The 137,578-nt window shown below is 33.1% G+C and overlaps 7 protein-coding genes and 1 long non-coding RNA gene across 11 annotated transcripts; 4 read left to right on the top strand and 4 right to left on the bottom strand.

The window, feature by feature from the left end:
* The first annotated feature begins 5,294 nt into the window (after nt 1–5,294).
* On the top strand, nt 5,295–13,163 carry LOC111710158 (epidermal retinol dehydrogenase 2). Of its 2 annotated transcripts, XM_023484210.1 has the most exons (11): nt 5,295–5,426; nt 6,850–6,884; nt 6,946–6,991; nt 8,612–8,704; nt 8,823–8,928; nt 10,092–10,167; nt 10,579–10,647; nt 10,932–11,067; nt 11,482–11,600; nt 12,527–12,654; nt 12,876–13,163. In XM_023484210.1, exons 1-11 carry the CDS (start codon nt 5,385–5,387, stop codon nt 13,094–13,096), a joined length of 1,071 nt encoding a protein of 356 aa, XP_023339978.1. In that variant the 5' UTR covers nt 5,295–5,384; the 3' UTR covers nt 13,097–13,163. The 2 variants fall into 2 exon arrangements, with proteins under 2 accessions (XP_023339978.1, XP_023339977.1); XM_023484209.1 differs by lacking the exon at nt 6,850–6,884 and having other exon boundaries at nt 6,911–6,991.
* Nucleotides 13,164–13,672: 509 nt separating this feature from the next.
* Nucleotides 13,673–24,783, bottom strand: LOC111710160 (dynein assembly factor 4, axonemal). Its single transcript, XM_023484214.1, has 9 exons — nt 24,487–24,783; nt 21,412–21,489; nt 21,023–21,044; nt 20,236–20,468; nt 19,757–19,891; nt 17,775–17,974; nt 15,853–15,897; nt 15,691–15,796; nt 13,673–14,638 (listed from the first exon to the last, which is right to left on the bottom strand). Exons 1-9 carry the CDS (start codon nt 24,607–24,609, stop codon nt 14,465–14,467), a joined length of 1,116 nt encoding a protein of 371 aa, XP_023339982.1. The 5' UTR covers nt 24,610–24,783; the 3' UTR covers nt 13,673–14,464.
* LOC111710159 (uncharacterized) lies at nt 22,098–38,958 on the top strand. Of its 3 annotated transcripts, none has more exons than XM_023484212.1 (6): nt 22,098–22,418; nt 27,381–29,072; nt 30,872–32,073; nt 34,719–34,893; nt 35,315–35,554; nt 37,298–38,958. In XM_023484212.1, the coding sequence occupies exons 2-6, from the start codon at nt 27,808–27,810 to the stop codon at nt 37,359–37,361; spliced, it is 2,946 nt and encodes a 981-aa protein (XP_023339980.1). In that variant the 5' UTR covers nt 22,098–22,418; nt 27,381–27,807; the 3' UTR covers nt 37,362–38,958. The 3 variants fall into 3 exon arrangements, with proteins under 3 accessions (XP_023339980.1, XP_023339981.1, XP_023339979.1); XM_023484213.1 differs by having other exon boundaries at nt 27,517–29,072; XM_023484211.1 differs by lacking the exon at nt 22,098–22,418 and having other exon boundaries at nt 26,960–29,072.
* A 2,752-nt stretch (nt 38,959–41,710) lies between these two features.
* Nucleotides 41,711–42,103, bottom strand: LOC111710164 (uncharacterized). The gene has a single exon (XM_023484218.1). It carries the CDS (start codon nt 42,101–42,103, stop codon nt 41,711–41,713), a length of 393 nt encoding a protein of 130 aa, XP_023339986.1.
* Nucleotides 42,104–43,778: 1,675 nt separating this feature from the next.
* LOC111710165 (peptide methionine sulfoxide reductase MsrB-like) lies at nt 43,779–51,394 on the bottom strand. The gene is given in 6 exon segments (XM_023484219.1): nt 43,779–44,131; nt 44,133–44,174; nt 47,533–47,781; nt 48,062–48,109; nt 48,175–48,289; nt 50,907–51,394. Coding segments are annotated over 6 exon segments (729 nt in total). The 5' UTR covers nt 50,911–51,394; the 3' UTR covers nt 43,779–43,860.
* A 1,067-nt stretch (nt 51,395–52,461) lies between these two features.
* LOC111710161 (uncharacterized) lies at nt 52,462–53,895 on the top strand. Its single transcript, XR_002767010.1, has 3 exons — nt 52,462–52,623; nt 52,680–52,722; nt 53,093–53,895. It is a non-coding gene; the product is annotated as an uncharacterized LOC111710161 (long non-coding RNA).
* A 13,272-nt stretch (nt 53,896–67,167) lies between these two features.
* Nucleotides 67,168–69,379, top strand: LOC111710162 (A-kinase anchor protein 1, mitochondrial). Its single transcript, XM_023484216.1, has one exon. It carries the CDS (start codon nt 67,416–67,418, stop codon nt 69,102–69,104), a length of 1,689 nt encoding a protein of 562 aa, XP_023339984.1. The 5' UTR covers nt 67,168–67,415; the 3' UTR covers nt 69,105–69,379.
* LOC111710163 (dihydrofolate reductase) lies at nt 69,364–74,457 on the bottom strand. Its single transcript, XM_023484217.1, has 8 exons — nt 74,315–74,457; nt 74,153–74,258; nt 73,847–73,901; nt 73,586–73,731; nt 73,423–73,529; nt 72,948–73,037; nt 72,107–72,154; nt 69,364–69,449 (listed from the first exon to the last, which is right to left on the bottom strand). Exons 1-8 carry the CDS (start codon nt 74,434–74,436, stop codon nt 69,377–69,379), a joined length of 747 nt encoding a protein of 248 aa, XP_023339985.1. The 5' UTR covers nt 74,437–74,457; the 3' UTR covers nt 69,364–69,376.
* Nucleotides 74,458–137,578: the final 63,121 nt, after the last annotated feature.

Consider the following 137,578-nt stretch of genomic DNA (forward strand, 5'->3'; position numbering starts at 1 on the left):
CATGTTGACGTCTCTAATCATTTAACTTGAAGAATACTATAACAGCAATTTGAAAAGTTTAATAAATAATTTATAGATTTGTTTAAGATAATGACTTGCGAGTGTGCGCAACTAATTTAGAACAGTTTAAGTAATATCTGATATTTTCTAAATTTTGAAAATTGATTTTCTAGTTCTTGAAAATATAGAAAAGTCATAAATATTGGTCCACTGTCCAGATTAAAAGTTAAATTTAAGTCTCAATTGATGATTTTTTTCCAGCAACCCTTGACTTGACATTACGTTTACAGCCCCTTTAAAGCTATTCTTTCTTTTGAACAATAAATACTATTTCTTATCGTGCAACATTATTCCTCATGAGATCAGGGAAAGCAAAAAATGATATGATTTGCCTTATCCAAAACTGCAGGTACTTCTGTATATCTATTTCTCCTGGTACTACTTTAAACATGGTGCTGTAGGAACTACTGAATACCTGGTACTCCAGGTAATACTGTATACCTGGTACTCCAGGTACTACTGTATACCTGGTACTCCAGGTACAACTGTATACCTGGTACTCCAGGTACTACTATATGTCGGGCATTCCAGGTACTACTGTATACATGGTACTCCAGATACTATTTAATGCACGGTACTGCAGGAACTACTGACTTACCTGGTACTCCAGGTAATACTGTATACCTAATACTCCAGGTAATACTGTATACCTGGTAGTCCAGGTACTACTATATTCCGGGCATTCAAGGTACTCTGTATGTATGGTACTGCGGAACTACTGAATTACCTGGTACTCCAGGTAATACTGTATACCTAGTACTCCAAGTACCACTGAATACCTGGGACTACTAACGGATATTGTGGGTTTGTGTTGAGTCCAGCCTCCTCCGTTAAATCCTCTCTCTCTCCGTTCTCCGCAAACCATCAACTCCTAGTTCAAAACTCGAGACATTCATTCATTAAGGAAAATAAACATTAACAATGGTCTAGATAATTCATCTAAAAAAAATTATTAAATGCAAAAAAGAAACTGATTACTCGCGAACAACTATATTTTCCTTATATAAATATTCGCAACTTTTGAAATTTAAAATTTTGACAATTTGCCCAGCAGAATTCTGAGTTTAAAATATCAAAAATCAGGTTAAAAAAGATTTATAGATTTTAAAATATAGATTTTGTGGTGAGGACTCTGTTCCTTTCTCGTGATACGAGAAAATAATAAGAAAACACCAAATATTTTTATCAACGGAGCATTTTTGAAGTATAGAGTCCAAGACTCATATGTAAAATACGAATACAAATATTTATTTATTTATGAACAGTTTCAAATTTTTCTATTGTAATAATTTCACCAATTAATTTATCAAATACAAGTTTACAAAGAAATACTACATGGAAGGAAAGCTTAGATAGTCAATGGAACAATGGAACTACAATTTGAATATATTTAATACATGTATATATCGATCTATTTTCTAATTATATACAGGGTGTCCCACGAAACAGTGGAAATACGACTTGAAGGTCGTCTTAGATCTTTAAATTTATTTGAAGCATTCGTTCGTCAACCTGTTTTTACATGATTGATTTTTGTAAGAATAATCACACAATTCTGCCGGTCCTAGCATTTCCAAAAGTTGTCAATATTATTGGAGATATTAAGAATAGCATTTAGATTTCAATTATTAAATAAAACTAAAAACTTGTCATTTGAACAAAATCTTTAATATCTTTGGTTATGTGGAAAGTAAAAAAACGTATAGACCACAATTAGGAAATGCCAGGACTAGAGGTAAATTGTGATTATTAACACTTGAATTATACTTCTAAGATTAAGATATAATTCATTGAATTATGAAATCATATAATGTATTGAATTATGAAATCATGTAATCCATTGAATTATGAAATCATGTAATGTATTGATTTATGAAATCATGTAATCCATTGAATTATTAAATCATAGAATTCATGGAATATATAGAAAATAATGGAATGCATTGAATTATGAAATTATGCAATGCATTGAATTATGAAATCATGGAATGCAGTGAATTATGAAATCATGTAATGTATTGAATCATGACATCATGGAATGCAGTGAATTATGAAATCATGTAATGTATTGAATCATGACATCATGGAATGCAGTGAATTATGAAATCATGTATTGTATTGAATTATGAAATCATGTAATGTATTGAATTATGAAATCATGTAATCCATTGAATTATGAAATCATGTAATGTATTGAATTATGAAATCATGTAATGCATTGAATCATGAAATCATGTAATGTATTGAATCATGACATCATGGAATGCAGTGAATTATGAAATCATGTATTGTATTGAATTATGAAATCATGTAATGTATTGATTTATGAAATCATGTAATCCATTGAATTATGAAATCATGTAATCCATTTAATTATGAAATCATGTAATGTATTGAATTATGAAATCATGTAATCCATTGAATTATGAAATCATGTAATGTATTGAATTATGAAATCATGGAATGAATAGAATTATGTAATCATGTAATACAATGGAATCATAAATGCTTGAATCATGAAATGCAATGGAATCATAAACGCTTGAATCATGGAATACAATGGAATCATAAATGCTTGAATCATGGAATACAATGGAATCATAAATGCTTGAATCATGGAATACAATGGAATCGTAAATGCTTGAATCATGGAATACAATGGAATCATAAATGCTTGAATCATGGAATACAATGGAATCGTAAATGCTTGATTCATACAATGGAATCATTAATGCTTGAATCATGGAATGCAATGGAATCACAAATGCTTGAATCATGGAGTGCAATGGAATGATAAATGCTTGAATCATGGAATACAATGAAATCATAAATGTTTGAATCATGGATTACAATGAAATCATAAATGCTTGAATCATGGAATACAATGGAAGATTAATGTGTGTAAGATAGAAACATACATCTGTTTAAGTTGTAAACTCTCTCTTGTCAAAATTTCTTGTATAATCCATTTAAAGGGTCAGTTTACAAATTCCAACATGATACAATTTTTCTCAAATTTATCAAGGCTTGTAAAGTAATTTATTTATCACGTTAAAAAACTAATAATAATATGAAATTTGATGACGCAGATATAGATGCTGGAAACTGTCATTTTCGAATCAAAAACCTGGATTTTGTGAAGTTTACATACATAAAAAATAATAATGTCAATTTTATCACCAAACTACTTTTTGATTTAATGACTCTGCAATGCTTTATTCTGTAAAAATGCTGCAGTATTGCAATAAAAGATTTTTTAATTTAAAAAAGGCCATTTAGGAAAAAAAGAAAAAATATCTTAATATTTAATAAACATGCCGTAAAACTTTTTGCTTTCATATTCTCATATTTAGTAATCCCTATGTCTTTGCCACTTGATAGTGTCAAACTTAGATTATTTGATCTAATTGAATTCAAAGTTTGAAAGGAATTGAGTCTTTGGAACAAAATCAAATATTTAAACCACAATATCTTTAGAACTCGATGTTGTAAACCTTTGATATTTCAAACTCAGATTATTTTATCTAACAGAATTCATAGTTTGAAATATCTAAGGTATGCAACATTTAGTTCCAAAGATATAGTTATTAAAAAATCAGAGTTTGTGGCAAAGACTCAATTCCTTTCTAGAGGTCTACGCAAAGATGTAGGGATTAGAATTGGTGGCAAAGACTCAATTCCTTTACGTCCACACATACTCTGTTCAAGCATTATCATGAAATTCTCTAACATTCACTTTAAAGAGATGTTGATAAGAATCGACCTTAGAACAGATTCTTCTAAACAAACTCAGCCCAGTTTACTGACATGCATATATTTAGTATCATTTAAATATTGTATAGAGACATTATATTGATACTTATTGTTTAAATATAAAACTGGTTCATCGAGTGACAGTATTTATTGTAAAGAAACCCATTTTTTACTTAACCCATTACTCTTAAACTACAAAGTATGTCTTTGTTTACAAAAATTGTACTGCAGTACGTTGCGCAGTGACTGAAAGTTTTTTTGTATGGGGGGGGGGGGGTAGTGTCATGTTGCCCCCCCCCTCTCGTACAAATCTGCTGCACCAGGTTAAAAAAAATAAATAATAAATAAATAAACTCTGCGGTAAACTTTTTTCCTTGAGTAGTTTTCGTCATAAAAGATATGAGGTTTTCCTGTGCATCTTTCAAGGGTTTCTTAGGATTATTATCATCATTAAAATTATAATGTAAAGATAGTAATTTCAGAGGTGTACGCATTTTTAGTACTGCAGTGTACTGTCTCTGGGCGGTAAAGTAAACACAAGATGGATGTCACAGCCTGACAGGGGAACCATCTTTCACATAAAAAATTAATTTAACTATTATATTATGTGAATTATCAAAATTTTAAAATTAAATGCTTTAATCCTCTTCGGATACTCGAATAAAATTGACACATCTATTTTTGTTTACAAACACCGCCCAGAGAGAACTGGTTTCAATATATACGCACAGAATACGCAACAGCAATTGACTTTCCTTGCCTTATTTAAGATTTATCATTTCTGAGGCCGTTCCTTCTACAGATAGTGGTCGTGTAGTTCACGTACTTTGGAGGACGATAATTTGGCCGCTAGATGTCTCCCGTGAGTTATTCATGGACGGACAGAGTTTCTCACGCGGCACGCCATACGGTATCTGGATCATTAGCCGTACTGTGGCCATGATTTACTTTGAGAAAAGGTGGCAGCACTAATCAAAGTAGCTCTCTGATTTCATTTCATAAATTGATTGCAGTGTTTTGTTTTTGAGCACCATTATGAATTTGAAATTAAATCAAAGTACAATTTCCTATGTTTAAGATAGTTTGCCGCGTTAAAATCAAATTCGTAATAAGCTTTCCCTTTTTTTCCGTCGATAGGGGTCGCATATGTATGTGTTTATGGTCGGACAATACTCGGACACTGATAACTCATGGAAGAACGCGTTTGAACAAAACACTATTTCTCCGTACATTTCACGACCAAAATAGGAGGCGTGAAGTTGTCGACCAATGTAGTTTATGGAAGGAACGGCCTCTGAAGTATATATCGGATACAAATGTACACTGGAAACCCTTCTGTGCACGTAAACGTACTGCAAGTACAATTGTATTGTGTAAAATCAGAAAATTATATTTAGTTTTAAAGGGCAGAAATCTACAAATCGTAACTAAAGCCGCATGTGATTCCATATCACTATGGTGTTCTTTTTATTTTATTTTCTTAAATGTATTTTTATTTCAGAACTACGTGTACAATTGTACATATATTGTGTACTGTGTCTGCAGCATTGAAGAAGATTGCAAAGAGTTGAATGTCAGGAGTGTGTAGACCGAACCCTCTTCCCCCGGCGCAGGTTTATATTTAACGTAAACAAACTTGGATTTAACTAATAAATTAAACCGTTGAGTGTACACAATTCAATCATAATTCGCGGATTTTTTACAAGAGGTAGAAAACACTTTTTATTTCGCTTATGAATCTGTTTGGTGTTAAGTGAAATTATGCATACCGTAAATATTTTGCCCTCCCTTAACAAGATGCCTTTTCTCCGCAATATTACCATAAGAAGATTCAATTTAATTTAATAAAAGAGAACTTTAGTTGATCATTGATTACTGAAGCTGTTGTATGGACGAAACTAATGGTTTAAATTGTAACTAATTTTATTCATTTCCTCGCATTTATCAATAGTTTGAATCTGAGTAACCAAATATAGGTGAGAGAACGAGTTAAACTCATTTGAACCGATTTAAAAAGTTGCCAGAGCTGGGAACTTCAGTATTGTGGATATCGAGATCAATGCTTGATCGCAATATTTTCAAATTTTGATAAACTTTGAAAATAAATGTTTTTATGAAATATGAATTTAAAATTCTCCTGGGATCAAAAAAGTAAACTGTAATTTGTCTGCGCAACTTTTATCGGAGGGGTCAATTTTAGGCTAACTAAAAATGCATTTTAGAAAAAAAAATTTGTAGTCTTTCGATAATGTAAAATTTGAAATTAGGTTTTCAGAACAATTACTCTTCACCAGCTTGGAAAATATATTGTTAAAAAAGATCATTTGTTACAATTTACAAAATGAAAATATCGGAGAGGGAAATAATTGGTTTGAATGAGAAGAACATAGTTCTTAATTTATATATTTCTTTGGATTCATTCAAGTTTGAAATTCGGGTCCTAACTGCAAAGTAAATTGTGATTGCTTATTTGTAATATCTCTTGCTTTGTAGTTGAATAAAAATTTGAAAATATGAATATTCAAAGGACGGGTAAAGAATGCCGTAAACTAATCAAATTCTTTGATTAACTCTATGACGAGATATGAATATCTAGAACTGGAGAAGGATGGAGGTTAATCAAATGTCCTGTTCTTTTTTCAGGATGGAGAAATCTGTAAGGGGAGAACTGTGGACACGGGAAGAAGGAAACCTTTTATGTACCCGGATTGTAGCTTTTCATGTACCCGGATCGTAGCTTTTCATGTACCTAGATCGTAGCTTTTCATGTACCTGGATCACAGCTTTTCAGAACGAGAGACGAATCATGTACTCGGAGAAACTAGTAATATACTAGGAAATATAAATATCTAGGACGGAAGAAGGACTTAATCTAATAATATATCCGGAGTAACTCTAATATAAAAATATCTAGGACGGGGAAAGGATGTAATCTGATCATATACCCAGAGTAACACTAATATATAAATATCTAGGACGGGAGAAGGATGTAATCTCATAATATGTCCGGAGTAACTCTAATATATAAATATCTAGGACGGGAGAAGGATGGAATCTGAACATATACCCGGAGTAACACTAATATATAAATATCTAGGACGGGAGAAGGATGGAATCTAAACATATACCCACAGTAGAGAAGAAATCTAAACCTGGAAAAGAATATTTACTATATCAGGAACACACTTCATCAATTATAGTTGGTTTCATTTCTTCTCAAAGTCAAATGGAGAGAGGGGTAGGAGGTGGATTAGATGAGATGGAGGATAGTTTGGGGTTGGAAGGGGGGGGGGGATTTTCTAGCTTTTTCCATTTAATCGTCCGCTTTATCCATTTTATCATCTTGCTTTATCCATTTATCATCTTGCTTTATCCATTTTATCATCTTGCTTTTTTCATTTTATCATCTTGCTTTTTCCATTTTATCATCTTGCTTTTTCATTTTATCATCTTGCTTTTTTCATCTTGCTTTTTCATTTTATCATCTTGCTTTTTTCCATTTTATCATCTTGCTTTTTCCATTTTATCATCTTGCTTTTTCATTTTATCATCTTGCTTTTTCATTTTATTATCTTGCTTTTTTCATTTTATCATCTTGCTTTTTCTATTTAATCATCTTGCTTTTTCCATTTTATCATCTTGCTTTTTCCATTTTATCATCTTGCTTTATCCATTTTATCTGAGGGATTAGTTTCCTCGACCTGAAAAAGAAGATAATGGAGAGAAAAATATATTTTCCTAAACCCAGAAAAGGCAAATTTGACAAGGTGATCCGAATAAAAAAATTATAATGCGCCCACATTGAGACTTGAAGATCAAAATTGTAAGCGGGTTTAAAATTAGATTAGCTCTTTTGATCATTGAAATAATGATATTTGTAAATTACCATATATTGCCTTAATCATGCTTATAAAGAACGCCTAAGAGTTTGGTTTGAATCTGATGCATGATTTAACAGAATCCATAAAGTTGTAAAGTTTAGTTTCCTGAACCTAACTTTATATTCGTAGAGCATACCCAGCTTACATCGGGTATTCGAGATGTACGATCAGAGAAAATAGAAATAAAGAAGGGAAGTGGGTCAAACTTTTACATTATCATTTCAGATATTTCCTTCCATATCCTTCTCATCCTTTAAATGTCCTTTACATTTCCTTCCATATCCTTTACATTCTATAAATGTCCTTTACACTTCCTTCCTTTCCATCACATCCTATACAATACATATCCCTCCTTTTCTTCCATACACTTCCCTTTCCTTCCGTAACATTCCCTTTCCTTCAATACACTTCCCTTTCCTTCCATACACTTCCTTTTCATTCCATGCAATGCTCTTTCCATCAATACACTTCCCTTTCCTTCCATACACTTCCCTTTCCTTCCATACACTTCCCTTTCCTTCCATACACTTCCCTTTCATTCCATACACTTCCTTTTCATTCCATGCAATGCTCTTTCCTTCAATACACTTCCCTTTCCTTCTATACACTTCCCTTTCCTTCCATACACTTCCCTTTCCTTCCATACACTTCCCTTTCCTTCAATACACTTCCCATTCCTTCCATACACTTGTTCTTCCCTTTCAATCTCCTATCTTATCTTCCCCTCGTAAAGGATAATTTCCTTTTTCCTGTTCTTTGAACATTTTCTAGAATCAAAATAACAATTTCGTTTTAATTTCCCGTTCTCGGGAAATTTGGGGAATTGGGTTTTAGAATTTTTTTTCAAACATAATGTTTTAACAGAAATCCTTCACTAAAGCTGGAATATTCTGATAGATATTAGAAGTGTTGTGTAGGAGGGGGGAGGTGCTAATAGTGTCCTACGTCTCTCTGTTATTATCTATAGACATGTTATTCTTACTTTCGATATCATGGTTTTCTTTCTCAAGGTAGGTAATGAATATAAATGACACAAAAATGCATTTTTACTTTAAACAAAGATAAGATAAAGATATTAAAACATTTTTTGTTGCAATTTCAGTTTTACCAATTAAACTTGGTTTCTAGGCTGTTGGAGAATATTTTCGTTTAACGTACAGATACTTCGTTCCTCGAGCTCTTAGACCTGTCAGGGGGGAGGTAGCTCTAGTCACAGGCGCAGGACATGGGATAGGTAACATTTACTGGAGCAGGACATGGGATAGGTAACATTTACAGGAACATGACATGAGAAAGGTAACATTTACAGGAGCAGGACATGGGATAGGTAACATTTACAGGAGCAGGACATGGGATAGGTAACATTAAAGGAGCAGGACATGGGATAGGTAACATTTACAGGAGCAGGACATGGGATAGGTAACATTTACAGGAGCAGGACATGGGATAGGTAACATTTACAGGAGCAGGACATCGACTTGCTGGGTCTGATTGGTTCCATAATCTTCCTCTAGTTCTACTTGGACTGCGAAGTGTTCCCAGAAAAGATTCGTTAATTTCTCCCTCTGCAACTGTGCTTGGTTCTACGATGGTTCTATTGTGCAGTATCTGGATAGCCCTGAGTATCTCCAACGAATCCAACAGAAAAAGAATACTCATGTTGCTCCGCCTCATCCCAACTCAGCTACGCCATCTTCAGTTCCACCACAAGTTCCTTCAAGTTTGCTCCGATCAACTCATGTTTTTGTCAGAGAAGATGCTTCCAAACCTCTTCTATCTCCGCTCTACAAAGGTCCGTACCTGGTGCTTTCTCGAACTCCAAAATATATTTTTCTCTCCAGGTTGTTTCCAAGACTGACTCTGTGTCTATGGATAGATTGAAACCAGCCCTCTCCGAGTTCCCTGTAACAGCCTATGAACCCCCTCGCCGTGGTAGACCTCCAGTGGCTCAAAGACCTCAGTCTCCAATGCCTCCGACACCAAGTCTTCAAACACCTCTTTCGAAAGCTAGAAGTTTAAAGAAGAGGGTTCGGTTTCTCCTCCAGTCTTCAGCCCGGAGAAACCCTAGAAGAATAGTTAGAGATAAACATCTTGGTTCCCTACAATCTCTTAAGATGCTGGGGGGACCCCTGTGGATGAGCAAGATTGTCGTCTTCCACCAATCAAACCAAATATATATGATATAGATATTTTTCCTATGTTGTAAACTTGTAAGTTATATATATACATTACGTCTTTATGTCACTACACTAGGACAAAACATTAAATTACACCTTTCAATTTTTTTAAACCTTATCATCAATTAAATCCACAACTACAGCTTGCAAACTCAGAAAATAAGAATCATTTCTTTTTCTATTTCACAGACCACAATCAACTGTGTTTATATTATTGCAGGTAGAGAGGTAGCTCTAAAACTTGGAAGGCTCGGAGCTATTATTATTTGTGTTGATATAAATGAGGAATCCAACAGGTACTTTCTACTTTTTCCAATACTTGATTCGAAGTATAATTTATTTACCAATACATTTTTTATTCATTTAAATTATCTTATTTTTTACAGTTTTTGTAAATTTTATATTTAAACATTTATTAATTTTATTTTTATCGTTTATAATACTTATATTTTAATGTGCACATTTTATATTTTATTGGAGGTAATTTTTATCAAAATGCATGTTTTTTTGGTCCATCATTATGATTTATTCAAGGAAAATTATAATCTTTATCAATGTTAATAACATTTTTTGTAAACGTGCATTGTGCTACAGAAAAAAAATCAATGGTACCAAAAAATAAAAATTAGTAACGTAGTACTGAATGAAAGGATACCAATTGAAAAAAATTTGAATTGCCAGATTTAGATTTTATGAAATTATTTTAGACAAGCAGCTAAGCAAATAAAAGCCGAGGGTGGGGTTGCCTGGGATTTCCAGTGTGACGTCAGCAACAAGTAAGATTTAAAAAAATAATAATGTACCAATTGAAATTTACATCCTCCAGGGATTTAATGATAAACCCGTTGATTCTATATTTAAGAAATGATCATTCAAAAATAAATTCTTTAACCATTTTATCATTTTATGGAAAACAGAAAAACGGTTATCAAGTTCCTCTTATAAAGAAGTCATATTAATCAGTTATTTTGCCTAGAGAAGTGGTTGGTGATGGGGGGAGGGGAGGAGGGATGAGGGGGAAGGAAGGGAGAATGTTGGATTAATGAAATATTTTGCCTAGAGAAGAGGTTGGTGAGCTGGGTAGGAGGGTGAGGGAGGATGTGGGGGACGTCAATATCCTGATCAACAATGCAGGAGTGATGATCACAAAACAGTTCATGGAGCAGTCAGATCTAGAGATTGAAAAAACTGTCAATGTAAGATTTTTTTACAAAAATATCAAACTCTGTAAGAATTATGTGTTTTTAGTAATCGGGCTAAAAATCTTTTAAATAAGAAGGGACTTTCTATAGTGACATCCTAGTGACACCCCAAAGATTGCAGTCGTCGCTCATTTCATAAATTATAAATTATTTAAAACTTGCAGAAGTGCCCGGCGTTGCCCGTGGAACTTTGAAGAAGAAAAAATCGATTTTTAAAAATAAAAGTGTTTCGATTTTTTTGCCATGGGGGGGGGGCAAAATTTGAACTGTAAATTCAAAACATTTGGCTTCTTGGATATCAGTCATATAGGCCCTGTATACGCCCTTGGATGATTATAATTTTTTTTTTAAAAGATGACGATCATTCCGACACTTTATGTTGTTTCTGACTGTTTGCCTGTATGTCAGGTAAACCTGATGGGACAGCTATGGTGCTTACGTGAGTTCCTGCCTGCTATGCTCAAGCTCAATCGAGGCTCAATCGTCTTCATGTGCGGTCTTCCAGGGCATGCCGGAGCTCCAAATATGTAGGAACCCTTTCTTTATTTCTTTTCAATAAAAATATTTTGTTTAGAAGAATGTTTTATAACATTTTTGTGTACTTGAAGTGATATATTATGGTTATTTCAATATCATAAATATCGCAGCAAGGAATACACAAATAATATAAACATTTCCCTTAGATATGAAAACCCAATTACAAATATTGGATCTTGGAAAACATGTCTACCTACCATAGCTTAAAAAAATTAACGATTGTATGATAAAGTGACAAAATTCTTTTTTTTTAAACAAAAACATGTTTAAAGTAACCAAACTGATTTTACCAAATATGTATTTCAAAACATTTTGTGCATTTCTTCATTTTGAAAATTATTTGAACAATTATTCCTGTGTAATTTTAACAATTTACAGAATAAGAAGTAAAGAACCCAATATAAAAAGAATATAATTATTTAAAATAAAATCTGGACAAAATAATTTCAACAAATCTGTAAATACCTTTAAATTAATGGTTAAAACTTTTAATATTTATTGTTTATTTGTTCTATCAAAGCTGGGAACTTTTGAATAGTGGATATTGGGATTAATGCTTGATCTACTCTTTTTCTTAATCTCCAGATTAAATAATGCTTGTTTTCCTCTTGTAATTAATCTCCAGATTAATTAAACGATCGGGAGTATTACAAAGTTTTCAGTTCAGAATTCATAGCCTTAAATATCAAAAGTCTACGACATTAGGTTGCAAAAATAAAGGGGTTAGAAAATCAGAGTTTGTGACGAGTACTCGGTTCTAATTTGTTTTAACAAAAGTCCCGGATCTTAAATGTTTGCCAAAATCAATCAATCATGTTTTATTTTCCTATAAATATTATAGCAGAAAAATTTTCATTAAACTGTAATATGTTACTTATGAAACTGATGCTGTAATATATCTCCATTTATGGTTCAGGGTTCCATACTCCGCATCTAAGTTTGCTATACGAGGCATGATGGAAGCTCTATACATTGAGCTGAGACAATCTTATCCAGGAAACAAGCTGCATCTTATGCTGGTCAGTCCGTTCATCGTTGAAACGGGTGAATTTTCTTATAAACAATAGAAAAATATTACTTGCTCACTAAAAGTAATAGATTTAGATAAAATTACCATTATAAAGTGGACATCAAAAAGAACATTTATCATATGAAGTATGACAGGAAATGGTAACCATTTGAAAGAAAAAGGTTAATGCTAGAAAACACGAAGTATCTTTGATAGTTATATTTTAGTAAAATACAGCGAAGCTTATTTTGTGTAGGTATGGTAAAGAGTCACAGAATTAGATTTCCAAACTTTATGGGAGTTGTGGATGTTCCGACTGCCGCGGATACTATTTGCAATTCCCTCCGGCGCCGAGCAGCCATCGTCTTCATTCCAGAAATTTTCTATTATGTTTCCAGCTTAGTGAGGATTCTACCAGCTAAGGTTCAGCTCCTACTTACAGATTTTTTTGATACAGGGATAGATAGTCATGAATAAGAATACAATATTCCCAAATATCTAATGTATTTATTGAACAAAAATATACACATTCATAAATAATGTACGTTTATTGCATTTTCCATCATTTATTCCTTCTCTTACCTTTCTCTTTACTTTTTACGTATCCCTTTAGTTCTGATCAGATTAGATGTTCTCCCAAAACCCCAGATAGTGTTTTAAATCGTTTGATTTGTTGTACAAAAACTTTTAATAAAACTTACAGCATTTTAGAACTGTATTCTGTTCAAGTTTGCTTTTATCAAACGTTGAAATTTGGAATATCTTTATCCTACATCTACAAGTATTTTGAATATCTTTATCCTACATATACAAATATTTTGAATATCTTTATCCTACATATACAAATATTTGGAATATCTTTANCTTTGCTTAACTTTGAAGTTGTTCACAATTAATAAAAGTGTTTATACTCCGTTGTCGGAGAACAAAGAGAAGCGGGCTGAAATTGTTTGGTTTGGTTTCTCGTCTCCGAGAGGAGCTTTTAGGTTGAAGACGACATTACATGGAGGGGGGGGGGGGTCTTAATGTTAATGGTTGACACCTACATATACAAATATTTGGAATATCTTTATCCTACATATAAAAATATTTGGAATATCTTTATCCTACATATACAAATATTTGAATATCTTTATCCTACATCTACAAATATTTGGAATATCTTTATCCTACATATACAAATAATGGAAAACGAACCAAATATGAGCATTTTAACAAGTCTGTTTTAAAATCGTTTTTGGTTATTTTTATGCATAGATTTCTCGTCTGGGTCAAAAGTGAAAGAAAAACAAATTATTGAAACAAACTATTTTAAAAACATGTTCTCTTCTTAAACTGTGCCAAATTTTGACTCTTGAGAGAAAAAATAGGCAAAACGCGAACCAAAACTGTTATTTTTTTCCAACAAATCTTTCTTTCTCTTAATCTCCTTTTCTTTCTAGTTGATGCAAATCCTCTTTTTTTCATTTTTATTCCTAATTGACTCCTTCCCAGTTCACCCTGACCCAACTAAAAATGCAAGTAATTTTTTCCTGTATTTCTTCACTTTTATTATCTACTTGCAAGATACTTAAAATCAATAACCTCACAATTTTAAAAAACCATGTGGTTTCCAAAATGTTTTTGGCCTTTTTTTATTTAACCCTAATCCCAAGATATAAAAGTTCATCTATAAATATTTAATTTTTTTCAAAAGGGGAAAATTATTATGATGGAAACAAAATTTAATTTTGCTGTTGGTATAATTCTTAGTTATCATCTCATGTGAAGATCACAATCTTCCTTGTTGATTTCTGGATTTTATATTCAATCTTCCTCTGCTGGTATCTCATCTCCAGCTTCTTCTTAAATTATCATTTTCTTGAGATTATCTCTATCTGTTTGTATCTGTGAATTGAGTGGAAGGATTGTATGAGCTAGGTTTAGATCTTGTAATCCCTCCTCTGGTCTACCAAGAGCAACCAGAGCTTTAGCTCTCCTACAGAGTATCTTGACCCGTCTTTCCTTGTTCTCATCAACCTGGAGAATAGGATGGAGTTAACACAACTCTTTCAGTTAGAGTTTAAAAAGTATTCGGTACACGGGCAGCCGTAGTACATTTGAATTTCCGAGCCGGGTCAACCTTTCTGGTCCCAGTTTGTACTGTACCTAGCTTTATAGGCAGGACTAGCCAGTGCAACAAAGTTGACGCGGTCAGACTTTATGCTTCATAAAGTTTGAATTTACTTTTACTAAAGGGGCAGATTTGCGTGGGTAAATGATGGTGTTTTTTCTTTTTAAGCTGAGATTTAAAGTGACACTCCAGCTAAAATGTGCATGCCCGATTTAAAAGGTACCCTTTAAACCGTGTCATAAAATTACTTATATATTCTTATCTTTCTTTCTGAAATAGATCATTTTCAATTGTGCAGCTTGATAATTCGACATGCAGCCATGAAAAAGAAGAAATTAAGAGAATTAAACACTTTTAAATAGATAAACGACAATATCTTCTTTATTGTTACGCACTTATAGATGTAAAGTTTATCGTTGTATGTCGTTGGAGAATCTTTGATTGGAGTTCACTTGTAATTAAGTTCACAGTCCCTTTAATTAAATGATATAATTAATTAATCATGTAATTAGGTTTACATTCCCTTTAATAAAATAATATAATTATTTAATAATGTAATTGCCAGTAAGACCACCTGTAGGGTTTAAATTTGTTTTATTAAAGTGCACTATACATTATGTTAAATGTATGCAAATAAAAGTTTGTAATGATTTTTTACGATTTGTTCTAAACTGCGAACAACAGCACAAACAGTTTGATAGATCAGATGATATACGTACAGGGTGTCCCAGATCATATTAGATCGTTTATATCTCTAAATTGCGAGTTTAGTACTAATCGGAAAATTTAAAAAGAATGCACCATTTAAAAAAATCTATAAGGCTAATATTAAAATTTGTATGCATAGAATACTAAGGTTTGTGTGTATTATGTGCGTATTTTGGCGCTAAAGCTTGGAGATAATCTAATATCATATGGGGACGCTCAGTATAAAACCTCTGGAATTCAGTATATTTACCGGTGGGTTGAGCAGACTGATTGCCAGGTTTGAGTCTTGGAGACATTTCTCCCATTCTTCTAGTAGCAGATAGACCAGAGTTCGGTTACTAACTAACTCCAGGTTACTAAATAAAAAAGGATCATCCTGGGTTTAAACTTAATTGTCAATTACTTAGCTTACCTGGGGAATTGTTCACATCCTTCTGTAAGAATACTTTCCGCAGACCTGAAGACAAAGGTTTAAAATGTCGTCTTGAACTAACAAAATTTCTCCTCTGAGGCCGTTCCTTCCATAAACTACATTGGTCGACAACTTGACGTCTCCTATTTTGGTCGTGAAATGTACGGAGAAATATCTATCTATCAGATAAGAATTTAGCACGAGACATCTAGCGGCCAACATATCGTCCCCCAAAGTACGTGAAATACACGACCACTTTCTATGGAGAGAATGGGCTCTGATAATGCAGGGTTACCCGGGGGAGTGAAGCCCTGGACGCCATAAGCCTCCGCTGTGCAGACAAGAGCCTCCCAGATTTGCTAAGCAGACCGAGCCTCCGCTATGCAGACCGTGCCTCCTCTATGCAGTAAACAAACCTCCACCATACAGCACAGCTTTTTTTAAATCATACAAATTTTCTAGATTTAATTAGGCACTATTTATGATAATTGATAAATACTTCTCATCTTTGAGAAACCTCTCATACCACAATGTCGATAAATTAGTAAAAACATCTTTTATTTAAACTTCACAAGTTTAAAGAAAACCTCCTGTATTACACAGGCACATTTTGTTGTATTGCGCATGCTCAATACTGCATAGCTGAGGCTCGATCTGCCTAGCAAATCTGGGAGGCTCGCAAGTCTGCATAGGATCCGGGGGTTCCCTCCCTCGTTACCCACAATCACACAGGATAAAACTTCAGAGACGACTGAATAGAATTTATTTATTCTTTATTCTTAGATTCCTGGTACCCAGTGCTACCTGGTACCCTCCTGGTACCCTGCAGAAACAGACTTGTTCGTATCTTTCCCCGATAATTTAATAAACAAACACCTTTTAAAACTACTTTTGATGCAAAAGTCCAAATTAAACCTTCATATCATCATATTTTAAGAGTTTCAAGTCGTTATTACAGTACGTCTCATTCTTTGTGGGTAATCTTGAAGGTTCAGCCAAAATATTAGAGATTTTAGAGCAAATGTACTCTAAGGACTATAAGCATGGAGAAAAGAATATTCTATTCTCTATGTATATAAGTCGAATATAATTACTAGAGGTAAACGAATAACTATGAATTTAAAGTATTGGAAGTTTTATTTCTGAAACGAGCTGTAAATTAATCGTATGAAGATGTATCAATAGATAAATTATGATTGAGTATTTACCACAAACCCAATTTTCTAAACTCTATATCTTGGCAATCTGAATGTTTAAATCTATGTTATTTGATATAAAAGAATTCTGCGGCATTGGGTGGTAAAGATATTGAAATTAGAAAACCACCATTTCGGTAATTCGGACATGTACGTATTGATATATATGCATAGAGAATAGAATATATAGAGAGGAATTAAAAGAATCTCTCGGTATGAATTTTTTCAGTCCCTTTCAGCCTGAAAGGGAGTTCAAAGTGTACAAATCATGTAAATGTTCACAAATTATATGCAGTAGAGTACATTAATACAGTATGTTCCCTAGACTATTCATTTCAATTTCGAATTTTTTAAACTGTTTAATAAACTTTATAATGAATTAGGTTCATTTGATTTATAGTTATAACGGAAAATCATCGTTTGTAAAGTGGAAGGCATAGAGTCTATGTGAAATGATCATTGGTCAATTATGAAACCAGCCTTTTTCCTAATTTGGTTTTCTTTTAACAATAATTTTAGATTTCCTATAAAATGATATTCCAGGGCCCAACAGGTTATATAGCATAAATATGTGAAGTACACCTGCAGTATGGAAACAGTACAACAAAATGGCCAGTCTTTTTTCTAGTAAATTCCTCTCTATATATTCTATTCTCTATGTATATATGCTGAACACTGTAAGTAATTATATTTTTATAAAAATAACTTGATATTTATTTATCTGACCTTAGATCCCCACACTGGATAAAGTTCACTGCTTTCTGATTAAACTGTTTAAATGTCAGGATTTCTGTTTTATCCACTTCTTTATCTTCTCTTTCTTTTCCTTCTCTTAGTTTTCCTTCCTCCATCTTCTTCATCCACTCCTCCTCCTCCGCCTTCCTCGACTCTCTGGCGGGCAACCGGGTTCTTTTGCTCAGGTTCACCTTATTATCATACAATTTTTTTCGTTGGAACTGAAATTACAATTTGTTGTGTATTTTTAGAAATTAAGATCCAATGCCGAGTATTGAATTCAATCTTCAGATCGCTTAGTTATAGTTAAGGGAGATAAGGTTGTGGTTCAAGAAGAATTGATTTCTTTTTAAAATGTAAAATGTAGAAATGCAGAGAGATTATGTAAAGAGTTTAAGTGGAGCATTCGAACCCTTCTTAGTATTTTCTGGATATCAGAAATTTATCCTTTCGCGAATATACTTCCCTAAATTAAATAAACTTACTTAAAGAGACTGTAAAGGAAAAAGGAAAGGGGGTATAGACTGAAACCTAAGCATTTTAGGAGTTGATTGAGACCCATGAGAGTTCAATCTGATGTTCCTGTCTCGAGATATTGATATTAAACTGTGTCAAATTTATAAAAAATCCATAGATATAAAAATGGTAGGTTTAAAAGAATCATATTCAGAAAATACAGGGTGTCCCACATCATATTAGACCGAGAACGGGTCTAAATAACGATTTTCGGGACTAATTAGAAAATTTCATTAGAATGAATCATTTTGAAAAATAATATAAGGCTTAAATAAGAATTTTCTTGCGGAGAAATTTTTCGAGTATTAAGGGTTTATTTTGGTGTTAAAGGTTGGAGATAATCTAATATGATATGGGACGCTCTGTACATAACCAATCTGATAAACGACGATATCCCAGAATAGCTTAAGAAACTTAGGTTTGCCTCTATTATTGTTTGGATTTAATAATTTTTCATCTTTAATAGATATGATAAATAATATTATTTATACGTCAGTATCACGTGACCAGAACTTCCACTTATGGCAGTGCAGTATACTGGTCACCTGTTACAGATGGAGTCACGTGATAATGATATTGTACTGCCATTGGTTGGAGTTCTGGTCACATGATACATACATATTTATTATATTATCAGTTATATCTATTAAAAATGTAAAATTATTAAAGTCAAATAATAATTAATAGAAGCAACCCTAAGTTTCTTAGACTCCTCTGGGATATTGTTGTTTTCAGATTGGTTGTTTATTTGCTGAATATGATCCGTTTAAACCTATTATTTTTATACAAAATTATATATATATATAGATTTTAGTATAAATTTTACACAGCTTTATATCAATTTCTCTAGTCAGGAACATCAGATAGAACTCTTTTGGGTCTCGATCAACTCCTAAAAACCAGTCAGTGCTCATACCTTACCTGGATTCCCTGGACAACAGAACAAAATCTCCACCTCCATATCAGTGATCTTAACCTACCTGGAATCTGGATACCAGAACTCGAACTCCAACTAATACCAGTGTGTTTTCTCTACCTATTTATGAGAGCTAACAAAAATCTAAAAAGTAAATACCAAAGCTCTTACCCTACTGGGTATCAGAATCAACCTTACCTAGATAACTGTACTCCAAATTACCTGGATACCAGTGCTTGCCTAGATAACTGTACTCCAAATTACCTGGATAACAGTGCTTACCTAGATAACTGTACTCCAAATTACCTGGATAACAGTGCTTACCTAGATAACTGTACTCCAAATTACCTGGATAACAGTGCTTACCTGGATATCAGTGCTCCAACCTTACCTGGATATCAGTACTCCAATTTTACATGGATTACCGTACTTCAAACTTACCTGGCTAACAGTTCTCTTACCTTCACTTGATAACAGTACTCCAACCTTACCTGGATAATAGTACTCCAACCTTACCTGGATAATAGTACTCCAACCTTACCTGGATAACTCCTCCTGTTCTAGGAGGAACCATTGCAATCTCTTTATCCATCTCCCTCTCATGAGCAATTCGTCCTGCAAAGTCTAAATCATATTTGTTTCTTCTCCTCCTCCCGTCCTTCTCATCATGCATTACCTAGGTTTGAAAATTATATATTTACAAGATTCTGATGCAGTTTAAAACACTGTGTCATTGTGTTCTGATATTGTTTTTTAAAGGTGTTCTTGAAGTAGGAATAACAAATTCAGACACTCTTATAAATCTTTCGATAAAATGAAGTCTGTACAAGGTGTTCCAAAAAAACAAGTGAATTAAATGGCAACTTTTATATTGTCCTTGAATAACACGGTATTGTTTTTCTTGAGCACAATAATAGTAATAATTCATTCAAAATTAAAAATTAAAGGCGATCATAATGTCGTCTCCCATTTTGACTGATCCACCCTGTAGTTCCAATTCCTCCCGAAGTAAATATTCACCTCTGCAATTGCAACAACTTTTCTCCGTTCTATCTCCTCTCTCCGTCCTTCCTCTTTTTCCATGGTTAACCCCACACACTTCTTCTCTCGTTCTCCTCTCTCCTCTATCCTTGCCTTGTCCTGGTTGTTGAGGAACAGTCTTAACTTCTCCTCTTCCCTTCTCCTCACATCCTCCACTTCCTTTTTCCCAACTTTGGTTCCGGGTCTTCCCCATTTTCTTCTTTCCAGTTTATCTTTCATTATAAACGTATTTAAAGGGACTGTAAAGGAAAAATGAAAGGGGATATAGACTGAATTCTAAGCATTTTAGGAGGTAATCGAGACCCATAAGAGTTCTATCCTCTGGGATATCGTCGTTTTCAGATTGGTTGTGTATTTGCTGAATATAATCCGTTTAAAAACCTACTATTTTTATACAAAATTTTATATATAAAGATTTTTGTATAAATTTGACACGGTTTTATATCACTTTTTCGAGACAGGAACATCAGATAGAACTCTTATGGGTCTTTATCAGCTCCTAAAATGCTTCGGTATCAGCCTATGCCCCCTTTCATTTTTCTTTTACAGTCCCTTTAAGCTTGAATGTCACTCAGCCAATCTTAAGCTTTTTATTATATGATTATTTTGATTAAATAATTCAGTCTTTTAAGAATCCTAGCAAGATGCCTGCTTAAACATTAGTCCAGCAAAGTTGAACATTAGTTCAGCAAAAGTAAAACTTTAAAAACTTCTAGTTTTGTTTCTTATATTTTTTAAATCAGAACATTTATAAAGACGTTTTTACCTAAAATTATCTCCAGTTCACCCTAAAAATATATATATATTTCACTCTTTAAAAATATGATTTTAATATTTCAAGATTTAAGTATCTACTCGTCTATTTTTTTACTAACGTAAAATTTCGTGATCGTTTCTCCGTCGCACCATTGAACCAGCTGTCAATTTAGGTTCAATACCTGGTATATAAATTTCTCCGTCCTGTCCATCCCACCGTACATAATTGAGTTTTAACACCTAATATATATTTCTCTGTCTATAATCTTGTCAGTTAAGTTTCAATTCCTGATATATATTTCTCCGTCCTCCCCATCCAATCCCATTTACTTTAGTTTTAATAACTGATATCTATTTATCCGTCCTCCCCATCCAAACATCTCAGTTTAAGTTCAATACCTGATAAATATTTCTCCGTCCTCTCCATCCAACCTTGTCCTCTAGAAGAATCTCGTATATGTACGGAGGACAAGAAACCTAAAAATAGAATAAAAAATGTCATCAAAGTTTGTCAACCATTAACATTAAGACCCCCCCCCCCACAGTTTATGTAATATCGTCTTCAACTTAAATGCTCCTCTCGGAGACAAGAATCCAAACCAAACAATTTCAGCCCGCCTTTCTTCCTTGTTCTCCGATGACGGAGTTAAAACGTTTATCAATTGTGAACCAGTTCAAAGTTAAACAAAACATTTCTATTTAAAGAATTAGTGACCTTCATCAACATTTAATTGACAATCTTTTCAGAAGTTTTAATGTATAAAAAGCGTCTTCGGACTTTTCGACAGATAGCCCCCCGAATATAGGAAAATAGATCGTAAGAATCTTTTCATTATAAATTTGTAAACCCTGTAATAATTATTTATCATCATTCATTTCGTTATTTTTTTAGGAAATAAAGAGTTTTCTGCATTATCGATTTTGATTCGTGGGTTATACCTTGTCTATCTGTTCATCGTCAGAATCTTGTTCCTTAGCGACAACAAAGTTATATCTTTAGACTTAAATGTTGTAGACCTTATTTATTTCAAACTTTAATTTCGGTTAGTTCGAGTAATCAAAGTTTGAAATACCAAAGGTTTACACCTTCAGGTTTACAAGATATAGAGATTAGAAAATCTAATTTTGTGTCAAAGTTCTTTATTAAATTGTAAATTATATGATATGAATATAGCTGTACAAAACGTCACTAAAATATTTTATAAAAATGTTTTGATGATTATTTTCTTTTTATTTATTATTATCATATATATTTATATAAATATATATATAAGGTAGATAATCTAATATTCCTTTGAATAGTGAGAATATATTCTCCGGATAAATATATTAGTTTTGTTTTCCTTTACAATAAGACAACAGTAGTCCCTTCACACTGCTCTCATCTGACATCAAGTCAAACTAAAGTAAGTTGGGGCCATGATTGAAATCTTATATATTTTTTAATCATTACATAATTCTCTTATTGAAGAGCTATTAAGAAAAACAAAGATGTTTTTGATATCTTACATGTGCTCAGATAAAGAAATTAAGTCTTTGTCACAAACGCACATTTTTGAATCCATATATCTGTGCAACCTGGCGGTTTAAACCTTTGATATTTCAAGCTTAGATTATTTGATTTTACAGAATTAATCGTTTGAAATATCTAAGGTCTCCGACAATGGGGTCACAATAATATAAGGATAAAAAAATCAGAGTTTGTGACAAAAACTCAATTCCTTTGGTTTTCTCATACTTCTATGAATATATTTGACCTTCTCATTCTGTCTAGTTTGCAGAGAATATTAAAATATTATTATTTTATTATATATATATATATATATATATATATATATAGATTTTAGTATAAATTTTACACAGCTTTATATCAATTTCTCTAGTCAGGAACATCAGATAGAACTCTTTTGGGTCTCGATCAAGATTCTAAATGGATAAAAAGTCGGAAAATTTGGAGCAAAACAAACAGTTTCAGTAGAGGATAGGTTTGCATTAATGCAGCTGCAATGTTAGATCAATAAAAGGTCAATAATAAATCAATTCATACCATTGATGAATGATAAGTCAATGTTAGATCTTGATGATATATTAATTCAAATCAATGATAAATCAATGTTATATATCACTGATAGATCGGTTAGAACGGTGTTAAGTCAATGATAGATCAATAATAATCTGTTATTTTAATTAATCTATGATTTCAACTAATTTTTAACTACACCATCAACATATGTAATATGTAACATGTATGTATATCAATGTGTATGAATAAATATTTAGTAATAATAACAAAGCAATTTTATATCATAATGATAAATGATAAATCAATACATCAATAATAGAACGATTCAAATCAATGTTATATCAATGATAGATTAATAGATTAGTGTTCGATCAATTTCATAGATCAATGTTAGAACTATTGTTAGATCAATGAAAGATCAATAATAAAACAATATTAGACTAGAAAGATCAATAATAAATGAAAAATAAATGAATTTTTAGATCAATGTTAGATCAATGATAGATCAATGATAGATTAATAATAAATCAATAATTGATCAATAACAGATTAATAATAAATCAATGATAGAACAAAAATAGATCAATGATAGATCAATAGTAGATCAATGATAGATCAATAATTATTCAACGATATATCAATAATTATTCAATGATAGATCAATTATTAATCAATGTTAGATCAATGATAGATCAATGATATATATATTTCTATTGTAGAGTGATAAATCCTGATAAAATAGTAAAATCTGTTTATATCCTAACATCTAAATGGTTTCCCGGATTCTGAAAGAGCTTTGATCATTTGTCAAATGTTGAATAAAGATAAAATATAGAATTCTATAGTTCTAACACTGTAACTTCTTTAACTTCTCTAACTTAACTTCTCTTCACTGAAGAAAATGAAGTATTTCTTTTCTATAATTTGTTATTACTTTCATGACTTATATTCAACAAAGAATTGTTGCATTGAATCTTAAATATATACCCATCTTGTCAATTTAAAAATTTTAATAACCTTTAAAAATAAGCTTGTTTAGATATAAATCAATATTGGCTAAAGTCGTGCTTAAAATTAGATATAATTTCGTTTTAACTTAAGGGACTGTAGACGTAATTTCAAGGGAACCAACATTAGTAGAGCGGCACGTCTGGTTCACTGCGGTACCCTCGAGACCTTTAATTAAGATCAATGTTTGACAAAAACCATATCTGGAGATATAAACTTTACTTTGCAACAAAAATCCCTAATTACTCTAAATAAATTCTTCCTAACTCTCCAGAGCCGCGGCTTAAATCCTCCAAAACCCGGTTTAAATTAAGCGTCGGCTTAAATCTTGAAACATTTGATACAATTTTAAGTGGAACCAATCATATTTAAGCCACGGCTTAAATTTAAGCCGCCGCTCAAATTCTTTAAATTCGGCCTCAGGTATGGGTAAAATACTATACCTTGAGATATACGTCCGTCTGTGTTAAATGAAGGTTCTCCGTCCTGACTCCAGGTATGCGTAAACTAATCCTAATTGTGGCTTCGGTCTCACTCCAGTCATTTTCATTGAGATAGATAGGCATTATTTATATATGTCTATATATATAAATATATTTGTGGAATAAAAGAGAAAATAAACCTACACAGAGAAGCCAAACTCTGTAGATGAATTGTATCTGTCCTAATTTTAAAGGTATAGGTCTGAAAATTATAAACAATAATTAGAATTTAATTAAATAAACTGATTTGAACTGGAAAAAAATTCTGGAGACTAAGAATGTTTTAAAATAATTTCTTTTGTTAATACTTGTTATTGGTTTTAAATATTTACGAAAGCAATCGCTTTCGGATAGTTCTTGATTAAAAAGCAAATATTTCAAGTAGAAAATTTGGGACTTGTACTCTTATTTCTTTTACTTTCTACAGAACTCCAAACATGTTTGGAATTATCTTGTAATATTACGACTCTGCATACAATACAGTTTACATTGTACAGCTAATACTATGATAGAATGGTGATACATTGTAAATACATTATTGATCAAACTGCGCTTATCATCATAGAGATTCTGCTTTCTATTTTAGGGTTTATATAGATGATATTAAATGAGATATGCATGGTTACCCTCAAAATGATGGGACTTTTTTGACGACAAAAACTCTTTAAATATGACGATGATCAGGATGATAGATTTGGTTTACTGCCTCAATATAATATTTTAATGGTTTTCTAAATTGTTTGGTAAAGAAGGAAGCTTGTTTACAACTGAATATAAGAAACAGGGTTCAATGAATTCCGTACAGTCGTCTCTGATGTCGCATCTTTTTGTGTGTAACTCAGTATTCACAAAAAATTAATTCCATTTAAAATTGTGAATTTTTACTTTATCTGTTTTCTGAACTCTTTCACAAAATTAATCAGCGGCTTAAAATTGTTAAAATAACACGATAACTTGTAAAAATAGTTTTTATCGCGAGATTTTTTTAGAATATGATTATCAAAATTTAAATCTATTCATCGTATTTTTATCTCTCTGTCATTGAAAAATTTTGCTATTGACAGTGAAACCTATAGAACTGAAATAGGAAGGAGACTTTAAGACGCAAGTTATGATTTCAAATAGTCCATTGAACTTTAAATATAGAAATTGTGCAGTGCACACAGACTCATTTTACATCACAATTTGATTTTCAAGATAATATTAAACTATTTGCTTGATAACATCATCTGTAATGCACATAAGATTGATCAAAATTCATATTCTTATCTATGATACAGTTACCTTCTTTCTTTTTCTTATTATATATCTATCTCTTCTCTCTGGCTTACTATATATAATCTCTAAATGGTTTTATTATATATCAATGTCCTCTATATCTATCCATTACAGGACAGTAATTGCATCTATAATAGCCTCTAATATATAAGACAATAATGTTTAATAACGGTACAATATGCAAGAAAATATAATACATATTTTCTTTCTTCTTCGGTACGCGGTACTAACTAGAGATTACTATGTCCGGACTGTGTCAAAAGAAACTAGTCATTTAAAATCCATTAAACTAAATATTGAAGAATATCGCAAATAATAAAAAAAAATTTAAATCACGCGAAATTAACAAGAGCTTAGTTTGTCGTGGGTATATCGGATAAACGTTAATATCCACGCACGTTAATATTTAAAACGCACATTGCCCAATAAAAATAAAAAATAGAAATTTAAAAAAAATAAGCATTTAATGAGGGGAAAAGGGCTTGAAAGTAAAGGCTAACTTGAAAATATAACCAAGAAATCACATGATCTACATTGATTGGATTAAAATGGTTTCAAACTGTTACAATCAAATCTTGACATGTTAGCCACCGTGAAATCTAAATTGTGAATGTAATGTATAAAACGATACAAACATTAAATTTAAATTTTGAATAATTTCCCGCCAAATTGCTCTCAGATTAAGTAATAATTGAGCTGTAATGTAAACTAAATATTATATATTACATAACATTTTTATCTAGCTGTCTATATATTTTGGTGTTTGTCCTAAATATTAAATTTGAAGAAAATAAAGGTTCAGTATAGGATGGTATTGTACAGACGTAATTTCAGGTGATCCTCCATTTTATATAGTGGCATGTAAGATTCACAAAGAAACCTGACCTTTCAGTCTTTGTCTGTTCAAGGTTGAATGAGATATCCGTATTTTGGTTTTATAAAAAAATTACTTGCGGAGTCAAGCTGCAGAAATGATATTAAAATTCAACACATTTTAAATGTAAAAAGAACGATATTGTTATTCCGATTAAGGATATCGTTGTGAATCGGACACACCACTCTATAAATGAAAGGTTACTTAAAATTAAGTGGAAAGTCCCTTTAAGATTGTAAACTCACTCAGGATGAGAAAAGAATAGTAAATATTATTCTTCATTTTTTCTAAATAATTTTAAACTTACTTTTATCGTGATTCAATCTCTTTTGACATTTTTAAGGTCATGACAAACCAATAAGACGAATTTTAGTTGTAGGTCGTCATTAAATTCTCATATTGCATCTTTAATTAAGATAAAATAGTACGAAAACCTTTACTGTGGGTTCAATGTACGTATAGAGCGGAGTTTTTTTGTTTAAAGTGCAACCAAACAACTTTCCGAGGACAAAATAAGTATTTTTTCAAATCTCCATTTTTTATGTAACCCCTAAATATTTCTTCTCATATCTTCTATTTTAAAATTTCACACTTTTTATCTCTTCATGTCTCTTTATCTCTATGTAAGAATATCTATCGTTATCCATATATCTATATATTTATCCATCTATCTATCTATCCCCGCCTAACTGTTGAGTATCAGGTTGAGAAGATGAATCTGGGTATACGGGGAGTAAAGAATGGGTATTTGGCGTGACAGGAGTCCTGTTCATGGTCAGGCAGTTAGAACCAACCAGTCTAACCAGGCATGAAAGATGGTAATGACTCATACTTTACAGTGGTTCCCTCGTCCCATGGTATTGATCCCGTCAGCTAACGGAGCTCTCCTATTGGTTGGTTTCGGAGAATTCCCCTCCTCTGTTTGGTCGGAGAAGAGGATCCCTTGGGAGGCTTTCCCCGTCTTAGTGAAGATCCAGGCAGTGAGAAGATGACCGTGTTGAAAGAAGGGAAGATACTAAGTATGTTTACAAGAAGAAGAGTTGAGAGAATCGGATCAGATTTAAACTGTTCCTAGCTCTAGAGTGTAGTCTCACTATAAAACATTAACTTCAATCAACTCTTAGTTAGTGATGAGTCATACCAGGAGTAGAACGTTCAAACAACAAGTTTTCGAAACTGCGTTCGTTAGCAGTCGGTTCAGCTCTACGGAGGACCTAGATGAGGTTGACAGGATCGCAAACCATCCTCTCCTTCAGCAAAATCGTCTCAGGAAGTCCAGGTCCGCTATGGGAGGGTCTGTGGACCGGGGGGTCTCAGCATTCTTAGAGAGAACTAGTCCAGGTCCAGTTAACACTCGGATGTCCAGGTCGACAACCCTACACCTATCTACTGTATCTGCTACAGCTAGTCCCTCCCAGGATACATGGAGCTTTCCGTTCCGTCCTAGATCTGCTTTTACAAGAATAATGCGTCTTACAAAACCACGCAGCTGTGACAATATCCTAGAGCAAACGTCCCCGGCTCAACTTAAAAAGAACCATTCCAGGTCTGTGAATAATATTCTTCGTGATAAACGTGGTGACTGTGACTCACCGATTACTCAGACCAGGGATAAGGTTTCACCATATCAGTTTTCATCATCACACAGTGTCAATATTAGCAAGAACTGTTCACAGGTCTCCGGAAATAGTTTAGAAAGGTCCGAGAAACCTATAAATCAGTTTACAGAAACTATTCGTAGTGATAATCTAGTTCCTAGTCCTTCCACAGTTTCAAGGAAGAGTTCAATATACTCCAGTCCTGCTTTATTAACTCAAAGGAAAGTGCGGACTGCTCCAACAATAAATTCTCCTTTGTCCGTAAAAGTTAAATCAAACTTTTCTCCAGATTCTTTATTACACAGCGGTAAATCAACTCCTTTGGAACCTGGAGTATCGTGGCAGGGTTCGCCGGAGCTAGGTTTGCCCCAGGGTTCAAGAACTCCGGATAAATCCTTGTGCCGGGTTCAGGTAGATCTCCATAGTCCTAGGTTTGGTTCTCCCAGGGGAGCAGTTCAACGCAAACCTAATCTATCCTGTCAGCCTGGTTTCCCTACTCCTCCAAGCACTGCTCCGACCCAGAAGAAAATAATGGGATCCACCGCTCTAGCTGAACCGTCAAATAAATTTGATTTCACGGCCAGGTTCGCTTCAGAGAGTAATGTATCTCAGCTAGCTGAACTCCGTCAGAGCAGCAGTGCTGAAAGTACTCCACAGAAAAATCAGGTTATCCGTTCCCGTCTCCGTCCTCGTCGTAGACTAGAACTACAGCTTAGGACGAGAAGATATCAGAGTTCCTCCTCATCATCTTGCCTCTCCAGCTGGGAATCATTGGACAGTAACACCAGCAGTCAGGGGTAAATATTTTCAGTTTAAAGGGACTGTGCTTGTATTTTAATTGATCTTCTATTTAAACAGTGTCATACTCGATTAACAAGATATAAAGATAATCATGGACTGCTTTATCCATCTTGATAAGAAAAATCGGAAAATGAATCGGAAATGTCACTTTTTAAATGGAAGATCACTTAAAATTACGTTTATAGTCCCTTTAACTATCTTCCAATCTATCTATCCTTGATTCTGGGGAATATTTCTATGAACTATATACTACGGTTGGGTTGAAAGAATGCTCTTAGTCCTTTCATGTGAACTCTGATTCAACTGAAAAGTTTAAATTCTAAACTCAGCAACAAAATATTTAAATTTAGTTTACATAAACCTGGGGTTCAAACTATCTCTGCAGCAGTTCACAACTACTCTTTATTTTGTGTCAAAAGAATCCTAACTTTAGAAAACCTTGAATGCATAATTCAGTTTTTTATACTCAAGTCTAAGAAGCATAGAGATACTTAAAGTTTACATAGATTTTTAATTAGGGAAAACACAATACGTTTGATCTCGTTAAAAAACATAAGATTTTTTACTACATTAGGCTTAAAAAAACTGCAATAAATCTGAAGATTATTTTTATTTTTAGCAAACTATATTTAAAACTGAATACATGATTTAGATGTGCAGAGAGGTTTAAGCTATCTGCATTTATTTAAGTAAAATGCATACATTAGAGACTTTAGAGTTAAGAATGAGGAAGGTTCATAAAATTTATAACTACTTTATGCCTTTGTTAATTGCACTATTGACTTAAATATGATTTTTAAAATATTAAAACTGCGAAAAAGTTGTGTTATATTTCAGAGGAAACCACATAAATAAAACTGAAAAAATTATATAAAAACTGAGAAAATGTAATACATTTTTTCGGATTTAATTGATTTGATATAAACTTCAACAAATATAAAAAGGCAATTGATCAGGTCATAATGCACTAAAAAGAGCAAATTTACTAAATTGGATTATGTTTATTTTTTTTTAAGATATGGATTAAATAAGATAATACTGGATTAAACTTGATCGAACTGCGAAGGAGCTTTTGATTTAAAAAAATTCCGGAATTACATTTTATTGAACTAAATCAAACTGTACTTTCCGGGATTTGGTTTCATTAAGAAACTGTTTTAGATTGTATTTTCTGAATTTACTAAAACCTGGATGAATTATTTTGTAAGAAATTGGATCAAAATGTTTTTTTTTCTCTGAATTATGCTGTAAGAAACTGGACTAATCCAATCATCCGGTATTATATTTGACAAATAACTATAAGCGTAAAGGAATTATGTTGCATAAAACTTGATAAGACTGTTCTTTTTTCGGGATTGTTATGTTATCCCATAAATATATCCCATTCCAGTTTTTTCCAACTCAATTCTGAGAATTACAGTCTAATCAAGTGTCTTACAACATCATCCCGAATAATATCGTTTTGTACAGTTTCTTAGAACGTAATCTTAAATGTATGTTGTAAGAAACTGGGTTAAACTGTATTTCTCGGGGTTGGACCGGGAAAAAACTGGATGGATTGGGTTATATGGGATTATATAGTCAAATACTGATTTAGCTGGATTGCGTTGTAAGAACCGGGATTGTCCAAGATTACAAGAGAGTTATAAATCTAATAATAAACTGGATCAAACTGCTTTAAACCAGATTAGACCTGACAACACCGGCAAAACGTTTAGGCCTTGTCTCAATCTTCTGTTCAGACATGCAACACAAAATTATTTTTTTTAAATTTTTGAATCCTTTTTATTTTCAGATACGGTAGCGAGTCCAGCAGTGTACATGAGGAGACAAAATTAAGGAAGATTGCAAACCTAAATATTCTCTCTCCGATCTCAGATAAATCTGGGGAGCAGGTATCCCCTTCCTCGGATAAGGAGACAGACCCAAATGCTAACCCGCCCTATCAGGGTCGTCTTGACAACAAGGACCATGAGAGCGAGGGCTATAAACCAGGCAAGAAGAGAAACCTAAATCTTAATCTCAACCTAGAGAACTCTTCTTGTGAGAACGTATCTTCTTTGAAGAGTCTTCGAACCCCAGATATCCAGCAGTATCTGAATGTACCCTGGGATATGCCGAAGTTAAAGAAGAAATTACAAAACCGTCGGAAGTTTTGTTTTAGCGGTGAAACCAGTAGCCCGGAAAACTCACCCAAGAAGTCTAGTATGCCAAAGAGTCCTGATGTAGATCTGATATTCCAGAAGGACTGGTTGAAGAAGAACAATAATGAGGATATTATGTCAACCTCAGATGAGAACTCCGAACTCTACTCTAGTGATAAAATTAATCCCGGTGAAAAAGTTTCAAAGAATAAGCGCTTTTTTAATCGAAATAGTATTAGTTTATCCGCCAAGGTTCAGGGTTCCGACTCCGGGATCTCTATGAGCTCACAAGAAATGAAAGAGCTCCTGGATGTCCCCTGGAGTATGCCAAAGTTAAAGAGAAACGCCTGGATCCGGACAAATCCAACCCCGGGATATGATTTGTCTCGACACGGACGGGTTAATGATTCTCCAAGTAGGACTGATCAAATTAACTTGGTTCACGCTGACTCTTTTAGTTTACAAACCAAAGATAAACCTAGTCCAACAGATGTTAACAAGGAAAATATTGAAAGTGAGCCTAATCCCGATATTAAGGATGAAAAAAAGTTTCAAGATTTGTCAGATCTTCCATTCTCAATTCCAAAATTAGAAAGAAAACTGAGAGAACAGAATGCGTCCAGCTCCAGTCTGGAGATTTCTAAACCTAGTATTAGTATCCGTCCTCTCTCCCTGTTCGTCCCTGTACCTGATTCAAACCCTGATCATGATCCATCGATATTTATAAATTCTGGAATAAATTTGAGAAATCAGGATGTTGGGACAAATCCTGGCTCTCCACACTTCTCATCCGAACCTTTATCTAAACCTTCACTGAAACCTCTCTCATTAAACCTATCCGGACCCAGTAGAGGTAACATTAAACCTTGATTCTCATTTTTTATTCACACTTTTAGTTTTCTCTTTATATTTCTTTTTTAGTCCCATTTTCATTTTTTTCAACTTTTGCATTTTCCAGAATTCTTCGTTGTATGACTACATATTTAATTTGTATCATAATTAGACTTTTTATACTTTTCTTTTTGAAAAATTGACAGATAATTGCAAAGTTTATATTAATAATTTCAAATTAATTGTTATCTGTTTTTATATTCTTTCAATTTCCCTCCCTTCTTTTCTATTCAACTCCTTTGTTCTGAGTTTATAATTAGGTGGAATATCCTTACTTACATAGTATAATTATAATATATCCAGCTAATTTATATTCAATTAATGGAAGCTTAATAAGATTACCCTACCTTCATACAAACAATACTTACACGACTCAACACTTTTACACTAAAGCCTAAAAACCTCGGATACATAATTACTATTCCCTTTGTTTAGATATATTAAAAGAAATCTTTTTTATCCTTTAACCATACTTCTCCGGGATAAGGACAGAACTTAATTCCTAAAGACGTTTCACAAAATCAAATTACAATTAGAATTACATTTTTCTTTACTGATTGTAATATTTCCTATCTATGTATATTGTAAATACTAAATATATAGCTATTAATCAGTGTCTATCCAACCAATATACCACAACAATGGAACACTGATATATACTCTTTGTAGGACAAAATACTACCTATGTGAGGTTTTATCCTATTATTAATTCCCAGATTTTTAGGTGCAACACAAATGTTAAACTAATATTTTTTTTCGAATATCTTTGTACAATGTAAATATTTACATATCTGTTTGTTTCTCTGTGTATATCCTGATATCCCCTTAGCTTTGCTTTTAATTTCATCAGTGTTCTCATATTAACAGTTACTGTTACTCTCCCATATCCAGCACATTGAGAAAACCAATCCCATCCACTCTCCAGACTCTTACAATGTAACATATATGGCTGTAAATATCAAATATCCCCCCCCCCCTTCAAACATTACCAATCCTTATCCCCCCCCCTCATTTTTCCCTCGATAAGTACACAGAAAGAAATCTCTCTAAGTACACATTGCCTGATCAAACCCCTAGTTCCAATAATTTTACGACTTTTGCTAAATTTCGAACTTTCTCGCATGTGCAAATTATTTCAAATTATTTAAGTTACTTTAGTTTTATCATAGTATATGTGAAAGAATTGCACCAAACTCTCCCATCTTTCCGATTATTCTTCCGATATTAATTTGTTGGGAAATTTTAACTTGAAACTTTTGTCTTCCGAACAATTGTAGCTGGTCTCCTAATATTTATTTTGGCAAAGAAGGCAAAAAAATCTTTAAAATGAAAACCTGCGGTCGCAGTTTTCCAGGTTTTTTTTTAGGAAATTCTTTTAATTAAAAGCTTTTAAAGTTGTTGACAGTTGTTTTAGTTAATAAAGGATTCCTGTTGTAGATTAATCATGAGATCACAATGGAAGCAATTATGCTAAAGCATTTATACGTTTAAAAGTATCATACGTCCTAGGCTTACTGCCCCCCCCCCCCCCCCCCCGAAGACGACTACATGTTTTCGGATAAACAGAACTTGTAGGTTTTCTTTCTCTCAACTCTGCTGAGAAAATGAAGGAAAAAGAGAAAAATATTGTTCAGTAAAAACATCCATCCTCCTCCTCCTGATGCCACGGTTACTTCTTGCAGTAGAATCTGCCAGAATCATTTAATTATAATTCATCTCTCTTTCATTATCCATCATTTATCTCTCTTTCATCCATCATTCATCTCTCTTTCATCCATCATTCATCTCTCTTTCATCATCCATCATTTATTTCTCTTTCATCCATCATTCATCTCTCTTTCATCCATCATTTATCTCTCTTTCATCCATCATTTATCTCTCTTTCATCCATCATTTATCTCCAGTCAAATATTCCAGACATTTATTAAACAAAATATCCTTCAAACTTTGCTAGTTTATTGAGCGATTTATTTATTTTTGTGTGTTTTTCTCTCTTATTTGCGTACTTATTAGTACATTTTCAATGTGCGTCCTATAGTAGTGCATTCTCAATGAACGTCCTTACTTGTGCATTTTCCATGTGCGTCCTCGATAGTACATTCTCAATGTGCGTCCTCAATGTGCAATGTGCTGCGTCCTTTTTATTATTGCACCTGTCTCATTAATAATAATTAGTGCGTTGCGTCCAATTAAGTTATAAGCGCGTCCTCTTCTTCAACAGTTAAACTCTAAATAAGCCGTACATCGAATGAATTTATCAAATGTCGTCTTGACAATTTTTCAATGGGGTTTTTACTATTTTACGTAGATCTCAGTATTTGCGAAAAAAAATAAATTTCCATGAATATGCGGGAACAGTTTTAAAGAGCTCCAAATAATTATTTAATCAAAATACTAAATATCTGCAGCATTCCAATCTCAGAAAGTGATGTATGGTTTATTTAGGGTTAAACTGTATAATGCTGCTAAATGTCCCCTGCTAATTCAAGTTTATCTACTCTACATTCATTATACCAACTGAAGTTGGTATAAATAAAAACATCTTTTCACACTTAATTAGATAAAAATACCTTTCGGTTAGATCAAAAAATAATAAATTGTTTTTAGATAAAACTCAGTTTTCTCTTTCTCTGGGACTGGGATGCAATGATGGTGCTGGAGGAGGAGGAGGAGAAGGACGAGGTGGGATCTCCAGGAGACGTCCAGGTCTCTCCTTTATCCCCCATTTGAACCTGGCAAATAGTGTTCTAGTTGATGTTGATCTACCCCTAGAGAGACAAGAGTAAGTATTCAAACTAAATATATACAGTGATAGCCAGAAAACTTTTGAATAGGAAGTCGACTTTTAGACTCAAGTTATGACTTTAAATAACCTAATGCACATGAAATACGATAATTGTGCAGTATAATCAGAGTTCAGATCCATTTTCCTTAATATATGATTTAATAATTTTCTAGTAAAGCTATTTGCTTTGGAACATTTGCGTTGTAACAACATAAAATGAACTTCACTATTGCTTTAATGTCGTCTTCCTGTTTTTTGTTTATCACTGTATAATTTTATTCCTGGAGATCAAGGGAATATTCATGTGCATGGTTTCTGTTTTGATGCAAGTTTCGTATGCTGAAAATGTATTCGAAAACGTTTGGAATCTTAGTCCCGGAAAGCTTTTTAGATAAAAACTTAATAAAAGATTTATTAGGTGGTATCATGGTATCCTGAGCAAGACAGAAGTTGAAAATATTCTACGGACGAGGGCGGAGGGTAGCTACCTAGTCAAAGCAAAGGCCGGAGATGGCGAATATTCCTTGGCGATTAAATCCGCCAAGGGTTTTATACACATGAGATTAAGTCGAGGATGCGGAGGAGGGTTCAGATTGGGAGAGGAGGAGAGAGAATTTAATAGTGTTGTTGAGATGGTTAAACACTACTCATTAAACAGGTTAGATATTCTGAGGAACCACCGATTACTTGACTCAAACTCTAATTTTATAATCCTTGCTTCTTTACAGCCTGATTTCGTAGAACTTTGATATCACGATAAAACCAAGTAGCCAGAGTTTGAAATATCAAAGGTTTTCATCATAAGGTTGCAAAGATATAGCGATTAGAACATTTGAGGTTAAGGCGAATAATCAGTTTCTTTACCTAAAGTCAATACAATTCTTGAATAAAGATATCTTATTAGCTTTTATTAGTCCGGTCTTTAGTTGGTTAATGTGTAAAGAACTATTTTGCAATGAAATGAAAATAGTCGCCATTGCTTTCTAATTTAATCATTGAGTTACCAAAATCTATGAAAAATTCCTTTAGTCTACATAATAAAGCTCTTTGCTTAATGCTCATATATATATTTAATTATTTCTTTAAAGAATCAGTTTCAAATTAAAACAAATTAAAACAATATATTTCGGAATCTCTTTATACATTATTTTTTATTTATATATTGACAATGGTTCCATTGAATACCTTTATCTAATCAAAAATGTGGAAGATATTGCTGTTTTTATAGGTTAAAGTGTTTATTTCTGAGTATCCTGAAGAATGCCTAGCATAAAATATGATGTTGACACAATAAAACTTCAAATCATATTTTAGATACGCATTTTCTTTTATATATATTATATACTAGCTTGGGAACCCAGCGTTGCCCAGTGGAGTTATAGTTAGTCCCACAGTTTACCTGCTCTTTGTCTTAAATTACGATTTTAGCTATTTAAAATCTGAAAACCAAGCTAAGAACATTCCCGTCGTTCTCCCAAGTTTTTCAATCAAAATTTGAGGCCAATAGGTATACGGGTTCCTAAGTTATGATCGGACAAACAAACAGACAGACAAACAGAGGTTACAACTTTATATATAGATATATGTTAGCTTTAGTTGTCCAAACGGCAAACCAAATTGGCAGAATTTTTTTCTTTCAAAAATAGAATTTTTTTTTCAAAATTATAATTTTTAAATGTTTTGAAAATTTTTCGGGCAACGCCGGGCACTTTAATCTAGTATCTTAAATCTTTAATAATACAATTTCCAGAGATCTAGAATCTCAAGAATTCAGATGGAATTTTTAAGTATTTTCCGAGCATGGAATGAAGAAAAATGATAGATAATTGAGAAAAGTTTGCTAGAAATAAATGTTTATTCTGTCCCTAGAGAATATGTTGTATGCTGGAAAACTAGGATTGAACTCCCTCCTAGATGGGATAAATCACATTGAATTAATGTCAACCGCACAGTTATACACTCTTTCAACAATTCAAACAGAAAATTCAAAATAAAAATAAAGTTCGAAATTTTTTTTAATTTCCCAAGAAGACTCGATTATGAATAAGTAGCGACCAAAAAATCAAGTTTAAAAAACGAATAATGTTTATCTCTACGTGCTTCACTATGAGAGGGAACAAGACCCCAAATCTGTTCTATCCATAGCGCTATTTGTCATCGGTGCAACGTTAATTCCGTCATCCTTTGTAACATTCAATTTCATTTTTTTGGTATTTTTGTAATTATGCATAGATTATGTGTATTAATATGATGATTTGATTTGAATTTTTTAAGTTTTTGCCACAAACTCAAATTTTCAAATCCCTAAGGCTTTGCAATGACATTGAGTTGCTAAGATATCGAGAATAAAAATCAGAGTTAGTGGTAAAACCTCAATTCCTTCAAAATATTTTTATTTTAGGTTGCCAATAAAAGGGGCGGAACATCTCTGTCTTATTACTCCGGCCACGGAAGAGTTACTCTAAGAATAGAATTCATCTATACATCAACCTACCCTGAGCAAGATTTAGTTATAAACCTACCCTGATAAAAGATAACTAGTTTTGAACCTACACTGAATCGGATACACATACAAGCTCACTAGTACTGTACTTACTCTTGTACAAGACCCCCTAGTTCTAAACCTACCCTGGTACAAGACCCCTAGTTCTAAACCTACCTTGATACAAGACCCCTAGTTCTAAACCTACCCAGATACAATACCCCTAGTTCTAAACCTACTCTGATACAAGTCCCCTAGTTCTAAACCTACCCTGATACAAGACCCCTAGTTCTAAACCTACTCTGATACAAGACCCCTAGTTCTAAACCTACCCTGATACAAGACCCCTAGTTCTGAACCTATACTCTGATACAAGACCCCTAGTTCTAAACCTACTCTGATACAAGACCCCTAGTTCTAAATCTATACTCTGGTATACAAGATCCTTGGTTTAAACATACTCTAATACAAGACCCCTAACTCTAAACCTGTACTCTGGTACAAGACCCCTAGTTCTAAACCTACCCTGATACAAGACCCCTAGTTCTAAACCTGCCCTGATACAATACCCCTAGTTTTAAACTTACTCTGATACAGGACCCCTAGTTCTAAACCTATACTCTGATACAAGACCCCTAGTTCTAAACCTACTCTGATACAGGACCCCAAGTTCTAAACCTATACTCTGGTACAAGACCCCTAGTTCTAAACCTATACTCTGGTACAAGATCCCTATTTCTAAACCTACTCTTATACAGGACCCCTAGTTCTAAACCTATACTCTGGTACAAGATCCCTTTTTCTAAACCTACTCTGATACAAGACCCCTATTCTAAACCTATACTCTGGTACCCCTAGTTCTAAACCTATACTCTGGTACAAGATCCCTTTTTCTAAACCTACTCTGATACAAGATCCCTATTCTAAACCTATGCTCTGATACAAGCTTACCAACAATTCCAAACCTATGCTATTCAGATGTAGATATGTAGGTTTGAATCTAGATCAAGATTTTAAAAAACTGATATTGTCTCCATTAGATCTAACATTAATTATAAAAACAAATGTGGTATTATCCTTTAAAAATTTTTTTTTCAGAGCATTGGTATCGTGCAATACAGTGAGACCAATAAAACCCCATTTCACTCGATAAGTTGATTTTCAAGCTGTTGGTAAAAGTATTTGCTTTAAAACAACGTGGGATAAACGCAAAAACGATTAAATGTCGTTTTCCTATTCAACAGTTTTATGGTCTTCACTGTATGTCTCATACTTTATGACAGATTTTGAATACAAAATAAAAGTAAAAGACAACGAAGACGACTTTTGCCAAAGTTAAAGTTCTATGAAAGAGCAGCTTAAGATATTATAAGGATGTGAAACTTCTGAAACAATTAACGACGACCTTTGCTCTACTCTGGTCAAAAAAAACAAATATTTATTTATTTATTCATCTATTTATTTTTTGCATCAGCTGATAAATCATAAACTTAATAATACTCATAATATATGTCCATTGTCCAGTGTTCATGTAGAACGGAAAACATAGATTTTTAAAATTAAATAAAGTATAGAAATTACGTTTCCATTTATTAACTTTCTGTTTGTGAAAATTAGCCTGAAATTATAGATTAGGGCCCGGATGGGTAAAATAGGTAAAAAATAAGACTTTAGAACGACCAGAAATTCTTTCAATAGAACGATCGGAATGTTGAATTCAAGTTTATTTGCAATTCAAATCAAGGAAATAATTTGCCAATAAAAAAGTTGATAAATAAAATTCATAAAAATCTGTAAACATGTCCCCACGAAGTCCTATACTTCTCTAATTAGGGGAGACATAACTATTTGGAAACTGAAGTCTAATGATTTAATAAAGATTGTTAGGTTTAAACAATATTGAAACTTTCATGATCGAATATGAAAAAGCATAATTTTAAACCAAAACACAATGTTTTCTGTAGTTTGGACAAGAGATGAGATTACTAGAAAAGCCCTTAAGTTAGATGTAGGTCCGCTAACGAACGGCAAAATTCGTTATTTTTGAAATCGTTAACAAACAAAAATAGCCGATATTTAAAAAAAATTAACGGTAAATAAAGAATAACGACTGGCAACGTTGGCGATTACTGAAATATATTCCGTTAGCGCCATGACTGAAATCAACGAACGGTAACTAACTAAAAATGACTGAAAATACCTCTAACGAACGGAACATTCCATTTCAAGGTCCGTTACCTATAAAGTTTTTTTTACGATTTGAACCCACCGTTAACGATATGGATTTTAAAAAACCATGGAAGAATTAAAGAAATAGAAAAGAGAAAACAGAATCTACAGCTTCATAAGCAAGACGAAAATATTTATGGCATTTTTCCCGATGGAAGCTGCAACAGACATTGTTTTAATTTTTAATTAAAAAGTCCAATAAAACATTTCAAAATAAGAGTTGAAAACGACTTTTGTTCTTATAATCCTCAATTACTATGTGATTCCGAGGGAGATTCAGAGAGTTAAAGTTTTGTGCTTTTTAGTGTAAAAATTCCTACTAATTTTACATTTAGTATTCATATAACAAGATTTTACATAAAGTATATAACAAGAAAATTATGATTGCTGTCTTCATTATTTCTTTTAATGAAAAAATAGGAAAACATATCGCTACAGGATTGCGTAATTTCTAATTATTATACCTGATAGATGTTTAAAAATGTTCAGGGCGCATTTTAAAAAAAATAGTAAAAAATTTAAAAGTTAAAACCAGAAAATAGTGAACTTCTTGTTTTTTTTAATTATGAAATATCGCTAAGGATTTTGCAGTTTGCCACGGAACTGTTAAAGATAAACTGTGAAAACCTGAAAATTGTGAAATATAAACTTGAAGACGAAATTTATTATTTTAAAAGTCCAATAAACATGAAATAAAGGAACTTTGTTGTGGGCTTTGTGGGCAATTGACCATTTTACTTTGAGAAGAGATTTTTCAGGTACTATTTCCTTTTTAACAACAAAAATTTGCACCTAAATTTTGCTTTGATGTTGTCTTCCTATAACACCGTTTTTATTTTAACTGTAATAGGCTTTTAGGTCACTTCGCGCCCAATGCTCATCTTCTATTTCAACTTTTAATTGTGGCTATCTGTGAGCGGCTTTAACCTTAAGCATCTTCTCTACAGTATAAAAAAAGAAATAAAGTTTGCGGATTTCGTAATGTTTTTTTGCGCATTTTCAAAATTTTTGAAATTTTGATCATGCTTAAACCTTCCCTGGGGTCAAGTAATGTCCCACACAAAATTTAGTCCTAATCGGTTCAGCCGTTTTGACGTTTATTGGATACAAACAGACAAACAAACACCAAGACAAACTAAATTTATATATAGATTAGTTGTAACTATTTCAAGTTACAAAATCCTTTAAGCGACATTTATGAAGTAAAAGAAAGGACAAAGACGACATTTATTCTTTTTCTTCAAATCTTTCTTATTGATTGAGAGAAATACTTTATTTTCATTGTAGACCTCCACATCACTATAGTTTCAGTTAAAGTAAATATTTTCATTTACTAAAAGCGCCGATTGAAGGATTCATAACTCTGATCGATTGGATAATGATATAGATAGAAAGATAGATGTTACCGCCATACTATTTCTATTGGTTCAAAATAGACAACTGACTGAACCCTGATTGGATCAGGCACTAATGTACTCGGCATACAGGAGTGACATTTTGGTTGGAGGACATCGCCTTTTTATTAGAGAACCCAACAATCTTTACTCAACTACTTTCAACTTCGAGCCCCATAATCTTATTTGAGTCCCAACGGTTTTAATCGGAGAACCCCAGATATTCAAAGGATATCCCAATCCCAGATATTCAAGGGATCTATCCCAAACCCAGATATTCACGGGATATTCAAAACCCAGATACTCAAGGGATATCCCAAACCCAGATATTCAAGGGATATCCCAAGCTCAGATACTCAAGGGATATCCCAAACCCAGATATTCAAGGGATATCCCAAACCCACATATTCAAGGGATATCCCAAACCCAGATATTCAAGGGATATCCCAAACCCAGATATTCAAGGGATATTCCAAGCCCAGATATTCAAGGGATATCCCAAACCCAGATATTCAAGGGATATCCCAAACCCAGATATTCAAGGGATATCCCAAGCCCAAATATTCAAGGGATATCCCAAACCAGATATTCAAGGGATATCCCAAACCCAGATATTCAAGGGATATCCCAAACCCAGATATTCAATGGATATCTCAAACCCAGATATTCAAGGGATATGCCAAAATTCATGGGATCTAAATATTCTATATTAGACCGCTTTTCTATAGAGAACTCCACTGGAATCCAATGAAAAGGGATCTCCGATAAACATGTTGACGTGTCGGAGGGTGTCTCCGATAAACATGTTGGTGTGTCGGAGGGTGTCTCTGATGAACATGTTGGTGTGTCGGAGGGTGTCTCCGATAAACATGTTGGTGTGGCGGAGGGTGTCTCTGATAAACATGTTGGTGTGTCGGAGGGTGTCTCTGATAAACTTGTTGGTGTGTCGGAGGGTGTCTCTGATAAACTTGTTGGTGTGTCGGAGGGTGTCTCTAATAAACATGTTGGTGTGTCGGAGGGTGTCTCTGATAAACATGTTGGTATGTCGGAAGGTGATTCTTATGAACATGTTGATGTGTCGGAGGGTGTCTCTGATAAACATGTTGGTGTGTCGTGGGTGTCTCTGATAATCATGTTGGTGTGTCGGGGGTGTCTCTGATAAACATGTTGGTGTGTCGGGGGTGTCTCTGATAAAAAGGTCTCATAAAGTATATTTTTCCAGACTCCTCGTTTATACTCAAGCTTTCTTTTTATCACAACAGCCATAACTGCATAATTTCTGCTAAATTATTTCAGAATAAATCAGAATATCATGATTTATTGCGATAAATAGGAAAAGTACATAAATATATTAATATGGGTGTAAATTTGTTTTTAAAATATACCAATCATATTTTTTTCGATCACAATCACATAGATACATTTAAAATATTACAGTACAACATCAGAAAGCTTGGAACCTACTATAATAGTACAAGAATTGAATTTGAATATAATATTCATTAATGTAAAGAAAAAAAATGTTTTAAAGAACAAATTGAAATGTCGAATTTACAGATCATTTGTTTACTAAAACTATAAACCGATTTGTTTATAAATAGTTTTACATAACTAGGACATACACATACATAATACATTAAGTTATATAGATACATCAAACCTATAAAGGGGTAGAATGGAATTGTAATTGGTTCAAATACGAGTAAAATTTTCACATAGTGCTTGGCTTTTAAATATTTGATCCATTTTATAACACTTAACATTTTAAGCGTTAAAGGGTCTTCTAAAACACTTGCAAAGTTTAGCTTAATTTAACTTATTATTCTTTAAAAGTTTGATATTTTTTACATTGTGCTAAATCTGACTTTGACGGAAGATTCAACGTTCGTTTAAAAAAGTGTTATACAATAAACTTTTAAAACATACACTTTTGCATTATTTTTTACTTTTCAGATTATTGTAAAGCCTTTTCAAGCCAAGAAAATTCTTATAAATGGATCAAAATCTATGGCCATCACTAGTCTTACATATGGTAGATTAAGAAATATATATCAGTAAACGATTTTACTACAAAAAAGGAATTGAGTCTTTGCCACAAATTTTCAAATCCCAATATCTTCAGAACCCGATGGTATAAACCTTCAATTTTTTAAATTTAGATTGTTGATCTAACAGAATTCAAAGCTGGGTTGCAAAGAAATGGGAATTAAAAAATATAACTTTTTGCATAGACTCAATTCCATTGTACTGCACGTGTGGGTGTAACGTACTGCAGTAGTCGATGTAGCTTCCCAATTTAGATATTTCTTGGCTAGACGGCGGATACTGCATAAAGAATTGGGGNGGGGGGGGGGTAATTGTATTGTACTGTTTTGGTTTAAATGTTGGTGATGCAGGAATGCAAAGAGAATATATATAAAGTAGTGGTTTAGTGTGATGTACTTTTTTACATGGAAAATATGAGATTCTAAATTAAAAGAATTGATGTCATGTGGTATGTAAGGAGCTTGGCACTATTATAATTACAAAGATAAACTTATTAAATCGTGTAAAATCCCAAAGCAGGATAATCTAGATATTGTATCTCGAAGTAAAATAGTACTTGTTATTTACATTCATGATTCTTACAGATCCTTGGAAGGAAATTAATACATAAAATAGGGTTGACTAGAGACGACACTAAATTGAGATTATGATTTATAACTCTCCCTTCCCCATTGAATCAAAGTATGAAGCAGCGTTTCAAGTAATTTTTTAGATTTGATAAAGATTTAGTGTTTCAACTTGTTAGAATTGGTAGGGATGGATGGGCCAAATCAAAATTTATTTTAGGATTTTATTATTTTATTTTGGCAGAGATTATTTTATCGGAGTTTGGACGGGTTTCAAACTGACTTTACTGATTCTCTGGCAAACCCCGTCCACTCCGCCACATCCGCCCAGGGTCGCTGGGTGAGAAATCAGTTCCTGAGTTGTCTCCGCCCCGGCGGATGGATCTGCTCTGAAACTTAAGGAGGCGGAGTTGACACAGTATCTGAGTCCTGTAGGTTTCGGTCCGTCCTTAAACACATGACCAAGATGGGATCCGCATTTCAGACAGGATATTTCAGTTCTAACCAAAGCAACACGCAACAATTAAAATAAAGTTTTTTTGAACTATTCTTTTTACCATTCTTTACAAATATTTGATTTTCTATATCATTTTACTCCAAGCCTCCATTCCTTCCCAATCTTACATATTTACTTTTTTCTAAAATATTCCTCATGAATTATTCCATTCTATAGAAATCTATCATTTTCTGAAACATTTTGATGCATTTTATCTCATCCTTCAAAAAGTATACTGTATATTCGAGCAAATATTGTGATGAAGAAAAATATGATTAGTACAAGGTTTAGGATGGAGGACTGTAGAAGGGGTTGAAGAGGAGAATGATTTGATATGAGAAGGTTTGGTAAAATAAAATAAATAATTATGAAATAAATCAAAGGATAATAAAAGAATGATTGAGAAAAGGTAAAGGATGAATAAAAGGAGGATTGAGAGAATGTAAAGAATGAATAAAAGGAGAATTGAGAGAAGGTTAAGGATAGAATGATCAAAAGAGAATTCCTACTGAAATGAAACAGAATGATTAAGAAAAGAAAAGTTTGTAATGAACAAGAGTAGGTTTGGAACTAAAGTAGGCTTGGAACTAGAGTAGGCTTGGAACTAGAGTAGGCTTGGAACCAGAGTAGACTTGGAACTATAAGAGTAGGCTTTAAACTAGAGTAAGTATAGAACTAGAGTAGGTTTGGAACCAGAGTATGTTTGGAAGAATAGTAAATTGAAACACGAGTAGGTTTGGAACTAGAGTAGGTTTAAAATAGGAGTAAATTTTGAACTTCAGTAGGTGTGCAACTAGAATAGGTTTAGAACACGATAAGGTGTTAAATAAGAGTAGGGTTGGAACTAGAGTAGGTTTGGAATTAGACTAGATTTGAAACAATAGTAGATTGCAATCAAGATAAGGTTTGGAACTAGAGTAGGTTTGGAACTAGAGTAGGTTTGGAACTAGAGTAGGTTTGGAACTAGAGTAGGTTTGGAACTAGAGTAGGTTTTGAACTAGAGAAGGTTTGGAACTATAGTAGGTTTGGAACAAGAGTAGGTTTAGAAATAGAGTAGGTTTAGAAATAGAGTAGGTTTAGAACTAGAGTAGGTTTAGGGAACTAGACTAGATTTGAAACAAGAGTAGGTTGCAAACAAGATTAGGTTTGGAACTAGAGTGGGTTTGAAACTAGAGTTGGTTTGGAACTAGAGTAGGTTTGGAACTAAAGTAGGTTTGGAACAAGAGTAGGTTTGGAACTAGAGTAGGTTTGGAACTAAAGTAGGTTTGGAACTAGAGTAGGTTTGGAACAAAAGTAAGTTTGGAACAAGAGTCGGTTTGTAACAAGAGTAGGTTTGGAACAAAAGTAGGTTTGGAACTAGAGTAGGTTTGGAACTAGAGTAGGTTTAGAACTAGAGTAGATTTGGAACAAGAGTAGGGTTGGAACAATAGTAGGTTTAGAACTAGAGTAGGTTTAGAACTAGAGTAGATTTGGAACAAGAGTAGGTTTTGAACAAGATTAGGTTTGGAACTAGAGTAGGTTTGGAACAATAGTAGGTTTAGAACTAGAGTAGGGTTGAAACAATAGTAAGTTTGGAACAAGAGTCGGTTTGGAACAAAAGTAGGTTTGGAACAAAAGTAGGTTTGGAACTAAAATAGGTTTGGAACAAAAGTAGGATTGAAACTAGAGTAGACTTGGAACAAGAACAAGTTTGGAACAACAGTAGGTTTGGGTTGGATCTAGATTTGGTTTAAAACAAAAGTAAATTTGGAACTTGAGTAGGTTTGGAACAAGAGAAGGTTTGGAACAAGAGAAGGTTTGGAACAAGAGTATGTTTTGAACAAGAGTAGGTTTGGAACAAGAGAAGGTTTGGAACAAGAGAAGGTTTGGAACAAGAGTATGTTTTGAACAAGAGTAGGTTTGGAACAAGAGTAGGTTTGGAACAAGAGTAGGTTTGGAACAAGAGTAGGTTTGGAACAAGAGTAGGTTTGGAACAAGATTAGGTTTGCAACAAGATTTGGTTTGTAGCTAGAGTAGGCTTGGAACTAGAGTAGGTTTGGAATATGAGTAGGGTTGGAACTAGAGTAGCTTTGGAACTAGAGTAGGTTTTTAACTAGAACAGGTTTGGAATTAGAGCAGATTCGAAACAAGGGCAGGTTTAGAAATAGAGTAGGTTTGGAACTAGAGTAGGTTTGGAACTACAGCAGGTTTGGACCTAGAGTAGGTTTAGAACTAGCGTAGGTTTGGAACTATAGTAGGTTTGGAACTAGAGTAGGTTTGGAACTAGAGTAGGTTTAGAACTAGAGTAGGTTTAGAACTAGAGTAGATTTGGAACAAGAGCAGGTTTGGAATATGAGTAGGTTTAGAACTAGAGTAGGTTTGGAACTAGAGTAGGTTTGGAACCAGAGTAGGTTCGGAATATGAGTAGGTTTAGAACTAGCATAGGATTGGAACTAGAGTAGGTTTATGAACTAGAGTAGATTTGGAACAAGAGCAGGTTTGGAATATGAGTAGGTTTGGAACTAGAGTAGGGTTGGAATATGAGTAGGTTTGGAACTAGAGTAGGTTTGGAACTAGAGTAAGTTTATGAACTAGAGTAGGTTTGGAACTAGAGTAGGTTTGGAACTAGAGTAGGTTTGGAATATGAGTAGGTTTGGAACTAGAGTAGGTTTGGAATATGAGTAGGTTTGGAACTAGAGAAGGTTTGGAACTAGAGTAGGTTTGGAATATGAGTAGGTTTGGAACTAGAGTAGGTTTGAAATATGAGTAGGTTTGGAACTAGAGTAGGTTAGGAACATGAGTGAATATGAGTAGGTTTAGAACTAGAGTAGGTTTAGAACTAGAGTAGGTTTAGAACTAGAGTTGGTTAGGAACTAGAGTAGGTTTGGAAATAGAGTAGGTTTGGAACTAGAGTATGTTTGGAACTAGAGTAGGTTTAGAACTAGAGTAGATGTGGAACAAGAGCAGGTGTGGAATGAGTAGGTTTAGAACTACAGTAGGTTTGGAACTAGAGTAGGTTTGGAATATGAGTAGGTTTAGAACTAGAGTAGGTTTGGAACTAGAGTAGGTTTATGAACTAGAGTAGGTTTGGAACTAGAGTAGGTTTGGAATATGAGTAAGTTTGGAACTAGAGAAGGTTTGGAACTAGAGTAGGTTTGGAATATGAGTAGGTTTGGAACTAGAGTAGGTTTGAAACAAGAACAACAAAGTTTGTTCTAAACTAAGAAGAAAATGTTTTCAACTGAGTTTATATTTATCCCACGAACTGCAGTTCCTGACCCTAATACCTCTTTGTTTGATGTAGGATAGAGCTCACAGAAATCCAGACATCAAGTAAAAGGTGCCTCATTTTTCAAAACAGGGTAGACTTTAAAGTGTCGCCTTGGCTTTTTGATTTTATCACAAAAACTAACTTTTATTTTTTTTGGTCTTAGTCATATAAATTTAACAATTGTAAAGCATAAGTTTGAGACTTTTTTTAAAGAAGTAATTGACAAAATTCTTATTGCTTTTTGTGTGAGAGCTTTAAAATGTTGGATGACTGTGAGAGAAGAGAGGGTTTGTTTACCTGCTGATGCATCGCTCCTACTCCGGATATTAGATTTGTCCAATACGTCCCAGAAAGACGGCCACCCACTACCGGAGTCGTATTTGGTGCTGCTGGAGAAATGATCAGCGAAACAAACCACGCAACTATAAAAAAAAATTGTTAAATCAATGAAACTATAGATCTTAAAAATCAACAGAAAAAAAATCAATGAAAATCTGTTCTTTGTTACACTTGTTTTTGGAGACCAATGTATAAAATTCAGTTGTGTTATCTTTTAAAGCAATAAAAAAGAAGTGCAAAAAAGAGTTTGTTTTCTTAGTGATAATAAACTAAAGAGATCAAAGAGAAAAATTATAAAAAATTGAAGAAAAGTACGATAAGATGAAGGGTGAAAATAAAATAATTAAATAAAAATGTTTTAACCTGTATATTCCAACCTCTTTGTGCTTGTAATATTCATTCGTAAACTGTCTAAAAAAATTAATTTTTGAAACCGTTAAATTTAAAAGATAATTTTTTGAAAAAATCTTGCTTACTTTTCTGTATGATGTTCCTGCGTGACCTGGTATTGAGTTGGGGTCAACCTCTCCCTTAGCTCTGCCTTGTCAAATACTAGACTCGGAGAATCATCCTTACCAGGCATTCTTAGACCTAGAGAAATACAGTTAAAGTAATAATCAATATTTAGAGAAATTCTTGTTATTTTTCCAATCACATAAATCAAATAGTAAGCAACTGACGGTTAAAGATGAAATTTAAGAATTGTTAAATTTTCTAGAGGGGGGGGGGGTTTCAGCCCCCCCCCCCTGTAAAAGGTCCCGTCTACAAGAGCCCTTATCAACTTGCAAGATTAGATTTAGCAACAATTGTAAAACTTTGTAAACGTTTGCTCCGTTTCCGGTTTTAGCGTTCTTTAGACGGTTTCCTTCTCTCGGCTTCTATTCTTAACATAGCATCGTTCAACTAAGTGTGAACAATATTTCTTGGTTTTAAAAGTGAAAATAGAAATGAGGTTGCCACAAACTCTAATATTCTATAATAATTTCTTAGTTTAGAATATTGAGGGTTTACAGATATAGGGATAGATAGGAATTAGAAAATTAAAGCTTGTGGTAAATACTCTGTTCCTTTCTTATGTTTTTTTTGATTTTTGATTATTTCACAAAAAATGCTGCATTGATAAAAAATGAAAATTAAAAACCGTTCGTTTCCAAGTTTCCCCATATATCCGTATACCCTGGTTTTTGTCAGACCCGGAGTTAAAACCTGAATCCCTCGAATAATAAATCCTTCTTTGTCCCATCCTTGACAAAACGTCCTGGAGATTTGAATTCTGAATTTATTATTCTAATTTAATCTAATATTTCATCTATATTCTTGAATCTGTGGTGTTCCAATGTAATATTTCAAGAATTATGCAGATATAACAGATTGAGAATTTTGTTATTCCACAAATCAAATTTGCAAACTGAAGGAACTGAATGAGATACTTTTTATTGTTAAGCAGTTTCAGAAAAACCCTTAAAATAAAATTTCTCATTCAAATTTTTAAAATTAATTTTATACTTCAACTTTTGCTTTGGGATAGCAAAGCACATACTCTCTATTTGTGTTTATGATCAAAACTCCTGAGGGGAGGGGGGTTGCCAATATTGACTATATTGAGGTAGGGTGCAATGGGGGAGGGGGTTGGTGTGGAAGTTTGATAGGAAGGATAAGAAAACGAGTAAATAAAAGATTAAGATTATGTCACCTTACTGTGAGATACTATTCAACTAGACTATCCACTTTAAATCCTATTTCAACTATTATATATATATCTATCAATCTATCTATTTATCTATCTATCAATCTATCTATCTATCTATCTATCCTTCCTTCCTTCTATCTATCTATCTATCTATCTATCTATCTATCTATCTATCTATCTATCTATACTAGCTATCGGATATTATGCAAGAATGACACTATAGCATTTACAGCAAACAAAGTCTGGTCACAATTATAGAAATAAAATGTGCACAAAAATCTGGTTGATATGAAAAACTTATAAATTTTATTTAGAGAAACATGATTTTTAACTAAATGATATTTCTTGGCATTATCTTGGTTAATATTTTTAAAAACTTTTTCATTTAATCAAATGATTCAAGCAGTTTTCTCTATCCCACTAGCAAAAAAAATAGAGATGTAAAAAAGGAGAAAAAAATTGAAAAATTTTAATTTTCTAGGAATGTGCTTTAATTGGGATATGTTCCAGTTTTCCTCGATGATTTTCAAGAAATTAAGATTATATATATATATATAGGAGAAGTAGATCTACTATGTGGTGGACTCCCCTGCCAAGGGTTAATATTGTATATATATTTAGGAGAAGTATAACTATCTATAGATATCTTTTATAATCCACGCACGAGAAAACGAGAACGAGAACGAGAAAAGAAGTCATTGCTGCAGGTGAATAATCTTTGTTAATTGTTAGAGTACAACACAGCTAGTATAAGGGGTTAAATTAAGGGTTAAATGTTAATTAAATTAGGAGTAAAATGTAAAGGAAATAAGAATATTTTTTTTATGTTTTTAGAGAACAAGAATGTTTAGAGAACATGAATGTTTAAATAGAACAAGAATATTTAGAGGATAAGAATGTTTAGAGGATAAGAATGTTTAGAGAACATGAATGTTTAAAGAGAACAAGAATATTTAGAGAACAAGAATGTTTAAAGGATTAGAATGATTTTTTTTCAAAACAAAATGTTTTTACATGACAAGAATGTTTGGAGAACAAGAATGTTTAATGGATTAGAATGATTTTTCACAAGAATGTTTTTAAGGATAAAATGTTTTTAGAGAACAAGAATGGTTTAAAAGTACAAGAATGTTTTGAGTACAAGAATGTTTTGAGTTCAAGAATATTTATTTGATCTATTTGCTTAAGTCTGATCTAAATTGTTTTATCTAAGTTTTATATCTTTAGTTTTCCTTGCAATCTGAAGCACTTTCTCTTTTCTTAAGTTTTTAATTCTGATAATCTACCTCCCTTCTCAATATACTTGCAAGGTACTGTTCCAAGTACACCCCTTAATTAGCTAAAAACAGAACCAAAAAACAAGACAACTTATGTAGATTTATTTTTAAGGTTTGGATCTATTGAATCTGATGAAGCTCAAGATTATATTATAAAAATTGATATCCTATGAAGAAAATTTTGAAATTTAGCCTATTAAGTCATTCAAGTGTTTTTGAATTAAGTTAAAAATTGTCTCACCCATGTTCACTCTGATCGGATAAACTTGTTTTATATCTGCTTGAAGTTTAAAACTTATATACAGTCTTCTATAGTCTACTGTAGTCTACTGTAGTCTACTGTAGTCTACTGTAGTCTACTGTATAACAGGTTTGTCTGCTGTATATATTGAATACTATATAGTATACAATATATACAGTCTTCTATAGTCTACTGTAGTCTACTGTATAACAGGTTTGTCTGCTGTATATATTGTATACTATATACAGTCTACTGTATATACGGTCTACTGTAGTCTACTGTATACCGGTGGCCGTGGGTAGTAACTACTGTATATACAGTCTACTGTATACAATAATACAGCTGGTTAATAACTACTGTAGTGTATATACAGTCTACTGTAGTCTACTGTATACAGGTGGTTAATAACTACTGTTTATACAGTCTACCGTAGTCTACTGTATACAGGTGGTTGATAACTACTGTATTCTGCTGTAGACTTATACATACTAGTAACTAGTACCAGCCTATACAGTATAACAGTCTAATACTAGCGGATCCGATACCTAGAAGTCTTTTTAGTTTCCTGAAACAGCGCTTCTCTCTCTCTCTCTTTAAAATAAATTAGTTCTTCCTATTTCTGTTTTATTCTGGTTTAAATACTCGATATGCTCAGCTGCATTCTATCTGCATTCACTCTATATTTACAAGATTTGGTTGTATTTCATTCAATAAAATGTTCATATATTTTGTTAAGGGATTAAGATAAAGAAATTTCATGAACTCTTTAAAAAAATCCACACAGACAACTTTTTGAAATCATTGGGGCAATCTTTAAACACTTTAAAACTTTAAATATCTATTTGAGTCCCTACATTCCAATCCTTCTCTTTTCAGACCTATATGCATAGGTTTGCAAATTTTACTTAAATTTTTCCCATATCATGTTTCTTTAAAGGAAATTTAATATACTGCACAGCAAACACTGAACATTGAACACTGAACACTGAACATTAAACACTGAACACTGAACACTGAACACTGAAAACTGAATACTGAACACTGAAAACTGAACACTAAACATTGAACACTGACCACTGAACAATGAACACTGAACACTGAAAACTGAACACTAAACATTGAACACTGACCACTGAACAAAATAAACACTGAACACTGAAACGTGCTGAACACTGAACACTGACCACTAAACATTGAACACTGAACACTGAACACTGAACACTGAACGCTGAACACTGAACACTGAACACTGAACACAGTGCACAGAGTATTGAATATTGAACACTGCATTATACAGGATAATTCACATCATATTGTATTAAACATAACTCCTAATTTGTAATATTAAAGACGTTCTGGCAAATTCATTCTTTTCAATTGATGATAATTAAATGAATATTTTGGTGGAAAACTGAAATCTTGGAAAAAAACAGACAACAGAAAATGTTAAGATGAGCAAATTAAGAATTGTCAATTTGTTATTCACATTATTGACTATTTCAAAAATGACAAATAGGGCAATTTGTTATGAATATAAAATATATTGAGACTCACTGTAAGTATACGCTAGGATAAACTGCGTATCTGAGACCTGGTAATGAACTGCTGGACTAAGGAGAGACTACAAACATGACGAGGAGAAAGATGAAAGCTTGGACGGGTTCCAGCAAATATTTGAAAAACATTCCTGAGAATGTTTTAATATCTAATTTCAAGGGTAAGTCAGGATAAAAACAAACGTTTAAATGATTAATTCATTTATTTTGTGCTTAGATTTTGCAGAATACGTTCACTGTTTGTCAGACGAGAAAATAAGGTGAAAAATCAAAACTTTTGGCTTAATCTTTAAATCAAACCCTGAGTGCGAAAGTCTTGTTTTAATTCTCATTGTGTACAGCTTAGTCCATAGACTTTTACAATACAAGGAAATATTATATAGGAACTATTTGAACAAGCTTTATCTATAATAACAAAACATATATTCTTGATTTGGTGGAGGNGGGGTGTAGATAAAAACAAATTCGGTAAATGGTTTCAATATTTAATGAACAATGAATTAATTGGAATAAATCAGAATTATGGTGATATTTATATTTTACAACGAGGAAATAAGTAAATGCAGATAAAAATCGTCAAACTGCTCTAAACAATTTACACTAATGACATTAATAATTTGCGGTCTAAAGGCTCATTGCCTGGCCTGTTTACTATAAGGATGTTACGCATTGGTGAATCAATATCAAAGGACTCATCTCTACGCATCTATTTACGCTTCTGCACATTATCTTGCTGTTGTCATCATCATTACATAGAATTGTTAACCATTAACTTTAAGACCTCTGAATAATGTCGTCTTCAACTTAAAACCTCCTATCGGAGACAAAACCATACCAAATAATTTCAGCCCGCAATTACTTTGTACTCCGCCTCATGGAGCCAAAACATTTTTCGTTTATTGTGAAATCATTAAAGTTAAGCAAGAATAGTTTCATATAAAGCATCAGTGAATTTCATTAAATATTAAAAATGTAACTTTTTCAGAAGTTTAAAAAAAAGCATTTCAATACCGATCAACAATAAGTTCCCCTACCATCCCCTATTAAATCGTAAGATTTATTTTATTATTAACATTTATTATAACATTGTACATGTAACCATGATCTATAATTTATGTTATTTAATAAATAAAGCCTTTGTTATCGATTTTCTTGAGACGGGACAATTCTGTTATGTGTATTGCTACGACCGACTGGGATATAAGAGTCTGGGGAAATAAATATCCCCCACCAGAATCTCAACGGGTCTTTTATTCAAATTTGTCTGGTGTGTTGCTGTTATCTGTCAACAAGAATATGTACATTGTACAGCTGGTCTCCCACAAAGAATATACTTTAATTATGACCTGGAACCATTAAAATATGAGATCTTAAGGTAAATTGTAACCTTTGGATTTGATATTGTCTTTTAAGGTGCAGGGGCGAATACAGGATTTAAGTGAGGGGGGGGGGCAAGATTTTTTAGGAACAAAAAATTCATAATTAGGAACAAAAAATCGCGCCGCAGGGGAAAATTATTTTTGACTTTAAAGACTCAAAAAGAGTCAAAATTAATGACTAAAGATTAAAAAATTAGATTTTTAACTTTTCACACATTACAGTTTACTAAGACAGATATATTTCCTGTTTTGCACTAGGGTTTCTTTCCCTTAAGCATGCTATTGAGAAGCTATTCTGAAAATAGGAACAAAAAATTCCAAATTCAGGGGGGGGGCGAATGTCCCCTGTTAAGGTGTACAAATAGATTTGGGTATTTTGTAATGTTGGGTGGGGAAGGTAATTTTTACCGGTGTGGAATTGTAAAGGAAATGATCTGCGAAATGTGTTTAAGCAATGAGATTGAAGAATCNCTGTAAACTGTAAACTGTAAACTGTAAACTGTAAACTGTAAACTGTAAACTGTAAACTGTAAACTGTAAACTGTAAACTGTAAACTGTAAACTGTAAACTGTAAACTGTAAACTGTAAACTGTAAACTGTAAACTGTAAACTGTAAACTGTAAACTGTAAACTGTAAACTGTAAACTGTAAACTGTAAACTGTAAACTGTAAACTGTAAACTGTAAACTGTAAACTGTAAACTGTAAACTGTAAACTGTAAACTGTAAACTGTAAACTGTAAACTGTAAACTGTAAACTGTAAACTGTAAACTGTAAACTGTAAACTGTAAACTGTAAACTGTAAACTGTAAACTGTAAACTGTAAACTGTAAACTGTAAACTGTAAACTGTAAACTGTAAACTGTAAACTGTAAACTGTAAACTGTAAACTGTAAACTGTAAACTGTAAACTGTAAACTGTAAACTGTAAACTGTAAACTGTAAACTGTAAACTGTAAACTGTAAACTGTAAACTGTAAACTGTAAACTGTAAACTGTAAACTGTAAACTGTAAACTGTAAACTGTAAACTGTAAACTGTAAACTGTAAACTGTAAACTGTAAACTGTAAACTGTAAACTGTAAACTGTAAACTGTAAACTGTAAACTGTAAACTGTAAACTGTAAACTGTAAACTGTAAACTGTAAACTGTAAACTGTAAACTGTAAACTGTAAACTGTAAACTGTAAACTGTAAACTGTAAACTGTAAACTGTAAACTGTAAACTGTAAACTGTAAACTGTAAACTGTAAACTGTAAACTGTAAACTGTAAACTGTAAACTGTAAACTGTAAACTGTAAACTGTAAACTGTAAACTGTAAACTGTAAACTGTAAACTGTTAACTGTAAACTGTAAACTGTAAACTGTAAACTGTAAACTGTAAACTGTAAACTGTAAACTGTAAACTGCAATTTCCAGTATACAAGACCGAATAAACTTTTTTTTAACAATTGTTTAAAACATGAAGATTTTGTTTAAAACACAAAAAGAAAGTTTTGCAAAAATATAGTTTTATAATCTTAGTAAATATGAATACTTGATGTCTACCGATAAAACTGAAATATTGAAAACTATGAAAATGGATATTTCAGATAAAATCTTATGTTTTATTAATCCTTCTAAACTTTAAACACTTAAAAATAATTAATCTTAATAGGTTCTCAGCAGTAGGTTTACTATTGATATTTATATACAAAGGAGAACCCCTCTTTATAGTTTACTATTGTATTGGACCCCATGTCCCGGAGTTCTATTTTCTCATGGTTTGTCAAATATCTTTGTTTTCAATAATACCCTGTACTGTAAAATTTTATTATTAAGCTTTCTTAATCTACAGATCAGAACTTATTTAATCACGCCCTCTCCCCCCTTGAATGTCCCCTGTTAAGGTGTACAAATAGATTTGGGTATTTTGTAATGTTGGGTGGGGAAGGTAATTTTTACCGGTGTGGAATTGTAAAGGAAATGATCTGCGAAATGTGTTTAAGCAATGAGATTCTAGAATCTGTAATCCTTCTCCGAAAATTTCCTTCTCTCAGTCTTCGGAAAACCTAGGGGAGGGCATACGGCACCCCCCCCCCTTAGTTTTCTGTTAAAATTAATTGCTGGGATCTGTATTGGATTTAAAGCATAATTTGTAAAATTACAAACGAATCGACAAAAAACTCAAATATTATAAATTAAAAATTTGAAGTTAAAAAACATTAAAAATGCAGATCAGTCAAATCTGTGGTATATAAATATGTTGTAGGTAGGTCTCCACGCCTGCACCATTCTGATCTCCAATAAAACATGTTTGGCTTTTACATCCATCAAAAGCCTTTTTATTCGAAAAATTGCAATATGATAAAAAAGTGTTCAATGATTCAAATGTGTGAAGAAAGCTTACTTTAATTAAGATTAAGACTTCTATTTTGAAAAGCACAGATTCAAGTATTTCACAAAAACTTTCATGTTTTGTAAATTGGTACACATATAGTTGGACTCGTACATGATACACCTATTAAATAATGTATATTTTTATAAAGCTTCAATAGTTCTTCACAAGTTTAGGAATTTGTTAAATTTAGAAAAACAAATTGAAGTCTTAATTTCAATTTAAATAAAATTTTTAATACAAATTGTTTATGTATTATTAAAAATATTTTGTATCATGTTAATATTTTTCGAAAAAAGGCTTATGGTGGATGTAAAAGCCAAATATGTTTTATTGGAGATAAGAATGCTGAACGTGGAGACAGAATCGCAGCAGACTTAGCGTGAGACACGGAGAAGGTTTTAATTGGCTTTATCATTCTGCGAATCAGGAGGCTCCGGAGTTCATACTTGTAGATTAATAGAGATTAATATAGAACTATACTCTACACTTGGAGATTAATAAAGATTAATATAGAATGTCATTCTGTGAATCAGGAGGCTCCGGAGTTCATTACGCGGGGCTCATGACGGCTCTGCACCCCTCCCTAGTGGCCCTAGTAGAGCTAGCTAGTCTGTAATACCAATGGATAATGTTTTAAAAGTTGAATATGAATATCGTCTTCAAAATTCATTTATGAGACAAAAAACTAGAATTACTGAATTTTAAAATAAATAGTTATAGGACCCACTTCAACTTAATTTATAAATCAGGAAACGCCTTTTGTACCGGATGTGCAGTGAGAACCAGAAAACTACAGGAATTTAGAAAGAAGACATTTAAGCCATAATTAATTGGATTATATGGTGTTAAAAACCACATAGTTTTACACGTAACTTATCATATAATCACTTATTAACTAAAATTGGTCTGTTCACACTTCACATCTGCTGTATCTCATGTTCAATGGACTATTTAAAGTCATTACTTGAGTCTAAAAGTCGTCTTCCTATTTCATAGTTTTATGGTTATGTATCAGTATTCAGTGTATAGCTGCAATATGCTCCTAATATGGTGCCCCCCCCCCCTCCAAGCAAATTATTAAAATGTCATGATATGAAAGTTGTCAATAAAACCTGTTGATTTTATGGTAATCATGAAATCCTAAATCCTAGTGAAAATGTGCAACTAATTCACCACATTCTTCAATGGCCAGCATTATGCATTAAGAATTTTGCACTATTTATTTAGTAAACGCCTACTCCATAATAATTTCTGGAAACGTATCTATCCAGGTACAGCTCAGATTCTCTTAACTATCAATGTGAACACACGGCTTCAATCCCGTGAAATATCAACGCCACTACCACTTGGCGCGATCTTGCTCGCTATCCATGTCAATACGGATCCTATACTATTAATCAAGCTCTAAATGCCACACAGGGACAAAACGTAGCTATCAAACAAGCTATTAATCAAGCTCAAAATGCCACACAGGGACACAAGGGTAGCTATCAAACAAGCTATTAATTGATCTGTACCAAATACCGAGGTATGACTTCAGCCCGTATGTTTTAATGATGACACAATTCATGTTTTAATCATGTTACTGTAGCTCATGTTTATAAAGGTATGCTCAGCTTAGCAAATATGAGGATTGATATAATATTTGCTACATGCACTGCACTGCATACTTTCATGAAACTCCGCAATAATGCATTTTATGTGTTGTCAAGCACTTTTATTTTATCACAAATGCATTAAGGTTTCTTTTCATTTTTATGTTCTGAATTTATCTTAATGTCAAAAAATGTTTTTTAAATATCGAACCACTCCTGTATGCCAAGTCCATTAGCGCCTGATCCAATCAGAGTTATGAATCCTTAAATCAGTAAATGGAAATTTTCAACTATACTGAACGTCTCATGAGCTATTCCAAAATAGGGTAAGGAACCTTAAAACTTAAATCTGACGGACATGTAAAAATCCGTATAATTTCAATTTCATGAAATAAATTTTTTAAGACACAAACACGGTGGCCATATTATGAAAACAACCAAGAGTAGCATTTTACATTTGTAACTGTTTTAACTGGAAAACTTTTATTGTTCTTATGTGCGAAAATGATACCGCATGTACGCCGTACGGTGTAACAAAAATATTATAAAATGTCTCAACTTGAATTCTACGTTTTTTTTCTGGCGTCAAGGCGCGCTGCCTTTAATTTAATAAAGAAATTTAGAAATGTTGGGAAATTGAGTTTCAGGAGTTTTAAATTGATAACACCGAAGTTTTAAATTGAAAACATCAAATTATAAACTGTAAACTGTAAACTGTAAACTGTAAACTGTAAACTGTAAACTGTAAACTGTAAACTGTAAACTGTAAACTGTAAACAAAACTTTAAACTCGATCCCTCATTTTTTTTATTTACACATCCTGGATCCCGGTCTTATCACTTCCTCTTTTCTCTTTATCTTGTTATACCAGCTGTAGAAACTAATCTCTATGTTCGTTCTTAGCCGACGGGTTAAAAATATTTCTGATCCTAACTCAAGCTTCTCCGAAACCCAGGAATTTCCTTTTCGTCCCAACCCTTAATCTTCACAACCGTCTGGACATATTTCCTACAGATTGATATCTTGTCTTGAATTCTAGTAAAATATTTCGATCCAATTAGAGGGGTTTTCCTCTTGCCGGAGGATTATATATCCCTCTATAGCAAACCGGAGAAGGTTCTACAATATCTCTCATGTAAACCCTTTATATAAGATAAGATTCTACTAGATATATTTCCAGTAAACCCTATGCATTAGGAAGGTTTTACTATATCCCTCCATTAAACCATCTATATCGGAAAAGGCTTTACCATATCCCTCCAGTAAACCCTCTATCTTGGAAAAGGCTTTACCATATCCCTCTAGTAAACCCTCTATATGGAGAAGGTTCTACTATATCCCTCCAGTAAACCCTCTATATTGGAGAAGGTTCTACTACATCCCTCTAGTAAACCCTCTATATTGGAGAAGGTTCTATTATATCCCTCCAGTAAACCCTAATAAAAGTAGAAGATTCTGCTATATACCTCCATTAAACCCTCTATATTGGAAAAGGCTTTACCATATCCCTCCAGTAAACCCTCTATATTGGAAAAGGCTTTACCATATCCCTCCAGTAAACCCTCTATATTGGAAAAGGCTTTACCATATCCCTCCAGTAAACCCTCTATATTGGAAAAGGTTTTACCATATCCCTCCAGTAAACCCTCTATATTGGAAAAGGCTTTACAATATCCCTCCAGTAAACCCGCTATATTGGAAAAGGCTTTTACATATTCCTCCAGTAAACCCTCTTTCTGGAGAAGGTTCTACTATATCCCTCCAGTAAACCCTCTTTATTGAAGAAGGTTCTTACATCCCTCCCGTAAACCCTCTATATTGGAGAAGGTTCTTACATCCCTCTAATAATCTCCAGTAAACCCTCTATATTGTAGAAGTTTCGGAGAAGGTTGAACTAGATATTTAATGAGCTGAACAAGCTTTATGCAAAACAGGAGAGGATGGCTGCCAAGATATCTGCAATTAGCAGAGACACCACACTACACGGAGCAAAGCAAAGTTTGGCAAAACATTTTGCTCGATTTCGCCATTTTCCTGCACAGAACAATAATTCAGTAGAAATAAACAAATTAGGATTTCTTAAAGCTTCCACGCCAAAGTTGATTAAAATAACTAAATTAAATTATAAATTAAAATAGAAATTTTATTTTTATTTGCATGTCTTCCAAAATTTAATAAGGGTTAGTTATGTGATAAAATATATGATATTTATGATACGAAATATGATAAAATGAATTACTGTTTTATTTCATTTATATTAAGTTTATTATATCCTTATAGATGGATCAAATAACAAAGAAAATTGTTCAAATATGTGAGAACCAGAAAACTCTGGAACTCGAAGACAACTTACGCTTCAAATACGCTTAAATATTGCTGTATAGTCATCTGGTTCATAATCAAGCACTTATCAGTGTCCGAATTTAATGAATTTAAGCCGCTTCTCAAGTCACCCAAAAACCGGTTTCAATTGAGCGCCAGCCTAAATCTTGAAACATTGAATACACTTTTAAGTAATTCCTGCAACCATATTTGAGCCGCGTCTCAAATTTATGCCGCGGCTCAAATTCTCTTAAATCGGTCTTAGATATAACAATTAAAAACTTTTTTATGAACACTAAAAGCTATTAAGGGTTAAATTCCGTCTCGATATCAGTTCATAATTCTTCGAAACTGCACCTGGCCCCCTCCCCCCTCAACACCTGCCCTCCCCCCCACATAACTAACTATCTTAACCATAAAATCTTGGGGACTGTAGGGACAGAGTTCTAACTTTTGTAAACGTGGGAAAGGGGGTGGGAAGGGGGAGGGGGAAGGGGTGGGAAGGAGCTGGAAAAGGGGTGGGAAGGAGGGGGACAAGGGGTAGGAAGTGGGCGTGACAAGGAATGGGCGGAGAAGTAGGGATTGGATCAGATTTAAATCTACTCCACGTGTATGTAGATTGTATCGAATGTATATGGTAGACAATGCTACCCAAGTTTATTCAAGCAGATTTTTAAAATCAGATTTTTTTTGGCAACGATAAGTATGTATTGCATACATGTTACATTAATTACAATAATTGAAAAAGAGAAATATTAGAGTTTATTAGCCGTTAAAAAGAAAAAAAATCGGGTTTAAGTTAATTGATTAAGTTTAAGTTTAAGAGTTTATTTTAAAGTTGATAATGTTTGACAAGGTTTAGTTTAGAGTTGACAAGGTTCAGTTTAGAGTTGACAAGGTTTAGTTTAGAGTTGACAAGATTTAGTTTAGAGTTGACAAAGTTTAATTTAGAGTTGACAAGGTTTAGTTTAGAGTTGACAAGGTTCAGTTTAGAGTTGACAATGTTAAGTTTAGAGTTGACAAGGTTTAGTTTAGAGTTGACAATGTTTAGTTTGGAGTTGACAAGAGTTGACAAGGTTTAGTTTAGAGTTGACAATGTTTAGTTTAGAGTTGACAAGGTTTAGTTTATAATTGACAAGGTTTAGTTTAGAATTGACAAGGTTTAGTTTCGAGTTGACAAGGTTTAGTTTAGAGTTGACAAGATTTAGTTTAGAGTTGACAATGTTTAGTTTAGAGTTGACAAGGTTAAGTCTAGAATTGAGTAGGTTTAGTTTAGAATTAACAAGGTTTAGTAGAGTTGACAAGGTTTAGTTTAGAGTTGACAAGGTTTAGTTTAGAGTGGACAAGGTTTAGTTTAGAATTGACAAGGTTTAGTTTAGAGTTGACAAGGTTTAGTTTTGAATCGACAAAGTTTAGTTTAGAGTTGACAAGGTTTAGTTTAGAATTGACAAGGTTTAGTTTTGAACTTGAACTTAAACCGCAATTATCTTAAGAAAAAATTACATCTTTGCTAATTTCCTCTTTTCCTTCTCTAAATCAATATAATTTATATTCTCTAACCTGTCTGTTCCTCTGTATCCGAGTTCTATATCACCACAGCTGATTGTATATATGAGATGAGAGACTGGAGTACTGAAGCCCAATCTCAAACCTTGGACCGGTTCCAACCCAAAACCTTCTCCTACACTAACACTAGACTAGAGTTAAATTATCATAATTTCAAAACATACACTAAGGCAAGCTGGCACTAGACTGAGTAGGACTTATTATTATGCTTGGTTTGCGTAGGTGGTATTCACTTCTTGTTCTGAACTCTCTTCTCTCTGAACCCGAACCCAAGCCCAGGGTTCCGTACAGAAGAAAGCAATGGCTTTCTATCTTTGCTTTCTTAATCTTTCATGGTGTGTATCTAATACAAATATCTATTGTAGATTCATTCATATTTCAGTTGAGAATATAATAGATAAATATTGTTTATTTATGCTAGACTGTTAGAAGATAACAGATTTTATTTCTCCTTAGCAGTAAATTAATAGCGTATATATATACGTGTTTTGTTTTTATTCTAAAAATCAACAATTGCATAAATGAATTGATTTTTAGAAATATATATTCAACTTCTCCATTCCCGATTTTCTTGTGATTTTAGTTGATCTACGATATAAATCTGCACTAAAAGTTAATTCTAATGAAAATTATCTCTCATCTTCTCATATCTAATATTAATCTAATCATTATGCAAACGATTATAATAATTATAGCCCCCCTCCAACTGATAACATCACACAAGCAAACTAAACGATTTATTTAGATTTAAATGATTTAATGAAGAGTTAAATGTAATTGATCAGAGCTGGAAACTTTTAAATGGGATATCCTTAACCCCAATCGGTTAATTAATCTGGAGATTAATAACAAGAGGGGAATAAACTTTATTTAATCTGGAGATTAAGATGTCGATATCCACCATTCTAAACTTTTTAGCTCACAAGTCAGAACTTTTGTGTTGAGTATCGTTATTCTTGAATGTTTGAACTCAATATCAATCGGTCCACTTTTAAATTTGAGAACTAACGCTTGTTCCTTAAAATTAAAGTTATCCCTGCAACTCAAAGTTCTGACTTCAGGTACGGGAATAAACTTTATGGTTTAGCAAACAATCTTATAGGTCAAGATAATGTAATCTAAGGCTCAGTGTACAGTCTATGGGTCAAAATAGGTTTAAGGATAAACTCCGAGTGTTAAGGATTTTATCCATTAAACTTGGAGTAAAACTGGAAGATAAAATCCAAAGTTTTATAATAAACTCAAAGGTTTAAGGATAAATAAGCTCCACGGTTTGAAGATAAACTTTAGGTTTGTGAATAAATTCAAATTTTTCAAGTTAAAACAAAAAGTTTTAGGAAGAACTACATGATTTAAGGATAAGCTCCAAGGTTTAAAGATAAACTAAAAGGTTTAAAGATAAACTAAAAGGTTTAAACATAAACTAAAAGGTTACAAGATAAACTCCATGGTTAAGGATTGATTTCTAAGTTATAGGATAAACTACAAGGTTTAAGGATAAACTCCAAAGTTTGACGATAAACTACAAGGTTTAAGGATAAACTCCAAAGTTTGACGATAAACTACAAGGTTTCAGGCTAAACTCTAAGGTTTATGGATAAACTACAAGGTGTAAGGATAAACTACTAGGTATATGGATAACATTTATGGTTTAAGGATAAACTTCATGATTTAAGGATAAACTACAAGGTTAAAGGATAAACTCTAAGGTTTAAAGAAAAACTACAAGGTTTAAGGATAAACTCCAAGGTTTAAGGATAAACTACAAGGTATAAAGATAATGTATAAGGTTTAAAAATAAACTTTAAGGTTTAATGATACACTTCAAGGTTTGATGATGAACTCCAAGGTTTAAGGATAAACTACAAGGTCTAAGGATAAACTCCAAAGTTCAATGATAAACTCCAAGTCTTGAAGATAAATTCTAAGGTTTGAGAATAAACTACAAGGTTTAAGGATAAACTCCAAGGTTTAATGATAAACTCCAAGTTTTGATGATAAACTCAAAGGTTTAAAGATAAACAACAAAGGTTTAAGGATAAACTACAAGGTTTAAGATAAATTCCAAGGTTTGAGGATAAACTCAAAGGTTCAAGGATAAACTCCAAGGTTTAAGGATAAACTTCATGGGTTTGAGGATAAACTACAAGGTATAAGAATAAACTACAAGGTTTATGGATAAACTACGAGGTCTAAGGATAAACTGAAAAGTTTAAGGCTAAACTACAAGGTTTAAGGATAAACAAAAAGGTATAAGGATAAACAAGGTCTCAAAGGATAAACTCCAAGATTTAAGGATAAACTACAAGGTTTAAGGATAAACTCCAAGGTTTAAAGAAAAACTCCAAGGCTTAAAGAAAAACTACAAGGTTTAAGTATAAATTCCAAGGTTTAAGGATAAACTACCAGGTTTAAGGATCAACTTCAAGCTTTAAGGATAAACTACAAAGTTTAAGGATAAACTACAATGTTTAAAGATAAACTACAAGGTTGAAGGTTTAAAGATAAACTACAAGGTTTAAGGATAAACTACAAGGTTTAAAGATAAACTCCAAGGTTTAAAGATAAACTCCAAGGTATAAAGATAAACTACAAGGTTTAAGGATAAACTACAAAGTTTAAGGATAAACTAAAAGGTGTAAGGATAAACTACAAGGTTTAAGGATAAACTACAAGGTTTAAGAATAAACTACATACAAGGTTTAAGGACAAATTATAAGGTTAAAGGATGAACTGCAAGGTTCAAGGATAAATTACAGGATTTATTGATAAACTTTAAGGTTTAAGGATGAACTGCAACGTTTAAGGATAAACTAAAAGGTTTAAGGTTTAAGGATAAAATATAAAAGGTTTAAGGTTTAAGGATAAACTACAAAAGGTTAAATAATAAACTAAAATGTATATGGTTTAAGGATAAACTATAAAAGGTTTAAGGTTTAAGGATAAACTACAAAAGGTTAAAGGATAAACTAAAAGGTTTATGGTTTAAGAATAAACTATAAAAGGTATAAGGATAAACTAAAAGGTTTAAGGTTTAAGGATGAACTACAAAAGGTTAAAGGATAATCTAAAAGGTTTAAGTTTTAAGTATTAACTAAAAGGTTTATGGTTTAAGGAAAAAATAAAAGGTTTAAGATTTAAGGATAAACTAAAAGGTTTAAGACTATACAAGGTTTGATGATAAACTCCTAGGTTTATGAAGAAACTATAAGGTTAAGAGGCGAGGCAAAAAGGAAGATAAACAAGAAGATTTTTGTCAAAGGTTTAGAGGAAAAACTTTAATTTAAAGAGCCAGTAATTTATCTTAATCTCAATGTATTTTTTTTTCAAAACTTGAATGCATGATAGAAAGTTTTTTACGTCTCTTTGAATTCTGCAATTATTTCGTATCTTCCTGTAAAATTCAGATCATAAAAATTAAGTTGTAAAACCCCTTTTTGTATAGGCATTTAGTATACTAATCTTTCATCTTTCAACAAAAAAAATTTAATATCTCTCTTAAAACTTAAGTTAATTATGGTGAGAATGTTTGGGTGAATTTAATTTATAAGCTGCATTTATATATTTCCTGTATTCTGTTACACTCTGTTAAATATTTCTCTAGATAGCTGGTGGATAGTTTTACGAGATATTGCACCATATTGAGGAAACCTTGCTCCCGCGTGAACCTGCTCCCCTCCCCCCCTCCTCCCCCCGGTCCTGCATAGAAACAGTTTACTCTGCTACCCGGAGTAATCTGTGCGTCCCACGTGGAGAGGGAGGGAAGAAACATGGATTGATAAATTTACAGAAATAAATTGGTTTAAAATCTATAAAAATGCAGATGAAGAAAGTAGGTGCATTGGAGGGGGGGGGCGGAGAATGGTAAGAGAAGCCCGTCATTTTATTATCAAAAATAGAGTTGGGAAAAGAAACATATTTGTACAGGCAGTCAGGCGCGCAACTAGGGGGGGCCAGGCCCCCCCTAGCCTGATTAAGGGGGGGGGCATGCCCCTCCCTTAAGAAGTCTTGCCCCCCCCCTGTAGGGGGGGGCAAGAAATGACGAAGTCCACCCTGTTTTGCAATTTAGCGATTCATGAATCCAGACCCTGAGGAAATTTAAGAGCTCTTATCGTAAATTAAAAAAAGATAATTGAATGTTAGTTTATTGAGCTTATAGTTCAATCCATATAGCACTTAATACACCATATACACACATACAGACCCCCTTCGTCTCCGAGCCTAACTACTGCCGTAGATCAGAACAGTTTGACAAGGTTCCAAGTTAAAGCAGAGATTGGAACTCTCTTATTGTGGATATCGAGATCAGGAAATTTGTTTAACTACAGACTATGGGAGAACAGAAAAATCCAAAGTCAGGAGATCAAGCAGTTCTGCTTAAAATTCAAAAGTGCCGACTGTGGATATAATGGATATAGAGATCAAGCAATCGAGAAATAGGGTATTAAACACAAAGAGGGGGGGGGGGGGAATTTAAACAAAAAACAATTAATATCTGTGAGAAGGCAGCTGCATATAACGAGATCAAGAGATTTGTGGAGATACAAGTTGTTTCACATGAGTCAAATGTTCCTAATTATTGATCCTATATATGTGAGGAGAGGGGGTGGTGGGGTGGGGGTGTCATTTGCTCCCTCAGAGTAAAATCATCTCCTGCAGTATCATGAAAAATATACATTTTACAATAATTTCAAATCTTCCGGTCACACGAAATTTAAGATTTTCAAAGCTAAGTTGGAACAAAATATATCCGTTCATTGATAAAAGGATGTTTAATGGATAGAATGGATGAAATTGTATAAATAAAAATATAAATATTTGTTTAGATATTTTGATAATAAAGCGGAAACACAGGTGTTTACTGTTTATTCTATACATTTAAAGGGGAGGAGGGGACATTTAGAACAACTTGGTAAGAGGGGGGGGGGATGAAGCACTGAACGGTCAACTTTTTGCTCGAAGTGAAAAGTACGAACAAATATACACAGAATTCTTAGCAAAATTAGGAAAATGTTATAAAATTTATATTTAAAGTTTTAAGGCCATGTTCGCAAATTTAGAATTCTTGCTTTTTATATGCGGAATAGAAAACCTGTTGCTCCCCTGTTATATTTTCCCTACTTTGCCTCATGGTGTAATACTTCCCTTCAAAGCGCTCACAAATATTCAAAACAAATGAAAAGCGCTCAGCCATAACGTGGTCCGAAAACAAGGATACAACAAATATATTTTACATATTTTTTCAAAATCCAAAAATTTAAATTTTGCCATTTTTAGGTTTTATACGTTTTTAGCCAAATATTATTTTCCCGCCTAAAATTATCTCAAGTATCGTATTTTCTGCGTAGTATCCGCTTATTGAAGCTGCTTTAAAGCACCGGTGCCTAGCCTACCAACCCCACGTGGGGGCATGGATACTGGGATCTCAGGAACGTTTACACACGTGGTGAAATCTTCTGCGCAGAACAAATGCGCAGTAGCCGCGTTATTGTACTCTCCACGTTGAGGTGAGGCCTGAAACGTTCTTATTCAGTTCTGCAGAAGACATTGTATAGAGAGGACAGAAATCATTCCTCTTGGGAAATTACCACATGGCAATTCATATTGTCGATTAATTATTCTGAGGACAATCTGAATTAAAGTTAATTTACATAGACTGCTGTCAGCGACACTAATTCTCCTAAATTGCCGACTTTACCTGCTTAATAATGCCTGTAAACAGAATTCCCGTTGAAATAGTCTGCGGACTAAGTGATACAAGCTCTGTCGACGAAAATTTCAAGGAAGACAGTGTGCGATCCAGTTCTCCCAAATCCGACAGTTACATTTCGGAGGTTTCTGAGGTGTCGGAGGCATCTCTGAATTTGGAGTTTGAAATTATTTCTGATGATCAACACTTGCAAGATATACTGATCGAGGATTTCGATCGAATGAAGGTCACTGAGGAGAATGCTGAAGAGATGATGAAACAAGGAGCAGATATGAGACACGTCCTGTGCACAAGCTGGAAGCTCCAGCCCAAGTTCCCTGTTGGTAAGAAGGTTCTGAGCAAATCTGCTGGTTTAGTCCGAACTGCTCCGGGTCAAGCTCTCCGGGATATGGCTGTAGCTCAGAAGCTGTCTGTTGAGGAGCATGAAAGATCATCCAGGTATGGAGTTAATCCTCCTCCAGGTTTCGAATTCAGATCTTATGATCCTACAGTCGAGAATAAACTAGCTCCGATCCTCGTTTCCTATGCCGACGGAAGCAACACTTTAACTCTGGCAAACGAACCTCTGTGTCTGCACAATATCACTGTTTCCTGTGTCGTTGATACTTGTCACATGTTTATTCAGCAGATGAAAAATCCAACATTTCCTGGAGTTAAACCTTTGGAGGAGGATATGGGGAAGATCTTTGCTGAGGAAGCTCCTCCGATGCTGCTCCGACCTATTGCTACTGGAAGCCTGTTAGCTGTTCTCTCTGGAGAGAAGTGGTATAGATGTCAGGTTGTAACTTATAACGAGGAGAATGACTCTTGTGAGGTCAAGTTTGTTGATCACGGTGGATACACAACTGTTCAGGTTTCAGAGCTGAGACCACTCCGATCAGACTTTGTTCAACTACCGTTCCAGGCCATTGAAGTTTACATCGGACATATTAACCCTGCCACTGATGAAATTGTCATTGATATCGCTTCTGATCTCATGTTCCGTGAGGATGTATCTATTCAACTCCTGGGATATGCAGAAGATGGTATTCCTGTAATACAAACTTATTTCTACCAAGGCGATTACATCAACCTTTACACACAGGAGATCCTTGATGATTGTTACAGAATTTACAAGATGTCGCACCCTGAATATCAACCCGTCCCAACCCTCTCCTCCCTCATGTCCGACACTAGCTCCAGCTGCGGGTCAGAGGTTGTTTCCTCGGAGGAGCAGGAGGAGAAGATCATCGACGATGTTTCTACTGATGAAGGAGTATGGAGTCCTACCCCTGAGGAATCTTCCTTTTCATCGGAGCAATCTGTTATTTACACTCCTGATCAATCTGTTTGTCCCCTGGTAGATCATTCAGATGTTTACAGTCCTGAGCAAATTCCTGTTGTGTTCACTCCTGATCAGTCAACCCTTGTATATACCCCTAATGTAGTTTACAGCCAGGAGCCCCTGGTCACATACTCTCCTGAATCCGAAGTATCCTGGATCCCTGTTCCTCAACCCGTTCTTGCATATTACGTTCCAGATCCTTCCACAGGTCTGCTCATGCTTGTAACCGTCCCCTCTCCCTGCTATACCGGAGTTTATCTCCCTGAGGAGCAGCATCAAGAGGAGGAAGAGACCCAGACTGTTGTTGAGAAACCCTACGAGGAGTGGACCCAAGAGGATTACATGAAGTACTACGAAGAGTAGATCTATCTCTACGCAGAGTTCGCTCAGTACCTTGAGTTAAAATTTATCCTAGTTTAATATATTCGCACAAATTTGCTCAGCTTCTTCCTCATTATATTCTATGTATATTCCTATTATTCTATTTGTTGAGGATCCCAGTTTAACTGTATAGATATATCTCGTGTGCCATGTATGGGCCTCTAATCTTGTAAATGCTGCATTACACTAAATGACTTGAAAATTCGTTATTTACATAATTACATGCTGTTAAAAGACCAAATAAATTATATAATTTATTTTTGCTTAAATTCATAGATCTGGTAGGAAAGATTTATACCATCTTTAGCTTGTTCTGTAGCACTGGTCCTAGTTGCAGATAATTTCAACATTTTTTCATAGCTTAAATTTTAATTATAACTTGGTTCGTACTGATTTAAGTCTGGAATTCTAAATTGGAAGTTGGCACTTGGAAGGACTTATCAGATTTAATAAAAAGCAGGAACTAGTTAAACCATTTCTCTATGCTCGGCACCTTTGACATTTTAAGCTGTTACTGTTCCTTGCTTTTTGATAAAATACAGGCTAATGAATCTTTAAATTAAAACGGAAATTTAACTCTTACTTGCATTTAGATTAAAGGTTTACATTTTTCATAATATCACAACGTAAAATAGTAGAGGTCTGAATATCGCATCGAAAGTAAATTTATATTTCACGAAGTTCCGATTTGAAGAGTTGCAAGATTTTTGCCAATTAATTATTTGAAAAATGTTTCATGAAGTTACGATTTGTAAGCCTTATTTTTCTCTGTAGTTACGTCGAAATTTTTCTAGTTAGTTGCGATTTAAAGATTTTAGGGTTATATGAAGTTGGGATGTAAAAGTTTATGTTATTTTAAGTTACGATTTGAAGGTTTAAAAGTTTCATGTAGGTACGATTTGTAAATTTAAATGATTACTGAAGTTACGATTTTAAGGTTTAGATGTTTCTTGAAGTTGAGATTTGAAGGTTTTAATTCTTTTAATGTTCATTGTAGTTAAGCTTAGAAGAGGGTCGAAATTTTTCTAGATACGATTTAAAGATTTTTGGGTTTTATAAAGTTGGGATGTAAAGGTTTAAATGTTTCTTTAAGTTACGATTTGAAGGTTAAAATGTTTCTTTAAGTCACGATTGGAAGGTTTAATGTTTCTTAAAGTTAAGATTCGAAGGGTTAAATGTTTATTAAAGTTACGATTAGAAGGTTTAAATGTTTATTGAAGTTACGATTTGAAGGCTTAAATGTTTATTGAAGTTACGATTTGAAGACTTAAATGTTTATTGAAGTTACGATTTTAAGGTTGAAATATTTCCTAAACTTAAAGCTTTGAATGGAAATTTTTATTACGTTCTGGAGTTCTAATTGTTCACGAACTTACGCTTTGAAGGTTGAAATGTTTTAATAGTTACAATTTGAAAGTTTAAGTTTTTAAGTTACAATTTGTAGATTTATTGTTTCTTAAAGTTAACATTTGAAGGTTTAAATGTTGTTTGAAGGAATGGTTTGAAGGTTTAAGGGATCAGTGAATTAAACGTTAACGGGTAAAAGATTTGTAAAGTTAAGAAAAGTTATCTTAGTAAGTTTAAACGTCTATAATTAAAGTTATCTTGGAAAGTTTAAACGTCTTCAAGTCAAGTTATCTTAGAAGGTCTAAACGTCTATGAAGTTTTCTTGGAAGGTTCAAACGTTTATAAGTCAAGTTATCTTACTAGATTTGAACGTCTAGATATCATAGAAGGTATAAACGTCCATAAGTAAAATTATCTTGGAAGGTTTTAACGTCTGTAAGTAAAGTTATCTTAGAAGGTATAAACGTCTATGAGTCAAGTTATCTTAGAAGGTATAAACGTCTATGAGTCAAGTTATCTTAAAAGGTATAAACGTCTATAAGTCAAGTTATCTTAGATGGTTTAAGATTCTATAAGTTAGGTTATCTTAAAAGATTTTAACGTCTATGAGTCAAGTTATCTTAGTAGATTTCAACATCTATGAGTCAAGTTATCTTAGATGGTATAAACGTCTATAAGTCAAGTTATCTTAGAAGGTTTAAACGTCTATAAGTAAGGTTATCTTAAAAGATTTTAATGTCTATGAGTCAAGTTATCTTAGAAGGTATAAACGTCTATAAGTCAAGTTATCTTAGAAGGTATAAACGTATATAAGTCAAGTTATCTTAGAAGATTTTTTTGACGAATTTACTTAAATGCACGCTAAAGTTAGACGACTTAGAACTTTAAAAAACTTTAATTTTAATATAAGACCAACGGAAACATATTCACGAAGATGTGTAAACTAGAATATTTAGGAAGATGTGTAAACTTAAATATTTAGGAAGATGTGTAAACTAGAATGTTTAGAAAGATGCGTAAACTGTTTCGGAAGATGTGTTAACTAGAATATTTAGAAAAATGTGTGAACTAGAATATTTTGGAAGGAGTGTAAAATTGAATGTTCAGGAATATGTGTAAACTGGAATATTTAGGGAGATGTTTAAACTTGAATATTTAGGAAGATGTGTAAACTAGAATATTTAGGAAGATGTGTAAACTAGAATATTTAGGAAGATACGTAAACAAGAATATTTAGGAAGATGTGTAAACTGGAATATTTAGGGAGATATGTGTGAACTAGAATATTTAGGAAGATGTGTAAACTTGAATATTTAGGAAGATGTGTAAACTATAATGTTTAGGAAGATGTGTAAACTTGAATGTTCAGGAAGATGTGTAAATTGGAATATTTAGGAAGATGTGTCAACTTGAATATTTAGGAAGATGTGTAAACTAGAATGTTTAGGAAGATGTGTAAACTTGAATGTTCAGGAAGATGTGTAAATTGGAATATTTAGGGAGATGTGTGAACTAGAATATTTAGGAAAATGTGTAAACTAAAATATTTAGGAAGGCAAATTAACCAGAATTTTTAGGAAAATAAAAAAAGAGCATCAAGGAATTTAAAATCTGAATTTTTTAAATGTTTAATTTTCCTGTTTTTAACCAGGGTAAACTGAACTTCTTGTAATTCCAGTTGGTTCCTGCAAAAAATAGATTTAATAATTATTTTTTTAAATTTTATTTATGAGAAATATGAAGACGACTTCAAAACAAAAGAAAAATTCTTGAAAGCAGGACCGTTTTGTTCCGCCCAAAACTTTCGTTTTGTTTTATATTTTTTTGTCTGCATTGTTTGCATGAATGTTGAAAATCCAGTGCTTTTGATCCATTTTATTTTATTGCAGATCCTGGATTTTGAGACCGAATTTAAAGAATTTGAGCCGTGGATCAAATTTAAGCCGTGGATTAAATATGGTTGGTTCCGCTTAAAGTTGTATCATATGTTTCAAGGTTTAAGCCGGCGCTTAATTTAAACTGGGTTTTGGCGGATTTAAGCCGCGGCTCAAATTCTTTGCATTCGGCCTCTGGATCCTGGATCCTGGATTCTGGATCCTCCTTGAAAAAAATTATCCGGATCCAGGTCAAGAACATTTCTTTAGGAAATACTGATTCTTTTAACAAAATAAAATTATCTAATTATTTTTCTCCTTTTTTTCGCTTATCTTATGCTAAACCATTCAGAGATATAGAAATGTCTCTTTTTTCAACAGTTTAGATTTGGGGTTTTGTACAATTTTTGGTTGATATTTTGTTTTTGGTTGATATTTTGTTTTTGGTTGATATTTTGTTTTTGGTTGATATTTTGTTTTTGGTTGATATTTTGTCTCTTAAATCTGGATCCGAGGATCTACATGTTTTTACGGATCCTGATCCAGGAAGGCGAAATGTCGCGGATGAAACGGATCCGAATTCTCTACACTGGATTCATCTAACCTAGTTTGAAGTATATCTACGGAGAAGGGATCTAGGTTAGGAAACCATGAATCACAATTGTATTCTCTATCTATTCTGGTAAGATACAACCTAGAAATATTTAAACGATTCTTTCAGAACTTGTTTTTAAAATTCGCACTTTTTACACGTTTCCTTTTCGAAACAAAGGTTTTAATCGTTAGTACAAATTTTAAATCAGATTCCGGGTTTAAATACGATTTTGAGATAAATTACAACTTAATTATGGAACAATTACTAGTTTAGGCTTTTATGTATGCAAAAAAAAACATTTAATTTGGGTGCATGGACTTATGAAAGAGATGCTTATTATAATGTTGGTTGATTATTAGATTCGAATGTTCGAGAAGGTTCTTTGACTATCTCATTAGAATTCTCTCTTAATTAACCAATAACACATTTACAATACATCCGGTCGGATGCTAAGGGTTTACACGTGTGAATGAAAACAATTTACCGTGTGTTTCTCAGATGACCGGAAGTCAATTGAGCCGCGTAGACTCCTGGACCTCCCAGGTTCCACGCTGCGTAGACCCTACCCAGCCCAGAAATTATTTCGAGAACCTAGGATTAAAAGAGTTTTTTTTTTAACATCAACTGTTCCAAGACTTAAAATTCACCTCATTCCAGTTGGTCGCAAACTTATGTTCAGGGAGGAAGGATTCATCCTTGTCCAATCCTTTAGCTTCCAGACAATCCAATTGATCTATCGATTGCTCTGATCGATCGGGGTTCAGTTGATCAATCCTCGATTGATTTTGATTTTCTAAAATAAGCTGGACGAATTATATAGAAAATGTGTAATTTTGATTAAATCTTGGTATTAGAATTAGATGTTCAAAATAATGATTGAAGAGATTTTCAAAATTAAATGATTAAACCTTTAATGGAAGATTCCGATTTTGAGAGAATGATGCAGAATAACGAACTTTTTATCTGAATAACATTTTTTTAACATAAAGCACTCTTTTAGGAGGAACAACCTAACTTTAAATTTAGAAATTACGTCCACGATTATTCTCTAGACCTTTATCTAGTTAATAATGATGGATAAAAGTCTAGCATTTCAGTATTTGTTGTATTCCAGAGGAATATTGTTTTCATCTTTTAATTTTTTTACTGCAAACTTTAATCAAAGGTTTTCAAAAAATATGTTCGAGGTTTTAAAGTCGTCTGAATATTTAAACCTGTTCTCGAAGTAATCCTCCGAGCTTGAATGTTGTCTCCCAGGTTTTTCTTCCAAAAATCCAAACCAGACGTTCTTTTTTCTCTTCACATATCTCCGACCCGTCCCTGAAATGTTAAATTGAAAATCTTTCTAGATATCCGATGCCTCTATTATATTTTACCTAGTAACATGATTTAGGAAGTATCTCCAATCCTCTTCTATTCTCCAGGGTAGAGCTCCGTTTAAACCTATACCTCCATTCTTTTCAACTGCAGCTATCATATGTACAGGGGTAACCTCCATTACTATATGAAAATTTTAAAGTTTTAGACACATCAGCTAAAACAAACTAGTTAGAGTCAAAACTAGAATGGATTTATGTAATTAAAAAATAAAATTTTCTGGGACGTATCATAATTTTACTAGACTTTGCTAGGACGGATACGGATGAATAGATTATGAAATCCATTTTTTTGAAGGTTTAAAAAGACAACATTAATCTCTACTAAAAAATGTTAGACAGATCAGAAAAACGCCAAATAAATCTTAGTACGTTTTGCTATCGGATGGATTACAAGAACGTAGAATAAATCCTATATAACTGTGATGAGACAGGTTAGTAGAAAAAAACATGTAAATCCTATTAAACTATGAAGGACTGATTAAGAGAATCTAGAATAAATCCTAATAAACTATAGAGAATCTAGAAGAAATCCTATTAAACTATAATAGGACTGATTAAGAGAATCTAGAATAAATCCTAATAAACTATAATAGGACTGATTAAGAGAATCTAGAATAAATCCTATTAAACTATAATAGGACGGATTAAGAGAATCTAGAAGAAATCCTATTAAACTATAATAGGACGGATTAAAAGAATCTAGAAGAAATCCTATTAAACTATAATAGGACGGATTAAAAGAATCTTGAATAAATCCTATTAAACTATGAAAGAACTAATTAAGAGAATCTTGAATAAATCCTATTAAACTATGAAAGAACTAATTAAGAGAACCTAGAATAAATCCTAATAAACTATGATAGGACTGATTAAGAGAACCTAGAATAAATCCTATTAAACTATAATAGGACGGATTAAGAGAATCTAGAAGAAATCCTATTAAACTATGAAAGAACTAATTAAGAGAACCTTGAAGAAATCCTATTAAACTATAATAGGACGGATTAAGAGAACCTAGAATAAATCCTATTAAACTATGATAGGACGGATTAAGAGAATCTTGAATAAATCCTATTAAACTATGATAGGACTGATTAAGAGAACCTAGAATAAATCCTATTAAACTATGAAAGAACTAATTAAGAGAACCTAGAATAAATCCTAATAAACTATGAAAGAACTAATTAAGAGAACCTAGAATAAATCCTAATAAACTATGAAAGAACTAATTAAGAGAACCTAGAATAAATCCTAATAAACTATGATAGGACTGATTAAGAGAACCTAGAATAAATCCTATTAAACTATGATAGGACGGATTAAGAGAACCTAGAATAAATCCTAATTAACTATGAAAGGACGGATTAAGAGAACCTAGAATAAATCCTAATTAACTATGATAGGGCTGATTAAGAGAACCTAGAATAACTCCTAATAAACAATGATTAAGGGAAAAGAGTAAAATATTCAAAATTTTGTCAACACGATTTGGGATAAAGCGGAACAAGAAAACTAAAAATAAACTGATCAAGGACGGATTGAAAAAAAACATAGTGTAAACTGGACAACGACGGATCGAGAGAACAAAGTGTAAACTGAACAAAGACGGATTGAAAGAACATTGTGTAAACTGAACAAGGAAGGATCGAGAGAACAAAGTGTAAACTGAACAAAGACGGATTAAAAGAACATAGTGTAAACTGAACAAGGAAGGATCGAGAGAACAAAGTGTAAACTGAACAAGGACGGATTAAAAGAACATAGTGTAAACTGAACAAGGAAGGATCGAGAGAACAAAGTGTAAACTGAACAAGTACGGAATAAGAGAACAAAGTGTAAACTAAACAAGTACGGAATAAGATAACAAAGTGTAAACTGAACAAGGAAGGATCGAGAGAACAAAGTGTAAACTGAACAAAGACGGATTGAAATAACATTGTGTAAACTGAACAAAGACGGATCTAGAGAACAAAGTATAAACTGAATAAGGACGGATTGCAATAACAAAGCATAAACTAAACAAGGACGGAATAAAAGAAGTGAGTGTAACTGAACAAGGACGGGTTAAGAGAACATAGTATTTACTGAACAATTATGGATTGAGAGAACATAGTATAAACTGAACAAGGACGCATTGAGAAAACCTTGTGAAAACTGTACAAGGACGGATTAAGAGAGCAAATAGTATAAACAGAACAAGGACGGATTAAGAAAACATAGTATTTATTGAACAAGGAAAGATTGAGAAAACAAAGCATAAACTGAACAAGAATGGATTGACAAGACAAAACATTAATGAACAAGGACGGATTGAGAGAACATAGCTTATTTATTCTAATTTTCGGATTTGTAATACTTATTTATAAATGGAATTTTATAATCACTCTCCTAGGTACTTACTTATAACTTCTTTACTCATTTTCTTATTGAAATATTTACAATTTAATACTAACTAGTTTTTTTCAAGATATGTTATATATCATGACACTATTCTCTCACACATGTTCAAGCACTGCCAACTAAATGCTCATATGAAATCTACAATATTATACATATCTCTGATTTATCTTGTGACTTAATTATAGAACTTTCAAGATAAGAGTAAAAATTCATATTTTCACTAGGAATTCAGTATACTCACTGCTCAGTTGTTCTCTACAGGGTCACCCACAAAGGATGAGACTGTAATGACGACCTTAAACTCTTAAAATATTACAAATTCAATGTTAAATTAAGTTTTTTGCTTTAAATATATTCTTTTTAATGTTCTATTTAATGATTTCACTACAAAAGAATCAACTGTAAGTTGCAGGGAATCATGAAAATAAGGAAACAGACAGTATAAATCGTCTCTGAAGTCTCATCCTTTGTGAGTAACCCTGTAAAATAAAAATATAGATTTTGGAAGGGTTTGCTTCGCAAATTTCTGTCCTTTTTTGAGAATTTAATAATTTGATAGAAAAACTATTTTTTTGTTTAAATTTGTCATTGAAAATTTCTATATCTTTTTTGTAGTCCAATTGCTAATTAAATTAAACATTCATTCCGAAAGAAGACGACCACAAAGATATAAAAATTTGTCCAGGGGCGGGGCTTAGCCCCTATAGCCCCCCCCTGAATACGCCTCTGATAAATTGTTATTTGTAATTTTTCGGAGTTGATGCGTATTATCTTCAAAATCTTAATATCTAAGACGACATTTATCAAAGTAGCTGAAATCAATTGAAAATTGAGTATGTTATGTAAGTACTTGATACAAAAAGAGAAATTTGATCATACTTTGTCCTTTTAATAAGTTTTTTTTTCATCTTTCGGTATTTCCTATTGTTTCTTGTTTGATTGTTACCGTCATACGTGTCTCTAAAGATAATGCGACTTAAAAACCAACGAATACGACATTAGTATAATATTCTAATGAAAATAAGTAGTCCTAAGGATGAATTCGTAAAACTGGAATATTTAAATACATGTATATCATTAAATATAAATTGAACACCTTTATTCTGAGGAATAATTTTACTTCTGAGCAGAGAGCTGTGATGCAGCGGAATGATAACCGTCTTTGATGTTAATTTTTTAATAATTAAAACATTAATATATATGAGTTTTACAAGCTCTAAATTTTAATCAACAAAGTTCAAATATTTAAAAAAGTAAATATTTTTACAGGAAGCGAAAAAAATATGTTAAACAAAAAAGAATTAAAAAGTATTCGGCGTTTCTTATATTAAGGGAAAACCTAAGACGACAATTTAAAATTCCGTGATGGTGATGGACCCTCGTCAGTTCTAACGATATAATAACCATCAAAATCGATAAAAAAATAAAAAAAAATTGTTAAAAAACACAAGAAAATAAACAAAATAAATAAAAAAAAAGTTGGCAGTCAAATGGACAAAAGGAAAACGAACTCAGATGATGAGATGGAAAAAAGATAATTTCAAATATTTACTTTAAAAAAATATGTTTTCAGACAATTATTATTCCTTGAGACTGTTTCTGTCAGGAAGATTAAAAACAAACTGTTTATATGTATGTGTATAAAGCATGGTGGTGGGGGTCGATCTAATCATCGAACTTTTACGTAAATCGGGGGGGGGGGGGGGGGGGGGTGGCTTGTTTAAGGAGGGGTATTTAAACCTTTTAAAGAATTGGACAATACTCTTTTTTTTAAATAATACTGAATTACAGTTTACAATTAAGTCGACAATACATTAGCTTTCTATCCGTTAATCAATTTAGGTTGCAGTATTGGTGGTTTTTTTCTGTAAAATTAACCGATACAATTATCGTTCTTGTTTCAGTTGTAGATATTTTACAAAACAATAAGTTTTCAAAAAAATAACAAAGTTTAACAAATTTCAAAATTGTTTATTCTAAAATTTTTTTTTCCCCCGATATTAATAATTTTTAAGACTAAAAGAAATAATTTAAAAAACTGTATAATCTGATTGAAAATCAAAACTTCATTTTGCGCATCTCAAAAAGAAAATTTCGCACTAATTTCGTTTTTTTGTATTTCTTTTCATTAGTTCATAATCTTTGATTTTCTTCTAATAAAATTATTTTTCTTGACAATCCCTCTCTGTATAATCCTTGAAAACTGGGTTCTCTGGTTCTCTGGTTTCTCCAATAGTATTTGTTAGTTTGCCCAACAGATTAAGAAGTTTTGTTTATTGGAAATAGTTCTTTTCTTGTTTCAGATTCTAGGCATAGCTTAGCTCACATCCATTCTTTAGTTTCGCTAACATTCATTTTTCTTTCTTCAACATTGTTATAACAAGGAACATGGTAACGTTTTTAAACTCCGCTAAACCCCTAGATGCTTTCGGTCAGTGTACTGCAGATCCCTGCAGTACACGCCAAAAGCTTAGTTTAGGGTTGTATGAGACTTTAACGACCACCCGAAACTCTTTTAAAATTTAATATGACTCAATATGAGAACCAGAAAACAATGGAATAGGAAGACGATATAATAGCGATTACGTCAGAGTATTTAATGTTGTTACAAAGTGAATTGTGTTACTAGACACTTATTAAATAACTAATTTATTAAAACGGGTCTGTTTACACTGCACAATTGATGTGTCTCGAGCTTAATGGACTTTTTAAAGTTACAACTTGATTTTAAAAGTCGTCTTCCTTTTTCAGAGTTTTCTGGTTATCACTGTATCTGAAGGTTGAATTTAATCCTTGGCCTAGAATACTACAGTACAGGGTGTTCCAATTAGTTTCCACGGACAGTTTACGGTGTCCCAATTAGATTCCACAGACATTACTGGGTGTCCAATTAGTTTCCACGGACAGTACAGGGTGTCCCAATTAGTTTCCCTGGACAGTAAAGGGTGTCTCAACTAGTTTCCCTGGACAGGACAGGTTGTCTCAATTAATTTCCACAGACAGTGCAGGGTGTCCCAATTAGTTTCCACGGACAGTACAGGGTGTACCAATTAGTTTCAACAGACAGGACAGGGTGTCCTAATTAGTTTCAACGGACATGTCAGGGTGTCCCAATTAGTTTCAACGGACAGGACAGGGTGTCCCAATTAGTTTCCACAGACAGGACAGGTTGTCCCAATTAGTTTCGACGGACAGTACAGAGTGTCCCAATTAGTTTCCACGGGAAGTACAGGGTGTCCCCATTAGTTTCAACGGAAAGTACATGGTGTTCCAATCAGTTTCAACGGACAGGACAGGGTGTCCCAAATAGTTTCCAAGGAAAGTATACGGTGTTCATGTTAATATGATAATCACGTAAGAACTTTTAGCGAACTTCAATTTTATGTATTGTACGTATATATATATATATATTAGTGTTTGTATATATTATTAATACTTTAAAAATAAACATAGCAAGTTTAAAACATTAAAAAGTAGTGATCTTTTCATTTGTCAGATTACAATACTTGGATCCATCCAAGGGTGTAAGGCAAGGAAAGTTAATTGCGGTCGTGTATACTCTGCGTACACATTGAAACCAGTTCTCTTTGGGCGGAATTTGTAAACAAGAATAGGCATCAGTGTTCGTTTAGTGTCCGAGGAGGTTAAAAGCATTAAATTTTGATAATTTTGATAATTCACATAATAGTTTCCTATGACCAGAATATTTCATTGATTTTTTATCTGAAAGATGGATCCCATGTCAGGCTTACGTCCGTCTTGTGTTTACATTACCGCCCATTACATCCTTGGATCCATCCTCCTGGAGTTCTTCAAGACACCCCCCCCCCTCCATTTCTTTGTTCTTCTATTTTTATTTATATCTATCTGGAATTAAACCATGCAACCTCTTTCAATTTTCCACTTATTCTTTGCAATATTTTAGTCATTATGTTGATTACGATTTAGCATTTAGTCCAGGTTAGGTTAGACAGGGTTATTTCAGGGCCGAGCGCTGAAACCATTGACTCGTTAGTAAAATATTTAAAAGATTATGTTTATAAAAAAAGATTTTGCGTTTTAATCAAGGTTTTGTGGTCATTTTATTCTTTTAAAGTCACGGAGCGGTTACTGTTTTGGAAAGGAGGGGGGGGGGGGGCATTTATATCTATCTCGAATTAAACCACGCAACCTCTTTCAATTTACCATTTTATGCATTTATTCCAGGTAAGGTTAAGGCGAGACAATTTCTAGGCCGAGCAGTGCGGTCTAGGGCAAGCTATGGGGCCGAGCGCTGCGGCCAAGCTGTTGATAATAACACAGGAAACTTATTCCAGGCTAGGTAAGGCAGGGTTATTTCAGGACCGAGCGCTGAGACCATTGACTCATCCGCAAAATATCAAACAGATTTTCTTTTTTAAATGTTTCGTTTTTATACTAGCTTATCAAGATTATATCAGTTTTAGTACAAAGAAAGTAAACTAGATTTTTAAAGGGCAGAAAAAGTACAACCCTGTTTTGAGGCATATTAGCATTATTTAGTTCTTTTTTTAGAGATATGGGTTTAAATTTTTTTTTATTCTTCCATTATCTACATGTGTTAAACTTGGTGGATCTATGTGTATTAGAGAAAACTTGAAGGATAACTTTATCTTTATGTATTTAAATATTTTGTATTTATGATTATTACATTGGTTTACGAACTCCGATACGACTTCATGCTGTAATCAAACCAGATTGAGCTAAAATGAGATATTTCATTTTTTATGTAAAATTTACACCTAATACCCTGATCCCAGTCTTTCAACTCCCCCCCCCCTCCCCCGGCATCCCCTCCCCTCTTAAACAACCATGGGAATATAAAACTTCAAACATTAAGGGGTTAGGGGCGACGATTGAAGGGGACTTTCAAAGAGCAGAGGGCGGGGTAGTATTAAAAGAGGAATTGATGGGGAGTGGAGAGCCTGGAGGATATTATAGGGTGAACGGATGAGTGAAAAGAAGCTACGGGAGCGGGTGTGTCTCAGAAATTGATTAGTGGATAAATTTTAGGAACTATATACTGGATTTAAACTTTTTCTTCTTTGTACCGGAGTTTAAATATAAAAAAAATACTTTTTTGTTTGAACAATAGAGGGGAGGCGATTGAATAAGACGGAAAAGGCGAAAATTAAGGAGGCGGAGGCGGAGAAGTTGAGGGAGGAGGGCAGCTATGTAGCGAAAGTTAAGGAGGGGGAGGCGGAGAAGTTGAGGGAAGAGGGCAGCTATGTAGTGAAAGTTAAGGAGGGGAGGCGGAGGAGTTGAGGGAGGAGGGCAGCTATGTAGCGAAAGTCAGATGGATAAGTTGAGTTAGGAAGAAAGAGAGATATGTAGATAACGAGAAGAATTGAGGATGGGGGAGGGATGAGGGATGTAGTTGAGTATGGATGGGCTAGGGGGTGGAGGGAGAAATGAGGACAGGGAGAGAAAAGAATAGGGGAGGGGAGAAATGAGGACAGGGAGGGAAAAGATGAGGGGGGTGGGTTCTTGATGTGAATATCTTCATGGTTAACTAGAACCCCTGGTGAGCTCAAGTTTTAACTGAAGGCTAAAGACAAAACGAGTAGAATATTTAGTAGAAAATTAACTAGAGAGGGGACATGGGAACCTCAAACTAGACAAATACCGCCCCCCCCCCCCCCCCCACCAAATGAAAAAGGCCCACATTCTACATTCATACTCTTAGATATTAAATATACGCAGATTTTAACCTCTCCACACAAAAAAGTCTTGGTTCTGTAAATAAATGGAACACCACCAAAAAAACTGTAATTTAGAAAAACCAAAAGAACGTTCACAAAGCCTGTTCAAATGAAAAGATAACTGTTCACCCAGCTGCCTAATACGTGTAAAATAAGATTTTAAAAAAAGTAGTATAAAAAGATGTAAAAAATACACAGAAATGTAAATTAATCTTTATTCTATCCTATGTAGTTAATAGTTGGTAGATTTCTTATAGTAGGATAGACACTAGGTATGTAGTTAATAGTTGGTATATTCTCATTTTAGGTTTAGGTTTATATTTAATCCTACAGTGCTGTTTAATAGTTGTTTAACTTTGTGAAATTATTAAGTTAGGTTTAAATTCAATTTTCCCAGTTTATTCCCAAGTAGAGATCCTTGTATATAGAAATATATAACTCTATATTACAAGTTTAACTTATTAGAAAACATATGATGGTACATATCAAACTGCAGTCTTAAACAAAAAAATTACAATTCTAAATTATTTTCAAATCCTTGTGTTTTATGCAATATTGTGAAAAAAAAAATGATGAAATATACTGAATAAACAGTTTTTTCTATGTTTTACCTGAAAACCAAGGAAATATTCTTACAAAAATAAACCCGAAAGAACTGATAAGCAACAATTTTAAAGTTCATGAAACAAAATAAATGATCAAACTCTTTCAGATTAATTTTTCCGGAATCAATTTTTTTAAGCATAAAGAGGATCATCTCAAGTATATAATAAACGTCAACAAGTCTATCTGAGAATTAAAGTATTTCTAAATAAAAGTTTGAACAGCATTGGTCCCATATGCTTCCTAAACGGTAATTTAATGGAATAACCCTAAGGGGGGAAAACGGGGAATAATACTCTTCAGATAGTAGGGAGCAAGAAAGATATACCAGGAACCTCCATCAGATAGTAATGAGCAAGGAAGATATACCAGGAACCTTAGAATACTATTCAGATAGTAATGAGCAAGGAAGATATACCAGGAACCTCCATCAGATAATAGTGAGCAAGGAAGATATACCAGGAACCTTATAGATAGTAGTGAGCAAGGAAGATATACCTGGAATCTCCATCAGATAGTAGTGAGCAAGGAAGAACTATCAGGAACCTCCATTAGATAGTTGTGAGCAAGGAAGATATAGTGTCTAAAGAGAGGGTTTTTTCTCCGGCCACAGTTGTCTTTGAAAAGTAAGACTATTACCAATCAACAACTAATAGGCTGTTTAGTTTAACCTGAAATTACCCAAATAAGTGAACGGTCCCTTCAATAAAAAAAATTTCATAACAAAAATATTGATATCCACAAAACTGGCTAACCCCATTCGTGAAACCCGGTTCTAAAACTGGTTTTCATAACACATACCCTGCCTTAAGTGTTGGGCTCTGAAAGAAACATAAACAAACCCCGGCCTGCTTAGCGCTAGTTTGTTTAAATTACTGCAAGAATCTGGATCAGTAAACTTCGTTTGTAAACTAAGATATTTTGATTCCTTATGTATCTGACTTAGACGTGAGGGAATCTAGCATCAAACCTGGGGGAATCCAATGGGGCGGAGCAGTTTATTCGTGAGCGGATGAGAGAAGGAGGGGGAAAATGTGGGGCGGGGGGGGGAGGGGATTTGTGTAGTGTTGGCAGGGGAACTATTATACTCAGGATATTAAACTGTTTCTTTTCCATTCTTCTTATTTTACAATTCACAAGGAGTATACTGTATAGGGACATATTGGCCATACAGACATTTAGCAGGGGGAGACCATACAGAATTTTATTTTTTTATTTTTCTTTTATTTCTCAGATTTAATTTTAAAATATGGAGAGAAGGATAAAGGAGAGGAGAGTACAGAAGAGAAGTGTACGAGGGAGAAGGATAAAGGAGGGAGAGTACAGAATAGAAGGGTACGAGGGAGAAGGATAAAGGAGAGGAGAGTACAGAATAGTACAGAGTACAGGTTGGGAGCTGGATACAGGGGAGTAGAATACAAGTTGGGAGAAAGAATGAAGAATACAAAAGAGCAGGATACAGGAGAGCTTGATACAGCAGAGAAGGATACAGAAGAGAAGGATACAGGAGAGAAGCATGCAGGAGAGGAGGATACAGAAGAAAAAGTTACAGGAGAGAAGGATACTAGAGAGAAGGATACAGGAAAGAAGGCTGAAGCGAGAAGGATACAGGAGAGAAGGGTTAAGGGAATACGGATACTGGAGAGAAGAATATAGCTGAGAAGAATACAGGAGATAAGGGTACAGGTGAAAGGGTACAGGAGAGAAGGAGGAGAGAAGGAAACAGGCTGGGAACTGGTTGCTGGATACAAGAGAGAAGGAGGCGAGAAGGAAACAGGCTGGAAACTGGTTGCTGGATACAAGAGAAAAGGAGGAGAGAAGGAAACAGGCTGGGAACTGGCTGCTGGATACAGGAGAGAAGGATACAAGAGAGAAGGATGAGAGAAGGAAACAGGCTGGGAACTGACTGCTCGATACAAGAGAGAAGGAGGAGAGAAGGAACAGGCTTGGAACTGGCTGCTGGATACAGGAGAGAAGGATACAGAATACAAAGATACAGGATTGTATTTGTCGTAGAGTACAAGTCTCTCGATAAATATAGGAATAAGATGAATTTCTTAACTCGAGTTTTGTCTCGAGAAAATCATTATCAGATTTTCTCATTTTTCTTTTAGATCTCAACATTAAATCTAAATATAAATGAATCCTTTGAATAAAGTTTTAATATTTTATTTTATCTTAAATTGACAGGGAAGAAATTTCTTTTTGGCACTGATTGATAATCTTATTACAACATCTTTTAACGTCTCCTAGGTATGAGTTATTTAGCTTGATAAATAAAATAGGGTTTAAGCTGTTTACAAGTTAATTCTCTTGTATTTGTGCACAGCAGGTGTATATATGTATAATATATTGTATTACAAGGGATTACAGGAGTTGAGATATCACCTAAGAGTGTGCTGTTTCTAACACTAAAAGGATCTGATGAAAGTTAGATCTGCAAAACATGAAACAAAACAACAAATATTACTTTTTCGCAGATCTTTAAAGCTGTTGAAATTTTCTGAAAAATTTGAACTTTAAAGCGTTCTTTTTGTTATAAAATTTAGAGTAATGTTGGAGTAAGAAAAGATAAAAGTTCAAAATATCAATATTTTCTCTTTCATCTTTTACGAAAACCTTGAGGCTAGTCAAGAAACTTTTATTTAGATTATATTTTGTTTTAAAGATTAAAAATGTTTAGCAATTCCATGATTTGATTTCTACTCTTTAGTTAATACGAGACCATTTGTATTTCTGTCTCCAGGGGTGAAAATGGTAAAAAAAAATTTCTTCTCCACAAAGCCTGGGACTAGATTTACCGATAAGGGACTAGCGAGACATGGTTGAACCACATAGAAATAGTTCAACCTGTTATTTTGAGCGTTATAAGTTGTCTGTGAGGTTCAGCTACTTCTCTAGATTTTCGTAAACTCTCCATACGCGAAACTAATCAAAAGCCATCAAATAAATCTTATTGTACATCTCTTACTTCAATATTTAAACTTTAATCCTTCCAAAAAAGTATTAATGTAACAAGAAAAACAGTATCATTCTCTTGAAGAAGTAAGACTTTTTATAATCTCAGAACCTCTTATGCATATGATATATACATTTAAAAACTATGTGAGCACTATAGTAGATGTATTTCATTTTATAAGCTTTAATGGCAAGTTCAAAGCTCTGCATTAGATTTTTCCCAAAGGAATTGAGTCTTTGTAATCCAATGCCGTATGACCTTTGATAATTCAAACTATAAATTCTGTTAGATTAAAAAATCTGAGCTTGAAATATCAAAGGTTTACACCATCAGGTGGAAAAAATATAGGTATTAGCAAATCCGAGTTTGTTATAAAGACTCAATTTCTTCTATATATAAATTTGGTTTGTCTGTCTGTTTGTTTGTTTGTTTGTCTGTTTGTATCCAATAAACGTCAAAACGGCTGAACCGATCGGGCCCATTTTTTTTGTGGGACATCACGTGACCACAGGGAAGGTTTATGAATGATCAAAATTTCAAATATTTGTCTCCATCAAAATTCGATCTTCATTAAATTTTTGAAAATTTTGAAAATCCACGAAATTTTTTGTGAAAATCCGCGAATTATTTTTGTTTTGTTTTACGATGTACACAAAAAGAACATGTTCACAATTAATTTAAAAGATGGGCGCGAAGTGCCCTCTAAGGCTAGTTATAGAAGAATGACCCAAACATAGTTCTCGGGAAGGAATCTATTTCACTTATTTTAAATATTCCATGTATGAAAACGTCTAGCTTCCCAGTTAACTAATCTAATCGCTTTTAAAACAGCATTCTGTGCATTAAGTTATACTGTATCAGCCAAATACTTTTTATAATATAACATCTCGCTTCTATGTATATATATATATTTTCCTTGAATGATACATACGCGGAAAATGTATCTTACTGCTGATCACTGATGAGTGCAAACCCACCTTTAATTTTTGTGTCCGATAAAATTAATAATAATAGTGATAATTATAGAATAAAGTGCTTATCTTCCAGTAAAATAATTGCAATTTTAAGTGTTCTTTATTTTCTGTTTTTAAACTTTTTTATTTAATCTTGTAAAACGCATCAACTAATGTGAGAAAATTTGGTTTTTCTTGTTATATTTGACACTTCTCTGTTGCCACCTATTGTACTTGATAATCTATTTGCTCGTACTTAATACACTGAGCTAAAGATGCACAATGCACAGTACAATTTATTTCATCAATTTGAAACTCCAGAATTTACAGAACACATTGGACCCGTTCTACATCGTTGATGATCCCTTATCCTTTATTACTCTACCATACATGCTCCTTAACTTTACTCTTTTCATTCCCCTTCCCTATCACCCCCTTCCTCCTCTCCTGTCTACTTCTTTCCCCTTTCTTAAACTCCTTCCTTCCCTATTCCCCCTTCCTCCTTTCCTGTCTACTCCTTTCCCCTTCCCTATCCTTCCATTATCCTTCCCTGTCTACTCCTTCCCCCTCCCTAAACTCCTTCCGTCAGTATCTTCCTCCCTTCCCTTTACCCTTTCCTCCTCTCCTGTCTACTCACTTCCACTTTCCTAAACTCCTTTGTTTCCTATCCCCCTTCCTCCTTTCCTGTCAATTACTCCTTTCCCTATCCCCTTTCCTACCCTCTTCCTTTCATTGCCCACCTACCTTCCCTATACCCCTCCCTTCTTCCATGTCCTTCTCATTCCCTCTCCCCTTCCCTGTCCCTTTACCTTCTCTATCTCCTTTCCTTTACGTCCCATCCCCCTCTCTCTTTTTTTCTTTGTTTATACTCCCTTTTCTTCTTTAGAACCCCTTCTCCGTCTCTCTCTCCCTTTTCTTCTTTAGAACCCCTTCTCCGTCTCTCTCTCTTATATCCCCCTTTCCACGCTTCATCAACTAAAGTCATGCGAAGAGATTAAATGAACCCATTCCTTTACACTTTACCTACTTCTATAATTCTTATCTTCCTTTCTCAACCCTATCCCTAGTAAACCCTTTTAAGTAGAGACGGTGGATAATCTAACATGCTCTAGGGTCAGATTATAGTGCCACGATATATCGCAAGAATTGGGTAGTTTTCTTTTTAATATTTATTTATATAGATTTACACAAACTGATTGTTGTAATTCTGTAGAAACCTTTATTTATTTTCATTACTAATATGCATACTCCACGAACATATCAAACTTTTTTTGTAGAAAATTACCCCTCTTCCCTTTCAACAGTAGTCCAAAATATCGAAGCTCTTAACAAAATATCTTTGGGAATTTTGCCAATTACTTTTTAAAATCTGAAGTTAAAAAGTTAGTGAGGTCAAATCAAAATGCCAAAATGCGTAGCAGCACTTCAAACTTGATCCAGTCTTTGCCTAGCAGTCTGGATCAATGTGTCCCCAGTCCTCTATATTTTTCCTCCCCTCGTAGGTTCCCTAGTCAACTCACTCTTACCTCAACACTCAATTACACCTTAAGCTCTATTTTACTTCAACCGATTATTTAGATAAATTCCCCCTCTCTTCCCCCTTACCCTCTCTTCTCCCCCCTCCCCGGTTCTCAACTATCCCCCTCCACACTATACCCCCCGTATCACTTTTAGGTAATTCTAGAAATCTTGATTTTCGTGATAGGGATTTAGGATCTAGGATTTAGGTAAAATTTATCTAGGTTCGGATCATTGGAGATAATCTCCAGATAATCAAGGTTTAGTGCAAAATTAAACACCCGGAGTAACTCATCCAACAGAATTCAAAATTGGACTTAAATTCCAAACTACAAGGTGATGGGTTTTAATACGGTTTAATCTAATAAGTTTTATTCTTGATAAGCTTAATTTTATAACATTTGATGAGGTATAAGTAAACTTAATGGGTTCGATAGTTGTCTTGTTTGTTAATACTTGATGTATGATTTGATGAGATTTAAGATTATGTAAGAGATTTTATAAGGTTAAATAGGATGAGATTTTATAAGGTTAAATAGGATGAGATTTTATAAGGTTAAATAGGATGAGATTTGAGATTTTATAAGGTTAAATAGGATGAGATTTTATAAGGTTAAATAGGATGAGATTTTATAAGGTTAAATAGGATGAGATTTGCTTTAGTTTGATGAGGTTTGATAAGGGTTCAGTGGTTTGATAAGGTTTAATAAGCTTGGTAGAGAGAGAGCAGACTTGGATGAAAAAGATTCTAAAAGTTTTTTTAAATATTAAAATTTAATTAAATATTTAATATCTAAAAAGTATATGGTTGGTTCAGAAAGGATGAGATTGGATGAGAAAAGGGGTTGAAGTTGGATGAGAAGAGGAAAGGATGGATGAGAAGTTCAGGTCGGATGAGAAGAGAGGAGGAAGGATGAGGAAAGGGGTTGAGGTCGGATTAGAAGAGGAAAGGAAGGATAAGAAAGGGGTTCAGGTTGAATGAGAAGAGAGAAGAAAGAATAAGAAGAGGGGTTCAGGTTGGATGAGAAATGGGGTTAAGGTTGGATGAGAAGAGTGGTTAAGGTTGGATGAGAGGGATTAAAGCTTAATGAGAGGGATTAAGGTTGGCTGAGAAGAGGGGTTAAGGTTGGATGAGAAGAGTGGTTAAGGTTGGATGAGAGGGATTAAAGCTTAAATGAGAGGGGTTCAGGTTGGATGAGAAAAGAGAAGGAAGAATGATGAGAGGGGTTAAGGTTGGATGAGAACAGGGAAGGAAGGATGATGAGAGACAACAATGGAACCTGAATATGTGTAAATGCGCGCATTTCATCTCAACCCTTGTCATGGTTCAACTTTAACGCGGCAATTCGACCATTTTCACATCATTAAGGAACGCTCGTCACAAACTTAATCTAATTTTCTAATCCTGATAGCTTTGCAGCATGATGGTATAAATTTAGATTATTTAATAAAATGACTTATTTACATAACAGAGTTCTTATTTTAAAATATTAAAGGTCCACAACACCAGGTTGCAAAGATATATGTAAGAATTAGAAAATGAGAGTTTTATGCGAGTATTTATTTTATATGCATATACTAGCTTAGCTCAGGAACCCAATTTTGCCAGGAAAGTAACCTTCTCTATAAAATTTAACCCGCTCAACTAAAAACTGTTAAATTGTTATGTAGAGGTTGGCAATAAGAAGGAAATGAAAGTAAACAACTGCATTATCAAATTTGAATTTAAGAATTTTATTCTCAGAGGTTGTACAAATACGGTTATATATGTATAATCCCCACCTTAGACATTTAAAGCAATTTTTCATGATTAAATTAGAGAAATCCGGCCCAAGTGACGTTTATTCAAAATTGTTTTCGTTTGATTAAAATGCTTGCAATAAATTTCCGTTCCTCTATAAAATAGGACGATATATCAATACCTGACAATTCAACTGCAGCAGACAGGCGTAATCTGCGCCTAAGAGAGAGCATAAAGAATTGCATCGTGCAGAACAGTGTGGACTAGGAGTAAAGAATTGAATGCTGGAGGTTTATAGACCAAGAACTTTTATCAAGGTTCATATATATTTACTTCTCATTGTTCTACTCAGGGAGTTTATCAGTCATGTGGTTTCAGGGGGAGTCCTGGAGGAGTTCTATAGTGGAGTCTTGGGGGTTTTATAAGACCTAGAGGAGTTCCATAGTGGAGTCTTGGGGGTTTTATAAGAGTTGAAGGAGTTCCATAGTGGAGTCTTGGGGTTTTTTAGGGACCCATGGGGTTACTTGAGTGTCTAGTATCTATAGTGACACAAACGGTTTAGGAAGTTCAAGAGATTTAGAAGGTTCCAGGGGGTTTCATGAAGCTTCAGGGGTTTCAACTTCAAGAAGTACATGAGATTTCAGGAAGTTTTAGGGGTTTCATCATCAAGAAGTGCCATGGGTTTCAGGAATTTTCATGGATTTCAACTTTAAGAAGTACATGAGATTTCAGGAAGTTTTAGGGGTTTTAACTTCAAAAAGTACATGAGGTTTCAGGAAGTTTCAGGGGGTTCAACATTAATAAAGTACATGAGGTTTCAGGAAGTTTCAGGGGTTTCAACTTCAAGAAGTGCATGAGGTTTCTGGAAATTTCAGGGGTAACAACTTTAAGAAGTACATAAGGTTTCAGAAAGTTTTAGGGATTTTAATTTCAAGAAGTACATGAGGTTTCAGGAAGTTTCAGGGGTTTTAACTTCAAGAAGTACATCAGGTTCCATGAAGTTTCAGGGACTTTCAACTTCAAGAAGTACCATGGGTTTCAGGAATTTTCAGGGGTTTCAACTTCAAGTAATACATGAGGTTTCAGGATGTTTCAGGGGATTTAGGTAAGTTCCAGAGGTTTCAAGGAACTCCACGGGCGTTTAGTAAGTTTAAGGTTTTTTTTTCAGAGTTCCAGGGATTTCAGGGAGTTCCAGGGGGTTTCAGGGAGTTCGATCCCCAGAGTTCTTGGGGTTTTAGAGAGCTTCAGGGATTGCGGGAAGTATCAGAGGTTTCAGTGAGCTCCAGGGTTTCCAGGAAGTTTCATGGGAATCAGAGAGTTTCAGTTGCTTTTAGGGAGTTTCCGTGGCTTCAGGGAGTTCCATATATTTTAAGATAGTTCCAGGGGTTTCAGGAAGATCCAGGGATTTCAAGAGAGTTTTAGGAGTTCCAGGGAGTTTATGGAGTTCCTGTGGTTTTAGGGAGTTCCAGGAAATTTTTAGGTTTCTAGGATTTTCCAAATTAAGATAAATCAAATAAATGATAGGAACCACGGGTAATGGTTAGCTCATACTAATTTTTTCATATTTATTTTTAAAAAATGCATAACAAGATATTTCTAGTGATAACCAGAAAATCTGAAGTAGAAAGACGACTTTCAGATTCAAGTTATGACTTAAAATAGTTCAATGAGCATGTGACACAGCAATTATGCAGTGAAAACAGACTTATTTCAATTGATTATTGATTAAATAAGTGTCTAGTAAACTATTTGATTATGCAACAACGTCAAATAAACCTAAGGTTTCCTTTAAAGTCGTTTTCTATTTCAGAGTTTTCTGGTTCTCAGTGTAGAATGTTAAAAATTTAAAAATTTATTTTACAAACAGTAAGGGACCTGGGTGTTTTGAATTATTGAGAGAGTTAGGAGAAGAAAACGATTTATTGCAAGTTCTTGAAATATTAATCCTTTCTTTTATTTTATTCTTCCTTTCTTCTCTCTCCCCTCGTCTCACACTTTTTCTACACAGTTTAGGTTCAGATATGATTTATATTTCTCCTCTATTTATCTAGCTTTAGAATAAATCAATAAACCCAGTTTTTGTATAAAAAGGGGTGGGAGGGGGGGAGGGGAGAGTGGGGAGAGGAGTAAATAAAGTATGAGATTTTTAGACTAAAGGATGGGGGATGGACTATTTTCGCAGTATTTTAAATAAATTCAAAAAGTCTTAAATATAACATGTTTTATGTAAACAAAGTATTCTTAGAAAGAAAAATTTTATAATTTATCTTTATTGATGGACAAGATGGAAGATAAGTTTAACTTTTTCATTTATTATTCTCTTTTTTCTTCAACTTTCTCAGCTTTAAGTTATTTAAAGAGACTTCTTCAATTTAACTAGATATTCTATATATTAGTTCAACGTAAGTCACTTTGATGATCTTGAAAAGACTTTTTTTTAACAGATAAAACAATTCGGACACAGGCGCAAGATACAACGTTTTCAATCACAGTTTTTTGATCACAGGGAACTTTTTCAACAGTTTTGAAAAGAATGATATTGATCCTAACTCGCTCTGCTTACGCGGAACAGACAAAAACGTGTTTTTACTCTTTCAGTCATAATGGCCTCAATTGACTTTTGATTGAATATTTTTCTCCTTTTCTAGAAAGAACATGTTTTTAAAAATAGTTTCTTTCTCATGAAAATTTTCATTTCAAGAACTGGAACACATGGAAAATCCATGGTTCGGGTAATATTTGTTTTATTATTTTTTGTGAATGAAAATCCCTATTTTATTATATCTCAATAAATCATTATTTATTTATTTATTTTTAATATACTTCAAGGTTTAAATGAGAAACTCCTTGTAGTTTAGATGATAAATCCGTGGTTTAATTGATAAATACGTGATTTGACGATTTGATGATTGCAGAATTAAAAGCTAGAAACATAAAATGTCTGCAACAACCAAGGTATAAGAAGGTTAAAAAATAAAAGTAATTTGAGTTTGATACAAGTAATCATGCAGTGCATTTAAATATATAAAAAATATTATCTGTGCCATCATTCCTAACGCACAGTCTTTAAACTCTCGGGGTTGTCTTCTAATGTCTTTTCATTAAAAACGAATCTGCGGACAATAAAGTATTAAAGAGGAAAATAGAAAATTTCCTGTTTGATTAAGTCAAATTGTGATGGAAAGTCCTAGCTTGTGAGAACAAGGACCAAACTGTTTAATACGCGTGAACGATTAAGATGATTCTGAGGTCAAACATTTTGTGTTATGATTGAATCCAGGGATCAAGTTTTTTATGTAACTTCTGTCGTCTGAAGGAGTAAAGTAATCCCTTCGGATATCCCATGGTAGGGATAATTAAACTAGAGGGATCATACACATTATTCTGAAATTTAAAAGTTGTGACAGTAGATAAAGAAATCAAGTGCTGCAGATCCTACAGAACCTATTGAAGCCCTGGTACTTAAAGGGAGTGTTCGCGAAAAATGAAAGGGGGTATAGGCTTAATGCGATAAAAAGCGCTTTTGATCGCTACTCATCTTAATTCTATCTGTTGCGTCTATAAGGAGAAAATTGTTAAAGACGTCTCATACCGAATAACATAGAGTCCATACAAATTGAGAAAATTGCAACATACGACTTAGACTGTAAAAAAAAATCAATTTAATTTCAAACAATCATTCAGATATTACAACCTATAGTCATCGAATATCTTTTGCCACATTTGTATATAGTTTATATTTTATAATAATTTTTATGACTGCAGACCCAGAGACCCTTAAAATATACACAAAATGTTTTAAAGCCTTTGAATTTAGAGTTTTGATTTAAAAAAAACATGATTAATTGGCAAATGATAAAGAAAAATTTTAATTTTTACAATTTTTAAATTTTGTGAATTAAAACAGAAAAATCCACGAAAATTTCTGTTGACTGGATTTGATGAAAAACTGGATTATGATGAAAAACTGAATTATGATGAAAAACTGGATTATGATGAAAAACCGGATTATGATGAAAAACTGAATTATGATGAAAAAATGAGGACTTGAAAAGCACCATTTGAAAAATAAAATTGTGACTAAAAAATCTGACACGAAGCGGTCTAAATGTCTTGTATTTCTATGTTTATTTCATAGATTAGATTTATGAGCTGTAATTTAAATATGATAATCTATTTTAAAAATACTTTGGTTCCATCAGATATTTAAACCCGTGAACAGACTCTTTAGTACGATACAAAATGTATAATTTGAATTATCCTTGAGTAGGGTTTATATAAGGACATCTTGATCTATAGCTAAACCTTGGGGGGAATTCATTTTAAATCCGGCAAAGCAAGAACGTTTGAAAATAAATTCTAAATTTATTCAACTCAATTTTTCTTCTTTTATACTCGTCTCTACCCTGCTAAAATTTCAGACGTATTCACTTTCCCATCATTGCTCCCCCCCTCTCTCCGTCCCGTAGACCTTCTCACTTCTAAACCTCTTTCTCCTTCCTATCCGTCTCCTCTCAACCCCCTCATCTTCAAATCCCTCTCCTCTCAACCCCCCTTCTCCATCCTATCCATCTCCTCTCAACCTCCCTCTATTTCCCGTCCTTCTCCTTTCAACCCCTCTCTTCTTCCCATCCATCTCCTCTCAACCACACTCTCCTCTCCTTCCCATCCATCTCCTCTCAACCCCCCTCTCCTTCCCGTCTATATCTTCTCTGAACCCTCCTCTTCTTCACACCCATCTCCTCTCAACCCCACTCTCCTTCAATCCATATCCTCTCAACTCCTTTCTCTGGGAAGACCCTGTATCAATTCTCATGTCTCTGTACCCCGGGCCACCCTGTATTTATTCTCTGATCCCTCTTCTGGTATACGGCACCATCTTACTATTCTGCTCCTGTGTCACTGTATCCTGGAACACCCTGGAGTCTAAGAGGTCTACCCTTATTTCTACACTAACTATTAACTGTGAGTATACTAGAAGGAAGCTTGAGATAGTTTTTGATAAATGTTTATTTTCTATTTCTTCTTCTTCTCTCATCCCTCCATCAATCCTTGAATCATTTCCGCACAAACTCAAATACTCGGAATGTGTCTCCAAATATTTTGATATTTGCCCCCAGTAAAAGATCGTGGATGGGGGGGGGGGGGAATACATAAATAAGGATGTTTAGAAATATCTTTATCAATCATATTTACTTTTAATCCATCAAACAGAACTTGCTTGTTTACAAATATCTTCAAATAATATTCTGAAGGAATTGTAAACATGGTTTGAAGTTAGGTTCCCTTTTATCTAACAAGTGACACTCACAGAGATACAGACTTCAATAAAAAGTTGAATCAAGACTGGTTTGCAACCCCATTGGCCTATTATTTTACTTCAAGAACCCAATTATTCTTCTTGTAGTCCTAGACATAAATATTTCAGAACTAAAAGTCACATGTTTCTAGCATTAGTTTTTCAAAAGTTATAGGCAAAATTCTCATCGCTTTTGGCGTGAGAGCTTGCAGTTGCAACCTTTTGATTGCCGTGAAGTTCAACATCAGTACAAGCAATGCTGGCATTAATCAAAATCAAGTCAAGGGATCCGGACTCAAAATATTCTAGCAAAATTAGATTTATGCCATTCAACTTCTTTTACCGTCTACACTTTTCTTTTATATCTGTACTTAAAGGGTCGCACATTTTTTAATATAAAATTCTCAGAAATCGGTCGAAAAAGGCCAAGATTAGATAAAAAATTTTCATTTCTATTTTTTTTTTCTAGAGGTAAACAGTAGATTTCTCTAATAATATTTTGCAAAAGAATATGTTTGCCTGGAAACATCTGTGGAAATTTGATTATTATTTTGTATGAGTAGAATATAACAATGGACTCCAGTTCACATTCCGTTCTTATCAGATTTATACAGTGCATCATACTCCTTACCCTGCCAAAACTAAGCCGGGGGTGGGGGTTGGGGGTGAGGAAGGTAGGGCAGGAGAAACACTTTTTGGTAAAACAGACCTAAAAAGAGAAGGCTTGAAAAAAATTGTTAAAAAATATTAAATATAATGTAAACGGACTGTCCCAAGATTTATATTTGTTGAAGAAGGAAAAGTTTTTAAATTTGAAAAATTTCCCTGATCTAAGATTATATTGTATACGTTGATAAGAAGGATACCTAGATACCAAGATACCCATTTATGGAAATCATAACAAATGCCCCCTGTCCATTCGTTTTAATTCTTCAACTACTTTTTATCATAATGGATTAAGGACATTTCGTGTTCCTGTATAACGTTTCTACTTCTTGTTCCTGTACCTCTTTATTTCTTATTCCTGTACCTCTCTCTTTCTTGTTCCTGTACCTCTTTATTTCTTATTTCTGTACCTCTTTATTTCTTATTCCTATACCTCTCTCTTTCTTGTTCCTGTACCTCTTTATTTCTTATTTCTGTACCTCTTTATTTCTTATTCCTGTACCTATTTATTTCTTATTCCTATACCTCTTTCTTTCTTGTTCCTGTACCTCTCTCTTTCTGGTTTCCTATACCTCTCTCTTTCCTCTCTCTTTCTTGTTCCTGTACCTCTCTCTTTCTCGTTCCTGTACCTTTTCATTTCTTGTTCCTGTACCTCTCTCTTTCTTGTTCCTATACCTCTCTCTTTCTTGTTCCTGTACCTATCTCTTTCTTGTTACTGTAACTCTTTATTTCTGTTCCTGTACCTCTCAATTTCTGTTCCTGATGTACTTTATTTTTCTTGTTCCCGTACCTCTCTATTCTTGTTTCTTTACTTCTTTCTCTGTTCTTATATGCGTAAATGCGTAAATGTAAAATTAAAATTCTGGTTTCACCATTCACAACAATCTATACATAAATCACGCACAACCGGTGTACATTTGAATCCAAGCAGGGCCAACCTTTGCTTGTTTTTATCCAAAAATTGTCTCGCTGATTTCTTAAAGTCTTGCTTTCTTTTCAAGGACATATCAGAAAAAATGAAGATTTTTTTCTGTAAATCTGTCAATGAAAAATACGCAAAATGGCGAATTAAAAAGCATCCTTTAAAACCTAAAATTCTTAATCGAAAAGGGAGATCAACGCATGACGAAAGCCTAGTATGGTATGTACTATAAATGCAAAGTTAACCAGAAGTAGTTTGCAAGACGTGAATTAATAAAAATAAAGTGCATATTTTACCAAATATAAGAAATAAAACTTAAATTACATTTTACCACCATTTTGTTATTATAGTAAAAACTGGTTACGTAAAAACTAATATTTTGCTAAAATAAAAATAAAGTGTTGATATTATAATAATAATAGTTAAGTACATAAGTTTAAATATAAAATAATTATACATATACAAGTACACAGTTAAGCATATGTAATTTACAAGTATGAAATAAACTTTTTTTTCATATTTGTGGCTCCGTGACCGTATTTCCCTAAAAGCTAATCAGGTTTTTTCTGCAGTCTTTAAATTTTCGGGAAATTGAATTAATAAATAGATATAATCAATCAATGAATTTAGTGTTTAAATTATTCATAATGTTTAGATCACTAATGAAATACCATACATGTTCAATAATGTTTGATTTATTTACATTATTTATGGGGTTTTAAATGTATTTGATGAAATATAATGCTAACTCTGTAGATAGTTTGAATTAACTTCATACATATACGGTGTTGGGACATTTTACAGAAAAGTGTAGCATATTGAGCATATTACATGTTTTTAAAGTGAGTGACCGGCTTTGTAAGATAGTTAAACTGAGTATGCAGTGTTGTGGAAAACTTCTTTCGGATTCATTTGAGACACATTAAACTTTTTAAAGATTTGTAAATCCTGAGTTTGAGCGCAAATTCGACGTTCAAAACTCCTACTTTGGGGTGGATACGTTTTCAGGCTGGATGGTTCTCATGGAACTCTCCTCCGGCTGGGGTGTTCTACGCAACCTCTCTCCCGACTGGATGGTTCTCAGGGACCTCTCATCAGACTGGGGGATCTTAGGGACCTCTCCACAGGCTGGGGGTTCTTGGGGGCCACTCACTAGATTGAGGGGATCCTAGGGACCTTTCAACAGGCTGGGGGGTTCTTGGGAACCTCTCTTTTGACTGGTGGTTTCTCTGGGACCTGTCTTCAAAACTCGACAGTGACTTGGGGTTCTCCTGGAATCTAACCCGGGACTGTGGATTCTTCTGATAGTTCACAACTGTCCAGAGAGACTCTTGGGACCTCACCTTGAACTTCTGGGTTTCCTGGTGCCCGGAAAAGGATTGAGAGAAAGGTTTAAATTGTCTCCTATTTCTCTTCTTTCTCCTCTTGTTGGGCAGGGATCTGGGAAAGGTAAAGAATTCTTTCCCTTCTCGACACCATAGCTTCAGCTTAACAGCTCCCTGGTACAGAGCTAGGACCTGTTGTATCAAGATTTAAGGCTCATGGTATACTTGAGGTACTAAAGAGACAGGGTAGGTGTTTCCGACATTTCAGCTGATGCTTGTAGGGCCAGTTCTAGTTGCAAAACACTAAATTAAATAATAATAAGATTTATGAAAATTTTTCTCTGTCGTTTAAATTTCCTGTCTATGAAATGTACTGTCTACGAAATGTCCTGTCTATGAAATGTCTTGTCTATGAAATGTCCTGTCTATGAAATTTCCTGTCTATGAAATTTTCCTGTCTATGAAATGTCCTGTCTTGAAATGTCCTGTCTATGTCCTAAAGGGGCAGGTATTAAGCAGCACAGTAGAGGGTAGATGTTTCCAGTCTGGATGCCTAGAGAACACAAAATTAAATAACAATAAGATTAATGAAAATTTTTCTCTGTCGTTTAAATTTCCTGTCTATGAAATGTCTTGTCTATGAAATGTCCTGTCTACGAAATGTCCTGTCTATGAAATGTCCTCTCTATGAAATGTCCTGTCTATGAAATGTTTCCTCTGAAATGTCCCAACATCACATATACAAATCTAACTAAAAAAGTTAAAAAACAGTGAGCTAACATTTTCTAAGAACAAAGTTCACGAAACCTCTCCATTCGAGTTTTTTAAAGAAAATACATTTGAGACCTTTTGAACCAATAGTTATTTTTATCGATCTTGGCTGTAGTCGTAGTCGTAAAGTTCAAGTGATTCTCATTTATTAGAGCGGAATATCTGATTCACAACGGGACCCTTTGTCTGATTAAGACCGTCCATTTTTTTTCTCTTTTAAAATTGATTATCTAAGTTTCTCTAGAAAGTGACGTGCTGCATTCGTATTTTTGCTGCAGGAACAAAAGAGAAAATTGTCAGAATTGAACACTAGAAAACGGTGATATCTTTCACGGTATTGATCAATTACAGGTTTAAAGAATGCCGTTGTGAATAGGGCATGTTCTTTTTGAATGAAGGGTACTTGAAATTACGTCTACAGTCTCTTTAAGGGTAAACAGGAACAGATTGTGAATAGTCCCGTGTGTGTAATATCATGGTTTCTCTGCATCCATTACAATTTGTTTATTTAGTATTGAATATAGTTTAATCCCGGCGGACAATTCTCTAGAAATGGTTCAATAAAAGAAACCTAATGCCAACCATTAGACCAGTTTTATAGAGAAACGCATTGAAACTAAATGTTATTAGATTCCCCGGAATTCCTTCCTAATGTTACATGTTTCAATTTAAACAAAACAACCAATTCTCCTTTCATCACTTGCAATAAAGAGAACGGTATTAGATACATTACTCATTTTAAACTTAAGCAAGAAGCAAGTGCGTTGCATTTCTTAAAATATGTATATGTCCAGGGCTGCAAAAAGTATAAGTGAGTGAGGCAAAACCAAAGGTGAAGGCGTGGCGACACTTTAAAGTCGAGGCTGTCTTAACATTTGATGACTATATTTCAGAATTGTCTATATCTCACCAACTAAGAAATGTACAAACTTTTTTAGAAAAATAATAATCTTTTTACAACAAAATTTTGTAGCTAAGAATGTAATTTTATTACTGAAGCAAAAAATATAAAACCTTTATTATGAGTTACTAAAAAAACACATTTTTTGATTAAAAAATATTTAATTTTTCATTTTAAAACAAGAAGAATTGGTAGTTTACAGATTATAAACATAGAAATAGATTTTAATAAATTTCAAGGACACCCGGTGTTAAAGAGATGTATATATAGATCCAATTAACTGATGTGCGGATATAATTCTATATTCAGCTGACATTCAAAGTTTAAATAAGTTGTCTGTTATTACACCAAGGCTTGTGGTTGCATGCAAGGAAACATTGGAAAAAGCTAGTTAAATGATGCGTTCATATGTTTTATATGTTTTAGGGTGATATCTTAAACGTTAAATAGATCCATCTCACAATTGTAAAATAGAAATAAATATATTTCTGTTTGCATCGAATAACTTTTCAAAGTGTTATTCCAAAAGACAAAAAAAAGTTTAAATGACTACTTGATTTTAAGCATTATCATTAATTCTAAACACCAAACTATAACAGATGAAAGACTTGTACAGCCTTTCCCCCTTATAACGCCGTTTTAGATCTGGAAATTAGAAAAAAATAATTTTTTTTTACAATTTATTTAAATTTTTAAAGTATTGTGGTTAATGTCACTTTGTAACACTATTTTTTTTCATTCCTGGATTTCCTCACTTGCTGCTGTTTATACCATATATTGGCGCTTAATAAAAAGGTTTTGTCAAAATAGAAAATAATGAATTCATTACTTAAGTTCCAGAACAGAAAACAAAGCCAAGTTAAAGCTAGATGTTATTAACAAAAAACTTAGACTATTTGACAAACCATAATTCATAGTTTGAAATATTAAACGTCAATGATATCGGATTGGAAAGATATAGGGAATTAGAGTTTGTGGCAATAACTCATTTTCCTTACTATACATAACTTTCCCAGTTGTCTGGATCTCGGAGATTTCAGCGATTCCAAGTTTCCAAGTTGGGTTGAGATGTAGATTTGGTATGAGGGGGGGGATGTCTGATTTCCTGTAAATTCTAGGGTTAAGATAAACATCGCACATCAGGAGAGGCTGAGTTGATCCTGGTTTCAGGATAGAGTTTGATGATCCTGGTTTCAGGAGTGGTTCAGTTGATCCTGGTTTTAAGAATGGTGGAGTTGATCTTGGTTTCAGGAAAGACTGAGTTGATCCATGTTTCAGGAGAGGTTCAGTTGATCCTGGTTTCAGGAGAGGCTGACTTGATTCTGGTTTCAGGAGAGGTTCAGTTGATCCTGGTTTTAGGAGAGGCTCAGTTGATCCTAGTTTCCTGAGAGGTTCAGTTGATCCTGGTTTTAGGAGAGGTTCAGTTGATCCTCGTTTCAGGAGAGGTTTAGTTAATTCTTGTTTCAGGAGAGGTTCAGTTGATCCTGGTTTTAGGAGAGGCTGAGTTGATCCTTGTTTCCTGAGAGGTTCAGTTGATCCTGGTTTTAGGAGAGGTTCAGTTGATCCTGGTTTTAGGAGAGGTTTAGTTAATCCTAGTTTCAGGAGAGGTTCAGTTGATCCTGGTTTCAGGAGAGGTTTAGTTGATCCTCAGGAGAGGCTGAGTTGATCCTGGTTTCAGGAGAGGCTGAGTTGATCCTAGTTTCCTTAGAGGTTCAGTTGATCCTGGTTTTAGGAGAGGTTCAGTTGATCCTGTTTTCAGGAGAGGTTTAGTTGATCCTCAGGAGAGGCTGAGTTGATCCTGGTTTCAGAAGAGGCTGAGTTGATCCTAGTTTCCTGAGAAGTTTAGTTGATCCTGGTTTCAGGAGAGGTTTAGTTGATCCTCAGAAGAGGCTGAGTTGATCCTGGTTTCAGGAGAGGCTGAGTTGATCCTAGTTTCCTGAGAAGTTCAGTTGATCCTGGTTTTAGGAGAGGTTCAGTTGATCCTGTTTTCAGGAGAGGCTGAGTTGATCCTAGTTTCAGGAGAAAAGAAGATTTAGAATGAATTTACTAATTTGGATTCATCTCATTCTCCAGTAGCGGGTATCAGCTAGAGAAACCAGATTCGAGAGAATTGTAAAATCTAATTTAAATTTTTCTTTACAAGATTGTTTTAGTCTACGATCTGACTACTATATATGTAGGCTAGAGGGTTCAAAGGAATTTTTTTCTTCTCAACTTTGAATTGTGTTTGCATAACAAGTATCGCAGAAATTTGTGAGTCAAACATACAGAAAACTCTTAAATAAGTTTAAAGTTGTGAAGGTTTTGATAACTCGCCAAAAAGTTGAATTTTCTAATCCTTATATTTTTTCAACCTAAGATTTCATCCTATAAATTCTAAAAGATCAAATAGTTAAAACTTGAAATAGTACAGATTTGTACCATCAGGTTGCGAAAATTTTTTTATCATATTAGAGTTAGCGGGAAGTAATCAATTTTTTATGGTGCAGGAATTTTTCGCAAATAATAAAAGAGGTGAACCATAGTTTCTATGTTGTTGGTAACTCTGATAAACCCTGCTCTATGTTGTTGGTAAAGCTGAAAAAACCCTGCTCTAGGTTGTTGGTAAAGCTGATAAACCCTTCTCTAGGTGGTAGGTAAAGCTGAGAATTCCTGCTCTTGGTTGTTGGTAAAGCTAATAATCCCTACTCTAGGTGGTTTCTAAAGCTAATAAACTCTGCTCTAAGTGGTAGGCAAAGCTGATAAACCCTGCTCTAGGTAATTGGTAAAGCTGATAAACCATGCTCTAGGTGGTAGGTAAAGCTGATAAACCATGCTCTAGGTGGTAGGTAAAGCTGATAAACCATGCTCTAGGTGGTATGTAAAGCTAATAAACCCTGCTCTAGGTGGTAGGTAAAGCTAGTAAACCCTGCTCTAGGCGGTGGGTAAAGCTGATAAACCGTGCTCTAGGTGGTAGGTAAAGCTAATAAACTCTGTTCTAGGTGGTAGGTAAAGCTAATAAACTCTGCTCTAGGTGGTAGGTAAAGCTAATAAACTCTGCTCTAGGTGGTAAGTAAAACTAATAAACTCTGATCTAGGTGGTAAGTATGAGACTATTGAGCACGTGTGTGGGTTAATGGAATAAATGAGCAGGAGCTGGAGAATAATCCATGTTCTTCGAATCCGTGTTGGAACTCAAATAGAGAGGATTTAAACTCGCAACACAAGAAATAGACTTTAAATCCCTGGATTTAGCCAGGTTTACCCTCACACTCTCATTTAATTCTTTATATCCCACCACATATTTGTCTTTCTTTCATGGCGTACAGTTTAGTTTTATTTGTCTTGGAAGAAAATCTCAAGATAATATATATTTATCAAAAAGAACTTTTTACGTGATTTTATGTGACCCTTTCATATTATAAGCGTCAAAAATGATTCATATGAAAGAACTAAAAACCTGGCCTGGGTGGCAAAGTATGTAAACATTTGGATATGCATACTCTGCAGCAGTAGGATATTAATTAGGCCTGTATTTTTATGTTTCAGTCAGAAATTTTAATGTGATAGACTTTTTCATGTGAATATACTTTGAGTACTCCATGTACTGCTGCATGTACACTGTACACAGATTAAATTTTGATCAAATCTGACTGATTCGCGACAAGTCGTTGATAAAATTTAGGTTTTATCTGGTATGGGAGAAATCCTAGGAGTTTGAAATAGAAGGGAGATACAATATTAACGTGACCCGCCCTTCCATATGATTATACATGCTTTGCAGGATTTGCAGACGGTACTTCATTTGTATAAGAAATATTTGTCTGGTGTACAATTACTGCGTATACAATAACCTATTCTGAAAATTTCTTATACAAATGGAGGAAATCTCGTGTATTTTCTTGTTTGTTTGTTCTGGGAAATCTACGAAATCTAATTGGATAAAGATGAAAGATGAATGTTACCAACATAATTTCTATTGGTTCAGAATAGACAACAAACACATGAACCCTGATTGGATCAGGCGCTAATGGACTCTGTTTACTGGAGTGTGATATGAATCGGTGAGATAAAAGATTTCTATGTCTGGATTTAAGGGGAAAAATTACCTTTTCTTTTACATTTTTGCATTCTAAGCGAATTTATTTTTTGTTTGACGGTAAAGATACAAAAAAAACTTTTTCTTTAAAAATCTTTTCTTTCTAATCTTTTACTTCACCAAAGGGTTTTTCTTTATAATCACCCAGCTCCACAGATTGGTCTTTTCTTTTATTTTCCTCTTGAGGGAATCCAATTAAATTAATTAGGATTGTGTAGAGAAGGTTAGATTGGGGTTTGCATCTTCTTCTACAGGGTGGTTCATTATTCTTGAGACTGAACATATCTTGTTTTATTGGGTGTTTCATAGTTCTTGAGACTAAACACATGTCTTCGTCTACAGGGTGCTACGTTATTATTGAGACTAAACATATCTTCTTTTATTTAGGTGTTTTTTAGTTCTTGAGACTAAACACATATCTTTTTCTACAGGGTGTTTCATAATTCTTGAGACTTTAACTTATCTTACTCTACATGGTATTTAATTATTTTAGAATATAAACATATCTTCTTCTACAGGGTGTTTAATTATCCTTGAATATAAACATATCTTCTTCTACGGGGTGTTTCATTATCCTTGAATATAAACATATCTTCTTCTACGGGGTGTTACATTATTCTTGTATATAAACATATCTTCTTCTACGGGGTGTTACATTATTCTTGTATATAAACATATCTTCTTCTACGGGGTGTTACATTATTCTTGAGACTAAACGCATATCTTCTTCTACGGGGTGTTTCATAATTAAACTAATCACATTTCCTCTTCTACAGGGTGTTTTATTATTCTTGAGTCAAACATATCTTCTGAAGTGTGTTTCATTTTTCCTGCAACTTTGCTCATCTTCTGTAGTCTACTGTTTTCCGACTCGACCTGTCCTAAAATCAAGCTCAAGGATTTGAAAATATTATTCCATTCAATTAGGTTTTTATCTTCCATCTATATTTATATTGAGGTATAAAAAGTGTAGTTTAATTAGTGCGGTATCATCTATCAGGGTGTATAGGTGTGTGGGTTTAGACCAATCTATCTTCTTAATCATTAGAAAAACTGAATAAGTCGGAGCTTGCTTGTTCGATATCAATCAAACCATTCAACAAACCTACTCCGTTCTACTCAACAGACCTTGTATATTCTTCGCTAGGTTTAGAATCCATCCTGTATATACAAACCTACTCCGTTCTACTCAACAGACCTTGCATATTCTTCGCTAGGTTTAGAATCCATCCTATATATACAAACCTACTCCGTTCTACCTTGTATATTCTTCCCTAGGTTTAGAATCCATCATGTATATATAAACCTACTCCGTTCTACTCAACAGACCTTGCATATTCTTCGCTAGGTTTAGAATCCATCCTATATATACAAACCTACTCCGTTCTACTCAACAGACCTTGTTTATTATACTCTAGGTTTAGAATCCATCCTTTATATACAAACCTACTCCGTTCTACTCAACAGATCTTGTATATTCTACTCTAGGTTTAGAATCCATCCTGTATATACAAACATACTCCGTTCTACTCAACAGACCTTGTATATTCTACTCTAGGTTTAGAATCCATCCTTTATATACAAAACCTACTCCGTTCTACTCAAAAGACCTTGTATATTCTACTCTAGGTTTAAAATCCATCCTTTATATACAAACCTACTCAGTTCTACTCAACAGACCTTGTATATTCTTCCCTAGGTTTAGAATCCATCATGTATATATAAACCTACTCCGTTCTACTCAATAGACCTTGTATATTCTACTCTAGGTTTAGAATCCATCCTGTATATATAAACCTACTCCGTTCTACTCAACAGACCTTGTATATTCTACTCTAGGTTTAGAATCCATCCTGTATATATAAACCTACTCCGTTCTACTAAACAGATCTTGTTTATTCTTATCTCTAGGTTTAGAATCCATCCTGTATATACAAACCAGGGTTATTATTATCTTTTCATTTGATGATTTACTCCGTATACTTTCATATACTGATTCAAGTATATACACTACCTACAGTGTGTCCCCTATCATATAAAAAAGTTTCAGAGTTTCAAGGTTTTATCTGTAATGACGATTTATAAAAATCGTCATCCAGAAAAAAGATCTAGTTAATTAGTATTTTTTATTCAAAATTCAGCTTTCAGATCGTCATACTGAACGAGTTAAAGTCTTTGTTACGAACCCTGTTCGATAGATACATTTCTAAACATAAACAAATATATTTATTCAACATGTAATCTTCTATTTCGTCTTGATGAACTACTCCGTAAACCCTTCATACATTTCTTCTTCTTCTGAAAGGATTGTTTACTATATTCTTACTATACAACATGTATGCCTGATAGGACACAAAAACTTGCTTTCAAAAAAATATATTTCTTTTCTTAAAGGAACTATAATTGTTAAGTAAACCTGCATTAAAAATTTTTTTTGAAGCATGCCTGATTCACTACAGTATCCTCCCAACCTTTATCTTATCTATTATGTGGAAGATACCGTCGTTTTTCTTGCTTTAAAAGTGTTTGATTTTGATCATTTCCTTCCATTGTGTCGGCAGCAGAAATGCGCAAGTCACTTTTGTAAAGATACCAAAAAATGAAAATACGGTTAACTTTGTAAATCGGACTCTATGTAAATGGAAAGTCCTTTGTTATTACGACTAAAGTCCTTTTTAAAATTTACATTAACAATTTAAATCAATTAAGTTATTTAGTGGCTTTACATTTTATGATCTGTCGCAACAATTTGAAATAATTTGGTTTAAAGCGCAGACCAAATCTTTTTTTTAGTCGGTTTATAAACAAGTAATTGAGTTTTTGCCACAATCTCTAATCTTTTAAGGACTTCACCCAATGTCGCAGTCCTTTGATATTTCAAACTATGAATTCTGCAAGATCAAATAATTAGCTCTAAATATCAAAGGTTTGCATTATCAGGTTGCAAAGATACAGGGAATTTTTGACTTTGTGGCAATTCCTTTAGTTTAAGGGTGACGGGAAGGGTAATGCTTTTACTGGAAATTCAAATTTAAAAAAATGTTTTAATCTATTGAATGATACAAGACTTAACTTTTTACTTGAGCATATCTCATCTCTAGTATTTGTGCATGGATTGCAACAGAATAATGACGGATGAGTCTCCGAAGAATTTAAGAAAAATGATTTCTTAAATAGTTGCATAACTTGCACCCTAACCCTGTCATTACAAACAGAAGAGTGAAATACAGACTATTAGTCAAACCAGTCAAGCCGGACTTTCTTATTCATATCTGTCTATCTATCTATCTATCTGTCTGTCTATCTGTCTATCTGTCTATCTGTCCATCTGTCTATCTGTCCATCTGTCCATCTGTCTATCTGTCTATCTGTCTATCTGTCTATCTGTCTATCTGTCTATCTGTCTATCTGTCTATCTGTCTATCTGTCCATCAGTCTATCTGTCAATATATCTACATCTTTCAGTTTTTTTATCCGTTTGTTTGTCAATCCGTCTATCAGTCTATCTGTCAATCTATCTACATCTTTTTATCAGTTTGTTTGTCAATCTGTCTATCTGCAGCCTATCTGTCTATTTGTCTCAATTTGTATTTTTTATACAGGCCTTGTGTAAGACAGACCCACTTCAATAAACTGGTTTTAAAGTTACTGATAGAAATAAGAAACACATAAGATTACTCAAATGTCGTCACCCAATTCCACAGTGTCATGGTTATATCTGTATATCTCCATGTCGACTAAAAAATCAGATTTTTCAAAATAAAAAATAAGCCTTTTTACCATCGATATGTACGGTGAATATGAATACTTTTTACTTGAATTCTCAGATTTACATATAATAAGCATTTTTACCCTTTTTCTAGACAAAGAGAGTTGAATAAAAAGGTTGAGATATTGGAGCAAAAACTGAGTAGTTGCCAATTATTGATAAATGGTTTTCTCACCTTCCAAAAACTATATAACCTCAGGTCAGAACTTATGAACGATTGAAAATCATCCAGTCACGACTGGTTCAACTACTTCTAGTGAAGAATATTAATAAAATGTATTTATGATTAAAAGAATGTTAAGTTATTGAAAATCAAACATTTAAAAACTATTCCTACAGATATTAACGTAAAACAATTTAGCTTAGTTAAATTCCGTGGATATATCTACGTAGTTAGTCTTGAATAGTTTGAGTAAATATAAAAGGATAAAATACTTTTATTGTTTGAGATTTTAATTTAATAATTCAAATTTAAATCCCTCTAAAATTAAGAAATTATTTGATTATAAAAATTATATTTAAAGTGTCTAATTTTCGACACATTCTCTTGTGACGTAACCCATTCAAGTTAATCTCAGCGGCATAAAAGATATAAAAGATGTAGTCAAACTATTCTTGGCTAGTTCAACTAGTTCTCTCTATGCAGAAACATGAATCTCGACTTGGGGTAAAGTTTTAATTAATGTTACTTTACAAGCCAATTTACAAGGTTTTGGTAACATCATGGAACTTTTAAAAAGTTTATTTCGAGGCAATAACATAAATATGTTTTTATAATATCCCAATTCTAAATGAATCAGTTTAAACTTGTTGTAATGACAAACTTAACAATCCTCATTCCTGCACTCAAATCCTACTCAACTCATTTATACTAACATATTGTTTTAAGCTTTAATTCTCCTCCCCCTTATTTCTCTATTCCTTTTCCATCCTTCCCCCCAACCCCAATATTTTATATGCCTATTCCCTCTTCCTGTTATTTACATATCCCTGTTCCCTCCCCTCCCCATTTATTTTCCTACACGTTTCCCTCCTCCTTACATACCCCTCCCCGCGCCGGTTCTAATTCCTGTTTCCCTTCTTGTTCTGACTCTAACATCCCCCCCCCCCCCGGTAATTTCCCAATTCCTATTTTCCCTCCCCCTCCTCCGGTCCAATATTTCTGGAATTTAATATTTTGATAATGTCTAGTTCTGATATGTTTTCATACGTGATTATCTAATATTGGAAATCTAGATTATTTCCCTAGGGTCTCCACACACACACACACACATACAACAAATTATGATTTTTTTTGATAAATCAACTTCCCCGCCCCCTCTATCGATTTTATTTTTCTAGTTCTCTATCATTAGTTTCCAGTTTCAGGGTTCCTAAAATACTTGGTTTCCTATTCAATTTTTGTCCTTCTTTTCCATATTTTTCCAGGTTTTCTATTCCTGGATTCCAATTGTTGGTTTCCTATTCATGGATTCCTGTCCTTGGTTTCCTATCTTTGTTTACCTGTTCCTGGTTTCTTATTCCTGGAATCCTTTTCTGATTTTAAATCTATGGTTTCCTTTTCCTGTTTTTCTATTCCTGGTTTCCTATTCCTGTATTCCTGTTCTGATTTTAAATCTTTGGTTTCCTTTTCCATGGTCTTCGGTTTCCTATACTTAGTTTCCTATTCTTAGTTTCATATCCTTGGTTTCCTATCCTGGGTTTCCTATCCTTAGTTTCTTATCCATGGTTTCCTATTCTTGGTTTCCTATCCTTGATTTCCTATCCTTGGTTTCATATCCTTGGTTTCCTATCCTTAGTTTCTTATCCTTGGTTTCCTATTCTTAGTTTCTTATTCTTGGTTTCCTGTTCTTGTTTCCTATTCTTAGTTTCCTATCCTTGGTTTCCTATCCTTATTTTCCTATCTCTGGTTTCCTCTCTGCCTGGTTTCCAACCTGCATTGTTGTCTTTTCTCTGAAGGATAATTTATCTTTCTATTCTTCAAACAAAGAAAGTTGTATTTGCTCAGGGATAAGAATCCATTTCTAATCTTAGACACAGAGGTGGACCTTCTCATCTTCTCAACCTTCTTATCCTTCTCATCCTTCTCAACCTTCTTATCCTTCTCATCCTTCTCAACCTTCTCAACCTACTCAACCTACTCAACCTTCTCATCATTCTCAACTTCCAATCCTAATCATCCTTATCATCCTTCTTATCCTTCTCAACCTTCTCATCCTACTCATCCTACTCCTAACCTTCTCGTCCTTTTTTATCCCTTTTTTTCTTCTTATCCTTCTCATCCTTCTCATCCTTCTTATTCTTCTTATCATTCTCAACCTTCTCAACCTTCTCAACCGTCTAATTCTCCTCATCCTTCTCATCCATCTTATCCTTCTTATTCTTGTTATTCTTCTCAACCTTCTCAGCCTTCTCAACCTTCTCATCCTTCTCATCCTTCTCATCCTTCTCATCCTTCTCATCCTTCTTATCCTTCTTATTCTTGTTATTCTTCTCAACCTTCTCAACCTTCTCAACCTTCTCATCCTTCTCATTCTTCTCATCCTTCTTATCCTTCTTATTCTTGTTATTCTTCTCAACCTTTTCATCCTACTCATCCTACCTTTCATTCTTCTCACTCTTCTTATCCCTTTTAACCTTCCCATCCTTCTCATCCTTCTCATCCTTCTCATCCTACTCAACCCTCTCGGCCTTCTCATCCTTGTCTAATGCTCATCCATACTAAACAGACTCATTCTAATCATCCTACTCATCTCTATTTTTTAAACTCATTTATATCGTAATTATCCTTCTTAAATATCTTATTTGGATAGATCTATTCTTATATGTGCACGCCAAAATAAGATCACAACTTCGACTTCTACATTAATATGATTCAGAGTTGGTTGCAACACTAAACTTTGATGTACAAGTTTAATTAAAGGAAGTTTTAAACATCACGAAACCTCTTAAACACACATGCTGTTCTCTTGATTCAGAGTTGGTTGCAACACTAAACTGTGATGTACAAGTTTAATTAAAGGAAGTTTTAAACATCACGAAACCTCTTAAACACACATGCTGTTCTCTTGGCTGTTCTCAGATCTAAAGAAGGAGATTGCTTTATTATTCAAAACTTTTTAATTTTCTTCTAATTCTGATCGATCACTGCTTTCAGCTTTTAGTTTGTTTTGGAGTTTTCCTGGTTTTCCTTTTCTTTTAAATAATCAGTAATCAGTAGATACTACTTGGAATTTTTTTTTTTAAGATTAATTAAAAATATAGAATAAGAAAGCAAGGAACAACTGTTGTTTATAATATAATCTATATTTGTATACTTTTCTTGTTTTCTTGTTTTTTCTTCGTTTGTATCCAATAAACGGCTTGTGGGACCTCTGCAGGGAAGGTTTATAGATTCTCAGAATTACAAAAATTTGTCTCCAGCAAATTTTGATTTTTGTAAAATTTTGAAAATCCACGGAAAAAAATAATAAATGCGCGAAATTTTTTGTCCATTGTTATACCGAAGAGAAAATGCTGAAAGATTGAGCAACAATTCAAATTTGAAATAGAATATGGGCGCATAGCGCCCTGATCTCCTAGTATCTTAGGTTAAACACTAAATAAGCCATGCACATCGAAAGAATTCATCAAATGTTGTATTCTTCACTTTCTGTTAATGGAATGTTGCAGATCTTACTTAGTTTTTAATTAAATGATTATATGGAGCTCTTTAAAACTGTTCCCGCATATTCATGGCTATTTGTTTATTTTCACAAATACTGAGATTTACGTAAAAAAGTTGTCAACACGACATTTGATAAATTCTTTTAATGTATGTCTCATTTAGGGTTTAACTGTACTATCTCCCGGAACTAAACAGGGTTGTATTGTTAATTTTTTTCATGAAAGACGCATCAATAAAGCTTAAAAGAGAAAAAAGGAAAATTGATGTTTTTTAGTCAAACTAGGATCGAAAGTGAGAACTTGCTGGGACAAGGACCGAACAGTTAAAAAAGTTGAATAATCTTTTTTGTTTGTTTATTTCTTGTGGTTTTTAACAATTTTTTTTTCGATTTTAATGGTTATTATATCGTTAGAACTGACGAGGGTCCACCCAGACCGAAATATATTTTCAATAAATGTGGAACTAACATTTACTTTTTTTACTCTACAGAGGTATGGTCTATCACCATCACCGAATTTTAAGTTAAATCAGTGTTTGTTCCATTAATCGAGTAAATTCAATTATTTTCATTTTTCATTTTAGCCTTATATCTTTTGTCAGTTTAGAATTTTTAGAATAAAAGTTATTTAACTTATGGAGCATATAATTTTAAACAGGATGAACATCTCATATTTTTATAAATCCTCTAAAAATTTCTAAAATATTGAAGCAAAAACGATGTTAATTTTTATAAATGAGTGAGATATTGTTAAAAAAATACTTTCCCATTTTTATAGTACAATGCTTATAAGCACAGCGATGGAGTTAAATAACAAAATATTTGAAAATTAAATAATTTTTGGACATATTTTGATGAAAGGATATTTGAGTTCTCTAGATTGAAACTAGAAAAACTAATTAGATTCTGCTTTAATTGGGCATACAACTCATTATTAGGAATACCTCAATATTGACGGGAATGATTGATTCACGTTTTTAGTTTTAGAAACAAATACGTTTTAAGATTTGGAATTCTAAAATAGAACGGAAGTTTCTGCTTTGTTTAGCTGTCAGTAAAAATATAAATAACAATAACAGCTGACTAACCCCTGTTTCTGATACATATTTTTTTGTCACTGAAATTAAAATTTACCGACCAATAAAAGAGATTTATGATAAATCACATGTTCGCTTTTACTTGTTAAATAACCTTGAAAGAAAAGTAAATGCAAAATGCCGTAAAAAATCTAATTCTTGAATTTTCTTCAAAACAGAAATTTATCTTTACAGGCGAATGAATGACGAGGTCGCGCCAGAATAAAATCGATTTATTTCGGACATTTTAGGAAAACACAGGATAAATCTCCAAATACGATTCCTTAGATCTCTGCAAAACAGTATCACGCAGATTTAACTGTCTGGTCCACATACCAGAAAGCTGTGACTATTTTAATCCCAATTTGAGCTATTAAGCCTTAATTTTTCGCATTTTCTCGTTTTTACTTTTGTTGTTGTTGATTTGGTACATTCGTATGAAAGTATGAAAGACAACTCCGTAAGAAATTTGATACCTTCAAGCGATCATTTAATTAAAGTTTAAAAAAATTATTCTTGAGTGTTGGTCTAAAGAAGTTAAATAAACCAAATATTTTGTCTGCAGTACCCTGTTACTTGAAATAGGTGAATAAATGTTTTGTATGCGCCCTGTAACTTCAAATAGTTAAATAAATGTTTTGTCTACACCCTGTAACTTGAAATAGGTAAATAAATGTTTTGTCTGCACCCTGTAACTTCAAACAGTTAAATAAATGTTTTGTCTACACCCTGTAACTTCAAATAGTTAAATAAATGTTTTGTCTGCATCCTGTAACTTGAAATAGTTAAATAAATGTTTTGTCTACACCCTGTAACTTGAAAAAGTTGTACAAATGTTTGTCTGCACCCTGTAACTTGAAATAGGTAAATAAATGTTTTGTCTGCATCCTGTGACTTGAAATAGTTAAATAAATACTTTGTCTACACCCTGTTATAACTTGAAATAGGTAAATAAATGTTTTGTCTGCACCCTGTAACTTGTTTTGTCTGCACCCTGTAACTTCAAATATTTAAATAAATGTTTTGTCTGCGCCCTGTAACTTGAAATAGGTAAATAAATGTTTTGTCTGCACCCTGTAACTTGTTTTGTCTACACCCTGTAACTTCAAATAGTTAAATAAATGTTTTGTCTGCACCCTGTAACTTCAAATAGTTAAATAAATGTTTTGTCTGCACCCTGTTACTTGAAATAGTTAAATAAATGTTTTGTCAGCACCCTGTAACTTCAAATAGTTAAATAAATGTTTAGTCTGCACCCTGTAATTTGAAATAGTTAAATAAATGTCTTGTCAGCACTCAGCACCCTGTAACTTCAAATAGTTAAATAAATGTTTTGTCTGCACCCTGTAACTTGAAATAGTTAAATAAATGTTTTGTCTGCACCCTGTAACATGAAATAGTTAAATAAATGTTTTGTCTGCATCCTGTAACTTGAAGTAGTTAAATAAATGTTTTGTCTACACCCTGTAACTTGAAATAGGTAAATAAATGTTTTGTCTACACCCTGTAACTTCAAATAGTTAAATAAATGTTTTGTCTGTACCCTGTAACTTCAAATAGTTAAATAAATGTTTTGTCTGCACCCTGTACCTTGAAATAGGTAAATAAATGTTTTGTCTGCACCCTGTACCTTGAAATGTCCACTAATTGGATGGCGGGAGATATTATTTGTATTTTACATTTATAAAGAAGTATATTAACTCTACACTGTATCAACGGAATAGTTTTCGTCGTTTTTCCAAAATCTAAAAAAAGAGAAGAGTGTTCTTTCTTGACAACATTCTCTAAACCCTTTCTAGACAAGTCTTGGGCCTTGGCTTCATATCATTTTTTTATAAGAACGAAAATGAAAATGTACATCAATGTTTTATAGAACGGGTCGACTTTACAACGTCGCAACCCTTTGGCCTTAGTTTTGTATTATTATTTTGTAAATACTTTATTGTAGCCCTAGACACGTTTATTTTAAATCTATAAGAGTGCTCGATCCTTATAGATTTTGTTTGAAAGGAGTAATTGGTAAAATGCTAATATATTTGTGCGTGAGAGCATCAATAATTTACATCACTGTTGGCGCAAAAATTACTAATTTTTGTTTTTAAGTTACCACGTTGTAACTTTCCCTTTGAGAGCTATACAAATTCAGATTTTTATCATATTTACTTTTCAGATAATCTAGGTTTTAGATAATCAGTAGAGTAGGTTTGGGTTTAGTATCCTGTAGCTCCGGGATAGGAGAACTTGTTGAGGATTTGTATCCGCCCCTAAACATGTCATTATCATAATTCATCACCTTCTTCGAATACAGAACCTTTCACAGAACCTTCACTATTTGGTCAAAAGTCAAGATATTCAACTTACTGATGATACTTATTTTTATCATTTACATTTAAAAAGTTTCTTTCTTTTTCTTTGAATATAAATCTTTGAGACAATAAAACTGTTGTTTTGCAAAAAAATGTATTAAAAAATGAATGGATTTATTGAAAAACTGAATTTTTTCTGTTTTCTGTTTTGTCTTTTCTGGTTTTCAACGAATAATTTTAATATTCCCATAATAAAAGAAAAAATACATGAACACAAATGAACGCATAAAAACATTAAAACCTAAACATCCTAAACACATGCACACGTAAACACAAGAACGCATAAACAAATGAATACATGAACACATAAAATTAAACACAGAAATACCTGAACATATAAAAACATGAAGAAAATAAAGACATGAACACATAAATACATGAACACATGAAAATATGAACATGTCAAAACATGAACTAATAAACACATGAACACATTAAACATGAACACAACATGAACACATGAACACATGAACTGTCCGGATCAATTGTTAAAAGAATGAGACATCCGAATGAGTGTNCGCTATATCCTCATCTAATCGGGATTTTTATGTCAAAAAATATATTTATTAAATTTGTTGAAAAACACAATATTTACACAATATTTAAAGCGGGATTTTGAACAGTATCAAGTTTTGATACTCTTTATTGCCATATTCTTCGGAATCTTAGCTTTTAATTGTATAAAAATATCAAGAGTTTTGGGGGATTCATGGCCTCCATACACAGTACATTCTCAGTACATCTGTATCCTTACGTCACAAGTGTCAACTAAGTTTTTGTGTCCAACAAAATTATTAATATTAGTGATAATTTTAGAATAAAGTGCTTATCTTACAGTAAAATAAATGCAATTTTATGTGTTCTTTATTTTCTGTTTTTAAACATTTTTATTTAGTCTTGAAAAACGTATCAACTTATGTGGGAAAATTTCATTTTCCTTGTTATACTTGACACTTGTGACGTTGTGTATAATTGGTTCATTTCTCTGTTGCCACCTATTGTACTTGATAATCTATTTGATGGCTACGAAAAGTTTAGCCCAGAAAACAAAATTCTTTATAAATAAGTAGAATAGAATATATATTAGAGTGGAATTTACTAGAAAAAAGTGTAAAACGGCCATTTTGTTTTACTGTTTCTATACTGCAGGTGTACTTCTTTGGGCCCTGGAACATCATTTTATAGAAAATCTAAAATTAATATTAATAGAAAACCAAATTATGAAATAGGCTGGTTATATAATTGATCAATGATCATTTCACATAGACTCTTTGCCTTTCACTTTACAAAAGATGATTTTCCGTTATAACTATAAATCAAATATTGTTTTTTATTCACCTAATTCGTTTTATAGTTTATTTAAAAGCTTTAAAAAAATCGAAATTGAAATGGATAGTCAAGGGAACATACTGTATTAATGTACTCTACTGCATACAATTTGTGAACGTTTACATGATATGTACACTTTGAACTCTCTTTCAGGCTGAAAGGGACTGACAAAATGCATACCGAGGGATTGTCTAAATTCCACTCTAATATATATTCTTATCTCTTTGGTTAAACTTAATGGCCAAGAGTTATTTTTGATTTGTTTATGTAAAAAATTGTTGTTACAGGGAGAGAAAGCACAAAACTGAAGGATTGACAAGAATAAGAATATAAATGAATTGGTACTTTTTCCATCCTCTGAGCAAGCAACGAATTGCCTGACAGGTTTGTTAGAAATACAGGGATTTTCATTACATTTATAGGTTTTATTAAAATTAACCAGAAAACAATGGAAAAGGAAGACGACAATATAGTATTTATACTTAAGTGTATTTGGTGGTGTTACAAAGCAAATATTACAAGGCACTTGTTAAATTTTCTAATTTAGTACACCGCATATGATGTATCCCATGTTCATTGGACTTCTTAAAGTTAAAACTTTATTCTAAAAGTTGTCCTCTTATTTCAGAGTTTTCTGGTTCTCACTGTACTATTTTAGGAAGGGAGGGGGAGGGGGGGGAAGTTTAAGTGGAGCAATATTAACTTTTCTATGAAGCTGAAGTTTAAGGGGCCAATTCTTGAGAACAATGTTTAATGAGACTAATTTGAATATCTCATTTTCTATATTAGACGCGTTAAAAGTTTTAATTAATTATTCATATTCTTCTAGTTTTATTTTTATATTAAACCCGTTCTTTCAGATTCCACTTTTTCACAAAACTCATTGTTTCAAAATTATTTTACTTATAGTACGGGGGGGTTCATAAATCTGTGAAATAGACAAAATCTTATTTTATTTTACGTTGTTATGAAGCATAAGAGTAAAATTGATTTGTGTACATGCAGTGTACAAAAACATGTACAATAATATGTTTATTGGACTAATTAACAACCCATCTTGAGTCTTCCTGTTTGACAGTTTAGTTTCATGGGTTACATATTACAGGAGCAAATTTTTTATAAGATTAAAAGAGAGAGGCAAGGAAGAATAAAAGAGAGAGGCAAGGAAGAATAAAGGAGAGAGGCAAGGAAGAATAAAAGAGAGAGGCAAGGAAGAATAAAAGAGAGAGGCAAGGAAGAATAAAAGAGAGAGGCAAGGAAAAATAAAAGAGAGAGGAAAGGAAGAATAAAAGAAAAAATGTTAGAAAATATACGAATATATTTGAAAGGAATATAAGAAAGGGGACAAGCTGTCATAAAATATTAAAACCAAATATACCCATCTTCAGGACAGTGTAAACACAACCTGGTCTTATCTCTTCAGTTTCTTTAATCAAATCAGCTTTCTAAGAAAATTTGAGGAACAATTTTGTTTAGTTTAGAAAACACGGAGATCCAGATAATTATAAAAATAATGCATCAATTTTCTAGACCGGGTACACTTTGAAGTGTCACAATCCCTTGGCCTTTGGTTAAAATTACTAATTCAATTATACTTTTTATAGCTCTGTAAATATGTATTTTAAGCCTATTCTAGCTTTAATTAATAAGAAGTAATCTGCAAAATATTGATAGATTTTTGTGCAAATTTTGGATTATTCCGAAAATTATAATAAAGTTTACAGTTCGAATTTTGAATTGAAAAATTCAGTTGAATTTTTAATCTATTGTTAAAAGTGGAATTAATATAAACTTCTAAACTCCATCTCTATACCCCCCACCCCCCTTTTCCTTGTTTCCTTAATCCCTACTTTGCTAGAATATCTCAAGATGGATTTATTAATTCTTGTATTCGGGGAAAATGTATTAATTTCCGGATTTACCATAATCTCTTGATATCTGTATACCTGCTCCTCTCTATCTAACACAATATATTTAAATCCGCAACTTTTCTAGATTTTTCATCAACAAGAAATCATTTACATCTTCCTTTTCAGAAATTTTAGTGAAATAGAACGACAGGAACGTTTAATATAATATAACGAAAAGAACGTTTAATAAAGTATGACGAAAAGAACGTTTGAGGAAATATAACGATAAGAACGTTTGTTGAAACATCACGAAAGGAACGTTTAATGAAATATAACGAAAAGAACGTTTGAGAAAATACAACTAAAGGAACGTTTGATGAAATATAAGGAAAGGAACGTTTGTAGAAATATAACAAAAGGAACTTTTGAGAAAATATAACGAAAGAAACGTTTGATGAAATATAATGAAAGGAACTTTTAATAAAAAATAACGAAAGAAATGCTTAATTAAATTTAACAAAATGAACGTTTAGTGAAATATAACGAAAGGAACTTTTAATAAAATATAACGAAAGTAATGCTTAATTAAATTTAACAAAATGAACGTTTAGTGAAATATAACGAAAGGAACTTTTAATAAAATATAACGAAAGTAATGCTTAATTAAATTTAACAAAATGAACGTTTAATGAAATATAATGAAAGAAGAAACAAAGACTTCATGGAATATAACTAAAGGAACTGATTACTTACCATAAACTCTAATTTTATAATCTTTATAATTTTGCAATATTTGATCATTTAATCGAGGAGCTCTATGATATCAGAGCTTTGAACTTTTAAATGGGATATCCTTATTCCCGATCGGTTAATTAATCTGGAGATTAATACCAAGAGGATAACAAGAATTATTTAATATGGAGATTAATATCAAGAGGATAACAAGCATTATTTAATCTGGAGATTAAGAAAAAGAGGTGAACAAGCATTGATCTCGATATCCACCATTCTAAAGTTTTCAACTCAGGTTGCCAAATTATATTTATAAGGATTAGAACTTTCGAGTTTGAGGCAAGCAACAAATTCATTTCCCTAATATTTACCTTCGATTTAGGTTGAGTATGGTTGTGTGTGGATGAGGATGGATGAGTATGGATGAGTATGGATGAGTATGGATGAGTATGGATGAGTATGGATAAGTATGGATGAGGATGGATGAGTATGAGTATGGATGAGTATGGATGAGTATGGTTGATTATGGATGAGTATGGATGAGTATGGATGAGTATAGATGAGTATGGATGAGTATGGATGAGTATAGATGAGTATGGATGAGTATGGATGAGTATGGTTGAGTATGGATGAGTATGGATGAGTATGGATGAGTATGGATGAGTATTGATGAGTACAGATGAGTATGAATGAGTATATCATGGTTGGATTAGGTTGAATGAGTATAGATGAGTACAGATGAGTGTGAATGAGTATATCATGGTTGGATTAGGTTGAATGAGTATAGATGAGTATGGATGAGTATATCATGGTTTTATGAGGTTAATTGGATGAGTATGGATGAGTATAGATGAGTATATCATGGTTGGATAAGGTTGAATGAGTATAGATAAGTATGGATGAGTATGTCATGGTTTGATGAGGTTGGATGAGTATGGATGAGTATAGATGAGTATATCATGGTTGGATTAGGTTGGATGAGTATGGAAAGATTGGAAAAGCTCCAAGATCTAATGAAACAAGAAACTGTTCTCACATAAATACCAATAAAAGACACAGAAACCTAACGAAGAAAAATCTTTGTGGGCTCATTCATTTAATACCTAGTCCACATACATTTACATATAGAACATACATTTTTATATAATTGCATCATATATATAATATATAATTATATTTGACTATAAATCAATTTAATGTGTACTAAATAGATCTATTTTGTGTGTCCTATTTTGATACAATCTAAATCCTTACAATGTTATTTCATTATGCAATCCTTTTTGATGCGGTCCTTCTTATTGCAAACCTTTTTGATGCGGTCCTTCTTATTGCAATCCTTTTTGATGCGATCCTTCTTTATGCATACCATGTTAATACAACCCTTCTTGATGGAATTATTCTTGATGCAAGCCTACTTGATACAATCCTTCTTGATGCAATCTTACTTGGCACAATCCTTCTTGATGCAATCCATCTTTATGCAATTCTTTTTGTCTGAGTACTGTTGATAGTTTCAATATCTTTCTATAAAATCTTGTTCTGTGTACTGTATAGTCCAACTAAAAATGAAAAATCTGGCAAAAGCAAAGTTTTTAGAAATTTCAGATTGTTAAAATTGATGAAAAATAAATTTCTACTTTCCATTGGCGTTTCTTAAGATAAAATTTTTTACAAATATAAAATCATTACGATTTAATTCAAATTTTATGTAGAAATATATTAGTTAGATAAGTATTCCATTTTATCTTTTATATAAGCTTGTTTTAAGTTAAAAAGTTCCAAAGTGTTAGCTAACTAGCAAATATTCAATTTTTCATTTACTTTTATGTATTTTTGTATTTCTGGTAGATTGTTATATTTTGTATACTCGTCCATTATGTGTTTATTGATCTGAAAATAACAATGATTGTTGATATTGATATATTTCAGATTCTAGACAAAACATTACTTTAACCTCACTAATTGAACTCAATCTGCAGCTGTGCATAGATATATAGGTTGATTGTACATATATATATCAATAGATTGTACATAAATATATAGGTTGATTGTACATAGATATATAGGTTGATTGTACATAGATATATCAGTAGATTGTACATAGATATATAGGTTTATTGTACATAGATATATTGGTTGATTGTACATAGATATATCAGTAGATTGTACATAGATATATAGGTTGATTGTACATAGATATATTTATAGATTGTACATAAATAGATCAGTAGATTGTACATAAATAGATCAGTTCATTGTACATTAATAGATCAGTTGATTGTACATTAATAGATCAGTTGATTGTACATCAATATATCAGTTGATTGTACATTAATACATCAGTTGATTGTACATTAATAGATCAGTTGATTGTACATAAATAGATCAGTTCATTGTACATTAATAGATCAGTTGATTGTACATCAATAAATCAGTTGACTGTACATTAATAGATCAGTTGATTGTACATTAATAGATCAGTTGATTGTACATTAATAGATCAGTTCATTGTACATCAATAGATCAGTTGATTGTACATTAATAGATCAGTTGATTGTACATCAATAGATCAGTTGCATCCCTCTGCCCCCCCCCCTCATTGCTCCATCTATTTTGCATCCCTCTGCCCCCAACCACGCACCATAGTTTCTTTATATTGTGGATACTGCAGTACATAGAAACCATTTCAGTTCCACACCATACACCATAGTTTCTTTATATTGTGGATACTGATAATATTTATCCCTGGGTTTAGCCTCAAGACAACCAGAACTCTTTATTAACATCAGGGTAAAGAAATATGCCGGTAGGGATATAATATATCCAGGATATTCATATACCAGTATACTGGATATATTGAAATATATTGGGATATAATATATTAAGGATATTCATATGCTTGTATACGTACGGGATATATTGAAATATATTGGGATATAATATATTAAGGATATTCATATACTTGTATACGGGATTTAGTGAGATATATTAGGAAATATTCATATATATATTGAAATATATAGAGAAGAGGATGAGTTTTTGCCCCACACTTTGCAAATTTTCTAATTCCTATATCTTCGCAACCCAATGTCGTAGATGTAGATATTGCACACACTGAATTCTGTTAGATCAAACAATCTAAGTTAGAAATATTAAAGATTCACACCATCAGTTTGCAACCCAATGTCGTAGATGTAGATATTGCACACAATGAATTCTGTTAGATCGAACAATCGAAGTTAGAAATATTAAAGGTTCACACCATCAGTTTGCACAAATAAAGTGATTGGAAAATTTGTTTGTGGCAATTGGCAAGGACATAATAAAATTTTTCATGATTTAATAAACAACAATAGTGTAAATCTAATAATAAAGCATGAATAGTTAAGGAATGAAAGGATGAAAAGTTGAAAGGGGGAAAGGCAATAGGTTGAAAATAAGAACAGTTAAAAAAGGGTGAAAGACTAGAGGTTGAAAGGGTGAAAAGATAAAGAATGGAAGGAGGGGTGTTTTAATCTTCCTGACAGAAGCAATCTCAAGAACTGACGAGGGTCAACCCAGACCGAAATGTATTTTCTATAAAATGTGGAACTAACATCTACTTTTTTTACTCTAAACCATCACCGAATGTATAGGCTAGAGGTTGAAAAGGTGAAATGATGAAAGAGTAAAAGATTGAAAGCTTGCAAGGCCTAAAAATGGAAGGATGAAAGGCAGAGAATGAAAGGATGAAAAGTTTAAATGGGCAAAGGATGAAAGAGTGAAAGGCTAAAGAATTAAAGGATGAAAGGATGAAAAGAAAAGGAACATTGATGAGTAACTAATGAAGAACTTCTAATATCCACCATGTCGTTTTATCTATCTTGGCTTACACAAGATGTCTGTTGTTGGCAGGAAAGAAATATTTTCTGTTCCACAAATGTATTCAGATAAAATTTTATTATTTGGCAGATAGATAGATAGTCATAGATTTTTACTTTTATTTTAGTAAAAATTCATTTAAACATTAAGTAAAATTAAACAATGAATTTTTTTAATTGCATAATATTTCATTGCTATGAAATTTATTTTTTGTCCCTCAGACTTTGTTTGATATCCTTATTATTAAAGAATGTCCAACTATATTGTGAGGAAAGGAATTCTAAACTTGTCTAATATAAGATGGAAGGAGAATACTAGACAAATAAATTCAACTCAGGAGAAAAGTTCCCAGGGGACTTCCTTTCTAACAGTATCAGGGAGAATGGAGAGATACTTTCCACTTTATCAGGATCAGTAGAGTGATACTTTCCACTTTATCAGGATCAGTAGAGAGATACTTCCCACTTTATCAGGATCAGTAGAGAGATACTTCCCACTTTATCAGGATCAGTAGAGAGATACTTTCCACTTAATCAAGATCAGTAGAGAGATACTTTCCACTTTATTTGGATCAGTAGAGAGATACTTTCCACTTTATCAGGATCAGAAGAGAGAAACTTTCCACTTTATTTGGATCAGTAGAGAGATACTTTCCACTTCATCAGGATCAGTAAAGAGATACTTTCCACTTTATCAGGATCAGTAGAGATATAATTTCCACTTTATTTGGATCAGTAGAGAAATACAATTCCCCTTTACCAGGATAAGTTAAAAACTGATAACTTAAATCTACCAGATGTGTTCCAAAACCTTTAGAATATATTTGTATTATGTATATATCCTTTTCCCTTGTATGGCATGTACGCTATAGTGACGTAAAATGCTGTGGGAGTAATATTTATTATACAAATCTACGGATATATACATGATATAAGATTAACCAAAGCTCAGGCTCTACAGGGCTTAAACCAATCTTCACAAATTGATTTCTTGCATGTAAATTATTTTTATAAATTAGACAGTATAAACCCCTAGTGGGCTGTGCTGCCTGTTTACAAATTATGATTATTCCCCCCCCCCCCTCTATCCAACTCCTTGGTTTTATTCGACCAACCAACAATACTCCCAATTTCCCCCTTTAATGTCCTCCCTAATTCCCCATGGTTCAAGTTGCAGTAAAGTGCTACTAATTGATATTTAGCCGAACGTCTCAAGTGATTTATCAAACCTTGATTATTGCAATTATGGATTAGTTGATGAATTGAACTAATCATTTATTCGGTGCCAAATCATTCCTAATTGAAGCTCAGACTAAAAATATGAGAAAAAGTGTTCGGTTTTTCCTCAGGAATATAATGGATCGGGAAACCATTTTAGCTCCACACCATACACCATAGTTTCTTTATATTGTGGATACTGCAGTACATAGAAACCATTTCAGATCCACACCATACACCATAGTTTCTTTATAATGGAGATACGTTCTACACCACAAGCCATATTTTCTTTATATTGTGGATATTGCAGGACATAGAAACCATTTCAGTGCCACACCATACACCATAGTTTCTTTATATTGTGGATACTGCAGGACATAGAAACCATTTCAGTTCCACACCATACACCATAGTTTCTTTATATTGTGGATACTGCAGGACATAGAAACCATTTCAGTTCCACACCATACACCATAGTTTCTTTATATTACGCAATATTCCAATGCAATTATGCAATCAAGTCTTCTGCTTAATATTCAATCACGAAATTTAACAATTTTGTTATGCATTCGAATTCATTAAATATATTATATATTATGTTCGTCATGATTAAGAACTAAAAATGAAAACCAAAGGGTTTAAACTGCTATGCAGACTATAAAGCTAAACATTGTACAACCTCATGTACATCATGAACTCGTCATACTAAAAGGTCAATAAATACGTTTTACTTCTCGGAGTCAATCTGTAGAAAACAAATTTTAACTGATCAGTGTCTTGTCATTCTGAGTTGTGTGTATTACTGGTTCTAAACACCACATACAGATTTAGGGAGTATAGACATAACTTGCCTCAACTCTTTTCATTCAATGTATTGTATGAAATTATCTAGTACAGAGCGAAATTCATACTTTTAATTTCAGCTAATTACACTCAGGTATGGTGAAGACGACATGAGCTTTCTAGGATAACAAGTCTGCCGCACAAAATTTGAGGACACAGCTTGGTTTGGTTTTGTACCATGTATGTAGTGATGGGACATAGCTTGGTTTGGTTTTGTATCATGTATGTAGTAATGGGACATAGCTTGGTTTGGTTTTGTATCATGTATGTAGTAATGGGACATAGCATGGTTTGGTTTTGTATCATGTATGTAGTAATGGGACACACACAGCTTGGTTTGGTTTTGTATCATGTATGTAGTGATGGGACACAGCTTGATTTGTTTTTGTGTCATGTATGTAGTGATGGGACACAGCTTGGTTTGTTTTTCAACAAGTTTTGAGGTTTTAAACTTTAAAGAGGTTCAACAAAATCTGAGAAGTTTTATAAATTTAAAAAAAAATATGTTGCTGAGAGAAAGTATTGCCAAATTTAAAAAAATATGAATTAACGTTTAATTATCGAATTTGCGGTGTTACTACTCATTAGGCTTTCGCCCATGATTAGTTTTACCTAATACTAATGCTTTTTGTAACACTAGATATTAAGATTTCAAAGTTGCAAAGTTCTTGTTTCTACAGTTCATTGATGGTGGATACTGCAGGAACCCCCCCATTCACCCAAAACGCCCCTGTTTTAGTATCCCCCTTCTCCTATAAGAAAATAATAAATATCTCCGTCTCTTTGTGTGTGTTTAAGTACTTTAATATTTTAGCCAAGAACATTCTCTATACAATTTACAGAAATATATATTCGTATATTTTCAATGTCCAGTTTCCCTGATGGTTTTTAATGTTTTCCTCCGAAATCCTCCAAATCACTAAATAAGAATATTGAAAGGTCGTCTTTGTAAAATAGAAAATCACGCATTTAATCTACCGTGTATGCATATGAGTAAACTAATAATTAGATCGTAGCATTGTGAATTAAACATACAAATGAATTGAGTCTTTGCCACAAACTCAAATTTTCTAATCCGTACATAATTGAAACCTTTGATGTTTCAAACTTAGACTGTTTAATGTAACACAATTCATAGTTTAATTATTAAAGGGATACGACATTGGGTTGCAAAGATATATGGATGAGAAAATTAGGGGTTGTGGCAAAGACTCAATTCCTTTTTAAATTGCGGTTCACTTTGTATTACGTTGACAGTCCCTTTAGCCTTTTTATTGAGAGTTTGTGAAAAATAGTTAAATATTAAACTAAATCTGTCCCGTGAATAGAAAACCCCAGGATATAAAGGTAGCCTTGGGTCAAGTAATATCACGTATTAACACATATCCTGGAGCTAACTCTGGTCTTTAAAGGTTTATTATCATCACTATAGAGAGGATTAAACACTGTGCACTGTACATAACACTGTACACTGTACAGACCACTGTACTCTGTACAGGACAGAACACTGTTACTTAGGGCATTTTGAGTAAATTCATTTTGTCGTTTAAAAAGATTTTCACATCAATCCCTTTAAACAATTAACTCAGTATAATTTCGTTTTTTACTAGATTCATATAGATCCAGACTGCTGTAAACAGATGCATCAATGTTTAATACCGGGTCAACTTTGATGAATATAATTGAAGTATCGCAACGTCATGGCCTTTTAATTTATCTTACTAACTCACCTTAACTTGTAGCCCAGGACATATACATTAAAGAACTGTAAGTGCATAGGTTTTATCTCCAGTTTTAAAAAGTGTTTGGCAAAATTCTCGTTGGTTTGTCGGCGAGACCTTGCAACCATGTGAATCACTGTGGATTGTGCTAATAAAATCCATAGATTGCTCGATACATATCCCCGCAGATTTTAATTTTATTATTTTGAGAAACGAGGATTTATCCATAATCTTTTCCTGGGGGAAAATATGAAGTATATAGAGGTACATTTACAGTTCGTTTGATATATGCATTTTTACCATATTTACATAGAACTATATTCATGTTTAATACAAACCAGGTTCAGGTAAAACTTAAAATGAATATTCAGGGAACTCTCAGTACAGCTGTATCCTTACGTCACAAGTGCCAACTCAGTTTTTGTGTCCGACAAAATTATTAATAATAGTGAACATTTTAGAATAAAGTGCTTATCTTACAGTAAAAAAAATGCAATTGTATGCGTTCTTAATTTTCTGTTTTTACAATTTTTAAATTTAATCCTGGAAAACATGTTAACTAATGTGTGGATATTTCATTTTCCTTGTTATATTTGACACTTGTGACGTCGTGTATAATTGATCCATTTTTCTGTTGCCACCTATTGCACTTGATAATCTATTTGGGTTCAGCTCGTTCCATTAATTGTATCTACCGTGAACTGTTCTAAAGCCAGTTCTAGGCTCTGAGTTACACAGAAAAGGATAAAGGCGTAATTTCAAGAGTCCGTTCATGTTCACAATGTTATCCTTTAAAGGGAGTGTTCGCGAAAAATGAAAGGGGGTATAGGCTTAATGCAATGTGCTTTTGATCGCCACTAATCTTACTTCTATCTGTTGCGTCTATAAGGAGAAAATTGTTAAAGACGTCTCATACCGAATAACGTAGTGTCCATACAAATTGAGAAAATTGCAACATACAACTTAGACCGTAAAAAATCAATTTAATTTCTAACAAATGATTCAGATATTACAACCTATAGTCATCGATTATCTTTCCTCACATTTGTATATAGTTTATATTTTATAATATTTTATTTTTTTAAAAAACGTTTTAACCCTATTCCTGCTGGGGGGGGGGTCAATTTGACCCCCCCCTGTAGTTTTTTTTACATAACTCAAAAAGTATTGGTCTGAGGCTGTTGAAATTTTCTGACTTTTCTTACATACCCAAAGCCCTCCCTTTAGGCCTAAAACCGGGCTTTAATACTAACTGCCTGAGTCCTCAGGCACACTGCCTGAATGACTGCTTTTGCCTGTAACAAACTAAATCTTTGTTTTGACCCACTTTCACTTATCAGATTTTGAAAAAATTTTGCTTTTTGGAAAGCCTATGACATAAGGAAACGGATTGCACAAGTTTTGCGAAAAAAAAATTGCAAGTTTTTTGCAAACAACCTGTCAAAGGAAATTTGAACTTTTTTAGTTTTTCTTGATTAAAAATCAGGTTGCATATTTGAAATGGCATGGTCAAGGGCTTTTCAAAAATGTATAATTTAGCATTTTTTGGACAAATTTTTTTTTGCAAACATTTTTACTATATAGAATTTTGCGATAAAAAATTCAATTTTTGCAAATTTGCAAATTTTTTTGCAGATTCTAAAAGTAGAGCACAAGAGCTTTCTAATGATATATCATTTTTCATATTTGGACATAAAACATGACCCCCCCCCAGCATATCCTGGTTTTCAAGTACCCCAGCATGGATAGGGTTAAAGGATTTTGAAAAATGTGAGTGGTACGCGGCATTCTTAGATAGTTGCGCAAACAACAAGAGAAATAATCAAATTCAAAACAAATTAACAAAAAAGTATTATAAAATATAAACTATATACAAATGTGGCGAAAGATAATCGATGACTATAGGTTGTAATATCTGAATGATTTGTTTGAAATTAAATTGTTTTTTTTACGGTCTAAGTCGTATGTTTTTTTTCTGAATTTGTATGGGTGCTAAATTATTTGGTATTAGAAGTCTTTAACAATTTTCTCCTTATAGACGCCACAGATAGAAGTAAGATTAGTGGCGATCAAAAGCGCTTTTTTATCGCATTAAGCCTATACCCCCTTTCATTTTTCGCGAACACTCCCTTTAATCCTTTATCTGAGCAAGGATGATGGAGATATCCTTTAAGGAATTTAGGACAGTCGTCTTTAGAATTTGATTTTTAATTCTTCTTTTATAATTTATAATTTGTTTGTGACAAAGGAATCCAGGCCGGAACTAATCTAGTCTTGTATATATATATACATAGATTCATTAGCTGGACATTTTACTAGTTTTTAGTCAAGCTTGTCGAGCTACCTTTAGCTGAGTAAAGAATTGTTTTAAACATTTCAACTTGTTTTTACTAAAACTAACAAACCTTTTTTACACTTCAAATTCTAGAGTCAACGATAACAGATTATCCTTTGTTAAACTATATTTATATTTCCATAAATAATGATGTCAATTATCCAACAATAGAAATACGGTTTCAGAATATATTAGAAACATTTTACTAACAATATTGATAAAATAAATATCTTATCTGCACCTTATTCTTTGATTTATTGAGTTCTGTCATCTTATTTAAGGAAACTGAACACTTGCCTATAACTCTAATCTTTTGATCCATTATATCTTTGCAAACTAATGTCGCATACCTTTCATATTTCAAACTTTAAGTTATGCTAGATCGAATAGACCAAGTTTAGAATATCAAATGTGTACATTATCCGATTGCAAAGATGGACGGATTTTAAAACATAAATTGTCAGTTCCTATATTTTTTCAACAATTTCTTTTTGTACAGGGTTATCCACAAAGGATGAGAATTTGATGATGACCTAAAACTCTTTAAATTCTACGATTTGTAGGTTGAATTTGGATTTTCGTTCTTAATTGTTTAAAATGTACATTAAATGATCTGATAAACAAGTGTGCAGCGACCAGGAATTCAATAAAATAATCTGAATAAATTCCTACGGTTTTAAATCTTATACTTTGTGGGAAGCCCTGTATATATTTTGTATTTTATCATATTAAAGGTTCTGGATCTATATTCATTTAGTAATCATTATATAGATGTAGTATAGAAGAAGTGCTTGCAGGGGGGAACATTTATTAGGTTGAGAGGAAGGAGAGTGTGAAAGTAATTAGTATTCTCGTTGCACTTATCAATTTACCATGAACTACATTCTAACTATCTATCCATCTATCTATTTATCCATCTTTCTATCCAGCTTTCTATCTTTCTATCTATCCATCCTTCTATCCAGCTTTCTATCTATCCATCTCTCTGTCTATCCAGCTTTCTATCTATCCATCTCTCTGTCTATCCAGCTTTCTATCTATCCATCTCTCTGTCTATCCATCTTTCTATCTATCTATTTTTCTATCTATCCAGCTTTCTATCTATCTTTCTATCCATTTTCCATTTTTCTGTCTATTAATCTTTAATTTATCCATCTTTATCACTGCTTTTATAAAACTACTGTGTACTTTATCATTCTTACTCACTTCATCGTAAATTGCATAATGAACGTGCAATAACGTAGTTATTTTGCTATAAAGTTAAGTTAGCTGTACAGTATAGCACGTGTGCTATAAAGTTTGATAGGTTCCCGGATTGTCTCCAAAAAATAGGATATTTCCAAACTATTATTTTTCAATTAAAATGAAAATAAAATTGAAATCAACTTTATATTTTGACTTCTGCTTTGTTTCAAAGCTTATTTGATTTAAAAGAGCCATTGAAATAAGACAAGTAGACAAACTTTTCATAAAATTACCTTTAACACTATTATTTTGGCACGACGTGCTACAAACAAAGAGAATAGAATCTATATTAGAGTGGAATTTACTAGAAAAAAGTGTAAAACGGCCATTTTGTTGTACTGTTTCCATACTGCATGTGTACTTCACATATTTGTGCTATATAACCTTTTGGGACCTGGAACATCATTTTATAGAAAATCTAAAATTAATATTAAAAATAAACCAAATTATGAAATAGGCTGGTTCTATAATTATTGACCAATGATCATTTCACATAGACTCTGTGCCTTTCACTTAACAAACGATGATTTTCCGTTATAACTATAAATCAAATGATGTTTTTTATTCACCTAATTCATTGTAAAGTTTATTTAACAGCTTTAAAAAATTCGAAATTGAAATGGATAGTCTAGGGAACACACTGTATTAATGTACTCTGCTGCATATAATTTGTGAACATTTACATGATTTGTACACTTTGAACGCCCTTTCAGGCTGAAAGAGACTGACAAAATTCATACCGAGGAATTGTCTAAATTCCACTCTAATATATATTCTATTCTCTTTGGCTATAAAGTTTTTGGTCTTTAATTTTATATCTTCTATTTTGTTCCTTGCTAAAGCTCGGGACAAAACTAAATCTAAAAAGGCTTTAACCTTCTCGATAAAAACTTTATAATACTCCAAACCAAAATAACAGTGTTATAAAAAGTTATTCTGTCTCTCTCTCTTTTCTTTCTTATCAAATTTTAATATTTGTGAATATTATTTTATCTAAAAATATTCTTATAATTTTTGGTGCCCCATAATCTATATATATACTATCTTAGTGTATAGTCCTATACTCGTGAATGGGTAAAATCAATTTCCTATGTATAAAAGATAATATGATTTATAAAGACGGGATGGGGCGGGGCTCTGCATTTTTCCTCCGCCCCTTACAATGAAGTACAATAAAGCTTTACACACAAAAAGGGAAACCTTGGAACCTTGTTTTACTAGAATGAGGAAACCGAAAAACAGCTTTAAATGTTTTACTCAATTTTAAATATTATATACATCGACAGGAAAAAATTGAAATTAAAAATTGATATTTGGTTTAAAATCGCAACTTTGTCCCAAGATAACTAATTTTTATCGGATTGTTAGGCCTACTAGTGCTTGCATTTCTAGTAAGAATTAAAAACAAAGCGATAAAAACAAAGCACGCTAATTGTCAAAATTTGACACTTTTCCGTAAAAAACGACAATTTGGAGTTTACTTCAATTACGTTTACAGTCATTTTTAGTCTGAGGGTCGTAGGTTTAGTGTTTTATGAAAGATAATGATAAACATAAATTGTATCATTGTATCTTAAAATTTATAAATAGAAATTAAATTTCAGAGACAAAAATATAGAACGAGCTAAGATCAAAAATTGCTAAAAAGCAAAAAGATTTCGTATTGTAATTGTGCTGTAGAGATAAAAATGAACAAATTTCTATTTTGTGAAGGGTAGCATGTGGTATAGCGGTAGAAGTAATTTCATGATTGATGTTGATTAGAACAAATCGAGCCTTAACCCTGTTTCCCCCACCTTACCCCTAAGAAAGATCCCATCCCCCCCACCCTCCCTCTCCGAACTGCTGGGCCTGCCCTCCCTCGTATTTGCTGAATGATTTATAGTCCCCTATTGGATTGTTCCCGCGGTCAATCATAGTTATGCCAAGTATAAAAATTATTATAATATATACAGTAGACGGTATGAGCGCTAACACAATAAGGTTCAACCACAAATATTAATTTTCTCTTCTAAACCAATTTCTCACACTTCTTCTTCTTCTTCCTATTCTTTCATTTTCTTCTCCTCCTCCATCTTCATTTCTTGTAATTTTCGTCTTCTCCTCCCTCTTTCTTTCCTTTCATTTTCTTCTCCTCCTCCCTCTTCCTTTCCTTTCATTTTCTTCTCCTCCTTTCTCTTCCTTTTTTGAAATTTTCTTCTTTCCTTTTCTCTTCCTTTCCCTTTATTTCTTCTCATCCTTCCACTTCCTTTCTTTTCATTTTCTTCTTATCCTTCCTCTTCCTTTCCTTTCATTTTCATCTAATCCTCCCTCTTCCTTTCCTTTCATTTTCTTCTCCTCCTCCCTCTTCCTTTCCTGTCATTATTTTCTTCTCCTCTTCCTTTCCTTTCATTTTCTTCTAATCCTTCCTCTTCATTTCCTTTTATTTTCTTCTAATCCTTCCTCTTCCTTTCCTTTCATTTTCTTCTCATCCTCCCTTTCCTTTCGTTATCTTCCCCCCCCTCTCTTCCTTTTTTCCTTTCTTCTCAACCTCCACTGGTTCTAAACACCACATACAGATTTAGGGAGTATAGNGAAAGGGAGGATTTGTTGGAACTTCCCCATTGGGAATAGTTAGGCGTCACTTTATAAAATGCACTTTTTATGTTTCATCTCCCTCGAGTGAAAAAAAAAACTGTTTTTGATTGGTTTCATTCTTATTTTCCTGTCTGTATTTTATCCTTTCGATAGTTTTTAGGGCCATGGGTATAGTTCCGTTAATAAGCGGGTTGAAAAAGTTTAACAATCGTACTTTTACACGTTTGAATGAAAGGGACAGTGACAACTGTTGTGAAAACTTGAAGGATTAATGGGGAACATACAACATGTTGTTGATGCTCTTCACTTTTAATATCAGTGGAAAATAAGATTATTCTTAGAATTTTTCGTAAACACTCACAAAAAATCCCTGAAGATTTAAAACCATCGGAGACCCCGAGTTATATTATTTGGAGACCTTTTTTTCTGGTCTGTTGATTGGTGGAGAGGTCTCCTAAGAAGCAAAGGGTGTCTCCAATGAAACAAAGCTGGTCTCCAATAAAACAAAGCGGGTCTCCAATGAAACAAAGCTAGTCTCCAATGAAACAAAGCGGGTATCTAATGAAACGAATTGGGTCGCTAATGAAAAACAGTAGGTACCTAATGAAACAAAGCGGGTCTCTAATGAAACAAAGGACTCTCCAATGAAACAAATGGTATCTCCCATGAAACAAAGAGGGTCTCTGTTGAAGCAAAGCGGATCCCTAATAAAACAAAGGGTGTCTCCAATGAAGCAAAGGGGGTCTCCGATGAAGCAAAGTGGGTCTTTAATAAAACAAAGGGTGTCTCCAATGAAACAAAGGGGGTCTCCGATGAAGCAAAGCGGGTCTATAATAAAACAAAGGGTGTCTCCAATGAAACGAAGGAGTCTCCTTATGAAGCAAGGCGGGTCTCTAATAAAGCAAGGGGGTCTCCGATGAAGCAAAGCGGGTCGCAAATCAAACAAAGGGTGTCTCCAATGAAACTGAGGGGGACTCCGATGAAGCAAAGCGGGTCTCTACTAAAATAAAGGTCTCCAATGATAAAAGTCGGTATTCTCTGATGTAAAATGATTCCTAATGATTTCTCCGTCACATAATTAAATATTTAAGAAATTTGACAAATTGGACAAAATTTGGCAAGCGTTAATTTGTTTTCCACAAAAAAAGGTTAGAACCACTTTTTACCTAATCCTAAATTCAACTCAAGCCTCAAAATTTAATGAGATATTATTATTGCTCCTCCACCACTATTAACAGTTCAGAGATCACAATTAGTTTAATAATTAAATATTTATTCCTAGTATTGGTGATGGATTGTTTTTGGCTCTGTATAATTGACAATTCCTGTTATTAAAAGCCTATTAGTTAGCTTATAAATATAGAAATTAAGTGTAGAAGAAAGTAATGATGTTAATAAGTATATGTACAAAGTGGTATATAGCACAAAGGAATTGAGTCTTGCCACAAACTCAAATGTTCTAATCCCTATATCTTGGCAACCTGATGGTGTAGACTTTTATTATTTCAAACTATTGGATCCGACAGAATTCAAAGTTTGAAATATCTAAGGTCTACGACATTAAGTTGCAAAGAAATGGAGATTAGAAAATCAGAGTTTGCGGCAGAGACTCAATTCCTCTCGACTTTTTCTTGAGCTTTTGGAAAATATTTTATTTCCCGTAATTTCAAATTAAAAAGTGAATTTTTTATTTGTATTTTCATGAGTCATCTCTATAACATCAAAACAAAACAATATAAATATTAATCTCGATAAATCCTTTATTATCTCCCCTCGTATCCTTTTTTATCTCCATATCTATATTATTATCTGCCTATATCTTCTCTTATCTTTTTACATTCCTGTATCTCCTTATATTCCCTTACTAATATCCTTATAAAATCTCTTATGTCCTCACATCCTTATATCCTTCTTATTCTCTTATCTCTCTATCCTTTTATTTCACTTATATTTTCTCTTTTATCTCATATATCTACACTTATTACTCTAAATTCCTCCTTTTTTCCCTAACCCCTCGTATCCCTAACCCCACTTACCTCCAAATATTCCTCCCTCACTCTTCCCCTTCTTTCCTCGCTCCTATCCTCTTATTTCCATCACTCTTCTTTCCACCCCCCCCTTCCTTTATTTTTCTCTAAATATAGACTTGTGCATGATTTATGTCCATGTACAGTGTATATATGTAGTGTAGATATAAATATATATATTTAACGTGTTGGAACATTATTTATGTAATCACTGCAATATCTCGTATTGTGGACTGCATCACGGAGTAGATATGTAACAGATGCCTTACTCCAATAGTACTTTAAGTCAGTATCAATCCAGATACATCCCTCTGTATTCTCAAGTATGCATCATTATTGTGATATATATACAGGTTATAGATTTAGGTTTTCAAGATTTGGGATTATTATTTTATTTTTTGCAGAGATATGGAGAAGGAATCTGACCGATCCGTAATAATATCTAGTAATGTGGACATGCAGTCTCTACATGGAGTAGAGATTTTAATAGTGGCATGTACAATTGACATCAGAACCCTTAAACTCTTTATTTACCCAGCTGACAAAAATTTAGTGAAACTCAAGTCTTCAGTGTACACCATATTGTTGACAAAGATTTAAGGCAGTGGCGCGCGTACGATGGGAGAAAAACTTTAATCAATACTGCCTTCAGTGTAAATATATATTTGATATCATAATTTATTATACAATAAATAAATAATAAAATAAATATTTTATTAGGCACATAATTATACATTTACAAGGGTTAAAAACACATTGATGAATTCTATGATTATTACAGTGCCGGGAAACCCGGAGAGCTCAATATTTGGCTATCTGGTCCAGGTCCCTGAAAACTTTAGATTTATGCGGCGTATGATACGATGAAAGTTAAAAAGTATGTATGTATGTATATAATCCTATGAAAATAAAGATAATTTTTTAGAAACATTTCCATCTATATTTTTCATCCCTTGAAGTTGACACCACAGTATTAAGAGGGATTGCCTGATTTTGTGCCCCCCTCCCCCTTGGGAACATTGTGCCCCCTCTTAAGAAAATTACATAAATAATTTATTATAACGCTTGTAATATGGAAGTGTGTATATATGATCGAATAGTTTACATCGTTAAAAAAGGTATCAATATTTTTTTCAAAAAAGGGTTTTTTCAGGGGGCACAAAGTCGCCAAGGGGGACGGCACAAAAAACAAAAAACGAGCCCCCCCCCCCCTACCAAATGCTCTCGTACGCCCCCGATTTCAGGGTACCGTTGTAAATTGGATATCCCATGCTTGACAAGGACAAAGATTTAATCTTTGAACAATCCTTTCAGCATATTCCAAAAAAGAGGAAACTGGAAGTTTTCTTGTGAGAAGAATAATAAATATAAAGAAGAGAAGAATATTTCCAATATTTCCTATTCCAATCAGTCCTATTGTATTGTAAATATAATTTATATGAAAATATGTTTATTTGACAAGTTTCCAACCAACATATATCTAGATTATACAATATACAATATGTAATACAAATATACAAATATTATGTATTACAGATATTTCAAGTGTCATGAAAGTCTATAAAATTTAAAAAAAAAAAAGTCGTTAGTCAATAAGCAATAAAATTGCCATAAAATTGCTGCCTAAACACGATTTAAATATTCGTTAGAACTCAAATTGAGAAAATCACTATTTAAACTTTTAATTTCTACAGCTGATTCTGAAACAACCTTTATTTAGTGAAATTACAAAATTACAAAAGGAAAATAATGTGGAAACAGTGTACAATATACAATATATTGTACAGTGAACAATATAATATACAATATACTGTACACAGTTACACTGTACAATATACAATACATTGTACAGTGTACAATATATTGTATATTGTACACTGTACAATGTATTGTATATTGTACAGTGTACAATATACAATACATTGTACAGTGTACAATATACAATACATTGTACAGTGTACACAGTTACACTGTACAATATACAATACATTGTACAGTGTACAATATACAATATATTGTACACTGTACAATATACAATATATTGTACACTGTACAATATACAATACATTGTACAGTGTACAATATACAATATATTGTACAGTGTACAATGTACAAATTATGGACGAAACATATGTGACTTTACGTTTAAGTGATATTTTGTTCTAAATTTATTAAATTTGCATAAGCAATTTCTATTATATTTGCATGAGGGTGTATTCTATCCAAGTTAAACTGTGAATATTGTAATATAGGAGCCAAGGAGAATAAAATGATTTAGAGTAAACAGGGATCGAATTTAATTAATTTAAACTGCCTACCACCGGTTCAAATTTTTAACTTTAAATCGGTGATTCAAATTTGATACGGCAGCATATAGTTCAGCGACGCACCTCTAATTCATTAAATTCGGTCCCAGAGGACATTTGTTTTTCGATGTTATTGGTATTTTTTATTTGATATTTCTACAAAGAAAAGTACCATAGACAATGATACTGTAAAATCTACATAAGAAAATAAAATGAATTTAACTGCAAACTCTGTAATTTTGTATCTTCTCTGAGTCAAATAATTTGGGTTAGTTTAGTTTATCAATTGGAGAATAAAGAAAGATGAGATCTGAAATAAGAAATGAAGTGAAGTGCAATAAATTTAGAACTTTAAGCTGTTCTTTGGGAATAATTGAGTGGGTTAGTTAGTAGGTAAATAAGTGAGTTAGTAGGTTAGAGTGTGAGTGAGAGTGTAAGTGAGAGAGTGAGTGAGTGAGTGAGTGAGTGTGTGAGTGAGTGAGTGAG

The sequence above is a fragment of the Eurytemora carolleeae genome, unplaced genomic scaffold (genome assembly GCF_000591075.1).
Source record: "Eurytemora carolleeae unplaced genomic scaffold, Eaff_2.0 scaffold956, whole genome shotgun sequence".
Taxonomy (NCBI): domain Eukaryota; kingdom Metazoa; phylum Arthropoda; class Copepoda; order Calanoida; family Temoridae; genus Eurytemora; species Eurytemora carolleeae.

Bases quoted from the DNA above. Each gene is read 5' to 3' on its own strand.
- LOC111710159 (XM_023484212.1), top strand. From the start codon at position 27,808: ATGAGTCATACCAGGAGTAGAACGTTCAAACAACAAGTTTTCGAAACT. The intron at 34,894-35,314 runs GTAAGTATTCAA...AAGATTTATTAG, and splicing joins CTACCCCTAGAGAGACAAGA to GTGGTATCATGGTATCCTGA. The intron at 35,555-37,297 runs GTTAGATATTCT...TTTTTATTTTAG, and splicing joins AAACACTACTCATTAAACAG to GTTGCCAATAAAAGGGGCGG.
- LOC111710158 (XM_023484210.1), top strand. From the start codon at position 5,385: ATGTCAGGAGTGTGTAGACCGAACCCTCTTCCCCCGGCGCAG. The intron at 11,601-12,526 runs GTAGGAACCCTT...TTTATGGTTCAG, and splicing joins CATGCCGGAGCTCCAAATAT to GGTTCCATACTCCGCATCTA. The intron at 12,655-12,875 runs GTGAATTTTCTT...TATTTTGTGTAG, and splicing joins TCCGTTCATCGTTGAAACGG to GTATGGTAAAGAGTCACAGA.
- LOC111710164 (XM_023484218.1), bottom strand. From the start codon at position 42,103: ATGTTTATCAGAGACACCCTCCGACACATCAACATGTTCATAAGAATC.
- LOC111710162 (XM_023484216.1), top strand. From the start codon at position 67,416: ATGCCTGTAAACAGAATTCCCGTTGAAATAGTCTGCGGACTAAGTGAT.
- LOC111710163 (XM_023484217.1), bottom strand. From the start codon at position 74,436: ATGGAGGTTACCCCTGTACATATGATAGCTGCAGTTGAAAAGAATGGA. The intron at 73,732-73,846 runs GTTTAATCATTT...AGCTTATTTTAG, and splicing joins ATCGGAATCTTCCATTAAAG to AAAATCAAAATCAATCGAGG. The intron at 73,530-73,585 runs GTGAATTTTAAG...TTTTAATCCTAG, and splicing joins TTGCGACCAACTGGAATGAG to GTTCTCGAAATAATTTCTGG.
- LOC111710160 (XM_023484214.1), bottom strand. From the start codon at position 24,609: ATGCCTATCTATCTCAATGAAAATGACTGGAGTGAGACCGAAGCCACA. The intron at 19,892-20,235 runs GTGAATATTTAC...TTTCAAACCTAG, and splicing joins AAGTTGTTGCAATTGCAGAG to GTAATGCATGATGAGAAGGA. The intron at 14,639-15,690 runs GTAAATATACTG...CCTATTCTCCAG, and splicing joins TCAGTCTGCTCAACCCACCG to GTTGATGAGAACAAGGAAAG.